At 23.2% G+C, this 121,896-nt stretch overlaps 5 protein-coding genes across 5 annotated transcripts; 1 reads left to right on the top strand and 4 right to left on the bottom strand.

Moving 5' to 3' along the window:
• Positions 1 to 486: 486 nt before the first annotated feature.
• Positions 487 to 45,979, bottom strand: LOC129606351 (cofilin/actin-depolymerizing factor homolog). Its single transcript, XM_055516637.1, has 4 exons — positions 45,550 to 45,979; positions 3,747 to 3,937; positions 2,636 to 2,741; positions 487 to 1,018 (listed from the first exon to the last, which is right to left on the bottom strand). Exons 1-4 carry the CDS (start codon positions 45,550 to 45,552, stop codon positions 872 to 874), a joined length of 447 nt encoding a protein of 148 aa, XP_055372612.1. The 5' UTR covers positions 45,553 to 45,979; the 3' UTR covers positions 487 to 871.
• On the bottom strand, positions 22,247 to 26,237 carry LOC129606352 (M-phase phosphoprotein 6). The gene is made up of 2 exons (XM_055516639.1): positions 26,119 to 26,237; positions 22,247 to 23,052 (listed from the first exon to the last, which is right to left on the bottom strand). Exon 2 carries the CDS (start codon positions 22,691 to 22,693, stop codon positions 22,334 to 22,336), a length of 360 nt encoding a protein of 119 aa, XP_055372614.1. The 5' UTR covers positions 22,694 to 23,052; positions 26,119 to 26,237; the 3' UTR covers positions 22,247 to 22,333.
• A 1,162-nt stretch (positions 45,980 to 47,141) lies between the features above and the next one.
• Positions 47,142 to 49,990, top strand: LOC129606270 (U3 small nucleolar RNA-associated protein 14 homolog B). Its single transcript, XM_055516499.1, has 3 exons — positions 47,142 to 47,682; positions 47,737 to 48,664; positions 48,724 to 49,990. The coding sequence occupies exons 1-3, from the start codon at positions 47,254 to 47,256 to the stop codon at positions 49,941 to 49,943; spliced, it is 2,577 nt and encodes an 858-aa protein (XP_055372474.1). The 5' UTR covers positions 47,142 to 47,253; the 3' UTR covers positions 49,944 to 49,990.
• A 26-nt stretch (positions 49,991 to 50,016) lies between these two features.
• Positions 50,017 to 54,761, bottom strand: LOC129606269 (cleavage and polyadenylation specificity factor subunit 1). The gene is made up of 3 exons (XM_055516497.1): positions 52,622 to 54,761; positions 51,211 to 52,557; positions 50,017 to 51,142 (listed from the first exon to the last, which is right to left on the bottom strand). The coding sequence occupies exons 1-3, from the start codon at positions 54,588 to 54,590 to the stop codon at positions 50,133 to 50,135; spliced, it is 4,326 nt and encodes a 1,441-aa protein (XP_055372472.1). The 5' UTR covers positions 54,591 to 54,761; the 3' UTR covers positions 50,017 to 50,132.
• A 40,090-nt stretch (positions 54,762 to 94,851) lies between these two features.
• Positions 94,852 to 104,365, bottom strand: LOC129606494 (uncharacterized). Its single transcript, XM_055516836.1, has 2 exons — positions 104,146 to 104,365; positions 94,852 to 95,435 (listed from the first exon to the last, which is right to left on the bottom strand). Exons 1-2 carry the CDS (start codon positions 104,363 to 104,365, stop codon positions 94,852 to 94,854), a joined length of 804 nt encoding a protein of 267 aa, XP_055372811.1.
• Positions 104,366 to 121,896: the final 17,531 nt, after the last annotated feature.

Genomic DNA, 121,896 nt, shown 5'->3' with positions numbered 1-121,896 from the left:
AGGATTAAGCTAATTAATTCAATTAAAAGAATAATAAAATTGATTGGATGTTTGTTGGGCTGCATCTGTTTCTGAACCACGTTCTTAATGAATGAATAAAAAACTCGCGTTTGTATTTAGATTTTTTTCAACATTATCGTTTCTTCAGTACTTCATTATTAGCTACCCTCAAATAAAGAAGTCTTTGTTTTTAATTTTCTTAGTTTTTTTTTAATTTTCTTTAAATTCTGTATACAAGAGTAAGAATAGTTGGTTGTTCGCTTTATCGTTCTTTTTTTTGTTTTTAATAATTTGTTTTTTTTTTTATAATTTTTTCATTTATATTTTATTTCTTTTGTATGTTTTCATGTTACTTAAAAAAAAATCTGGTATTTAAATTGCAAAATCGTTAATATTTTATAATATAATTATAAATTTTATATTTTAGTTTATTTCAGTTTTTTTTTTATTTATTATTTTTAATTATTATTATTTATAAATATTGTATTTAAAGTTTTATTTTTTTTTTAATTTTTAATATTTTTTTTTTTATTTTATTAATTTTTTTTTTTTAATTTGTTGCTGAATAGAAAATATCTTTGTATACCACATACATACGTTAAAGCTCACACAAACACACGCACAAACATCATTACATAGTTATCAATTGTTTTAGAAAAATAATAATAATAATAATAAAAAAAAAGTTATCGAATAAATATTTTGGTGATTGTGGTGTGTTGCAGTGTGCGCAGCGAAAAAAAAAAAAACGTAGTAGTCGCCTAAATAGAAAAAAAAAATTTCTGAATTTTAAATTTTCTTTTTTTTATTTTTTAATTATTATTTTTTGTGTTTTTTAATTTTAATTTTATTTTTTTTTTCTTTGAATAATTTATTGACGATCTGTGGCACGTAATTTCTCTTCAACTGCTTCCCGAGATGCTTCTGATAAATCGGTGGCTTGAATATACTTTTGTACACCGACCAATGATTTTTTCAAGGCATCAAAAGAGCTGGAGTACAACATCTTCTTTTTAACCTAAAATTAATAATGAAAAATTAATGAATATTTTCAGTAAAATATTTTTAAACACAAAACGCATGCGTACATACATATATACAAATATATAAGAATATTTGGGCATATTTCTTGGAATATATAATTTTGTGTCACTTACAAAGTGATAGTGACAAAGCAGTTGTTTTATTCTACCAGTCACGAATAATGTCATTGCTTTTTAACATGTCATATTTTTCGAGTTAAACCAATTCACCACTGTCTTTGAAATAGCAAAATTTTAAACGATGTAGCAGTAATAAATCAATTTAGCTTAATATATTACTAAATTTGGCCATATAACAGTTAAGGCGTCAGATTCTAGGAATAAAGTGACAAAGTCATATGAAATAAATGAAGTTATTTTTTTTCGGCAATTTTTAAAAAATTTTGAAAAGATCTCATAGGAAGGTCCTGAAAGGATTCTCAATCCAGATTGGAAGGAAATCCAAAAAGAAGAAATGCATTCATCACAAACGTTTGAAATTCAAAAAATTTCTCATACAATATTGACAATTTACAGTTTTTGTATAACACAATTGCATGCAATTGCATGCAATCTAAGCAAATTACGCATCGAAAACAATTGAAATGATTAGAAAGAATCAGTCTACTTATCTGCTAGGATCTGTTTCGTATAAAGGCTAAATTTAAGTTCTTAAACGAATTTACGTGGATTTGCCATTTTGTTTTCTTAAACTCAAATTAAATTTCTTTGTTTTACAAATTTATTTACAATTTAGCAATAAAATCAATAAATGAACTTTTCAACAAACATTTTCAACTTTTATTTTTACAATGACAGATTGGGAATTTAGAAAAATCTTCATATTAAATACATATTAAGTTTAAGTGTCATTATCAATATCAAAGTTTGCTTTAGAATGAGAGAACCATTGACATTTTACATGGAATCTATTGACATTTTACAGCAAGCGCAATATTACTGTGGCAGCGGAACAAGAATATGATTTTTTTTTAATTGAACTCATAAAGTAATTCTATAGCTTATTCCAAACTAATATTTTTTTAAAATTTTGTCCATTTTATACTTATGTACATATAAAAATAAAGCTATATTTATCTAATCTTAAAACATAAAGATATCCGCAAAATGTTTAATCATACATGCTATATATACATATGTAAATAAATGAAAACATTTCATATAACATTATTCAAGATTCCATAAAAAAGTCCAAATAATAAAATGTTTTTATGATTATAGCTTTAATAATGGCATATTGTAAGTGTAAGTATAGAAGATGAGTTCAATATTGTACATTTCACCAAAATAATTCATTTTGCTGGAAATTTTTAAATTCTTCTGGGAGTTGTTTACGACCAGTATTCTACAAAGTATTAAAAAATAATTCAATATTGAAATTTAAATTTTGAGTGACACTAATAACAATATCAAAATTACAAAGGTTTTTGATAATACAAATTAAAAATTTTCCATATTGCCTCCTCGCCCCTTCACCACAATCCAACCCCAAATGCCTTAAAGTTCTTTTTAACAACCATACTTTTTATACAAATACACATATAACACTTAATAACACTTGAATACTTAATTTATAATAATATTAAACTTACCCTAGCAGTATCTGGGCACCATGACATAAGGAAAAGTTTTTGTTTTTTAGAGCTTTCAGATGTACCTTGACATTGATGCATATATTCGAAATCAAAAAGGCCATACCTAAAAAATTAAAAACATATCATTATTATCAATAATCAATTGTTGATTTTTAAAAAATGCTTATCACTTTATTTTTTTCGATATCTTATCAAAGAAATTTAAAGTATAATTACGATATAAATACGAAAAAAAAAATTAATAACACAAGATTTAAAAAAAAAATCGGTTTAGAAATCTTTAATATTTTTTAAATTTAAGTAAATAGAAACGATTAATATTATAAAATATTAGATCATTTTCGAAAATAAAGTCAAATTCAATATAAAAATTGAATGGAATATAATTGAAAATATTGTTCTATTAATGCAGTCAGTCCCGAGTTTTCAATCCCTACAACAAGATTTACTACATTAGTACCATAGTATACAACCACATTATTCTTGTTTTCAAGAATCATTAGAAAAAATTGATGAAACAACTTAATTGAAATTATTTAGGAAAATTTCGCAAAAGCTATGTGAGCTTATTTAAATTGAAATTTTTATAAAAATTCATTGATTTGGGAAAAGTACGCACTGTAGGAAGATGAGTGTGTGCTTGTTATGTCGAAAATTACAAGAGAAAGTGGTAATGTTTCACCATAACACAATTGTAAATTGTCAACTAAATAGCTATTAGGCACCTAGTTAGTTAATTTTATTAAAACAAAATTAATTTAATTGAAAAAAAAAATAAATGACTTTACTGTACTGTACGACCCCTATATGGTACAAAACTAGTATTCATTTATTAGGAATATAGGAATTTACTAGGAATTTACTAGAATATAGGATTTTATAAACAAAAGGTTTAAATTTACAAATAACCAAAAGAGCTAAAAATTTTAATAATTAACGTATGTTGGACCCTTTCATAATTTAAATAATTCTTTAAATTTACTAAACTTTTTGAAACCCTAATTATTTTGCGTACAAACATTTTTGAAATCTTAATATTTAAAGTAACTTTTATTCCGAGTTTTGTTAATTCAAAAACAAAACAAAACTATTAGTGCATTTAACATACCGACATTCGCCTGGACCACATTTTTGGATATCTTCTAAGAAAGCGTCGTACTCAGCATTACGTTCACCAACAGTTTCTACATCAATTTGTTTTTCATCACGAATGAAGAAAATTACATAACGATGTTTTTTATCCTTTTTGATTTCTTCATATGTGGTCTTACATACGTCTGATACGGTTACACCGGATGCCTAAAAATATAATAAATATAATTAATAATTATGAAAATTTTCTTAATTTATAAAATATAAATTTGAATAAAATAAATATAATTGTTTCAAGGACATGTTATCAAAATTTAAAATCATTAAAACTGATAAATTTTGTACACCAATCCTTGATAAAATTTTATTATTCACAGTTCTCTGAAAATTAATGAATGCATGTTTTTTCGCAATCAAATTTAATTTTATATAAAAAACTGTGTTACCCCTGTAATATATACATACAATATCAAAAATTTGAGCTCAATACTTTAAACTCTTTGCAATCTTAATTGTTTAAAAAGACGTTGTATTGTCTCTATATTTATTCAACAAACCTTTTGTGACAAAACATAATTTAAGTCGCTTTCGTGCTTCTCGTCTTACAGAGTACGTAAGCCAATTTTGTCAGTTAGACTACGTATGTTAGTCTCCTTTTCGTATTGAAATTGTGCAGAGACGTTTGGTCTTGGTATGTAAATAGACTTCAGCTTTGCAGGTTAAAGCCGCTTCGCTTCCGAAGTGTGTTTTCTGATATAGTTTCCGTTAATCAATTTGACGCGGTAACGTGGTTACCGAGGTTTAATTATGTCGAATTTCTTACTGGAAGAAACCCAGAACCTTAAGATCGGTGGAGCTTTTCAATGAAATCAACTTATATTCGTTGGTTTTTTTGGTGCTAATATAAATAACAGGCTACCTAAGGCCAGATTCTACGGCAACATTGATTTTGTTTAATTATATTCTTATAATTATAATTTGATGCTTTATTTCATATATTAATATTAAATTAATACTATTAATTTTTCATTTCCCCAGATTTCACTTATAGTATAACACGTTTGTTGACTAAGTGGTGTTTACTTTGCTATACTAAATGCTTGTTCTAGGCGATTGTCTGATATATATATATATATCGACGAAATTATCAATTTCTCTACATATTTCTGAGTGATATGATTTATCAAAATAATTTAATTATTAATTTCAATAAATGCAAAATAAATTTAAATCATAAATTGTTTTTCAACTCAAAAACTCACGCTACAAACTTTTTTTTTCACAAACAAAGAAAAACCTTATTTTTTTTTGTTTGTTTGCTGTGGCTGAGTATGACTGAAAACATTTTTTTGAATCATAATTTGTAACCAGCAATAATTTTTGATTTCACAGTTGAATTAAAGAAATAGTTATTATTTAATAATATTCACTATTTCTTTAGTGTAAACTGTGGACTAGTTTTAGTGAATATCAAAAATTATAAAAAAAATCTTAATCAAACATTTGTTCTTTTAGCACACAAAAATTAGCTGGGTTACATTTAATAAAAAAAATATAAAATCAAACAAAATTATTTTAAAAAATAAAATTTAAATAATATTTTAACATTTTGTTGAAATTATTTAAATGCAAAAATTTCTAAAAATTCAAGAGAATTTTTAAAAATGTTAAAATATTGTTGAATATTATTAAAAATTCAAAAAATGTTATTAGTTTCAATTCTCACAAAATATTGAAAATATTATTAAATATTAGTGTTAATTTTAGAAAACAGGGCTGTGTTTTAGTAACAAATTAAAAATTTAGCTAGAATATTTTCAAATTTAAATTAGTATGATAAATCATATCACTTGATTTGCAAAATATTTCAAACTCTTCTATTTTTTTCATGTAAGTTTCAGTTTCAAGTCTCCAAGTGCATATTTTATTTTAAACTAATGAAATTTAATTATTAATTATTTGCGTCTTGATTTATGTTTTGTTAACCTTTTGAGTGCATACATGTTCCACTTTTGTCCAGCAACATTTTAAAAATTAGATCGTTTTTAAATTATCTAATTAGTTTACTTTCAACTCTAAAGAGCGAATGAAAAAAATTTGACAATATAAGAAACTATAAGTATTTTTATTACTCAAATATATTAAAGCTGTTTTTTTGCAAATATAAGTACAAGAGAAAAAAGTGTTACAGGTGTACACTCAACGTCCTAAAAACTAATTGTACACTCAAAAGGTTATTACATAAATAATAAAATTTTTCAATTTAAAGGTCAGTAGTGCCTTATAAGGGTAGTTTTCAATTAAATAAAATGTTCGTTCACCTTCACTTATTTTAGGATTACTTATTTAATAAATTGAGAAGAAATATATTAATTTCAAAATTTAAAATAAATTTATAAATTTAGACATAAATGCATTTAACTTGTTCTTGAAGAAATTGCCCGAATATAAAATCTTGCTTCTTTATTTTAAACGATTTTTCAAGCTTTTATAAAGGATTTTCTATAAATAAAATTTTGCTTCCAAATAAAATTAAAAAGGAAAATGCTTATAATATTTATAATCACTTTTTATTCTATAAAATAAATTTCATTAATTAAATAGCCGCAAAGAATAGAGGTTTTATTGAAAGTTATACTAGAAAACAATAACTGCGAAACGCAATACTTGCAATGTATATAAGACATTTTAACATTGCATATAAATATATGATGATTATGCAATATATTTTTAAATATTCGATAAAATCAAAACAGCTCATACTAATTTCTCTTAATTTTGGCGAAAAATCAGCCATGTTTTTAGACAAATTAGGTTAGCATAATTTAATTTTGAACACAGTTGCAGTTGTCGCTATACATCACGCGATTTACTGCGTTTATAAACAGGCAATATCTTCATTATGATATAAGGAGTTTAGAATTAAAGTAGTTATTAATAGATATACGAGTATATAGACAAATAGGTAAGATTCAAGTAGATCAAGTATTGCATTCATAATTTATAAACAAGTAATTTTCATATTATTAATAAATTAAAATTAAATTTATTTTTTATTTTAATATCATAAAATGTTTGGACTTATTCTGCTCATATTGAATTAAAATACCTTATATTTATTATTGTTAGTAATTAAATTTTTTTATACTTTTACATTTCTTTTATTTATTCCATATAAATCGAAAACCAAAGATGAGGATCAATAGACCCATTAAAATAATAAAATTTCCACATGTACAATTATGTATATATGTAGAAATATATTTTAAATGAGAAAATGTAATTAATTTTATATTTCTATTAATAGGAAATTGCCTAGCACGTCAATTTTTATTTTATAAAAAAAATTTTTTATAGTAAGTACTTATAAAATTATATGTATACCTTATCTTTATATTTTAAGTGCAGACTAATAAATCTGATCTTCTTAAATGCATTAAAAAAATTTTTTTTAAATAAAAATAAATTCTTTGCATATATGTATATGAAACTTGAGATATAATAAATAATATAGAATAAGCATAATCAACAAAAATATTTAAGAAAATATGTATAGATATATGTATGTATGTATTGTTGTTGTTATGCATTTAAAATGAAGTGAACACATGTTCATAATAGAACTATTGATTTATATGTAGCTATGTAGTTACTAAATCGCAAGAATGCCTGAAATGCATTATAATACACACACACACACTTACATATCCATATTTATTAATGAAATTGTTTAATATATGTGTGTTTGTGTTAGCATGAAAATCCAAAACAAAAAAAAAAAAAAAAAAAAAAAAAGAGAAAAAATTTATAATTTGCAAGATTATGCAGTTTTTTTCTTTACTTTCAGAATTTTTTATAGTGAATAAGAGTAAAAAAAAAAACATTAAAGGAGTAAAAATTTTTAAACTTGTTTGTAATGAGGCGTAAAATTTGCCAACAATTTTCATAAATTTTGATACTCATACGCAACTGCTGCATGTTAACTGTGGGAAAAGAACCAAAGCGGCGAACGACAACGGCGGACGATTTCCGTTGCTGACACAGAACAAGAGCGAAACGACAAAATCAACAGCATAGTATTTTGCACACAATGTTATGGACACATGGAAACAAAATAATGTCAACAAAAACCGCCAGTGGAATTTAATTTTGAATGATTCTGTATTTCGCTTGTGTATTCTATAGGAATTCTGACATTTCGGAGCGGAAAATCTCTCTTGTTGTTTTCAACTTAATACTTATCGGAAATTACTAAACAAACGGTAAGTAAACAACGCATTTACTATGAACAATACTATTCGTGGAACGTCCGCAGCCGTTTTTGCTTTTTCGTGCAAAGCACTTGTTTATAAGTTTTTTTTTTAATTTATTTTATTAAAGAAGATTATTGACATATTGCCCGAACTGCCATATTATTATCAAAATAATTAAAGAATTAAGATTAAAATATAAATTTTAAGGGAAATGAAGAAACGTCAGTTAATTGTATTTTTAATGTTTATCACATTTATTTTAATTTTTTTTTGTAATTCGAATATTGGCTGTAACCAAAAATGTACAAGTATAGAAAAATTTTTATTGTATGTAGACAATATTTTTAATAGTTAGTCACTACTAAAGGTACTTTACGAATTTTGAATAATAAAAGAAAAATTTAAAAATACAATTTTCCTCTTATTTTTTTTTTATTTTTTTTTTCTGTGTTATTCACAAATTCTAAACATAAAAGAGAAATTGTGTAAAATACCAGATCGGTTGGTGAACTTTTCACTGTGTGTAAAGGAAAACTAAGCGAAAATGTTTTGCTTTTTTTTTATTCTTGTTTTTTTTTTTTTTTATTTAATAATTAAAAACAAAATGATAACCCTGAGACAGCAATATTCTAATAATGCGAAATTTGTCTCTAATGTCTGCTTTAATTCCGATATCATTTTAAAAAATAAAAGAACAAATCTAAAAATGCAAAAATTAATTGAAAATTAAAAAAAAAATGACGAATGCCATTAAAAAAATCCCAAGCGTATATGTATATGTTGTTGCATGTGTACAGAAACAGCGGTTATGTTGTGTATAGAAAATCGGTGCACATACATACTTGTTATATTAGTTGTTACTTGAATACTCGTACCGTTTTTATACTATTTAAGGAGTAGTAAGTGAATTTATTGTTTAAAATAATTACTTACATTAAATATTTAAAATCGGAATAAAAAAAAAGTAAACAAGTGGAAAAGATGCAAAATCGAAAGTTTTCAATTTCTGTAAAATTACTAGGTCGAATAGCAATTTAAAAAACAAAGAACAAAATTTTAAATTTGAATTAAAATCCACGTCACACAATTCTGAAAACTGAACGAGTAGCCCTTTTCAAACCACCATCAAAAATTTATAAAATTCAAAAACTCTTGTATTCAAAACTTTTGGAAATTGCAAAATTTTACTAATTTTAATTAACTCTGAAATTGTGTAGGTGGACATACTCTGTTAAAAAGAAGAAAAGGCAAATAATTATTGTATATTCTTTTAAAATTAAAAATAAGTAGAAATTATGTAGAAAATGAGAAAAAAAAAGAAAAACAAGAAAACGAGAGATTTTGTATATTAATCAAAAACAGTATTGCCATATTAATCAATATTATAGCAATTTATTATTGGGCTATGAAAAATAAGATTTATAGAAATTCGATAACAGCGACCGAGGGTTACTAAATTTTTGTGGGCTTTAATTTTACATTTAATATATTCGAATTTTTTTATATGTGAAATGATACTAAAATATCAAAACAACACTAAAAATATGTAAAGTAAAAAATTTGAAATAAAACGCAGTACGTCATTCGTTCGATTTCACTGTATGACGCAAAAACAATTTTTTAATAAGACATGTCCGTTCGTTGGCGAACGTTACCTTGGCTATGCTTGTATATTTATTTCAAAGAAAATTAGAAAATTCAATTGTCATTTTGTGTTAGCCGTCTCACTTTAAGTGATAGAATATTATTGAAAAATATTTTGATTTTCAATTTAATTCAATTTCAGAATTTTAAATTCAGAAAATTATAAGATTTTTGAAGAACAATCCATCAACTGATGCAACAAGCTAAATAAAATGTGGGTGGTTATTTTGAAATTTGTAAATTAATTTTGTAATGATTTTTCAAACTTATATTGTTTTTATACAGAATTTTTGAAAAGAATTAATAAAATTTTGTTTTCATTTGAAAATTATAAAATATTGTAATATTTTTCGATAAAACAAATTTAGTATTTTTTCATGTAAATTTTCGGTATATAAATTTTATTAGTTTCCTTATGGCAACAATTTTCAAAAAAATAAAATTGATTCATTTGATTTTTGGATTCATCATTGTTAAAATTAGATTTTTAGCGCGTTGGCTTTTTTCTCGTTTTTGTTTTTTTTTTCTCTGTTTTTTTTTGTCGTTATTTCTACAATTAAAACATGAAAATTTAAATGAAAATATTTTTAGTTAAATATAAAAAAAAATATATGTGTGTGTATATGTCAATATATTTGGATACAATACCTATAATATACTAGATATCCATCCATTTATGTAGATGTAAAAATATTTTATTACGTACTTTCATGTATAGAGATAAATCATTAAAAAAAAAATAAGTATCCAATTGTAATTAATATCTTTGAATATTTTATAATTTAATAATTTAAATGGATATAAAATCAATAGCATCCTAATATTTATGAATCATTTTCAATCTTAAATACTAATTTATTGATCAATAAATTATTGAATCTCATATATACTTAATTATGCACATACTATATATACACTGTATATGTATATAAAAACAAAAGATAAAATTTCTTTAGAATATTTAATATTAGCTATGTATATGGAGAGTGTTTGGTTGGTATCAAATAATTTTAATAATGACATATCGAAATTAATATCCCTACGTATAAAAATCTATTTATGGAATTAAGAAAAAAATTATTATAGAGAAATTGAAAAAAAAGAAAACTAAAAATTTTTTTAATTTTGTTGATATCTAGTGACTACTTCTAGTTTTCTATAAAACAAATAAATCAAATTGAAAATTAGAATAATTTTTTGCTAACTGCAAAATAATTTTAATGGCGACTGTATTGGTTTCCACAAAATTGAATTAATAAAATTATTTTATTGGTGGTTGTCTTATTTATTAAAAATTGGTGATTACAGGGGTGTACTAGTAGTTTACGATATTATACAATTTCAAATTTGAAAATCTGACGAATTTAAAATATTGTAAATTATATAAAAAATTAATAATTTAAATTAAAAATTTGTGTATGTAAATTACAATAATAAACAATTAATAAATTAAAAATAATTTTTTACTTATTTTGGTAAAAAAAAAAAAAAAAAAATAGAAAATTTTGTTTACTGTTTTGATATATAATTGACCAAATATATTCGACATTCAATTATAGATGTTATATCCAGTAATTAAAATTTAATATCACAGTTCAGTTGAGAAAATAGTTATTGCAAAAAAAAAACTAGTTCCTTTTTTTAAACTGTGCTTAATTTTCAAAAATTTAATTATATTAATTTAATAAAATCATAAATTGACTAATTATAAGCTATGTACTCGTATATGCAAAATAGGCTAGTTGTTATATTGAAAAATTAAGAAAAAACAAAAACAAGAGACACAAAAATCGAAATTTTTTGAAAATAAAAATTATTTGAGTAAAATTATACTTTTAAGTAAATTTTTTTTGATATAAGAAATAATTATACTTAATCCTTGAGTTCCATAATGCAGTAAATAAAATTATTTTTGCTTAAAATGAATTGAGGAACTTATAAACTGAATCAGATTTAAAAACTGGTTGTAATATGGATGCAATATGAAATTCAACTGAAAGATTGCCTTATTCTTGAGGTTCTGACTATGAAAGAGTAATCGCACTGAATGGCATACAAATGAACGTTTACTCTTTGATATTTGATACAATATTACTGTCTAATTTTACTGTAATTCTATGGTAACAAACACTTGATTAAAATTTGAAATTAATTTTAACGGGGTTTGTTTTTATTAATTATCTAAAATTTACCTTATTTTCTTAATTTGAAGTTTTTTTTTACAGAATATTACGTAACACAAATACTCCTTTCCATTTATATTCATTTAATTTTATAATTTTTTTTTTCAAATATGTATGTAGAAAATTTTTTAATAAATTTTTTTTTTTCGAAAATAAGCATAAAATTAAAAGTCAAAACAAAATATAAAGAATATACGACAAATGTTTGTTTTAAAATTTGTTTAAAGAAAAAATCTAAAAATAAAATTTTTAAATAAAAATATAGTTGAAGGTCAGAAATGGGTTGAAGAAGAGCAAAAAAAATCAAATTAAATAAAAAAGAAAAATCGCATAGGATTGTGAGTTTTTAAAATGTTATAATATTAAATAAAAAAAAATTACCTACACGTACACATACAAATAAGATATACAGTAAATTCAGAACTTATATTAACTAATAAATGCCGGAAGAGATTCAGTTAACATAATTTTATAAATGTATAAAATGAAAGGGGTATGTGTACATACTTAAGTAAATAGAATGTTAATTTTATTGATTTTTAAATAATATAACGCATATAATCACCACATACATACATATGCATATAAATATTTTTTTTTCATACCTACATAACGTATATATTACATACCTACTCTACATACAAATTCTAAAAATTCTAGACCATTTTAGCTCCAAAATGCGAATAGTAAACTTCAATATTAAAATAATAAATTTTCAATAGGAGATTTTTTACTCAAATCATCGCAAGGATTACTCACTTTTTTAATTTTTATTTTAGCTATTTTCATATTGAACTTGACCATACCCACATTAAAATTTACCATACTCACATTCTCATTTTAAAACTAAAATAGTATGCTACATTCAAATAAGAATAATGCGTTCTTCTCATATATAACAGATTAAAGTCAATATGCAACTCAATTTCCATACTCATATAAAAAAGAATATTAGGTATAAATAATATAATTTTGAATTTACTGTATATATGTATATACATATAAACAAAGCATATACGTACATATATATATAATATGTTTTTACGTACAAAATTGATGTCATTGGGATAAAATTTTTATTGAAAAAATTAATTTCAGAAAAGAAATAAAAAAAAAAATTTTTTTTTTTTTTGAAATTCTTTCTTCAAAATTTTTATAATATTAATAGAAATTAAGAAATTTATTCATAAACATATAAAATAAAAAACAACCTACATTTATTTCAATTCAATTAATTTATTAATTAGAGGGAAAGAAAAGAGAAAATTTTATATGCAATAAAAAGACTTCAGTTCCAAAATACTTCAAAATTTAAAAACTTCATAAATAATTACTTTTAAAAATTTATGAAAATTTAAAGAGGTGCTCATTATTATGTAGGTGAATCTCTTATTTAATCCAAAATTGTTTTTTTTTTTATTTTAATTAATTTAAAATTGAATTTAACATGTGCACGTAATGTTAGTTTTAAAATTAACATTAAAAAGAATTCATAATGCAAAATAAATCGATCAATTGCTTATATCGTAATTTTTTCCGGAATAAACACACATATAAACATTTCGGAGCTTTCTATATAAACATTTCATTTTTATGCTACTTCGCTCCTCGGAGGAGCATAGGACTGGTGCATGGATATTGTAAATAATCATGAACCGTTTCTTACGTCATTGAGTTTACTAATATAGACTCGTCATCTACCCTATATGAACATAATTCCCTTAATTTCTGATTAAAAAAGAAATAAATTATTGTATAATATGGAATTTTCCTTTCCTTTTGAAAATTTTTATTTCATTAAATTGGAAAACATATTTAAGCTTATCGAATTTCATACGAAATCTCATGGGTTATATTCTTCGTGAAATATTAGGAAAAATTGAAAACAATCATTGCATTTATTATATTTATCAATGTTTCCGTATAATATCATTCATATTTCATAATATTAAATTATATTATTAAATACTTATAATATTATGAACAAAAAACACACCTATACAAATCTGGCCATAATTATTATATAAAAAGTAAACAATTGTAATTGCATTTTTATTACAGCAATAGTCTTAACGAAACAAAACTTTGAATTATTAAATAAGATTACTTTTTCTTTTTTTAAATATAATTTCAACAATAATTTATTAAATAATGCATAAAACGTAATTTAAAATAGTAAAATATTCAATTTATGAAATAGTAAAATAATAAAAAAAAAATAAGTATTTCATTAAAAAAAAAATTCATACTTAATATTTCCCCATATTTCCCAATTAAAAATTAAAAAAAAATATTTATTTATGTAAGTTTTTGTGTTTTTCTCCAAAATATCTGCTCTCATGTAGAACAAAAACACAATGATATTTTTTTTTTATTTTCGAAATATTAAAATCATTCATTCACATTTATTTACGCTACAAAATAATTAAAAAAAAAAGTTTTGCTAATAATCATCACCACCTCTTACATCATAAAATACAATTAAACTAGCAAAAAATAAAAATAATTTTCATATGTACATATGTATGTGTGAAAAGATGTAACCATGTAATAATATTGTAAAATAATATGGTGTGTAAAATATCACAATCATTACTATTTTTCTGTTTTTAGCACTTTTTCAAAAAAAAAAAAAAACACGCTTATTAATTTCATACAATCCCTCAGTCCGTCTGTCCGTTAATTTGTTTACAAAAATTTCTACAACATTTAAAATAGACAGTTGAAATTTTAGAAATAAATAGATCTTTAGCAGAAACTTAATTTCGTAAACGAAAATTTTTACCCATGTCCACGTCTCTAAGAGTTATTGTGCCTCAAAGTTATAAAAATATCAATTTTCAATTATTTATTGTAAGGAAACCACTTAACTTTTTCTGTAACTTTTTCTGTAAACGCAGAAAAGTAGCTGGCTTCTTCTACTTGTGCATACTTAAAAAAAAAACGTCAAAAATTTTAGTATTGGTTTTTTTTTGTAGACAATAACTTGTTGGAGCGTACAATTTTAGCACCTATTGAATGCTTACAAAAGCTTTTTTTTTTTGTTAGAAGAATATTCTTTCCCATTTCCATCACCTCTTATCTTAAGAAGTTATAGTCTCTTGAAATTTGTAATTTATCAATTCTTAGATCGGTATATTTCCGGAACTACAAACTTTTTCAAATTTCTGTAAATACAAAAAGATAACGGTAAATACCATTGCATTAAAAAATAATAACTATTTTTCCTAAATCACACAATTATCCTTTGAAATCACCAATATGTTATAGCCACTTTTTTTTTTTTGCCTTATCCTAAAGGTATGCAATCATTTGAGAAAAAATTGGTATATGCACAAATGAAAGTAATTTAAATAATGTAAGTAATAGATTGTTTGGAAAAGCAGTATTTTCACTTGTTGAAGGGAAAAGTGCTACTTTACAAACCATTGATTTGCCCCAACTTTTTTTTTTCAATTTCAAATCAAAATAACGTGAAATAAATGAATTCGAGCAATGGATTTATTTTCATTTTCTGCTTTTTTTTAAACTACAAAAAAAAATATTAAAAAAATTAAAAAAAAAAAGATAAAAATATTTCTCCATTAAATTATTGAACAATAATTAAATAAAATGAAACTGCAATAAATTTCGGCATATTAATTAATTAATTTTTAATAATTAATTATTTAAAAACATTATACATAAGCATTTCTAAACATAAATGTTAATTCAGATTTATTTATTTAAAATTTGTAAAATAAATTTATTTACAATTAATTAATTCGTGAAAACTTCAGGATTCAAAATAAATTTTCTTCTAATTTCCTCATTTTTTCTTTAAATCAATTAAAATAAAAAAATTTCCTGCCAAATTTCAAATTTATTTTCAAAATTTAACAAATTTAGCTAGCTCTTTAAGAATAGCTATTTTTAATAATTTTCTCTAATTGGAAATTGCACAATGATGCAGAATAAATTGTTAATAGTTTAAAAACCGATTATTTTCCTCATTTAAAATTCATTTCCAATTTAATATTGAATTTTCATACACATATGTATGTATGTACATGATTAGTAATCTTACATGGAAAAGTGATAAGTAATGCGGCACTTTTTTCAAAAATATACCTACTAAAAGAAATTTGTAAAAATCTCCATGAATTTTGTACCCTCCATTATGGCTATAAGTAGCCAAATATTTACACTGATACGTAAAATTATAAGAACTTTAAAATTCTTTTTATCATTAACATTAAAATTATGCTTTAACATTAGATTTTGATGATGCCCAGTATTTTATATCCAAACTGGTTTTAAATTCCTTCACTAAGCAAGTAATTTTAGGGTAAATAAATAAGAATAACCTTGGATTACTAAAAAATTTAATACATAATTTTGAACAATCATCTAATTACTAAAAAATTTCGATAATTATAGATAAGAACATTATGTTATGCAAATAAGAAGTCAATTACAATTCACTATTGCTTAAACAATTTAATTATGACCTAAAACAATCAACTTTTATTTAATTTTTGACAAATTATACGCTACAAATTCATACAATATTTATGCATCATGAAATTCTTTGAAGGAATGTGACTGAGTATACCATAATGACCTCAAAATTATTTTAGGGTTAACAATAAAAAAAAATTTTTTTTAATTTTATTCAATTCAAAAAAAAAACCTATTTTAGTATTATATACAGTGCCATGCTGCGTCAGTGGCATACCACCATATTACAATAAAATAAAAAAAATAAAAAAGTATAACATAGAATAAAAATATTTTGTCGAATGTTTTTTGATGATTCATTACAATTTTTTTCGCTGATTTTTCAAATAAGTGCTCATAAATTTGAAAAATGAAAAAAAAAACAAACACAATATAAAATTAAAATCATATTTTGTAAAATTCACCACAAAATACAAATTATTTCGTTTCGTATACAAGTTTAAAGAATGAACTCATAAAAAATAAAAAGAAAACAATCACATTTACCGAAAATAATAGAGATTTGAAAGAAATAAGATAAGAAAGGAAAAAAAAAAAAAAAAGACAAACGGTGTCGCGACTATATTTCACATACTCTGTACTTATGTATTTCTTTCTATTCTCTAATAACAAAAAAGAGCAATGAAAAGATAATCAAATAGAAGACAAGAGGAGGCTCTTCATGAAAAGTTCAACAAGCGCAAAAATTATTTATTTAGAAATAGAGTCATAATAAAACATTAATCAAAAATAATGAAACAAATTTAACGAAAATTTAATTCTAATTAAACTAAATGCTAAACAAACTGTTAAAACTGAACTTGTCAAATAAAAGGAAATTCATTTAAGCACTCAAATAGTGCTTTTCTTTAGATCAACAACACGCAAACTTGAGTAGGTAGTAAGTACACAAAGTTAAATTTAGTAGTGTGTGGAATATTTTCAGAGCTATATTTGGCTAGGAAACCTAAAAGCGAATGGTCGGATTTTAAATTTAAAAGAATTTCTATGCCAACAAATTAAAAGCTTTGATAATAGCTCTTTATTGTTATTTTTACTCCAAGAATATCAAATTCCTAGTTTTACGCTTCTATACTTGCAATAAACAGGTATAAGTACGAATTTTATTAATTTTGTTATACATAAGTAAAAAATTAATATCAATTCTCTGATATTAAAATTTATAGACTAATTTTTATGATCGAATAGAGTTTTCATACTAAACTGTGTTGTTCTTACATAAATACATGTTGTGTGTTAAAAGGAATTAGGAAGATTTCGATTAAAATGTTTTCAAAAATTATTTTAAAATTTTTTTTAAATTCGGATTTTATACTAAATTTCAGAGACTCCTCCTATGGTAACGTACGAAATTTTTTACTATTATTGGGTTTTTTACGACCTTTAACTGATTGATCCTTTTAAAAAATTTTGTTTTCGACAATTTGCAAAGAAAACCTTTTGAATATTCTGACTGACCTGTCAAAAACTTTATAAAAATTATGATTTTGTAAAAGTATGATATTTAATTATAATTGTGTGTCATCCATTAGAAATGCTGGAAATTAAGATCAAATTAAAGTAAAAGTAAAAATCAACCTTCATATTTTAATTATTTAAAATTTTTAAACTCAACTTTTAAGTTTGGGTCATTCTGTTTGGGTCAGTCTTCAACAATTTTTCAAAATTGCAAATTTAAACAATTAATTAATTTTCTCAATATTGTATCAAATTTTTTTTAATTTTTTCCATTTATAATTATGATAATTTGTAATACAATTTAATTTATTCCATGTTAAGTAGGATAATAAAATCAATTTTCAGAATTTATCTTGTTATTTGATCTGTATGATGCCACCAATTATCGGTTTATCTTACAGTTTACTTAAATATTCTACTGAAAACAATCATTAGTATTTCATAAAAAGAGAACAAACAAACAAAACTAGTTTAAAAGAGATTCAATCATTTCTAATAAACCGAATTGAAATTAAAAACATAAAAAACATGTTGAAAGCGTAATCCATGCACATGTTCGGTTCAATTTTGTGTTTTTATCTTTTTTTTTACTGTCGCAAGGAAATAATTAAAAAAAAAATTCTTTTATTCTATATAACAATGTAGAAAAAAAAACGCAAATATATGTGGAATGTAGAATGACATAGACAAATAACTATAGAATGCACATTCTCTGGATCTGACTGGATATATAATTTTTGTTTTCGCTTTTTTACTTTTACAATTTGTTTTTTATACAGCAAATAGATTTAATTTGTTGGTACATTTGAATTTGTCAGTCATGGATTTCATTATTTCTCTGTTTTTTTCGCCAATTGATCTTTTTTTTGTGATTATTGTTGTTATTATACGGTTGAAAAGATTTTTTTTTTTTAATACATTCACACAATAAAACATTTTCATCTTATTACATATTATATAAAAAAATTTATGTGTCGGAGGCACAAGCACTTTACATATACTTGTGCATAATACAAATGTCTATATAAAGACAGTTTAATACAAACAGAAGCTTTTAAAACTTTTTATATACCTCAAATTCTATACTTGTTCTTTGTAATACAAAAGTCATTGGTTTGTACGTGATTCGAATTTTTAACTCTAAAAATTTTGAACTCTATTTGTAGATTTAAAAACATCATATTGAATACGATACAGAATAAAGACTGCAAAGGGATTGTCAGAACAAAACAGAAAAATACTAGAAAAAAAAAATTTACTCTTAAATAAAAATTGAATTTAGAATTCTCAGACATAAAAAATTTTGAAAATTTTGCAATTTAACAATGAAAATTTCTCAAACTCAAAAGATTAACCGTAACTCTACTTAATCTATGTACAATTCAAATCATATTAAATCGATTAAAGTCATTTTCGATCAAACATGTTGCACAATCTAAGAAAATTGTTGCATTTATTAAAATTTATATCTGTTTCGATTGGACTATGTAGAATGTATTTCAAACATGTTGCAGACACATCTAAGAAAATTAATGTTGTCAAACACTTTAGTACTGTCATATTATTTTAAAATATTTTAAAAAAACTTAATTTTAAATTTATTAAAAGTTATTAAATTTTGTAAAGTTTTATTTTCAATGCTCAGATAAAATTCATAAACTCTCTCAATCTAAAATAGTTGATTGCAATGAATTGCCATTGCTGCAACTAAAAGTCTTAATTGTAGATTTTCAAAAAAAAAAAAATCAAATTTCTATAATTTGGGAACCTTTGATAAAATTTTGTTCTATGAAATAATAATAATATTAACTACAATCATAAATACTGTCAGCATAGTGGTGAAGTGATCAGTGAATCGTGTAAAAATTCTCTCATTAATATATATATATAAATATTTTTTTTTATTTCGTAAAAAATTTTAAATAATTGCCATGAAATTAAATTTTTCAATATTATTCTATTTTTTTTTTTTTTTTGTTAATGATGTATTTTAAATGAATTTTTTTTTTATTTTCAGTTGTCTTTAAATTTTAATGAAATTCAATTATTGCATGATGTTACATACATATATACAATATTAATTTATGACACGGTAATACTATAATGTCCAAGTCAATTAAAAAAGAAGTGAAAGTGAAAAATTAATTTTAAACTTCATTACAGAAAATTGAAATACATACAATAATTTTTTTTTCGTTCGAATTAGTTATTTCATTTTATTTTTAAATTAATTAGAAATTTTTAATTGCATTTTGTATGACAAAGAAGATTATTTAACCCTTTCGACCCCGATTCGCGAATAGTTTAATAGTTTTATGATACATATGTGCACCGGCCGGGTCGAATAGTTACAAGTGTTTATACAAAATATTTTCTTGGCTGAAAGAATTCCTAAAAACCTTGTTAAGTATGTATGTAGTCTAAAATAGACGCTCTTAATATTGAAAAGACTTCGTCTCGTTCTCTTATATCTATCAATCTTTAATGTTGATAAATACATATTTCTTTTTACTAGAGAAAAAGGAACCAAGTGACAACTTAAATAAAGTTCAAAACAAATTTTATTTTAATCAAACTCATACATTTGAAATTTTGTATAACATAAGTACTTTTGTATTTGCTAATTATATGATTAATGGCAATTTTAAAATAATTTTAAGTAATTAAATAAAATAGAATTTTGCAGCAATTAAGTGAATTAAGCCTTAATCCAATTTAAGTTTTACAATTACAAAATTTTTAAAAATAATTAAGTATTTAATTTGGAATTTGATAATAAAATACATATATTTCAAATAACATAACCATAATATAGAAAGTTTTAATAACTGTAACTATATTATTATTATTATTATTATATTTAATAGAATAACTGTTATAACTAACTAGTAATTAACAAGCCACAGAAAATTATGAAAATAATAACATAATTGAATTATCGTTTATAATATTTAATTCATTAAAATTAAAGAAAAATTTCCTTTTATTTATTTAGCTTAATTTTATTATTAATTATACAATTAAATATTAAAAGCCAATTAATTTTGTATCATAATATTCTAAAAATAATTTGAAAAGCCATCATTTCTATCAAAAAACAAAAATTAATAATTGCAAATTTTAAAAATAAAATAACATAAAAAGAAAATTAATAATTATTGAATATATGCCAAAAAAAAAAATAAAAGAATTGATGCAAAAAAATAAAATTAAAATTAAGTGTTCTTAATAAACAACAAAATTTTAACATTGAAAAAATATTGTAACATTTTAAAGACCACAGACACTAGACAAAATATATAATAGGAAAAATTTTATTAAAATAGAAAAATAATTTTTCTTTTTATTCCAATTAAGATATTTTCTCGTTATACAAATGTCAAATTTTAGAACTAATATTTTCTTATTTTGAATTATTTTAATTTACATGGTTTTTTTTTATTTTTAATTTGGTAAAAGCAAGTCATAATTGAGTAGCAGCAATTCATTTTAATTTTAATTCATCAATAATTTATATTTTTTTTTCTTCACTTGGTTTACTTATTAAATACAATTTACTTAGTTTCTAAGTAAAATATATAGTAATAGTTATAATAATAAAAATAATATTAAATGAAAAATAAACAAATAAATTTCTTTTTTTTTTATTTAAAATTTTATTTCTTATATAAATTTTATATAAAAAATAAGAAGAAATAAGAAATCAATTTTGATTCATAAGATGCATTTTATAAAATCGAAATTATATATTTATAATTTGATTGTTGTAACATTTTAAAAACTTCATTAATGTTTCAAAATACAATTAAATATTTAATAAAATTAATTTGTTGAATTTAAATTGCGTAAAAATTTTAAGAGGTTTGAAAATAAATTAAAAAACAATATTAGAAAATTGTGAAAATATTACATTTTTTTTACTATGAGATTACTTGAATTTTATATAAAGTATTCAATATTTTAAAAATTATATTAGATGAATTATTTTGAATTTTATAATAAAAATAGTTAAATTTAACATTTAACATATTTCCCTAAACCAAATTAATACAATAAAAATACAAAAAATTTTCATGCTTTCTTTCAAAATATTAAAAATAAAAAAAAATTTTTTTTTAATTTTGTATTATTAAACAAAATAATTTTTAATATTTAATTAAAATTTTAAAATTTATTTTTTTTTCAATATAGCAATATTAAATACAAGCTTATTTTCACAATTATGTGTTAAATTTACATTTAAAATTGACATTAAAGTGTATAAATACAATAGAAAAAAATCAATGAAATTCTATTAAATATAAATTTTATATAATTACAAAATTAATGTAAATTTAAATAAAGAAAACATCGGTTTATAATTTTTTTTTAAGATCTACAACTTGTAAGTTTGGTTTTTTTTACAGATAAAATTTATTAACTGAAAAAAACAATATAATAAAAAAATCATAATTACATAACTAATTTATTTTGCAAGATAAAATTATTAAAATTTTCCTTCATTTGTTTTCTTATTTATTTTATATTTTTTACAAAATCTGATTTTTTAGAAAACCTTCTGGTTTTTATTTCTTTTTAAATTTTTTATTTATTTTTATATATTTAGACATTTCTTCATCATCAACTTCCTTATCCATAGCACCGTCCTCTTTTGCAGCCTTTTCTAATTGTTCTAATTCCATAAGACGTTCTATTTCTGGATTAATACCACGACATGATATACGTGCCTCAATTAAATCTTCAATTAATGCATATGATGGTTCCATTATAAAATTTGTACCATTATCTTTTAACATTTCTGCTGTTGTTTCTTTTGCATACATTTCTCTACCTTCAATTTCTTCATTTTCTTTAGCGACTTTTTCCTTAGAACGTTTCATAAATTTCATTTCTAGAATTCCTTTTGATAATTTTCGTTTACTCATTTTTGGTTTTTTCAAATTTTAATTTTTAAATTTATAATTTTTTTATTACACTCAAAACTGTAATTAAATGCTTTGCCAGTAAATTGTCAAAGTTATTCCAATCAATTCTTGAGAAAAAACCAATTGTTGTATTACAAATGTTTAATTATATATATATGCATGTATATATGTATATTCCTTTTCTCAGTTCTAATGAATTATTTCCGTTTTCCTTTAAAACTTTTCTTGATTAATTACTTAATTAACTGGGATTAACTTTTTCTTGAATTGAAACCTGCTTTTTTGCTTTCTTTCTTATCCTTATCTTTAAATTTTTTTTTAATTTATCAGAATTTCGGGTGTTATTGAATGAAATTTAGCTAAAATAAGAGTTTGTTTTTTATCTTAATTATATTAATTATTTTTATTATAATTATTTCTCATTTATTATATGTACATTTATTGAAGTGAAAATAAAATTGAAATACATACATAGGTATACACATTTGTTCTGCATAATTTGTAGAATAAGAAACTATCGTATTTTTTGTTGAAAAGTAAATATGTATATAATATAGGTGTATAAACACATTCTTTATTATATAATATAGTTTTATAACATAGATAAATATATGTACATATATAAAATAATATATGTACGTATATAAATTAAACTTAAAGGTGTGTTGGATTGAGGTTTAGTACAAAGCATAATTCTTTATCTTTAAAATATACTATATTATTATTAAAAAAAAAAAATAAAACAATAAAATTAAATTTCTGAACAAAAATTAATTTCTTTTAGTCCACTCGCGCTCGGTTCCGCTTTATGAATTTGAATCTAATTTGAAAATAGGTACACTATAAGTTTCTTACACTGTTATTTTGTAAAATTATCATGTATGTAGGTGATATTAAACAATATCTACATTATATAAGTAGAACATACACATTATATTTTAAAATATACATACATATAAATTTAATAGAAATGATTTATAGTCATCAACATCATCATCATTATTAAATAATTTCTTTTTTAGCCCCAAAATACAAAAATAAATAAAATTATTAAATGTAACCATCATTGTCATCAATTATTGCTCATAAATTATAATTAATTATATAAGGATTCTAAATAATGTACAATTTAAAATATATTCGTATATATTTATTTTTTGTATATCTACCTGAATAATTCCAGCATACGAGTACATACATATTTTGTATAATTTACAATCGAATAGATAAATTATGTAAGTATATAATAAGAAAATCTATAAATGAAAAATATTTTTATGATTGAATTCGTACAGATTTGATTAATGATTAGCGTATGGATATTGATGATAAGATATAATTATATACATACATATATAATAAAATATTATGTATGTGTATGTATAGAAAGGCATGTAATCAAAATTAATGTTCAGAAACTTTAAATAATGGCAATTAATTTTAATATTATTCTATATTCGAACGATTGAAAAGCTCCATGCTATTCAATCATTCCTCTCCATTGTAATTATTTTTTGTAAGAGACTTACGAGTAATATCAAACATTTAATAATGTAATTTCCTGATAATATAATCATGTTCTTGGCCTACTTCTGTACGTTAAGGAATAGTGTGGATTTAAATGTCCAGAATAAAATTATATTATGTGTGTATATACATATGTATGTATTACAGTTTTAAATAAAATATCTAAATAAAATAAAATTTCGGAAATTCGAATCTTGCATGTTATATTAAATTTTTAATTTATTAAATAAAATTAATTAATTAATTTTGGCTTGAATTTAATGAATAAAAATATGTATGCATGCGCATATTTGTATGTATGTATGTAAATTAAGTTTAAACATAACGATATTCATTTAATTTTTATATTTAATAATAATAATTTCACTTTCTTACAAATTTTATTAAAAATAAACAAAAAATTATTTTCTATATTAGAAAAATGAAATTAATTAAAAAGATAAAAAAAAATTTTGATTGCATAGTCACTTCCTATAATTTTTTGTTTTAAGTTTCCTTTTTGTACAATTGGTACCATGTTGCACAATTGGTTGGCTGGTTGATGGCTAAAAATTTATTAATTTTTAAAAAATTTGAAATTCAAATTTAATAAAATATTAATGAAAAATAATTTAGTGCAATGCAAATAGAAATAAAACTCGTGGATAAACAATGTGGATAATAATCTCAAAGTAAATGGAAACATCTGGGTACTTAGTAATTTAAAATTTAATCATTTAATGAACTTAAGAGGTACATATTATAAGTATATGTAAGTGTAACTTCTTACTTATTAAAAAACTACGATAACAAGACAGTAAATACTAGAATTTGAATGAAAGTCTTATAAATTATTTATTATAAAACTTATGAAAGCTAATTTATGTATGTATATTTTCGAAACCATAAGAACAAACTTACTAGAGGAAAACTAAATTATATTTAATTTTGTTTGGGGTGCAGTGCACTAGTAACTCCTCAAATGACCCAATCCACAATTTTATTTACTCAACTTTTACATACATATATAAGTATATACGTATGTACTTACATACCTACTTATATTATCATAGTTACATTTGAAATTAAAACACAAACCATTTTATACGGCATTCATCTAGCCTCCAATATAGTTTGTCAACTCTAAATAAATTTAAGGGAAAAATATTAAATCACGTTTTAAATAAAAATAAAAACGAGAAAAAAAAAATAATAAAACCTAAATCGCAAAATCACCACACCATGTTAAATTTTCTCATAATCAAATGAAGAAAAATCAACTCGACTCAGTTCGCAAATGCCTACATAAGTTTATGCATATAAGTATATGTTATGTACAAATTTGAAGAAACTATCTACACATATGTATGTATGAATGCGTTTATTCATAAACGAAACTCAACTTTAAAAAAAATCTTATAAACAAAAAAAAATTATCGTATAAATATAAATTTGAGTATGTATAATTACACACATCCATATTTATATATAAAAAAAGGGGTAAGTTTGATGAGTTATAAATTTGGTCATACAAAATACACATATTTACATACATATTTATAAATATTATTTTCATTCGGCTAAATACAATTCAGCTATAACCTAAAAATCATCTTTTAAAATTTAAAAACACTCAACCAACACATATTTCTACTTTTTACTTAAACTTTATACAATTTTCTGAGTCATTTTTATTTTTATATACATACACACACACTCAGATAATTTAAAATAAAAATCACACTTTTCTATAAGTATGCTTGCGTGTGTGTGTGCGAAATTTAATAAAAGTACGAATTTAACCTCAAAATTTTTATTTTTTTTAGAACATGCTTTTATTTTTTCAACTTTTTCTTTCGGTCTTATTTTACAAATAAAAAAATATATGTGTAAATATAAAATTAAAATATTTTCATTACCATAAATTATTTATAACTGTAAATTCAATGATCATCACAAAAATAGACAATTATTAATTCAAAAATTGTCTCAATTGGGCGAAAATTATTTTTGTACAAATTTGGCATTCAATAAAAAGAGTGACACTAAAAAATCATTCTCAAATTCAATTCAACACAACGTTGTTGTATTTAAAAAATTTACTCATCGGTATACTGCAAACATACATTTTTATAATGAAACACATGTGAAAAGAAAAATTAGCTGAATAATTTAAGCTAAAAAGAGATATCTATATTTTTAAAACATATACATACATAGTAAATATATGTACTCAGTTTACTGGAAAAGAAATAGGGGGGAAAAGTCTATTTAACTGAAAATGACGTTTTTTTTTTTCTATAAATATTTAATATCGTGGTCAAAATTTGAATTTAAATGTTATTGACGGCTTTGCTTATAATTTTGTGCATCAAATTTGACATTTTGTCTTTCTTTTTCGAAATTTTCACCTTTTTATTCAACATTAAACCAACCCTGTGTTTCTTTCTTTCTCATTCTTGTAAAAGTATTGAATTAGAAATTATTTTTCAAGAATTAATAAAACAAAAAATATTTATAATTCACCACACATTGTTGGATATCTTAAACATAAAAGTGGGATAAATAAAATGAAATGCGATATTTGTGTTAGTGAGTGGTGATTTTTTTTTTCCTTTTCTATAAGCATTTGTAAATGTATTGCATAGAACTTTTTTTACCGGTTAAAAAAGATGACTGTACAATTATTATTCAATGTCCATATATGGTATTGTTGTTGGGTATAAGTATGAAATATAAAAAAGGGGAAAATTTTCTCCAACTATAATCAGTGAATGATGTACATACAGCCGTACATAATGTGTATTGAAATTATTATCTTTCTTTTTTTTGTTTTTTTTTTTTTTTTACCTTAAATTATAATTTCTTGCTTTCACCTTATGCAATATTATGGAAATATGAAGTACGTACGTATGTACATATTTACATATCCAATAATAAAAGTTGAAAAATTAATGATAAGAATTTACTGTTATATACATAAGTATGAATGCACATACACATATTTATATACTACATACATAGTTAATCAAATATGTATCCATGAATGTGAACAAATATTCATAGGACATTCATTAAAGTATGCATGAATGTATGTATGTATGTATAAAATGAAAGAAAAAACGTGAAATTTAATTCGACGGGGATAAAGTGTTATCAGAGTTCAAATATTGTCATAAAAATTAATTTGTACTATGAAAAAAATTAAAAAATAAAAAATTTAAAAAAAAAATGTTTAAAGTACATAAATGTATGTATGTATGTATGTATGTATGTAAGAACATTCGTGCACATACATACATACATATATACATATGTATGGACTTAAGTATTTTTAAACCAAATTTTTTTTTTCTTCTTTGAAAAATCAAACTGAAATTCTTTTTAAGAACAATTTTTTTCTGTTGATTTTTTGCAATATTAATTTTTCCTAATCAAATCCAAATATGTATGTATTTATGTATGGATGTAATATGTATGTAGTAGCATAACGAATTATGCGCCCATGGTTACCTCTCAAACCACAGAAAATACCTATCGAATCCAATTTTGAATTGTAAAACATTTAAAACGAAACCGTAACATTAAATGGTAGGTACCTAATTCGAATGTGCCATAACATGGTAGCTCTTTAATTCTGATAATTAAAACATATGCATTTTACGTTATTTTACTATTATAGGTATTCAATATTCAATTCGAAACTCGTTCCGACACAGAGTTTTCTTTTAAATGATATCCGACTCCAATATTTTCAAATAGTTTTATACAAGAATTTTGATTTATTTTAACATTAGAGTGGTAGATTCTCTATTAAATTATTTGACAGATAATTTGGTATGTCTAGATAAGTACATATGTATGTATGTATTCCGGTGTTTGTTTGAATGAGAATGTGCTGGCTTTTGCTCTTAATCAAATAGTTTCTTGAAATTTTCTATATTAACATTAAATTAAAAACAAAATTTTAAAATAAAACACAAATCAAGTTTAAATACAAAAAAAAAAAAAATTAAATAATATTCCAACTTTGTGAGAAATTTAAGGATAACCACAAAATTAAATTAAAAAAACTAAAAAAAAAAAATAACCACGTTTACATTTGCAATAGAAAAAAGTCGCAAAATTTTACAATTTTAAATAAGTAAATACGAGTAATAAAGAAAACACAAGAAAAAAATAAGGTAGCTAGTAGCAAGTTGTTAAAAATTCACTATGATTCATAAATAATAACTATATGAATAACTTGAGTATAGAAAATAAAAAGAGAAAAGAAAAACAACAAATTTAATTGAAAAATCAAAGGCATTAACATAAGCAAGCGACCAATAACTTTGTATGGAAATAAGTCAAAAACAAGAAAAAAAAATGAAAAAATCAAAAAAAAAAAACAATTTAACTATAAATGAACAAGTCATTGTAGAGATGACGTCATTAATTATGACTACTACTATAAAACATTACGATTCTCTGATTATGATTAATTCAATTTTTTTTGTTTTTTGTTTTCTATTGGAAATACCTTATTGGGAAATAAAGAAAAAAACACCTTTTTTAAGTTTATCACGTAAACGTATGTATGTGTGTAGTGGAAATAATAATATTTATGTTGGTGTAGGTAAAATCTACATTAATTATTTTTTAATAGTTTCTGTTTTTTTTTTCAAATAATTATAGTTTACTATTATTTTTGGAGCGTTTATTTTACTTGTTTGCAATATTTTTATATAAAAATGTTTTATGCACTCAAATGCCAACTTATTTCTTATACGAATTAGAGAAAAAGAATTCAAAAGTATGTTATTATTATTAAATAGTGTAAGTACCCATAATATTGATGAAGTTACAAAGTTACTATTCCAATCTAATCCATTTAAACAGAAGCATGAATGCATATTTTTAAAAAAAAACAAGACCACTTCATACTTAATTTAAGGTGAATGGATGATTTTTTTTTGTTTTTTCTAAACTAAAATCATTATTTGAAGATGCGGTTTTCTTTAAACGACATTGAATGTTCAAATGAAAAATTGATTGAGATTGAAATAAAAAATCATTATCACAATATTCGGCAATATTTTCCATAAAGTATTATACTTTTCGTATTGTATTCAGTGCTCGAAGTGAGGCGGGATGGAGTGGGATGCCATCCCAGTACTTTTAAATAATTGGAAATCCATCCCACTACTTAATAGGAGAGAGAATGCGTTCCGGAACATGTTTTTTATAATTTAAGAAAATTTTCTAATGAATTTTAAAAGTTTTTTTAACAAAAAATTAAATATATGTAATTTTAAATAAGACCAATTTCAAATAGTAACGTATAATTTTTTCCTATTATTGAAATTTTCGTTACTACATAGTAGTCTAAGCATTTTCTTTGGTAACAATTTGCACAGTTTTTGATTTAATTTTTAGTTGATTTAATTTTGAATATAAATTAATATTCTCGTTAGTTTACTTCCAAAGTTTGGTAAATTTTGTTCAGTTATTTTTTTTTAAAAAATAACTAAAATAATACTTTTCTTTTTTTTTTTATTTTTTTTTTTTTACCATCCCACCACTTTGAGTATCCCACTTCGACCACTGATTGTATTACTAAAAAATATTAAAATGTTTCACAGAGAAAACTAAATTAATTGGACATTCAAAAAATTCTGGTTGATTTTTGTAAAATTTTGACGATAAATATTACGAGTGTGCCTTAGTTAATATTTAAATTTACGTAACGCTAAATTTTGACTTTTTGTATAAAATCAAATAAAATATTTCTTTCCGAGTAATGGCCGGCAAATATAACGGCTGATATAAATATTGATATAAATGGCCGGCTGATAACAAAAATACATATATGTATTGTTGTTATCAACGGTATATGGAGAAAATTTTCTACAAAAAATATAATTATTTGAATATTATTTTTTCCAAAAAAAAAAATTTGCTAAGATAATTGTTAACTACATTCTTACTTACACATACATACATACATATTATATATGAATTGAAGAATTAAGTTTCGAAGGCTGATTATCGAATGAAAATCATAATTTTTTAAAAATTTGCTTAAGGCTCAGGCAGACATGCAATTTTTAGTTTTGCTATTTTATTGTAGAATCGTTGCGCCCATCTAACCAACTAAACTATTGTATCAATTCAAATCGAATGCTTTAAATAAAATTCAGTACGTATATCGAATCGAAAATTTGTAAAATAACTTCTACTAACAATTTTTTAAGTTTTTATAAAAAGTTTTCAGGCTACTTTCATTAGATTTGAACAACAAGATTTGCTATTCCATTTAGTGAAAAAATTTAAAATCTCTTCAAATTTTTTATATTTATTTATAACTATATATATATAATTTTAGTTAAATACTAAGCGACCCAACATCATCAACATTATAGTATCAAAATATTTTATCAAAATTATTTCTTCTACCAATCCAAACAAAAATTAATATTGAATTTAACAATGGAAAATCAAATCGTTTTTTTGCAATCCCATTCTATGACAAAATACAATGTACTTCAAAATGAAAGTGTTAACAATACAATTATTTTAATGAACTTTTTTTAAATTATTATATTATTTTAATTACTTATAATTACCAAAAAGAAAATCTTAAATTCTTTTATTCTAATATAGCAAAGTTCATTAACCAGTGATCAATCGTTATAATGACAACCACCTACATTCATTAAATTTCATTTTGTTTTTTATAAATTTGTTTTCAGTTTGCAAAATATTAATATATATATTGGTACACAACACAGAAATATATATATATATATATATATATATATATATATATATATATATATGTATATATATACATACACATTCATACATCAACAAAATTTAGAAAAACTTAAAAGAAAAACAAATGAATAAGACAAACATTTTATATTTGAAATTTTCAAAAGAATTAATTAAAATAATTAAACCTAAATTGAATGAATCACAAGTCATATTGTATATGTATGGATGTATTATGTATAGGTACATATTTACATTATGAGTATAAGTTGTGAGTAAAAATCTTATCGACATCTTACAAATATATTTTGATACAATCATTTTTAATTGAGGAAGAGGATTTAAAAAAAAAAAAAAAATTAAAAGAAAAACAGATTTTCGTCACAGAAACAATAAAAAAAAAAAAATGCTAAAAAATAAAAAGATTATCAAAATTTCTTTATAACTGAAAAATAATATGTATAACAGTTACATATATGAATGTATAACAGTTACACATATATATGTATAACAGTTACATTATAAAAATACGTCATAATTATAATTTTACATTATACAGAAGAATGTATGTATATTGAAAAATAGACATACATTTTGTTATACACACATAAGAAAAACAATATTACTAATAAGAATATACATATGCAATTATTACTCTTAAGAGAGATAAAAATTTAAGTACTTTTACGACCCTGAAACAAATTTAACATTAATTTTAATAACATTTACATAATTAAAAAATTAAATTTTTAAATTCATTTTTTAATTTTTCTGTTCTATTTGATAAAAGTTTTATTAAAAACACGATTTATATTTTTAGAAGTAGTATAGTGTATAGCATCCATACATATACATACATATATATATTTTATATATTTAAAATACACAAAAATATAAAATATTAAATTTGTATTGCAATCGCATTTGTTCCATTAAAAAGTGTAACACCCTTTTATTTTATACAATTTTAAAAGTATAACACCCTTGATGTGTAAGTGTAATACACTTTTATTTACACCAAACCTATACAAAGTAGTGCACTAGTTATAAAAATTTGCTCCGCTTCGTATTTTTTTATATTATAATTAAAATATAAAAATTATTGAAAACTATTCTCAATTAGCCCAAACTACTTCTGAAACTTCTTTGGATTTTCTTTGGATTCAAGACTTTTTAATTTATATTTCAGAACAGTTTAGAATGATATATTCATGTTAAAGGAACATAATTAAATTTTTGATTCCATACACGTTTATGTTTATAATATGATGAATTCTTGAATTTTAGAATATGACATTATTTGTGCGTAGCTCCTCCATAGTTACTGAATTTTGTCGCGCACCGAAAGTAAAGCACATAATTTATTTTTTCATACGAAATTCTTTCAACTAAAAAAAACTGCTAATAAAGCCTTAAAACAAGTTAATTCGTTATTAATCTTGTGTTTTTTTTTTAAAGAATTTGAGATTTATATTTGCCTTTTTTTTTAACTATAGACCTATTGCTACACACCACTCTTTTATTTTTTCAAACTTTCAATATATCTCAGCAATGTTAAACTAGTATTACTGGATTGATTTAATTTGCAGCAGAGAGTAGGAAAAAAAAAGGAACTACCTACAGACAAATTAATTTGTTTCGTATTTCTTTTTTCTTCTTCTTAACCTTTTTGCGATCTCATTTAGTAAGTTTGTCATAGAAATAAATCACATATGCATTCACATACATATATATACCATATCATTAATTTTCTCATTTTTTGTTGCTGTTTATAAAAAAAAAAAAAATGTTTTGTTTTAAATATAAAAAAAAAAACATAGATCAACAGTTAAATTTGTTAGGCAAGTAAGTAGGTAGAAGACATACTTTTATAAAAGAAAAAAAAAATGGTTACAAAAAATAATAACGATAATATTTACATATGTGTGTGTATGTTCACAATATTATTTGTTATACAAAATAGTTAGAAAAAATTAAATATATAAGAAAAACAAGAACAGGAAAAGATTATTAATTTTTTAAAATTCGAAAGATATGTATATGATTAAATAAATTTATTTTTAAATTATTAGTAATTATCTAATTTCTATATGTGAGGAGAAAACTATAAATTGTAGTAGTATGTACTCATGTCGAACTTTTATTTTTAAAATTTCAATTCAAACAATTTAGAATTTAATTTATTAGTCATAAAAATAAATTAATATATTAGTATATTAATTTATATATGTGTATATATAAATTATATTTAATTTACATTATTCATTATGACAAAATTAGAACATTACCAAAAACATTCCAAGTTCATGAATTAAACAACAACTAATTTAAATTTTTAAATAATATGCTGGTCCTTAAAATAAAACAAACACTTTAAAACTGTACCAATAATTTGAACGGTACTCAAAAAAAAAAAATTTGACAAAATTAGTAATTCAAGATGGTTTTGTGCAAAAGATCCGAAAAGCGTTTAATTGACCATATGGTGACTTGTATATTTTAAAAACTTCGTTATTTTACAGAAAGTCTCCAATATTTTTATGCAGAAATTTTAATAAATCATTATTTTAAATTCAATATTTCTTAACAGCCTTCAATGTTTTTTATAAACCTTCAAAGAATGAAGCGTTATAAGTTGGCTACAAATTAAAATGTACAATTTGACTTATTTTATATTTTTCAACCATAAAAACTTATTTATTTTTGACTTTTTTTTTAATTTTCTGAAAAATTTCTGCTTATTCCTTAGCAATTTAAATTTCAAATTCGTTCCATATTATAAACACAATACTTTGCATATCTTTTTACGCTACAGCATTTAATTAAAAATAATAAAATTTAGAAGAGCTTTAAAAACTATTTTTTTTTGACAATCAGGAAACCTAATTATTTTAATTCAAGTAACTAATTATTTTAATTGAAATTGTTTGCTTTCAACTTAACTACATTTTCCATTTCATTATTAAAATGTTTTATAGTTTCTACAAATATTTTGCCCTCAAAATTAAATTTTATCCTTTATTAATTTTATATTTAATAAAAGTTTACATTTTATATAGCGTTCATGTGAATGTTTATACATAATTATAATTCTATAATACAAAGGTATACAAACTTATAATTGATAAGAATAATTATCTAATATATCAGAAGAAGAAAAAACAACAAGAGAAAATATAGTTGGCCATGTCAACTCTGTGATACCAGTACAAATTTTTTATCATATGTGCGAATAAATATGCTATAGCTGACTATGGGACAGATTGTATTATCATAATCATTTATGAAAAATTACAGTACTTTGATTTCAATATTTTCTTAAATATGGCCAAACTACTATTGAAATTGTATGGCAGCTGCCACGAGGAGTCAATTTTCACGATTTTTATCACAAATAACAGCCCTTATAATACACTTGTTTTCATGAAATTTCTAAATTATAGCACCATTAATTTTTGAGATAATATCAAATAACTTTTGGAGTTGCATGGCAGCTATCACAACTGCTGATGAGATCTCAACAAGTTTTAACTAATATAACTGCTATTTTACGATATTTTTTTTTGTAAAATTTGAGTACTGCAGAATGAACAGTTTTTAAGGTATAGGTATAGCCAAAAACTTTTCAAGTTCTATGGCTATTATCAGAAGAAGCCAAAAAATTTCAATGACTTTTATCAAAACTAATAATGCATTCGCTTGTGCGAAATTTCAATACTATAGCTTCGATAATTTTTGAGATATGACCAAATAAATTTTAAAGTTAAATATCCAATTTAAATAGGATTTTGACATTTACTATGAAAAATCATTTGTAAAAATTTGGTGATCTTAGCTTAATTAGTTTTTGGCTTATCGCAGGGACGGGCAGACAAAGCTAAATATACTCCGAATTCGACGCTGATCAAAAATATATACTTGAGTCTATATCTCAGACCATTATTTCTTAAAGAGTTACAAATGGTAAGGCAAATTTAGTACACCCTTCGAACATACGTTCGTACTGGTATAAACCATATTTATTTTTGAAATATATAGGTAATGGTTATCTTTATATTTGCATAATCACATTTATATGATAAATACATGAAATACACAATATCGTAATATTGTTTGTATTACATTTGTACAAACTACAATATATATAATATTTTAAATAAATACATGAAATAGAATAAATGGAAAATATTTGAAAGAAAACAGCTGTTTATGTCCTTGTAAACTAGAAAAATGAGAAACTCAAAAAAAAAGAAAATAGCAAAAACAAATAAATGGTAGACTTTGGGCGTATCCTTAATAATCACATATAGAATTCTTGAAATATAATGTTATGCATGTACATACATACGTATATATAATATATGCATGCACAAAAAAACTCCATTATAACTTTATTTGTGAATTTATTAGTAGTATAAAAAAAATAAATCATTATTTTTTTTTTCGTTTTTTTTTTATATCAAAAATTACCAAATTTGGGCATGACACATTCTCAATACTTTTATTTGAATCGATAACGAATACAACGAACACTCATATGTGCATACTAATATGTCTGAATGTGTGTTTTATTAAATTTTAAAAAATTAAATTTGTTTTGTAAAAATTGAATAAAATGGCAAGAAAATTTATTTAATTAATTAAAAAATTTTGCTACTTTCTTACGATTTTACAAAAAAATTAAAATATTTTAAATTTATTTTCGTTTTTAATAATTCCCTACTTATGAACATACACACATATTATAATAGTCATTTAAGCTTTAATTTTTGGTAATGTCCGATACATAATTTCGTCGGGAAGCAGAAAGCATTAAGTCAGGAAACTGTGTTTTGAGTAAATTCAATTTGAAAAAATCGTAAAATTGTAAAACTAATCAATTAGTGCAATGGGATTGGTCTCTTTAATTTCTGGATTTATAAACTATATTCTGGATTTGCATGATTTTTAGCCACAACAAAGATTATATTATTCTGATTTAATTCATCTATGAAATCCGAATTCTCAAAAAATGCACTTAGTGCTTTCTGCCTTTTAACCGACGATTTATTAGGCGTACACACATTTAATTAATTACGCCTTTATATATGCAAATTTCATTTTTCTTGCTTTTCCATTTTATTATATAAGTATCTTATAAGTGAATAATTGTATTTTGTAATTTTTGAAAAATTTTGTTAAATACAAGTGTTAAGGGAATTAAAAATTTTAAGACAACATAATGTAATGGCTAAATCACTAACCTCGGTAGCTTCTTTTACTTTGAAAGGTTTGGCAGCCGAAATAAATCACAATATTCGTTATGGAAATAGATAAAATACACAAAGTAAACAAAAATTTTATGAAAGCAAACAAAATCGCGAAATGCAAAAAAAGTCGAATTATTGTTTTAATATTTTGTAAAACAAAAACTAATGACAGATGTTGAAACGCTCAAATGCAGTTCTCGTTAGACTTAGGTATGACTACATTGGTTCCATCGTTTTACTACCTTTGCTTAAGAGTGCTATTAAAGTAAAGTAAGCAAGGTTTTCATTACCATTTAAGACAGTAAAAGATCACAACACCTAAAATTACAATTCATAAATTCAAAATTGTAATTATTCTGTTCTATCTACATTTGTATGTAGTTGTATCACTACTCAGCAATTGCAACTCGTAATCTTTAATGTTGTACTTATAATAAATATCTTATTGTTGCAAATGTGTCATGACAGTAAATATAAAATCACATAAAATTTACTTTACGTGATTTATGAAAAGACCCCAATGTTTTGTGTTGCTTCATTTTCTTATTTCAAATTGAACAAATTAAAAATCTTTACATAGTCATTAACAAATATAATGTGTGCACAATATCGTATAATAAATTAAATTAAAAAACGATAAGAAAAAATAGAAAACGATTATTGCATTTTCAATACAATAATGATGAAGTGAAAATTAAAATGAGAAATAATATTTGTTTGTACATAACAAGGTCAATGTTACATTTTTATATTGTGATGAAAATTATTGTATGTACAACAATATTAAAAATAAGAAGAAAAATACAAAATAAAAAATTATTTTTTCAAGGTAAAAATGCTTTTCAATTGAAAAATAAATTTTAAACAGATAAGTAGTAATTAGTTTAATTAAAGTTTAATGAAAAACAAAAAGAAAACATAAAATTTATTTATATTTGAGTTTGAATAAATCATAGATTTTTTAAGTTTGATTTAGAATTTGAGATGGAAATTAAGATCTTTGTAAATAATAAAATTTATGCAAAAAATTATTTTGCTTTTTTATTAAAATACGCTAAATTCAATTTTATATAATCAATAAAACTCGATTTAATACATATTTTAATTTATCAGTTGGACCAAGTTGTGAATTGCTTTGGTAATGCAGAAAAGAACATTTTGTATTTTGTATGGAAAATGGCAATTCATTTTTGATTTCATTTCGCAATTTTTAATAAGAAATGGTAACACTAGCTGAAATTACCTAAAATACTAAACAAGATGATAGAAAAACAGAAATAGGCCAGATCCATGCAATTGAATTATCTATTTAACATGGAAATTCTTACTGATACATATATAAGGTCTAAAAGACGAAACACAAACAAGTCCAAAAAATAAATTTTTTTAGCTTACAATAGCAATGAAAATTTTAAATAGAACCCTCACTTTAACATTTACCCCTATAATGAAAAATATAAGCTTATTTCTTAAAACCTAAAAAATTTTACAACTCTATACAAATGCTATTGAAATTTTCTTACCATTATTCAGCGTAAGTGCATGGGTAAAAAATTTTTAAATTAAAAGTGTTAATTTAAGAGATTACAATCATGCTGCAGAGAATTCTCAAAACAGTGAGAGTACACACAAAAAATATATTTGCATTTGGACACTCACTGCTTACATACATATATATACATAATAAATATTTAAATAAATTATTTTTACATTTTATCGGCAGAGTTCAAAAGAAAATTAATCTAAATAAGCAATTCAATTAAATTTTTATATTAATTTAGTAGACATTGCTTGATTTTATAATAAATAAATAAATATGTAAGTTTTAATTATTAGTTTTCCATTTAAGAAGACGGCCATCATATTAAAACAATAATAATCAAAACGTACTTTTTTATTTTCCTTCATCCGCTCCAATTGTTGAAGCCTTTGAAGGTTGTCTCTTTTCCTTTTCTTTTTTTGTAAAATTGCCCAACAGGGAATCTATTAAAAGTATATTGTAATAAAATAATAATTTTTAAATTAAATTATTTTTGTTTTTTTTTTTTGTTTTATGAAAATAGAATAGATAGAAAAGATCATTATAACTCTGAACATTTTATATATACTATATATGCATCTATATGATTGTATATGTAAATATACAATCATGTTGTACATGACCATACAATATGTAATTATTATTTTAGTAAATTGAAATTTTTCCAAGAAAACTAATAGAAAACAAAAATTCATTAGATCGGAAGGAAACGTGATAAAAAAAATTTCAATCAATACTGTATTTTTTATATCTCAATATTCTATAGCAAAATAAAATTTCAGTAGCTTTCAGTAGTTTAAAAAAATCAATTATAGATACAAGTTTTAAAAAGTTCTTTAATTAACCAATATAAGTGAGTCATAATATTATTAAATTATTTTAATAATTTATCATTTCTATAAAATTCAGGAAGTTTCAGTTTTATACAGACCGAAAAATAAATAATCAAATATTTTTATTTTTTATCAATAAAAATTATTCTTTATTTTAATCGAACAAATATTCAGACTGAATCCTATTCGATTTTTAATATTTGAGGTTATTGGTATTATATGAAATTGAGATTATTAGCAGGTACGTAATGCTATTTCGATAAAAACAACGAAATCAAACAAACCTGCATTTCATAAAAAAAAAAATGATTTATTCCTTTAAACAGAGTCTATCTTATATAAATTGTCTTAAAAAATTAATCAAATTTCATTTTTATTGATTTTGAACTATTCAATTGGTTTTATTAAAATGTTTCTTTTCTTTCTATTAACAATTAGATTAGACCTAGAGTAAATAATAAGAAACGGAATACTTTCTTATTTCTGTGGTAATAAGGAAAAACAACCTAAATCAGAATTGCTGATTTCCAACTAAATTTAAAGTTTTCAGAAGCCTTAAATTCTTCAAGACTCGTAGAATTTAATTTAATATGCATTTTTATTCAATCATTTTATTTTTTGTTCAATTAAAAATGCTTTTATGAGATTTTATTAAATATTTTCTTTTTTAAACATATTTCAAATTTGATTACGTTTTTTTAAGAAACAAATACACGATTATGTAAGAGTTAAATATTAATTTTTTTTTAGAGAATTTTAGAGAGTCTTCTTTTCAATTTGACCCCATTAAAATTGCCCAAATTGGAACATTGAATATTGTTATAAAAACAGCACAATTTTGTCGATTTAATCGATTTAATTTAAACTGTTCCTCCTTAAGGCTCACATTATAGAAAGAAAAATTTTGTTATATTTTTTATATTTGTAATTTCTAACGTATGTAAACATATACGTATGTTACGTATTTATTCTATACATGTAAGGTTTGTTAAGACATCCGAAATAAAATAAATTTTAAAGTAAATTTGAGCAATTTAAGGCGGCGGAATCATAACCCAACCCCTAATCTATAATAATATAAATTTCTCAAACCGATTTTTATTCATTCGTTTGACAAAACTGGTTTCTTAAGAGACTCGAAATTCGCAAATTAACTATTACTCTAGTATTATGAAATAAAGTCATAAATCTTCAAATTAAAGTTCAGAAAAAGAAATTTCATTTTAACAAAAACAAAATGGTTGACAAAATAGTAAGGTATGTACATATGTATGTATGTTTTTTTTTGTACAAAATTTTTCATTACACAACATAAACTTAAAATATGGAAGAAAAATTTCAAATCATAAAAATTAATTTTCAATTCATAAGTATGTATGTATATACGTAGGTACCTACCTATACTTTCAAAAAATTTAAAAAGAAAAGTATTTTCCATTTGAATAATTTTCTTATAAAAAAAAAAATAAAAAAAAAAAACAAAAATGCAATAAACTTAAAAAAAAAAAAAAAAAACAATTTTTTTTTTGAGATTTCCTTGAGAACATAATCAATGTTTGAGTATTTTTATTTTATTACTTGTGTTTTCTTTTTGTTTGGTTCGTTTGTTTTCCTTGTGAAAATGGTCTAAACACACAAAAAAAAAAAAAGTTTTTATGTTTAAATTTTAAAAACGCGATGTTGCCAAGTGGAAAACAAAAAAAATTTTTTTTTTATTTTTAAAAATTTTCTACTTTAAAACATGATCAACCCCACATGTTTAAATTTTCTTTTCTGCTTTGTGCTTTTCTTCTGCCTATTTTTTTTATACTTATATTATTACCTACACTCTTTAATATTTCAGTGAACAGAAATTATATAAAAAAAATTTGGACCACGTTTTTCTTTTTTAATTTTATTTTAAAGAAGAAAAATTTTTTCTCGTCTTTTTCTACATAGGCACACACAGAAATGAATATACGCACATAATCTGACGTAAATTTAAAGGTTAAAATTTTGGGTTAAAAATAGATATAGAAAAGAAAAAGAAAACAAAAAATGGAAAATTTAAAAAAAGGGAAAAATAAAAATGTCTGATTTTTTTCCCCATTTTATTTTCATAATATAATTACTCCAAAAATTTATTATTAAAATATTAACTTTGTTCTGTTTTTCTTCTTCTTTATTTCGTTGATTTTACATTTTACAAACAAAATAAATGATTTACTTACAATACTTTCATAATTTTCAAAATATCTTAGTAATGACAGATTAACTGAATGATACTTGACATTTTAGTATCATGTATTTTTATAAAAGGTGATTGACACGATTCACGACTAATAAGAGAAATAATTGCATGTAATTATTGAAATTATAGGCGGATGATAGAAAGAAGAAATTTTTATTTCGGCAATTCTTATTATACTCATTTTAGTAAAATATTATCAGAGATTAGAATTCTTTCGTGTGATCTCTACATAACGTAAGTCTTTATTGATTACAACAAACATACTTTAATAACACAATTTTAACATTAATTTTTCAACGATATCTTATTGAAATCGTCTCAATTGATGATTTACTGAAAACAATACAAAATATTGCTTTAAATTTTTATTCACTTACATAATATAAATGTTAAATGAATAACTACAGGGCGCCATTGATCTATAACCAAATTAAAACTAAAATGGTTCAATCGAATTGGAGTAATAATATTTACATAATTTTCTAGTACCTTATTAGTTTGCACTTAAAAAATTATTTTTTCATATTATTACATGTTATATAACTTTTAAAATATTAAATAAAAGAATCAATCAAAAAAATTGCAAAAACAAAAATTTCAAAATTATTATTAAAAAATAATATCATTTTGACATAATTGTACCAATATTGTACCAATTTTGATTATGAATACGATTCAAATACGCATGCTTAAATAAATTTATTTTAAAAATCATAATTTTCTTCAAAAATCATTTTACATATACATAATATATATGTACATAAATATATAATACGGTTATTCACACTATGTGGAAATTTTTAAAAATAAAACTGCACCGCATAAGATCAGTGGGTCTTTTTTCTTATTCTTCTGATTTTGTCCAATTTTTATAAAAAATTCATTTATAAAAAATTTCAAAATTTAAATACATAGCTATATTAATATATGAATGTGTGCATATGTTAAAGCAAAATGTTTAAAATTTTTAAACAAAATTAATTTTATTTATAATTAAATATACATATATACGTATGTATGTTAACACATACACAATATATACATATCTACTCTTAAATTTAAATGCTTATGATATTTAATGAAAAGTTAATATGAAAAAATCCAACGCCCTCTTTCTATAAGTATATAGGATACAATAAAAAGTTTAAAGCTATAAATCCATAATACATTCGCACATTATAATGCATGTACATATATATACAATTATTTTCATTAAGTACTTATGTGTAATTTAACTCTCTTCTCATTCAAATAACAATTGAATTATTGCTCGTAAATTTCATGTGTCAAAATTTTTATAGTCAAATTTTAAAAAATATTAAATTGAGTAAAGAATATCCAATTCTTTTTTACAAAATGTTTGGGTTAATTAAGTTGGTTATACTAGACAGAGAGAGGGTTATTAAAACTTTATAATCTAAAACCTCTGATTAAAACAACCAACACAATTGAAGTTTATTTTGTCATTTAATGAGTTTAAAAACATGTTAATAAATTTAGAAGTAGTTTTTTTTTTGTAATCGCTCGACCACTTTTTTTAAATACGATATTTAGGTTTCAGAATCTGTAATTTTTGTTTTTGTCATATTTATAAACTTTTTTTGAACAGTGACTGATTGCAAAAATTGACACGAATTTAGACATCTGCACCCAAATAATGAAAAAGAAAACTTAATAAGGTTAAGAAAAGTTAATAAGGAAATAATATTAACTTGGCTATTTTTTAATTCATTCCAGCGATAATTCCTAACTTAAAATTTGGACATAACTTTATTTACAAACATATAGACAATGTATATACTCGTATATACATCTGTAATTTTTATATTTTTAAACACAAAAGCATTTGTGAGTATGTAGGTACAAACCTACAGACCTATAAATTAAAAATATAAAATTTATTATATTGAGACAATTTATTAAATATAATCAACAAAATTTTCTTTACTCAATTTATAGTTCAAGTACACGGGAGCGCATATGTCCCAATTGTATAATAAAATACAAATAGAATATAATAGTAAAATACTTAATTTTTGTAAAAGTCCGCATTGTTAATATACCAGTGCTGATTTTTTGTTTAATATATTGAATTAAAGAAAAGAAAAACACAGATTACCTATCTCTAGATAATAAATAAATTAAAAATTTAATAATACTGACATTTTCAAACTAAATTTTCTAAAAAATTTAGTTTCATTATTTGCCTACCACCTTCTTCACTAAATGTCGTCCATGTAAATCATAATATAAAGTTTAATTACTTATTGAAAAGAGCTAAAAGTAAAAATTAATGAAATTAAATCTTCACTAGCTTCAATTCAGTGCAATTATTCCAATCCAAATAGGTAAATGGGTAGGTACCCATAATTATTTGTAATGTCAATACAAAATACCTAGTCATAATATTTAATAGAAATTCATATAACATTAAAAAATAATTTAAAAAATAAATTCTAAGTATGTATAATAAATAAATGAAATTTATTTTTTTTTTATTTTCATCTCTTACAGAATTTCAAATTTTATTAGACAGAGATATAAGAATTAAAAAAAATTCTTGAATAATAAAAGAAGTAAATAAGAGCTAAACCAAACTATAACTATGTAGGTACCTACTTAATAATTATAAAACTAAATAATAGGTAGTAGATAGGCATACCTATTAAATTAATTTTTTATTCTTTTGCTCTCTTACTTTACATCAAAAAGAGCACTAACCTTTTTTTCGGATTTTAAATTTGGCTGTAGTAACTTATAGGTCATTAACTTTAAATATTAAATTTTTATATAAATACATATATGTATGTATGTATAACCAATTTTTGTTTACATGCTACTTCAGACACATTTAACAATTAAAAATGTGTAAAATTTAACTTTATAGAATCCCAAAATGTGAAAACTTATAAATCTAGATGATAGGTTTTATATAAATTTCATTATGCATTTAATCTATACCATTTCAATACTGTAAGAGTAATCGTAAGAATATATGCTTGAATATTTTGTGTATATAAGTTCTACCATGATTATGTTGGTCAGATATAGTATTCTTAGTTTAGGCTATTTCAATTGCAAATCATGTCAGAATTGAAGCCGTGAAATGTTATTTTCTAAAATCTCATGTATGAATTCGAATATTTGATTAAAACACCCTCTATTAAAATTGAATAGATCATTCACGAGATAGCAGGTAGGTAGGTAGGTAGGTAGGCACCAACCTAATATTGGATTGAATTTTAGGTTGTTAAGTCCCAACATTAAAAAATGTTTACAAATTAATTTTCGTTTTAATGTTTATGCCTTCATAAAATAAGACACAATTTTATATAAAAAATAAATTTTAAATTGCATAAAAAAAAAATATCTTGATTCTTGATATGGTAAGATATTTAATCCGAACTTAATCAAAATCGCGATTTTTCCCCACTTTTAATATAAAATTAATAATTTAATATATATATGTATATACAAAAAAAAAAAATTATAAAAGTTCAACACCATGTATTGCCACCATAGAATTGTTGTGCCTTTGATAAAAAAAAAAAAAAAAATACGTTGCTGAAAAACCTTATATGGTTGTTTATTTTCTATCTCATTTCCTCTCATCGAAAATTTATTACTTGTAGTGTGAAACAAAAACTTTTGATTTGCTTCTCTTGTTTGCTTATTATAATTTTTTTATATTCTTTCCTTCATTTTCTTATTTTCTCCAATACATTCTGTAGCGTAGGGTACAATACGACAAAATAATGTAATCTTATTGCTTTGCTTTAAATATTCTAAAAAAGCAATTTGCTGAATCTTAATTTCCCCTTAATAATATATGTATGAAATGCAACTTTTCATATTTTCAAATAAATATGTATACCTACTCAAATATCTACATTTATATACATTTTCTATGCAAAATATTAAAATAACATCCATATGAACTAGCTGATTTGAATTTTAAGCCATTAACAAAAATATTAACATTTACAAAACTATTAAATTTGCAAAAAAAAATTTATTAAAGTAAAGTGAATTTTTAAGGATTTCTCATATAGAATTCATGAAAAATTTTTTACAGATATTATTGTGAACTACAAGCCAAATTAAAATTTTCGGTATATAAATATGTACATACATATTTATATAATATGTACATATGTATATATATTTGTGTATGTACTTATTGAAAATATTACCTTTCCAAAAATTTCGAACAATTTTCACTTTTTTTGCTTTTTCATTTCTATTGGAAAATTTATGACACGCATTCACTGAACAGGCGAATTTTAGAATATCCCATGAACCAAAAAAAAAAAAAAATAAGAAAAAGCAAATGAAAATTTTCAGAGCCGCGTAGTTGCTGAATGGGTGTGAAAATTTTTTTTTTCTGCTTTATGTTATTCTCAATCTCTAGACAAAAGAAATTTTCCATTAAAGTTTCCATACAAATTCAACATTCGAATATTTTAATTAACATGTAGCCAAAAATAACTTATTATATTTGAAAATATTTTTTTCTTCATTAAAATGAAAACCGGCATTTTACCATGTTAAAACTACACAACCACATTGCCAAACTCCATTATAATTTTTTTTTTTCATAATATACATATGTATATGTACTTATATTGTTCAAACGCACACATTCAAACTTCAAATGGCAGACAAAAAGTAGGAAGGCAATTTTTTCTTTTTCATTAAATTTTACGAAATTTCAAATTTAAAATTATAGTAAATGCACTCACCATTTTTTTTTAAATAATTTTTATTTTGTACAATAAATCCTTTGGAAATTAAAATATCTTAAATTCAAGTATTTAACGTTATATGTAGCTTTTGTATTGGTGTTAGTAGACGACACCGCGGACTGAAATTCTTTTTTTTTTTTCTTTGACTTTTTTTTTTAGAACCTTTTTATTTTTAATTAATTTTTTTAAATAATAAAAAAATTTTTCAATAATTAATAAATTATTTTAATTTCTTTCTTCTTGAACCAGTCACAATAGAATTTCTTTACGATGATAATACAATTTCAAAAAAAAAATTGTTAAAGTTGTAGTGTGAACACACTGTGTAAAAGAAAAAAGAAATGCGAATTTTTAATGCTTATAAAACCACACGGCGATTTAAACCCGGTGAAACGACTGACGAGACGATACTGAACGAATAGTCGAATGAAACAGAATAAAACAGTGAAAAAAATTAAGAAAAACTACTCAAAAAAAATATATGTATATATATATATATATAATTAATGACATTTAAAACGCAAAATGACATTTTGGATGGCGATTGATAACTTTTGAAGTATAATGTTATTTCCGAACTCAAAACACAATGAATCGCTTTCGCTAGTGTTTGTTTTGCTGAAAAATATTGATTTTAAAATGTAAATTATAATTAATTTTCAATTTCATATTACAATAATACAAATAAATAATATATGTTGTAATTTTGAAAAACCACCATTTTTGCATTTTTATTTAGCAAATGTTTATTGAAGAATAATATTCGTGTCTAGTTTTTTTTCTTTTAATAATAAGAAATAAGCTCAAAATTGAATTTTTATTTTCAGCTCGGTAAACATTGTTATAAGTATTGTAGTTCGTTTGGAATCCTTCGTTCGAAAATATATAGTTTTGGAATTACACTTTTATTTGTAAAACGTAGTACGTGATCACTTTTCTTACAAGTAATTCCTTTTTCATTTTGCAAAAAGAGATTTAAAGCATCAACCTAAATGAATTTGCCAAAGTTATTAAAAGAGAGCAGAGAGATTTTTTCTTGTAACGTTTCTCTAAGTTAACATACAAATGGTGCTGGCATTTTAACTGGCGGTTGATAACTCCTGCAACTACTTTCACGATTTACCTGTTAGCCGAATGTTTTTTCTATATTATTCCATAGTTTTTTCTTCACGAACAAAAATAACACTAGGTACTCGTTAGCCTTATATTTAAATAAATTATATTTTTATGCACACTTACTTTATATCATTCCTAAATTTATTTATCGTGGCAACCATCCTTTAAAAAATAAAATTGAACGCGACAAAAAATTGACATGACACTTAATTCTGATTCTCTTCTGCGTCTTACAAAGAGGAAAGCTTTGTATAAAAAAAAATTTATTTTTTTATACAAAGTTTTTATAAATTTCCAATAATCTGAATTTTAAAATTTTAGAAGTTAAAATATTTAATTACAACAGTGCATGTGAATTTTCATAAATATAAGAAGGATACATTATTATATTATCTTAAAGTTTTGTTGTCAAAGACTGTCCAATTATTTTTGACATAATACCTGGCACAAATCACAATGTATTTTTGCACATGTTCGTAAGGTTATAAAAGTATAGTTATAAATAATAACAAAACTATTAACTAATTTTTAAATCAATTCTGGAATAAGTTATTTGCGAAGAATTTTCTTAAATATTATTAAAAGATGTTGGAAAATGATAAAAATTATTTTTCGGATGATAATGAAGAGGTAGATCCAAACAATCATAATAATTTACTGCAGTCTATCAGTCGTTTAGGGGTAAATCAACACATCAAAGAGCCGACTAGAACTGAACCCTCTTTAAAAGTTGATGAATTTCATCTGTCCAAAACTCGATCAATCAGTCAAGTGAAAATCAAAGATAATATAGTTTTAGTCGATGATTTAGTTAAAATCTTAAATAAAGACAAGAGTAACGCAAAAGTAACTAAAGAGTTAAAGGCCGCACATTGGGGAACGAAGGTTTTGCCAAAACCATTAGAAAAACCTGCAGCAGATCGGCTAGAGCGGACTATAGGTTACGACAGACTAAAATCTAAATTGAAGAAGTGGAATGCCGTAGTAGCTAAAAATCGGCAGTCTGATCATCAGGTTAGTACAAAAGAATTTTTGTAAATCAGTTTTTCAATTATAAAAATCTTTTAGGTATTTCCTCTTGACTATGAAGAAATTCATTTAGATACAACAAAAATATCAAAACCCAAACCGGCGAATTTTTCTGTTAAATCAGAGCTTCAACTGGAAATGGAGGCTTTAGAAGAAAAATATAAGGCGCTAAAAGGTATTCAAAAAGAAACCGTAGATGAAGAAGAAGAAGAGCGAAAAATTCAAGAAAAATTAACTCGTGATGAGTTGATAGCAAAACGAAGAGAATTAGCTTATTTACGAATGCAGCAATCGCAAAAATCAGCTAAAGCAAGATTGCACAACAAAATTAAGTCAAAAAAATTTCACAAACTTTTGAAAAAAGAAAAACTTAAAGAACAGCTAAAAGAATTTGAGCTTTTACAAAAAACTGATCCCGAGACTGCTATGAAACAACTGGAGAAAATTGAAAAAAGCAGAATTATGGAAAGAGCCAGTTTGAGGCATAAGAATACTGGCACATGGGCCAAAAATTTGCAAGTTCGGGCAAAATATGACAGAGATGCAAGAAAAGATTTGGCTGAACAATTGGCTATTAGTCGTGAATTAACTCAAAAGCATAAACAAGGAAGTGATAATGAGAACGAAAGTGATAACAATAAGGAAAGTGATGCAGAAATGGATGGAGAAAATATGGATGATGGAAATGACGATGTTGACCCGTTTAACCCTTGGGTCAAGGTTGGTAAAAAAAAGAACAAAAATGAAACTGATGAAATTTTAATGGGCTATAAAAAATATTGGTTAGAGAGAAATGAAAATGAAAAGGCCATTCAAGATCATAAAAAACAAATAGAAGAAATTAATAAAGAAAATGGAGCTTTAAATTCTATTGAAGAAAACGTTGAAGATGATTTATCTAATTTTAATGAAAAATCTATGATTAAATTAGAAAATGATGCAAAATCAAAACTAGAAAATGAAAATGGTATGTTTGCTCACAACAATTTAATTTTAATTGTTATCTTTATATTTTATTTTTTTCAGAGAATCTAAAGCAAATGGATGAAAAATCTCGAAAAATAAAAAAGAAATCCAAAAGTATTAACCTTCGAAAAAAAGGAAAGAAAGGAAAAAAATCTGAAGTTATTATAGAAAATGGTTGGATTGTTGAGGAACTCGGCAGTGACGATTGTATTACAAAAAACAAAAGTGATTCCGAAAATATTAGTGATAATGATTTCGGAATGTATGACAAAAAAAAAGTTGAATTACTTAACAAAGATATTGATGACATTTTTGATGAAGCTGAAGATAAAATTCAGGAAAAGTTTGCTAGAAAACTTAAAAATGTCAAAGACATTATGGAAGAGATAGAGGCAACTAGAAAGCAAAAATTAAAGAATGAGGCAAATGTAATTGGGGAAGAAGATGAATTGGAAAATTTGAAAAATTTATCTTTCAAAAACCAAAATCAGCGACCTGATTTTGATCAAGAATTGAATGAGTTGCCAATGGGTAAAACAATAAATATAGAAAAGCCGCTAGAAATATTTTCTGACAAGAAGATCAAAAACAATGAAAATGATAGTAAGACAAACGATCAAAATAACGATTCCATCGACCCAAATGATTTCGCAAATATTAAACCAAAAAGATTACATTCACTTGTAAATGGTGACTCAAAAAATTATATCAATGAAGAAGTTGGTGACGAGGATGACATTGATCCAGACCTTAGTAGGCAAATGACTATAGCGGAAGCGTTTGAAGATGATGATGTAGTGGTTGATTTTACTAAAGAAAAAGATAACAAAAACAAACAAGATAATGAAGTTGACTTAACAATGCCAGGTTGGGGTTCTTGGGCTGGCTGTGGAATAAATAGTCGAAATAAGAAGCGGTTAGTTTTGAAATTTCCCGAAAAAGAAAAGCGTCGTGATGATAACAAAGGAAATTTATATATTAATGAAACTGTAAATGAACAGCTAAAAGATCATTTAGTTTCTGATTTACCATTTCCATTCACTAGTGTTAAAGATTATGAAGCTAGTATTAGAGCGCCTATCGGTAGAACTTTTGTACCAGAAACAGCTTTTAGAGTTTTGACAAGACCATCTGTTGAAACTAAAATGGGGCATATAATACAACCGATGAATGAATCTATTTTAGTGAAAAAGCCATTTTCTAGAAGAAAACATATTGTTGACAAAAGAATAGGAAATATGTTGAAAGAAAGTAAGAAGAATTATTCAAAAAAATCATAGCATTTTTATTTTTTCTTTATAATAAAAGAATTTTATTTAAAAATTTAAATAAAAAAAAAACTTTTCTTTAATTTTAATTCACACTATTTACCGTTTTGACTTTTGTATTCATACTTTGATTTCAATTGCATTTTTTAAAACAAATATTCTTAAATAATATGAATTTCTAAAATAATTTATTTTCTGTTTTTAAAAAACAATTGATATTTGTTCAATTTCTTTTAAGTCTGCATAAAGTTCTTCAACTTTTGTACCAATTTTTTTTGCCACTTCAATTTTTTCTACAAACGGCAATTGTAAGTACGCGTATATTAATTCACCGTCAACTATGCACCGAGCAGGGTTTGCTTGTAACTTTCTAGAACTTCTTATTGTCCTGAATGCCTTTGGATTTAATCCTGCTATGTGTTCGTTATGTGTAAATAGAACATTTTGCAACATAAATAATCTTCTGTACGTTTTTTCAGGTAATGGTAAACAATATCCTAAAGCACCGTCTAAAGTTCCAAATATTACAATGTGACGATTTTGAAAATTGAATTGAGGCCGACCATAAATTTGACGAACATCGGCCGGATTTTGAGAGCATTGCATTCTAAACATTGTGTTTACACGTTGTCCGAAGTGATAATCAGCCTTTCTTAAAAGTTTTTGCCCACCCATCGATTCTCTTGCCTCGGGTTGGTACATATATATGATGAAATTTTCTTCTGCATCTGTCACCAAAAATCCCAAATTTTGATTATCTACCATAAATTCAATGTCAAAAACATTTAAAGGTTGAAAATCTCGCGCTACTAAGGATAGTGTCCTATATTCTTCTTGGAATCTTAGTATACTGACAGATTTGTATACATCAGCGATTAAGATTAAAGATTTAATAGAAACTATTTTATGAACATATATATCTGTGTCAATGAAAGCAACTCCTATTAAATCGTTATCTTTCAATTGCCATAAATAAACTTTTTGTCCAATTGCCGTAACTAAAAATCCTAAGGTATGCGTTATTGCCGATACAGGTCCTTTTTGCTCTTTAATATAAATTTCTTTCAACTTAAATTTCGTAAGTGGTTTTCCTGGTTCTGGAACTACTTCAATGATATCATATATCATTATTTTGCCGCGAGAAGTTATATCTTCGCTATAATTGAAATTTGTTCCAACACATAAATATTCTTTTAAACCAGAACGGGTACCTAAAAAAACCAAGAAAAGTACAAATCATCCAGTACTTAAAAGAGATATATCATTTATTAAAACAAACCTTCGTACGCTAAGCTAACAATTTTAAAAGCTGTAACATGCTCCCATGGATCCAAGTCAATCGAAGCATCAGGAATTATTTCCCATGTATTTGGTGTAACCAAAACAACACTAAATTTGGATGCCGTTGGGTATATAAACCGCTCACCTTTATTTTCTTCAGTTAGTTCTTTGTCTTCACCATTAAATCTAAAATATTTATTAGTCTCTTCTTCTGTTTGTGTAACAACACAATAGACATGATTTTCTCGATGATATTGTATTTGTCTTGGGGTACATCTTAATGGAACCTTTCGAACAGGCCATGTGGAATCATATGTTAAATATGTTGGAAGAACTGATATTTTTATATCGTTTGTTTCATCAAAGTATACAAAACCATTGGGGCAATTGATATTGTTGAATGGCGTAAAACTTTGAAATGTGACTTCAGTGTTCATTCGATGAACTCTCAATTCGCCTCTGGACGTCATAAAAACAAAACGGGGATAATCACCACAAATCGCAACACCATTTAAACCAGATATATTTTCAAAGTACTTCATTTTGTTTAATTTATTTGTATTAATTTCATTCGGATTCTCATCATCATCTAAATTTATTTCTTGTTTCTCAATCTTATTTTTTCTCATTAATACATCATGATAAATTTTACGGAATCGAATTTTTATATGACCTTTAGTATATCGGTAAACGTGATATATTATTAAATCAGTGTTCGTTCTGACAAATAAAAGTGGACGATTTCGTTGACTGTTTCCCAATGAAGTAACTAGGATTTCAACAGCTGGAACAGTCATATTGTTACTTTGTCCTATGTTAAGAATATCTTCATGACGATTTGCATCTTTTATAGGTTTAGAGTCTGGCTGATTGCTTGCAAAATTGATTGGAACGAATTCCATTGCGTCTATTAAGCATTTCGAACCATTTCCTATATTTGAAATTAAATATACTAGTTTTAGATCAGGCATTGAATATATTTCTAAATTGCCGTTTTCTCTTGATAAACACAACCAGTATGTTATTTTAATTGGATGTAAGAATCTTTCCCACCATTCAATATTCTTACTCTTAGATTTTTTGGCCATGTCAGCCATTGTATTCATTTTAAATGAACTTCCACCTTCACCATATAACAAATCTTCTTCGTCCTCAACTTTCATATTAGGTTCTGGTTTTAAACTATAACCTACACCTGTTGTAGCACCGAATGTGGCTCCCGGTCCTATGGTGAAGTCATCCAATTTAGATGTGAAAAGACCAGAAGTATCTTTAAAAACACTTAGAGATATAACAGTTGGAGTACTACTAACGGTATTTTTATTAATGGCTAATCTTGGAACGCCTAAAAATGATGAAAATTGGTTTTAATTCAAATTAAAATATTAAAATTTTAAAAGTCATTATACCTCGTGTTTCTCTTAAAGCTAAAGTTATCACTTGACCATTCTCAGCTCTTATACAAACATATGGATCAACTAAAGATACTTGTGTTATGGGTGACCCCACATCCAGCGGTATATTCTGAATTAATCTTGTACTTTGTAACAATCTAATTGTTTTTACTGTTACTTGAACTATAAAACGATTGTTCCCCAAATTACCGACATATATGGTAGGTAAATCGGTACAAAATCCGGTATGCTCAATTTCATTGATTTCATTCCCAGTTTGTAAAACCAGTGTTTTATTTTTTTGTGTCAGAATCATGAAGTCATGATGGTTAAAATCTTTTCGACCCGCTTTTTGTTTATCAGTTTCAAATACTGTCCACAAATCAATGCATCCTGGCAACTCAAAACTTGTAATCATTTGAGGTTTAATTGAATAAGCTAAAATACACAAAGCTCCATTTTTACCATGTCCGCTTGAAGTTATTAATTCTAAGTTGTTTTTCTTTTGTTCATCTTCTCTGTTTGCTTCTACATTTTCAGAATCATTTATACGAGCTCCAAGGGTCATAAAACCAATAGGCCCAATGTTCAATAAACTGTCACATACCTCGAAAACAAATTTCGTTAACTGTACTGATGTTTTCTTTCCGGATCCATATACTTCCAATTCCTCTTCTTCCATTCTTAACCGCTTTTCTTTAGGTTGTTGTTGTGGAATTTCTGGTTCATTGTCAGCTATATCATCAATAGTTATAATGGTATTTTCGTCTTCTTCTCTAAATCTAAGTAACAGTGAATTACCCAATCTAGATCCTAAGAATATGTATTCGTTTTGACATACACAAATGCAGCTTGTCAACACACTCGAAGCGGCTTTATTGAAATGAAAATTTCGCACACTTCGCATTGAGTCTACGCATAATGTTAATACATAAAGTTCTCCAGTTTTCAATGATAAAACTAATTTATCACTGTCAATAAAAGTAATTTGTGCAGCATCTAAACTAATTTTAACACCATCTTGTGGTTTCAGAGGAAATGAAGTGCTATGATCAGCTGTACTGTTTAAACTAACCCCGTAAGGTGGAACACTTTGATTTAAATAAATTAAAGAATTAACAGCAAACACTAAACATCCACCAATAGGTTTCTCTATCGCCATGACTCTTAAGCAATCAAAAGGCAAACTGGTTACAGTCCATATAATCGGATGCACTCTCTGCTGTATATTCAAAGACAAAGCTACCAAAGTACAAGTATCTGAGCGAACAGCTATACGACCAGAAAAAGTTCTAACAGGCTCAAATAAAATTAATAGAGTTGGCTCGTAATAACCATGTAGAAACTGAAAGTCAATTACGTTATCGATTTTTTCATCCATATCTTTTAAAGCAATAATGTAAGAAGCTAATATTGGTGTTTTCGTAACTAATTGAGTTGGGGTTTTTTTCATTGGCTTAACATCGGCAAGTTCAATCTCATCTAATGTATTATCCTTTCGAAATGGTAGCACAACAAGTTGTTTACCAAATGCTAACATAACTGCACAACGATTATCTGGATCAACTCGAACAGTTGGTATATAAAAATTACTGTTCCAACCAGCTTTAATTTCATCTTCCTCAAAATAATGTAATGAAAGAGTTTTCAATTCATATGTGTCTGGATCATGTTGAACTACTGAAAGTTTTGCATCACGAAAACTTAATAGTAAAGCATCTCGATGCGATCCGGATAGAGAAACATTTTGCAAAGACATAATATTTCCGTGTACTGTATATTTTGCCAAACACTCTAATTTCATCTTTGACATATTGATTTCATATTTCCTATTTTGATAATCAAATTCTGGACGAATACTGTATACCTTTAAAATATTTGATCCAGCGGTTACCAGATTTACCTCAGTACTATTAAAAAAATGGCTAGATATTGCATGTTCAATCCCAGTAGCTGGATGTATTTGTTTACAAATTGAAAACATTTTAATTTGGCTTCTTTAAGGTTTTTAAATTAATTCACGGAAACATTAATAATTCTAAAATATTAACTTAATATTTCAACTTTCCGAATGAAATATTTAATGACTGATCGAACATATAATATTATTTTTTCTTTTCTCAAAACTCGTTCGGCAAACTTAAATTAAACAAAATATTTGATTGCTATAACCAAAACATAATGTTTTCTTAAGTGTTGACTACTATTTGAATGTGGCCGTATTACAAAATTCACAATTTTTAATTAATTATTCACAATGATACAACGATAACCATTGTTGACGGTTGCAATTAGCATGCTTAAATGATAAAAGCCCAGTTTTGAAACAGAACTTTTATAGCTCACAAATATTATGTCAAATAAGTGACAAAAAACTAATAATTAATGTTAATTGTTTATGTATCATAAAAATTAATATTTATCTTTTGCAAAATGATTTATAAGTATACTTTTAATTTAAATCATAATCATTAAACACTTTTTTTTAACATAAATATAGTTTTTTCAAGTAATTTTTCATAAATTTTTGTTTTGAAAATTTAAAGAAAAACCAATAATCGAAATTATTTTGTATGCCTATTTTTGTTGAGTTTTATATGCGTTGCTTAACTAAAGAAAGTATAGAAAGAAAAATCCGTCAAACAAATAACGCATATGTCAGTTATGGATATTTACGTTGTTTTTCAGTGAATGAAAATTTTCATACCTGGTTTTCCTATCTAATCTAGGTCATCAATTTCTAGGTTAGGCCTTAAGGTTTCTTAAATTCATGCTCCATAAAAAAATCAAGTTAGCTAAAAAAATAAATTTAAAGAAAAACTCATACAGAAATATTGTTAAATGTAGCATTGGTTTTAATTTAAGTTTCGTTAATATGAAAAATGAGTCGAGTACACGTCTTCAGTTCAAAGTTAAAAGAAATGTAGCTGGAGCCGGGTGTTTACTTTCATACAGATAAAGTAAAAGAATATGTCAGAAAAGTCATTTATTAAAAAATCTATTCTTGTCTTAAAATAACTTGATTAAAAAATTTTGACAATGTCAAAGAATATGTCTAAATTAATAAAACTTGCAAAAAAATTAAATAATAATTCTTAGTAAAAAAAAAACGCTCCGAGACAAAGTTAATTATATATTTTAATAAGATAACTCAAATAAAATTAAATGTCGTCTCGCGAAGAATTTTAATGTAAATTCTCCTATCTCATAAAATTTTTGCTCATCCAAATCGTTGACAAATTGTTGTTTATATATTGTACTGAAATTATCTCATTACGTTCAAATTTTACGTCAAAATTCAATAATTTCAGTATGAAAATTATAACCATAACAAAAATCAGCTGATTGCTGCACCAATCTACGAAATGTACCACAAAAAATTATTTGTCGACATTTTGTACTTATTCTCCAGCATTTTCACAGATGGCAGCCGAATTTTATGAAAAAAGGGCGACATCTACCATTTAATTAATAAGTAAAATAGTTAAAAAAAAATTGGCGGCTTAAATCACGTTTGACATTTTTCTTCATTACTATCTAAATAATTAGTGTGAATGAAATAATTCAATTTCATAACATTCAATTTTTCATTTGCTAGAAAAGGTTAGATATTTTCGACATTTTTACTTTTTACAATTTTTTCTGTTTTTGTTTTTACTTTAATATATTATTGTTCTTTTTTTTCTTTTTTATTTTTTTTTTTAGTTCGTTATTTGATTTCGTTTAATATTCGTTGATTAAGATGGCCGAAGAAAATTCTTTGCCGTCGGCTTATAGTCGTGTTAATAAATTTTTTGACTTCAAAATATATCAATACAAATTGACAAACTTAAATACTTAGAAAAGGCAAAAAAAAAAAGAAAAAACCGAAGGAAAAGTTTTTACAATTCAATAAAATTTTTAAAAGAAATAAGCAATTTTAAATTGAAAACTAAATTAAATAAAAAATATATTAAAATTAAAATTTCAAATACGATAAAATTAAAATTTTAAAATCAAATATGAAAATTGAACAACAAAAAAAAGAGTAAAAATAAATTGAAAACTTTTTCAACATCTTTCATTTTTTTCATATTTTTTTTTTCACTTGAGTTCGCCATACTTGTTTAAAAAAAATTTTTTTTTTGAAGTTTTTCGTCGTCTTTTTATTGAGAATTTTAAAGTTGAAGTTTTTAATTTAACATTTCACATTAAATACAAAATAATTATGTGAAAATATTTGCGTAATTTAGTGATTTTTATAATTAATTTGTGTTTTTTTTTCTTTTTGAAATCATTTAAAAAAAAACTTTTATATTTTCAAATAGAAGAATTTTTTTTTTTTATTGTGAATCAAAAAAGAAATTGAATTTGTGGAACTATTTTTGTGTAATTATTTTCTGGATCACAAATAAAAAATTGAAAAAAGGTATTTAAAAAAATCAATATTTTTTTATTAAAAATTTTACAACTCCCTTTTTTTTCTTAAATATTAAATATAAGTATGTACATGTATGTAAATGGCACAAATATGGCATAATTTTTTAAAAATTAAATATTTAGATTGGTAAGGAATGGAAAAAATTTTGTAATTGAAGTGGGTATATTGTAAGTACATAGGTGTGTATAGAAAAATTTAAATATTTTATTGATATAATGACATAATTTTCATTTTATTCCAAACAATTTCTTTGGTTCCGATTTATACAATTAAAAAAAATTATTATTAAAAGGGATGCCTACTTATTAAAATTTTGAACAAAAAAAAAAAATGTTTAATTAAATAAAGAAAAAGGAATTTGTACCAAGATGAAGTTTTGTTTTTCCATTTTTTTCTTTACTTTTCTTTTTCTTTTCTGTAATATTATTTATTGAATGGTAGGCTGAATGGCTGGCTGACTGACTTACTGATTATGAAAATGGTCACTATTTTGTATTGGTATTGTTTTTTTTTCTCGATATTGTAAAATATAAAAAGAACGAATTGTACAATAAATATAATTGTAAATATATAATAATATTTACATGATATTAATTAATAATTAAAAATATAATGTAGAATTAATATATACACATGGATATACTTATGTATTTAATACAGTATGTATTTATATACAATTTTTAATTTATGTAGATACAATATTAAATATCTTAAAAAAAAATGTTGATTTTTAATCATTTTATTATGGGTGTTGGGTAGGGAGGTAGGTAGGGTACATTGAATGAATGATTCAATATTTCAATACTGCGTCAAATAATAATAATTTTTTTTTTTTTTAATATACAAAGTTAATTTTTATTGTTTCTTTTTTTTCGTTATTTTTGTTTCTTTTTGCTTTATAAAACGAGAATTTTTTTATTATAATTCTTTTTTTTTTAATGGCAATAAGGTATATATGATAGGTACCTACATACATACATACATAATATATACATACAATATACATAAATATATTTATTTTTACTAAGAATTTATAAATATATCTATACATAAATATAAATAAATAAATAATATGAATAATAATAAGATAAAAAAAAAATTAGAAAAGAATAACAATTAGTACAAAATACTTTAATAAGCATGTAATTGTATATTATGAAGTTGTAGAATATTATATTTAAAAAAGATTGATGAAGAAAAAAAAAATAATAATAATTCCGTCGCACTTAACAAAAATATTGCACGATGGTATTTATTATACATGTACAAAAACACATCTATATACATGTGTACATACTAATAATAAATAAAATTTTATCATATAAAAATATCTATAAGATAATACACAATATTGTATATATATATATATGTATATACATATATGTACTTTGTAAAATATTGGGTTATATATATTAGTATGTGTGAATATAGGGTATGGAAGTATGTATATAGTTATGAACTACTGTGAGTGCATTTAATATATATTATAGGTTCTTTTTTGTATTATGTGTATTAAGTAAAATAAAACTCATTATTTTTTTGCAATTTAGAGTAATAATTTGCATTTACATACCATCATAGTAATAAGTAGGTATCTTTTACGATAAAATTGAAAACATACAAGATACCTACGTATCTTGTAGATATGTTATTCAATTTTATTTTTGTAAAACGGATTAATTTTTATAATCAAATTGATTTTGGTAGTACCCATAACTATTTAGGCATGTTACGGACATAATTTTAAAAGAAAAATATAATTATGTTTATATACAAATACATTAATTATCTTATCAATCTTTAACACATAAACGTCAAATTAATATTCAGTTTGCAAATCATTTTCATATATTTAATTTTGTACTTCCCTTGTACTTATAATTTAGGCATTATTTATCTTAATTCAATAATAAACATTGAAATTTTTATTTTATAAACAAATCAATTTGTTTCATTACAATTTTACATAATAAATAAAATATATACTTAAGTATGTAGAATATTTGATTTATTTAAATTCAGTGATTTTCAAACATTCTCTTCTATGTCAATAGATGGGTATAGTAGATATCTAGAATATATTTTGCACCCATTACTAACAATTTTAAATTAATTAATAAATTAAATTATGTTGCTTTTTCTTACTTTGAGAAGTAGAATCTAATTTTTTTAATATGGGTACCTAATTTTTTTTTTTTTTTGTGTATTGACAGATACATATTGTACTTTGATACAATATAATTTTGTATAGGTATGTACTTATCCATTAATACATACTTACATATAAAAAAATAAAAATATAAACTTAAAGGCACTATGTATAAATGTATTTTAATGTCATGTAATGTATATATTTATGAGGAAAGCATATCAGTGTTAAATACACTATAATTTTCTTATGTTTTTGGTTATATGCATGGGTATCTACATAATAAAAGCGGTTATTCCTATCAGAATATCAAGCGATATGTAAATTATATTGCGTAAGTAGGTACATATTTAGGCAAGTAAAATTCTCATTTATTATTTTCAGTTAAGAATTCCAATATTCTTTTTACTACATGCTTACGAGTATAAAGATGAATAACACTGCATAAAAATGTATAAATTAGATATAATAACAATTTCTATACGATACAAGTAGTTTCTTGTGTTCAAATAATAATAGAATTGTTCCCGTGTTTTACGTATGAAATGCAAAACTTTGTCACCTATAAATATAAAGGTTTATTCAAATATTAGAAAATTATTTTGTTTTTTTTTAATTTGATTAAAAAAAAAAGTGAAAATTATTAAAAAAAAAAAGTGCTACAAAAAGTTATAAAAAATATGTGTTTTTTTTACTTAATTTACATAATGTTTACAGAATTAAGTAAATATTAGAAAAATAATCTAAAATCAGAATATTTTTGATAAGATAAGCTTATAATCAAAAGGTACTTTTACTTATACCTATGAATTTTATTTCAAATTGTGCATCATAAGTGCACCGACGCGAATTTGCAATTTACCCATTATTCGAGTACAATTTTCTATCCATTAAATAAATATAACTACTTATTTATCTCATTTGAGTTGTAATTTATTGTTGTTATATGTGAATGCTTATACATATTGCAGATATTCATTGAGTTTTTATGCAATTACATAAAGTGAAAAACAAAAAATAATGAATTTGAATTCTGATAATTCTGATGTGAGATCATTTTATAATTCGTGCATTTTATTTGAGTCAGGTTCTTATTTATGCTTGGGATTCTGATTTGAGTTCATGTTTCAAAATTTTTTTTATTCATAGAATAATAGTTTAATTTAAGAATTGTAAAGTTACAAATTTTTAAGTAATTGATTGGAAATATGTTTTGTGCCGAAACTCTTAATGATTTTTTCAGTGAATACACTCTTCTTGTGGAATTAATAGTTATAACTTATCACCAAATTATAGCAGATTTTCAATATTTAATTTGTATACTGATTTTAAATTTGTTGCTGTATTTAAATTCAAATCAAAACAAAATAAGTAAAATTTGATTTTTTAAGTGTCGCTAATTTAATAAATACTATTAAAAATTTTATTTGAACTGATTTTTTTTATTGGGTTCGTGATTTCGGCTTAATTTTCTGTTTAGGCTCTTAATTTTTTTTGGATTTTCTCATTAAATAAAATTTCTAACTTGTTATGGTACCTACACTTTTAAAATTTATTTTGATTTAATTTTAATTAAAAATTTGTATTGGCAGTAAAAATAAATATAAAAATTTAACAAATTTCAAGTATCTAACTATGCCAGGGACGAAATTTATTTAAAGTTAATAAACTTTGTATTCTTTCATTTACTTTTAAATCCTACTAGATCTAGTGGCCCAAATAAATATGTTAAATTTGCATTTATGTATGTAAGTATGTGTATACAAAAATATATTTATGATCTTTATTTGGAATTTTGTAGCTCCGTTGGATATTTGCAAAATTTTAAATTAACTACTGTTTTCAAAACTAAAAATTTCTTGATTTCAATAAATTATATTAATATTTATTAATATTTATTTTCTAGTAAACAAAAACAAAAAAAAATTGAAATTAATTTAGTAAGGTGTCTACATAATTTTGATCATTTAAACACCATTAAAATTTCGATGAAAAATGTTATTTTTTTTCTTTATATTTTTTCATTCAGCACTTAAATTTTTTTTCTATTTTTTTTTTTCTTTTGTTAAGACAAATAAAAATTTTAAGGATCCTTTTTGAATTATATTATCTACCAAATATATTTTTTATTTCTATTTATAATTACATGGTATCCTTCTTAATATCCTCATAATTATTATTGTTATATAATTTGTCTTATCGTTCAATAGATTTAAAGTAGTAATGAATGACATTAGATCTTAGTTACTTAAGTTTACATAAAAAATAACACACAAATAAAATAATTTAAAAAAATAAAATTCTAAATATGTCTGCGTGTGTTAAGCATTTGTATATATATATATATATATATATACATATATGTGTTAATATTATACGAAATATGTTACATTTTTATATGAAACAAGGTTCATACCTTTTTTTTTCTATTTTTTAGTATTCCATCTGCTTAGGGAGGAGATTTTCTTTTAATTCTCTTTTTTTTAAAAAAAAATTTTTTTATTCAGCAACACCTACCAAACTCATTTGGCATATCCTATGTTCACGATACCCACTAAGTTGCTTTATATACCTACATATATACATAGAATTTTTTTATTAATAAAAAATATCTAAAAAAAAAGGTAGGTATACAAAATATGAGTACTATTAAATAATGAATACACTACTTAACAGCGAGTATTACCTTTATTACCCTTAAATCACACGTAATAAATATTAAGCTACCTTCAAAATATTAGAAAAAAGAAAAATAAAAATGAATTTGTTGAAAATTTCACAGAAAACATTTCGACAAAATAAATATCAAATTTAAGATATTATTTAAGTACATTTTTGTAATTTAAATTTAAATTTCACACATTTAGATGATTTTAGTACAATATACACTGCGTAGCATACATTTTAAAATCTTAAAAATTTGAATTTTATTATAAAGGATTTTTTGCACTTCTTATAATTAAAAGTTAATAACTCCCAATAAAAACATGATTTTTAAATTCTAGTTACATTGTACAGCAAAAAGCTGCAAATGTATGAATGGAAATTGTTAACATATTGTGTTATAACCTTAAGTATCGATTATATAATCTCAATGATTTTGAACAACTCTTCAAAAATTATTACATTTAACACGTGTTTCTATATTTCTTAAATATGCTTTATTAGTTGGACTTTATCCTTTTAGATTGTTTACATGTCTTTTCAAAAATGCGCAAATATCCAAGTGCATAAGGTTAAATCTGATGGGGTATTAGTATCTGAATATAAGAATATATGCATTATTATTAATAATATGAATGAATTAATGATTAATGTATCGATTAATATACAATTACAAAAAAAATATGGCTATGTACATAATGCAGCATAAATGAAAAACTTACAAAGTTAATTTTAATTACAAATTTTGGAATTAAATGAACAGCCATCGATTAAATTTTTCAAAATAACTAAAATACTTACTTAAGTAAATTAATGAAAATAGCAATTTTTTATGAAATCATAAGCTCTCAGGTTAAACTTAGTTTCACTTGCTCGTTACTACCTGAAATTATTACGAAAATGGGCGAACTCGTAAGTTGCACTTACATAATTCCCAAAAATAACTAATTTTATTTATGAATATTTGTGAGAATGATTTTTTTTTCTGACAATTCAAACAAATGATCAAACTACCTTGAGTTTTAATAGTTGGTTGGTTGGTTAACGTTGCAGGTGCAAGAAGTCCTTCGTACAAATGTGCCGTTTTGACTTCTAGTTTGATGACAAATTGTTTCGCAAATTTCCTTTTTTCTTTTAAAATTAGAATTTTAATCGATTCAACAAAAAATTATACTCATATTTTGTTTCATTGTAAAAACACCAATTTGAAAAGGTACATATTTTCATAAGTTTATTAAAAATTCTAGAAAATAATATTGAATCTTCAGCGTGCAGGAAAATTTTATAAAGATTTTTCTAAAATATTAATTTTAATCGATTATTTTTCAAAAATTTTTTCTCATATTATTCAAAACCCTTCTAGAATGTGTTCTCAAAGTAAATTGGTTAAAAATTTCTTAAAGCTTTTGCATATTTTTAGGTAGAATAGTGTTCCAATAACTAAAAACATAATCTCCATGATAATTAAACGTATATGTATGTATATATAATGTTGCATGTACTTAAAATCCCTAAACATTTAGATCAAATTGTAATCTACAAACATACATACATGCATGTAAATTGAACACCCAAAATAATATTTTAATTAATTTTCAATTAATTTATGAAAAGAAAAAATTCTCACCATTTTATGTATGGTGTATTTTTGGTGTATTTATTTATTTACAGAAGTTCATTTTTATTTGAAGTTCAAATCAATTAAAATTATCTTTATTTTACAATAAAACAAAAATAAAGAACATAAAAAAAAAACGAAAATTACAAAAGAAGAGAAAATAATTTTTTTTTTTATGAATGAATCTTTTAAAGTTAACAAATTTATTAACACAAAACACAAAATATTCTTTACATGTGTACTAGAGAGAATCGGCTACCACTTAAATGTTAAATTTTTTTTTTATTATTATTTTTATTGTTTAATTTCATCTATAGATTCTTTGATATTTTTTTTTCTTTTTCTGTTTTTCCTGTTTTTTGTAAATCAAATTGATACCGATTTTCTTAACATTTTAATGTTATTGGTTTTAATACCTTCGTTTTTTTCTTATTTTTATTTTTGTTATTTTTCATATTATATATTTTATTACAATTCTTATTTAGAATGATGAACAAAAATTGGTGTTTTGGATTCTTTTTTCATTTTGTTTTTATTTTTAATTTCTGATTTTCTACATCTTATTAAAGATTATCTGTCATCAAATGTGTACATATGTATGTATATACATAAGATGTAAGTTGTATGATTTCTCTGATAGGGATTTGAAATAGTTACTGAACTGGACTGTTGGACGGATCCCAAGTACTTTGTACATTTAATAATAATAATAATAAAAAAAATGGTTAAGAGAGAGAGAGAGGAAGAGATTCAGAAAACAATAAAATACCAAAAAAGAAAATTGAAAATAAAAATAAAATTGGAGGATAAAAATTGTTATTATTGAAAAAAATGCTGAGCAATATTTTCATTCTTTAAAAAATATTAACTTGTTATTTCACTTCATTAAAAAAAAATTTTTTTTCTACTTCTTAACACACTTCAAGTCTTCTGTTTAATTTTTTTTTTGAAAAAGAGAGAAGTTGCTGATCTCTGATGACTGGTAAGAATTTTCATTTTGGTTCTTTCTAAGTAAAAAGGATGTCCTGAATATTGAAACAAATTATTGATTTTTTGTTTTTCTTGTTTTTTGGGTTTTTTTTTTTGTTTCATAATTGTTTTAATTTTTTCTCTTTTTTTTTTGTATCTTATTCTATATAGTGTCAATTCATTATGCAAACTTAAGATGTTGGAGATGATCTTTTTCATACAAGATAAAAAGAATGATTTACTTAAAAATTATTACTTTTTTGTTTGTTTGTTTTTTTTTTTTGTTGTCTTCAATGAATCCTAAAAATTAAGAGATTTCTATTCAGAAAGGTACATACATATATTTGATATAAAATTGAATTGTAGTAGATGAAGTTGGTACAATCGAATCACAATATTTTGAACACTGATTAAATTCTTCTTGTTATACATTTACTTATAGAACTTGTTGATCATATCATAAAATATTTATGAAGGACATTGGAAATAGTGTAAATATAATAATACCGGAACTGCAATAAAAAAATTAAACTCAATATTTGTTTAAATTATACTAAAAAGAAGTAAAAAGCGTATTGATTTCGGAATATCCAATGGGATTAGTTGGAACTAACACATAAAACGTAATTCAAGTTCTTTTCTATTTAGAAACTAAAAAAAATTATTTTTATCTGTGGTAATTTGTAAACAACCCTTCATAGATATTATTCCACTAAAAAACCAAAAATCTATATTAAGATTTTATTTTCTTTTTTTTTTGCAAAACTTCATTTCAATTTATTGTTAATAAGGATTGAAAAGAATCTCTATATTAAAAGAGTATTTTCTTCTAATAAAAAGGAAAAATTATAATTATTTGTGCCATATATGTATGAATGATGTAGAGCTTACAAGTAATAATCAAATCTAATTAATTTTTAGAGACTAATTAAATTTCTTTAAATTATAAAGGGCTTTAATATTTTTTCAATTAAGAGAGTTATTTTGCTCTGCTGTCATTGTAAATAAAGGGAAATTATGTACTTAAAGGATTTTTAGGGCGAAATTTTATGCTGCCGATAAAATTCGAAAGAGAGCATTAAAGTTTACTTTACTTTGCTTTTTTTTAAGGAGAGTAAAATAAGAGTTGTTAATATTTTTGTATTATGTTGTATTGTCAGGTTTGTATTATTATAACAATTATTATTACTGTAAGTGTTATTAGTGTTATACTACATAGTTGTGGAAGGTTATAGAATAAAAATTATTTAATATTATTTATGTATTAAGTAATATTAGGTCGTTGGTTACTATGGCTTTGTGAATATTTGTGCAAATTTTTAAATTGAATTTACAATATGATTTTTTAAATAATTTATATTTAATAACATTTTTATATAACAAATGTTATTAATTTAACAAAAGTCACTCAATTCATAATTGTATCTGTCACAATATGAACAATATATTTAAAGAAAAATGTTTAATAAAGATTTTTCTTAAATTTCCAAATTAAAATCAATGAGTCGAGTAGTTTCGAGGAGTATAATGTGTTATGGGGGGTTATCGACGAATCTTCTAGTGATCTAACGCTAACCGTTTGTTTAAAGCGATGATTCCTATCTTACCACTACTATTAATAAAAATATTATCTTATAAAATTTCCGTTCTGAGGAATTTGTTTGATACTTTTGAATATTTGTTGAATTTTATTTAAATTCTATATATTTTTAAATTTATTTGATTTGATTTGAAAGGCAGAACTTCGTTGTATAGGTAATATTTTAGAATGTAATTAGAAAATATTACCTATACAGAACAATTTCAAGACCAATATTTCTAAAAATATGCCAGATAATCATTCTTTGATAAATATGTACGAGTGCCGATGTATGGTTAATATGATTTTACAATTAAAATATGCCTTAAGAGAATTTTGTTGATCATTTGGGAGGTTAACTTAATTTGTTTCTTAATAATTTTTTCTGTAAGAGATTTTACTGTATAAAATGCATCACTACACTATTGTATGCATACTTACATATACGAGTATGTACATGCTTAAACAAAATCTGTATATGTATATGAAAAGGATTGCCGCACTGTAGCCTTTTCATGCTATCAAAAACTTAAAATATTAAATATTAAAATACAAAATGAAAGCAGTAAAATAAAAAGAAAAAATTATAAATATACGTTAACATACGTATATATTTACTTATGTATAAATATGCTCATATACATACTTATTTTAAATATAATATTAAAATGGTTCACTTAATTTTATAGCACCTGGTATTAAAAAACCACATTATAAAATAGCGCCAAGAGGTGTGTTCAAATGTTTTGTTTTAGTATTTTATATTATAAAATACACAATGTGCTTACATATTGTAGGTACGTTTATTAAAATGAAATACACATTTAAATATAGATTGAAAGGCATTCATTATGTGGTATATACATACATACATTTATATGTAATATTTCTTAATATATACTTAATGTCAAAAATATTAAACAGTGATGACTATTTTAAATTTCTTTAATGAAAAATTTTTAATTTTGAATATAAAGAGAAAGTTAAAATTCTATTTATTATGGGGATTCAATTACAATTTTATTCACCTATATTTTTAAATTATATTAATTATTAACAATTGTTATTAATTGTAACAGACAAATTCTACATTCTTTATAATAAACCATATTTAGTTTACAGTTGTATAAGAGCAGTTTGTGTGCCACATTCAAAGTTTTTCTTTTATTACTTTCTTTTTAAAAACTTCTTATGTAAGATTGAATTTTTCTTTTTATCTCAAGAGATACATATTTCTTATATATATAAAGCCTACATATATATACACATATATATTCAGATTTTATTTTAATTCTACTAAAAAAAAAATATCTTTTATTTTTTAGAACTTTTTTTATTGAATTAAAAAATATTGCAATTAATGGTTTCCTGTGTAACCACTATACCATTAAAAAAAATTCTCATATACCTACATTGGAGTATGTGCATCATGTATGTGTTAAAAATATGATATATATTGTGTATATACATACATATGGATATATATATATATATACTAATATTTTCTTTTTATATTCGTAACTTTATTCATAAAAGTAAATGCATATCGATTTGAATTAGATATTTGTAAAAAATTTTTATATACTTACTTGAAATTTAATTAAAAAATCCGCACACATTTATTATATATATCATGTTACTATTGCGTAATTATTGTATTTGATATATGTGGTATATGGGTTTATGCCACATATATCACATATATATGCTATCTGTTGTGTTTTTTAACATAAGCAAAACGCTTCTAATTATTATGGAGTTTGCAATTACTCATTTCGATTACCCCTACATGTACGAGCTGGTAATTAATTTATTTATTTGATTTATTTTTTCATTATAGTATTTTACTAGCAAGTACAATTTCTTAAAAACTGTGAAATTAACAAAAAAATATATACTGAAAAAGAATTTATTTATGTTTTTTACGATCGTACGGTGAATAACACAAAACATTTACAACAAAAAAAATATTATTTTACTGGAGATCAATAAATATTGATAGGATCTTATAAAATATGCATTAATGTAAATTTTATTAATTAATTCATATTTTATTGATGAATATAATTAAAATAAACGGAAAACATAATATAAATTGTTGATTTTGCACATTAAATCTGCACGACAAACTGTTTTTGAAGGGTATATTTTATTATTTATGTGTTTGAGGAGCAAAAACAAGAAATATTAGTGCAATAGGCACAATCCTATAAATATATATGTTCTTGTTATTGTGTGTTTCAATAGTAGATTGTATGTAGCAATCAATGTAAACAAAACAAATACTTAGTAATCATGTGAATTACAGTATAAGCAATGTAGAGAACATTTCGTCGGCAATTTCTTCATGCCTCTGTAGCTCAGTTGGTAGAGCGTCCGCCTAGAAAGCGGTAGGTCACTGGTTCGAGTCCAGTTCGAGGAGAAAAATTTTTTTTTTTAATGAATTTTTCTGCCTTTAACTCGTTCCTTTGATTACGTCATCAATCTGTTCTGCAGTTGCATGAAGAAATTTCCATTAAGATAAAAGAAATATTTTATTTTATTACTTATGCAATTTCAGTATTACTCCAATGTGAAAAGTAAGGGACAACATTGTTTCAATTTCAACATTGTTATTAATCAATTTAATAATCTTTTTGAGCTTATCCAATTTTTTTAAAAATTTTTTAATATTAAATAGAAAATTTTCCATTAAAATCTTCTGATTCACAAATATAGATTTTACTTGAAGAATATTAATTTATTTTTTTTATTCAAATTTTATTAATTATAAATGAATTCGACAATTACTTATTATTTTTGAGTGGTTATTCAATAATTTTTTCAGAAATATAGTGATTTAATTAACTTTTCTTTCTTAATTATTTCACATGCAAAAATATATAAGTTAAAATATAGTGTTTATTTAATTGCAATTAAAAGAAAATGTATATTATGATTGTTTTGGAAAGTCTGTCACACTTATGGCCTCTCACAATGGAAAATATTTCTTTTTCCGAACTATTGTGAATTTTAATTTATTTTTTATTTTAGAAGAAGATACCTTTTTATTGTGAATTATCCAGAGTTGAATGAGGGCAATGAATGAGTTACTTTAAGATTTTCGGATAGACTCGGATTTTCCATAAACGTGGATAAGTTTTCAATTATTTTTTTTTTTTAAATCTTCGTTACCAAGGTAACTAAAACCGATTCTATTATTTTTTTTTACATAATATTTTTTTTCTTAGATTTCTTTGAATTAAAATCTCATGAATATGATTTTATTTTTCTTATATTTTATTATTATTATTTATTTTTTCCATATTTTTTTTTTTTATAATTATATTTGTGGTTTTTTGAGAGAATATTATGGCCTAAGGAATTACTCTTATAAAAATTACTTAAATATATGGGTATATCTGTGTACTCACAATACATATTTTTTATATTTTTTTTTTCTTTATTTTTAACAGTAGCTTGAAATTAAGGAAACATATAATTACATCAAAGAATACATACCATATACGTAAATAAGTAAAGAAAGGAACCATGAAATGATAGATTTAGAAGATAAGGTATTCTTACTCTTAATAAAATTTTTTTTTGTTTTTTACAGAAGCAAAATAAAATTTAAATGAAAAACCAAAAAACAAAAAAAAAAAAAAACAGACGAAATTTAAAAGTAATATCTTAAGTTTCTCTCGCTAAACTTACAACTTATTAGTCCATAATTGAATTTGAATTTGTAAGATTTTACATAAAAGCAAGAAAAATTAATGAAAATCATGAAAATATGAAAAAAAAAAAACCAGTTTTCCTTAAAAAATAATGAAAAAAAGGCAGGTTTTTCTTTATTTCCACCATAATATGTCGTCGTTGAATGAAAAGATAAAGGCTTCTCAAATAACAATTTTTCTATTAAAAAACTATTTTCTGTTACTCCTGTTTTAGAAATTTTTTTCTTGTAAGAGAAACACTGTTTTTTAATTTGTAACACTTGTTCAACAGTTCAATATTTTTTTTTTTATTAAAAAATATTTTTATTTTAAACATAATGTTATTTATTTAAATCGGATGTTTAAATTATGTTAAAATTAAAAAAAAATAAAAAAAAAAATGGTAGCCGCTTCCTATAACACTTTTATAAATCTATAATTTTTATTACAATATTTTAAAATTTTTTATATGCTTTTAGTACTTGTACATTTACAAGGAGAAAAACTTGTAAGCCCAGATAGCTTTTTCTTAATCCTAATTTAAATATAACGACTATTTTAATATTATACATTTTTTTTATAATTTAATGTGTTCGGTTACCGGTGAAAATTGTAACAAGTTTTTTTTTTACATTAGTCCAATGTAGTTTTAATATCTAAATAGTTTCCTTCAAATGGAAAAAAATTTTTTAGTAATTTTTATGCAATTCATTATATTTAACTATTGCAGTTAAGTATATTTAAATTTGCATATAAAATAATTTTAAAATATGGGCCGGCAACTTTTTTCGAACGGCGGGAGATTTTCAAAATTAAATTTTTTATACGAACCATTCGAATATATGTAGCTTAAACAGAATTGAGATACTCATTTTTGCATTTCATGACGACGCAAACTAAATTCTTTGAATACACTTATAGATTCTTTGCAAAAAAAGCAGAATAGTGTTTTTGTGTAGTCCTTAATAAAGAAATAATGTAAACTTCACTTTTCTTAAATTCTACGCTTTCCTTATTAATTTTTCTTTTCATTTGTTATTTAATTAATTTTAATAGCTTACATAGTTTTTCTAATAATTTAATTAATAATACATAGCTTTTATAGTTTCTGAGATATAGCCAAAAAACTCTTGAAGTTATTTGGCAGCTACCAGAAGGAACCAAGTAATTTTAACGAATTTTATCAAAAACATTGCCCTTACTTATATATTCGCTTCCGTGAAATTTCAATATGATAGCTTTTATAGTTTCTGAGATATAGCTAAATAAATTTTTAAGTTGTATGGCAGCTACACGAACCAGTACCCCGATCATATCCAATTTAAATAGGGTTCTGGCATTTATTATATAATAAATCATTTTTGAAAATTTGGTGAACTTAGCTCGATTACTTTTTGAGTTATCATTGGGACGGACGAACGGACAAACAAAGCTAAATCGACTAAGAATTCGACGCTGATCAAAGACATATATTTGAGTAATGAAAAAATTGGAAAGGACCACTTGCGACTCGCTGGTCGCAGGTTGCCAGCCCCTGATTTAAAACATAAATGTTTATACAATATAAGTAAAGTAGTTGATATGATTTTCTTTTAGATGTCGTTTGCCGCTGGCACCACTCTGTATAGTAATATTATACTTTCATGTTTGTTTAATGGTTTCTAGGCTATAATGTTAATGTTATTACAGATAATATTATTTGCTAAATAAGTTTTTTTTTGCAATCCAATATTTTCTATTTATTTATATATCAGAAAATTGTGATCATGTTTGTATTGTAAGATCAGTTAAGTTTGTTCAAAAATCATGGAGAAATATTTTCCTCAAAATATATAGAAAATGAATTCAAGTTTGATGTAGAACTTTTTACGTGAACATTTTTAATATTTTCCTTAAATTTGATATTAAATATTAATTATTACTCACTGGGTAATGAAATTTTTATTGCAAGAGTCTTTTAATTGAAATCACCTTTTGTTACGGTAGATCCTAAGTCATGTTTATAGTATGTATATATGGATGATTTATTTTGAAATAGATCCAAGTTCATTTCAATTGAAAATAAAATATTGCTCCGTTTCTTTTTGAAGTAACCAGATGTTTTACGATCCGACAATATAATTTTCAGCTCCAACTATTGACGTTAGGTCACACTCAAAATAAACCATATCTAAATGATAAGAATTACGAGGAAATAATCATAAATACATTCAGTTTTACAACTCAAGCTTTATTACAACTTTTTGAATTAGAATATTAATAATATTGTAGCCAAGATTTTTAATTTAGCCTTTGTTTTTTCCAAACGATAAGTAATTCAATAAAACTAAAAAAATTTCAATATTCAAGAATTGAAACAAGTTTTTCTTGTATTTTCTATATATTAGATTTATTTGCAACTAAGTATATTACTTTTATAACCTTAAATCTAAAATATACGTGATTAAGTATATTATTATTACTTAATGAATAAAATAGCACCTTTAATAATATAAACATGGTTTGTTTTTATCCATTAAATTTTTATTAAATCACAAAATATTTTTTGCTAACCATAAAAAAAAAATTCTATATTTAATTATAAGGTTTAATATTTAATTATTACCACAGCATTAAATCACTACTGTTTCTATTGTAATAAATACTTGATTATATTCTTATAAAAAATTATTTACAGCTACACAATGTAATATATGTACTTTTGTATTATTTTGTATATGGGACGAATTTTTTTAAGATTTAAAGTTTCTGTCAATTGTTGATTGAATTGTGTTTTTAATTATATAATTTGTTATTTACTTATTGCAGTAAGATATAGATAGTATTTGATTATAAAAGTACGATAAATAATAGTAATGTGAATTTAAATGAACACGATTAATTGCTTAGTTGAAATATATTTGAAATTTAAAATATGTTAGCTTTGCAGTTAGATCTTTCTTTTAAAGCGAAGATTCTTACATTTTTTAATAATTTTAACGTTGCATTATTTTTTTTAATTATTATTCTAATTGATTTCGAATGAGACTACTATTATGTTACTCGTATTGATAAAAATTGTAAATCAGTATGAAAAATTAACATAATTATTAAATAAAAAAAATAATGATTAGATTTAAGTATTGCAAAGCTTAAAAGAATTTCATTTAATTAGTGTTTTATTTAAGGCCATGTAACCACATTGTAAACATATAAAATTCTAAAAGTATAATACTGCCAGCCGCATCAACCTATACAAAGGAGTAGTACATTTTTAACTAGTATATTGTAGAATTTCGATACAAGACATCATTCGATTCACAAGCTACTCGCAACTACTCGACAATATCAACAAGAACAGTTAAAATATATTTTAACAAACTTATTTAAAATAAGAGTCTAGTTGTTAATTATAGTTGCATTTCATTAAAAATATTTCAATAATCAATCAATATGGTTGAGAAAATATTTACTGTTGTCTTTGCAAAGTCCCTAAATTTTTGATTTTTCTTTTTCCCTCTTTCTTTTTTAATGAGTTTTTTACTATTTTAAACGCCTATTTTTATTGTTTTTTTAAATATTTCATTTGGTTTTATTTAATTAAAAATTAAAATATTAAAAAAAATAATTTATTTGTTTCTTTATTTTATGAAGAAGATTTTTTCCTATATTCTTTTAACATTATTTTTTTTTGCAGTAAAAATATCTTTTCCATTTTCTCGTTAAAGATAAAAATGTTATATGTAGTAACACTGGTTATGCCATAAATCATATTGCTAACTGTTGCAAAATAATTTTTATACATTTTTTTTTATTTATTATTTTAATTTTTATTATGTAGACATTAGTTTTTTTTCTTGTTAACTTCTATTGTAAATAAAATAATAAATGTTATGTAGGTACAGGTACCTGTTATTATTCTTTTGTAAAATTGAAATTTATTTAATAATAAAAAATTTTTCATTTACTCATTTCTCGATTTTACTCATTTTTATCGTCATTTTCTACATTTCTGTCTAACATTTTTGTTTATTTATAAATAAAATTTTATTGAAAAAAAAATATGGTTCACGAGAAAAAATATGTATGTACTTACTCAAAATTCTCAAAAATAATTATGAGAAAATCTCTCTCAATATTTTTACTGCAAAATCAATATTGTGAATTGTTATGCTTTTTCTAATATTGAATGATATAGTAAAATTATTAAATTTAAGGTATGCATAGTAAATATTACAAATTCTTAATACACATGTTTATATATATACATAAACATATTATGTAATATGTATATAAATATGTGAAAAAATATAATACTATATGTACGCATGTATGTATGTCGTATTAAATATTTAATGAAAATTAAATAATTGCGCCGAATCCTAATTTTCACTCATTTTATGAGTATTTTTATATTTTGAAATCGAATATTATTATTATTGAGTTAAATACAAAATTTATATATGTATGAATGAGTGTATACAATAATATGTATATTTTTTATGTTTAAATAAGTGAAAAATTCAAACAATCAAACAATAATGTGTAATTAATGTTTTTATTATAATTTTATTATTATTGATTAATAAATAAAATTTAATTATTATAAAAATAGGTATGTATATAGAAAATCGTTTATGTGTATGTGTTTATGTAAGTATTTTCTGTACGATTTCCATATGTACATGTCATATAACAACATGTTTAAATGTCTGTTAACTTTTTTTTTATATATACGTACGTATGAATACGTACTTACGTTTTGACTTATTGCAAGAAACAACTCAATTTTTATTAATTGTTATACTTATATACATAACATTATTAAGTATATGAAAATATTATTTTTACACAAATATTTAACCTTAAATAAACCAAAAAAAGGAGAAGAAATTCTAAGAAGATTTATGATTTTTTTTTCTAAACTTTATTAGAAATTTTTTTATGTATGAACTTTGAGTGTATTCTAGTACATTCGCATTCCCATATTATAAATATATTATATGTATGGGGAAAATTTTATTACAACAGTAAAATTTTTATTATGTACTCGTATACATGCATAAATGAGAAATATAAATTGTTTTATTATTTCCAATATTAATGTTATACTATACGTTTTAGTTAAAATCTATATTAGAAAATAAAAAATTTTAAAATTATGAATGCAAAAAATGCCATATTTTATGAAAATACTCCTTAGTTTCTTCGATAAGGCAAGTAATAAGTCTTGCTCAGCTCAGAGTCTACATATACATATATAAATTAATAATTTAATTCTTTTTTTGTTCTCTTTTTAGGTTTTGTTTATTTTAATGTGAAATCAATATTTATTAAATGAATAATATAGCATTTTATTATTACTTAATCCTTTTAAAAGTGAATTTAATTCAGTATGGGATTTTGATAGGTACATGAATATTGTTGGGGAAATTTATTAGCAGAACTAAAAAATGTTTCTAAATTGTAAGTAGGTTTTGTCTGTTCTTAAGTTATTGGGTTTGTTATTGCCGAAATTTTCAAAAATCAAAACTGAATAAATTGCATGGCATAAAATCAAAAACATATTGATTCAAGTATATTGTATATATACTAGAATTAAATTAAAAAGGAATTGAAGATTTTTTATATATTAGAGTTTGCGTTATGAATGAAAGTTATGATTATACGCATATTCCGAATTTAAAAAACGAATCTCAAAATTAATAATACGATTTTTAAAATTTTTACCGAATGTTAATGGAAGTGCGATTTCGATAAGGGTGATCATTAAATTAGTCGAATTTTTATTTAAATTAAGGTTTTGTTCAATTTTAATGTAATAAATGTATTGATCTAATTAATTAAAATTTGAAGAACCTAAAGGTTTAGCCAATTTTAAAATTATAGGATAATTAATGAAGTAACGTGGTAAATTACTAAATAATTTAAATATTAATAATATTGTTATATATAGGTACATTTATGTTTTTACTGACATAAGTGTAATATTTTATTCGATATGCATACTTAGAAAAATCATCCATAATAAAACCAAAATGAATTATGTTTTTTATCTGATTACATTCACAACTGTTGTCAGTCAGTGTCAATTTAGATACGTGTAATACTGGTCAATTTGCCAAACCTATATAATATAAATATCACTTATATGTAAATGTTATTATCAAGAACATTTACATTAAATAATATTGAAATAAAATGAATAGAATATAAGATAAAAATCTTCTGATTACATAAACATTTAAGGAATTTTTTTTTTTTATTTACTAAAGGTTAAAACACAAATTCTTTAGTTTTAATGGAATAGGAATAAAGAAACTTTTATACAAATTTATTTACATGTATTACATTAATACTCTAGGGAGGATAAAAATATTGTTGTCCTTTTTGCTTTTTTTTTTCTTTTTTATTTTTGTAATATTCCATGCGCACATTGTATTTCGAATTTTATTTAATGAACAGTAAGTAAGTATATTAAATCTGAGGAAATAAAAGAACATACAGAAAAAAAAAGGGTGACAATTCGATTTTAATTCTAATGTGTTCTCAGCTCTAAAAATTATTTGGAATGAATAAAATAATCAGATATATTTTTGTACGTATATTTATATACATATACTCGTATATGCATGTAAAGTGAAGTAAAAATTAAGAATTCAAATGAAATAACTCAATACACTGTAATTTGGTATACGGAAATAATTATAATGTCCAGACGTGACTTCAACAAATCCATTAGATTGTACATTAGAAAATTTGATTTTTCTTGTTTTTTTGTTTTTGGTTAAGCTAGTTGTTGGGAATGGGGGCGATTTTTTTTTCTAAGTATAACATTTTTTTTTTCTTAAGTAAGTATGTGGAAACTGTAAATGAAGGTATTCGTTAATTTTAGAAAATGTTTTGTATAAAATATGGAGGTAGTGTTTTAATGCAAGGCAAAAAAAAATCAAGTTTCGGAAAATTATTTCAGTTCAGCATTTCAATTGTTTTTAATTCTATTTCTATTTATTTTAATTTAGTCTAGTTTAAATTTTCGATTACCCCGAACAATTTGTGGCATATTAAAGTTTGAATACTGAAATTAAGTTTATTTTGGCAATTATCACTATATAAATTGATAATTGCCGAAAAGAACAAGTTCTTTTTTGATATTAATTGAAAATCAAATAAAAAACTAAATAGATGTATATTAGGAATTAATTTGATTATCTTTTGGTTTTAGGTGTTGTAATTGACATGTAAGTAATGTATGTAAATCTATAATCGCCTTATAATGTTCCGTTTTATTTAAAAATTTATTGAACATACAGAATTTGGTACAAAAATCCGAACTTTAATATGACGTAATGTTTCATTATAATTGACACAATATGTGAAAATTCAATCATAATTTTAATATATAAGTCAGTCCATTTACTCAATTTCATTTTAAGAAAAATTATTCATATTATAATACGCGTATGTTAAAACCCATATACAAGTATTTTATATCAATAAATTGATTTCATCTAAATTGGAAATGAAAAATAAATCTTAATATTATTACTTAGGTATAATGTTATACTTATAACAAACACGATTAGGATAATTGACCAATTCAAATACTACACCTCGTACCCTCAGTAAGGCGAGACATTATCCCTGACTTCAAAATTGTTGCAATTAAAACTATATTGATATGCACAGTTCAGAGTGTTACTGTAGTTTTGAAGTCATGTTATTTTAAAAGTATGCTTTTCATTCTCAGTGTGATTTTGTTTCAGTATTGTCCACATTTTTTCATTATATTTAAGACAACAGACAATCAAAGTATGAGTGCTACCATTTTAAGAAAATAAATTAATATTGTATAACATATAAATATAACAGTTAACAAACCATCTGAAAATCTAATTTAAATAGATGAACTTTTATTATTTTATTTTTATATTTTTTTGTTTATTCGTTCTTTTGATTATATAACATTTAATAAAGAAAATCTTGTTAATCGAATTTTCAAAAAGGAAATGAATGATATGGATATTATTGTTGTCGACAGGTTTTAATTTTTTTTAATACATACATATATGTTTACTTATGTGTATATATATGAGTACATTGTTGTTATATATAAAAGATCTTTATTTTGATGAATTATTATTAGAATTAATCAGTACAATTACATCAATGTGTTTTTAAATACGAATAGTACATATATACATTTATTATTGTTATTATAATAAATTGTATTTATACTAAATTTAAATTCAAAAATGTAATTGTTTTAAATTGCAATCAAAAACCATATTGTGTGTACATACATACATACGTGTACATATAGACATTTATTAATACAAATATTATTTTTATTTAAACATTATTTAAACATATTGTATTAAACGGGTCAACTTTTTTTCTATTATAACAATAAATGAAAATATATTTTATAAAATGTTTATTCGTATATACATATAAATATACAATGTTAGTTGCATAAATTTAAGTACTCCCACAATTGAAAATATTTAAAAAAAAACCATACATATGGACGTAAGTATATATGTATGTACAGTTTGTACATCACTATCAGTTATATTATCTAGATAAAATACATAGAACGTTTAATAAAATTTTGGAAAGTTCATCACTATTAAATTTGCAATAATTTCGTTACGCCGTTGAATTTACAAAAGACTACGCATAAAGGGGTAATTACGCACATTTATTCCGAATGTTGGATTATGTTTTAAATTTATACACCGACTTTACTCCCATATATTATGTACAAGGATTTTAAGATAAAACATAGTTTCATTTTACAAATTACATTTATTGCTCCGGAGTAACTTGGTGTGTTACATATACATATATCTAAAAGAAACCTTTTAGGAAATCAAAGTTACTATCACACAAATTATTAAACCTATAATTTAAAATAACAAAAAAAACACCGTTAATTTATTGAAATTGTAATCGCAATAGCTTACAGGATGGTAAAATTGAAAAATTCCTATTAACAGAATAGTAAAAAATCTACTAATATAAAAATAAATTCACTTAATAAAGTATAAGTATATAAGTATTTAGCAAATTACAGACTTAATTAATCGTGTAAAAATCAAGAACCACAAAACACTGAGATACACACTTAAGTAAGCTATAAGTTATTTTTCTTTGATACGTGAAAATTAATACAAGTGCATAGAAAATTTATTTTAGGTTCGCATTTTTACATTTAATATTCATAAGGTAAATAAAAATTGAAAATTTTTCTTTCTAAAAATTTCAACTCTGAATTCCAATTTCTTGTAACTTTACTTACTCCGTTACATATTGTCGATATTATGGAAGAGTCGATATTATGGAAGTATACAGAAAAATTCAGAAATTCTTAAATTATCGTTAGTATCTTCGAAAAAATTACGTTGTAAATTTTACATGTCTCTGCAAATTGACATTATTGTATATATTTGGGTTTTTTTTTTCGAAACATAAAAAAAGCAGTTTCATGACTCTACCGACGATATGTATGTCATTTTTGACATTTGCCATATTATTCAGAAGGAGTATTTAATTTTAAGCAAATAGAGAAAATATAACGAATTTAAAAATCTTTTATGTTTTTTTAATTATTTACTATTTCAAATAATTTTCGATTATCAATTAAGTATTTATGTACCTACTGTTTTAAATTGATAAGAAAATATTTATGTGTTGTAAATTAATTTACAAAATTAATGACAAATCAGTTTTTATATTCTTATAATTTTAATTCTTATGTATTTAATATTCTTATAATTTATCTTTGTTTTTTTTATAATTTATTTGATAAAATGAAAAGGTTTAGATAAAATTCTAATAAAATATCCGATAAATTAATTGCTAAGTGTTTACTCTGGCTTTAAGTAAGTTAAGTATCGACCTACACGTTATAAATGACATTTCCAAATAAATACAATATAATGATGTTAGTTTGAAAATAATTTCTATTTAGTGTCTAGATAATTCAAGAATTTATATAGCATACTTTGTCTAATAATGTGTAAAAATTAAAGGAATAGAACAAGATAAAGAAGAGAGGAATGAGAGGAATTTTTTTTTTTGTGAGTTCATTTTTAATTGAATATAAAAGTCAAGAATACCAGCACAAAATATTCTTGTTTGTTGAATTTCCGTTTTAAATATTTAACTGTATTTAAAATAAATTATACTATAATAAATATACATACATATATATGTACAATGTATATGTGTATATATTTCCCGAATTTCAATAATTGAATTGATTCTAAAAAAAAGATTATGTACAAACAAATAAAATTTAATTTATAACTTTTTATTTCAATTTATTTATAATTTTTTTTTTGTTAGTTAGCGCAAAGATATTCACTTTTTTTTTTTCCTTATAGCTGTAAAAAAATAATTCTTTAAATTTTTTTTTTATTATTATTTTTATTTTTATGTGAAGTATATTAAGTAAGATTGATTATCATTTGTTATTATCGGTGGTTGGTTGGTTGGTTTGGTTAGTCAGTTGGGTTTGTTTGACTTATTCTCAATTTGTGTATATAGAGGTTTAAGGTTTGAGTTTTATTTGATTTTGATCTTATTTTTAGTGTTTGTAGTTAGCAGTGTTTTTGTTATTTATATTTAATATCAAGATATAATGTATATACGTTTATGGCATATATGACTGACTTAACTGGGACTGGGCTTTTAAATGCATGCATTTTCGAATACAAATTTATACATTCGTATTTATGTATGTAAATATTTTCAAAATATATCATTGAGTCTCCTTTAGGGTTTATTTTTTTCCGTGTTTATATTTATTTATATTGTTTTTTTTTAATGTTATTTTGTTTATTACAATTTGAATGAATGAATTGGGTAAGTGAATGAATGTGGATGAAATTGAAACCTATAATTATAAAAACATTTATTTTTTTAAGGGTATCGCCAATTTTTTTGTTTTCTTTTCGGTTTGGGTTTTCGTGTTTTATTTTATTTTTGTTTTTTTTTTTGAGTTCTAGCAATATTTAATTTGCTTCCAAAAAGAAACCCCTTTAAAATTATATTGTATGCACAAAGTTGACACAGGAGTTTATGTAGAACACAGTGAGGTTTTTTCCTTATAAAAATTAAATTGTAACCATTGGCATTAAAACGTGGATGTTTCTGTTTTAGGTGTTTTTTTTTTATCTTTTCTAAATAAAAAAATTTTTATAGAAAAATAAAAAAAGTAACAAAATTAACAATGACATGTGTCGATTTCGTTATTGGTGGTTTTTTTTTTATTTAATATTGTAATATGAATTTCTTTTATCGTGCATTGAAAAAATTAAAAATGTGAAAGTTAAAATAAAACAAAGAAAATAGAAAATGGATTTATAAGTACGTGTGTAAATATGTATGTAGGGAATTTGTGAACTGACTACAATACAATGTTTATGGAAACAATGTAATACAGTTATAATTACCATTAATACTTAAGGGAGCCTTCAAATACTATTTGTTCACGAAGAGAGGTGAATTTCATATTTGTGTAATTTCTATTTTACTTAATTTTTCTAACATGCACTTTTTTTTTAATATTAAATAATAAAAACATGAAAATCATTTTATCTATAAATATGAAAAAAAAAAATTTGCATTGTTGTTATATTAAAAATTCAATATTCAAATTCTATGTGCATGTAATAACAAATAGAATTTTATTATTATAATTAATTATTTAAATTTCATGTTATTAAATACAAAATCCTTCAAATTTGGAGCTGGAAAAGCCAAAAAAAATTTAATTTAATTTCTGTTTAAAAAAGTAATTCGATTTGAAAAATCTAATCTAACTGCTATGAGCTTGTAAATAAAAAAATTTTTCGTATTAGATTTTTGTACTCTATTAAATCAGTCTAAAGTCTAAAAAATTTTCATTATAATGAAAAGTCTAAAAAAATTTCATTATAGTTGTTGCCAAATATGGCAATTTATTCCTACCTCCATTTCAGAAATATATAAAAAATGAATTAAAAAGGCGTTTTTAATATAAGACTTAAGTATTATGTAGAATTTTTGAGGTTTTCTGTATTTGACAAATAAGTTGTTGTCCACTTAAATTTAAGAGTATTTTTAATTAAAATTAATTTTTTTGAATTAAACTTTTGAATTAAATCGTCAATTCTACTAAAATGAGCAAATTAAAGCTTTCTATTTGATACTATTATCGGTATTCGATTTAACAGCAATATCCCATGGCAACATAATCAAATTTTCTTTCAAACAAATTGTTATTCGAGATTTGATTGTTGCAGAATCATAATGATATCAGATAAGATTACAACAATTTGCCATTCAACAAACAAATTCAAATATTTTTTACACCTTTAAATTATATATTACCTTTAATTTTCTATTTTAATAATGCATTTTGCACTTTTGGTTTTATTCATGAAAAATGCATTTACCACATACAACAATTCATTGTGTACAAGTTTAAGATACTTAAAACATTGTTTTATTGGTGACATTATGATTAACTTTTGTTTAATAATTTTTTTACGCTATTGTTTTCATTTTTGTTTTTACTTCACCGTGAATAACTCTGGGGTCTTTTTTTTTCACTTTACATTTTCTGATTTTTTTAAAATTGTTATCTGATTTTAATTTTATATTTTTATAGAATTAGAACAAAACAATCGTAGCCTTCAAAAGTTAGAAAAATAAAAATTTTTGTACTTTGTACATATAGCAAAAATATGTAAGTATGTAATGTAAATTAGAAAAAAAAATGTCGATTACGAAAAAAAAAAAAACATTTCATTTTTTAATAAGTATGTATGTGGACATATGTATGTAAGTGCAAATATGTGCGTTAATTAATTCTTTGGAATTGTTTTTCACTTTAAAAACGGAAATATTAAGAATAAAGCTTTTTTTTTATATAACTATTATTGCATAAAAAATTAATTATTCACACCCTATACACAATGACAGGTGTATGGGATATTTAAAATTATGTTCTTAAAAAAAAAATGAGCAAAATTTTGCAATAATAAAATTTTCAAGAAATAATGGATGAAACTTAAACAAAATTTATTTATTACGGGTTTCATATAAGTTTAACTTATTGGTATAAGTCATATTAAACCTTGAGCTTCGTAATGCAAAGAAACAAAATTTTCATTATGCCGGTTTTAAGCTTTTTGCATTCTAAAGTTATCTAAGAGCAAGCATATCAAGAACTATATTTTAAAAAATTGAGACGTGTGACATTCTGCAAAGCTTTAGCTTTATGTATATGACGGAACTTCAAACTTATTATAAATTCAAATTTATTACAATACTTAAGAAAACTTTACAAATTTCATTGAATTTCAAAATTTAATTCAGTGGAATATTTGGCAACATTTTTAATTAATAAATTCGGAATTCGTTTTATATTCAATTATGATTATCACTTTCAAATAAGATTTATTATTAAATTTTTAAATTGTTTAAAAGATTCCAAGTCGAAGTACTAATTCGTAATAAGACTAGATTTTGCTTAGTATGTAATTGATATGTGTTTAGTTTTTCTCATCCTAAGAAAATCTTAAGTAATTTTACTTGAAAAAAAGCTATTCTAAAATTACTTTTAATTAAAGCTAGAATATACATACTGCAAAAATGTCAAGAAAACATAGCATCACTCTTTTAATCTGCACATTGATCTCAACATCTATACCTAATCTATTCTAAGTTAACTATAATTAATAATTTTTAACGCATGGATTTTTATTTCGTTGTAGGGTATATTAAAAATATAGTTCGTACCTAAATGCTTTTACTTGTTTTTCAATATTATTTCGATTGAAAGGAATTTTAAGATGAAAATGTCACTTTCAAAACAATGACATTGTTACGAATAGAAAAAATGTTTCGAATAGAAAAAAAATAAAAAAAAAACAAAAACTAGTTGGTTATGATAGAATGAACTTTATCATTTTACAAATACACACATATGTATACGTACTCGCTCAAATTATTTATACACATTGTAATAAAAAAAAAAATTAACAATTCTCACAGCAACAAAATTATGAAGTCAGTTTTGAATTTGTATGCTTTTCAATATACAGTTATTATAATATCTAATAGTTTTATTATTTAAAAACTTAACCAGAGGCAAATGTTGAAGTCATAAACTTGGATCATAATAATGGTTCGAATAATATATAATAAATAAATAGCAAATTTCCCTTAAATAAGAGTAATGAATTTTACTTCCAATTAGTATTATTTTCCTACTATATCAAAAAATTGCATAACAATAGGGGTATTATAAATTCAGAAGTATTAATTTAATAGAACGCTAATCAAGGGACTGATTAGATTTCGCATTAAAATTAGAAATTAAAAGAAAATTTTTATAGTTCCGAAAAATAAAATTGCTAAAATTTGGAAATTTTCCTAATTTTATTTGGATTTCAATTCCAATTACGAAGAAATTCCCATAAACAGTCGCATTTAGATAAATTTTCCCATTTCCTTGAAAATTTGCTTAAAAAATTTTCTTTTTATTTGAATTATTATAATTCAATTTTTCTAATAGCAATTCAAGTTGTGTTAGCTTAATATTTTATTAAACTCTTTTTAAATAACAGTAAGTGTATTATAAAATACTTTAAATATTTTATAATACACTTACTCTTATTTAATTGCAAAATATAAAATCAAATGTCTCAAACCATTGACAACTTTAATTCAATGATTAACAATTTAAAGCTAAAATTCTTTTTTTACAAATGTATTTCAACTTTGTTGTAAGACTTAAAAAATACATTGAATGCTTAATTTATACACATACAATAGAAATTGAAATTTCAAAAATCTTGCATTGCATTTTTAAACAATTAGAATGCCTTACATCTACCTTAAATAACATGTATGTCTATATTAATATATTATGAATTTTTCAAATTTATTTGTAAAATACAATGAATATGTAATAAAATTATTACATAATAATTCTTAATAAATAATTTCATAAAGGCAATGGTTAAAACATCACAAGAATTCAATAAATTTCATTGTTATTAAACGTGTACAAAATTAAATATGTTTTGGAATAAAATCATTATAGTCATACATTCATGCCTATTTATAAAATTAATGTATGTATTTAAAATATTTTTTTTTAAAAATAGAAAAAAAGTTATTAAAATTTTTAATTACTCATTCTTGATTTGAGTTTCCTGAATTTGAAATTTTCTAAATATAATAATAATGAAAAATTAATTAATTATTAATTTTTATATTTTTATTTTTTTTCTAATTTCAGGTTACTGGAATATTAAATTCACAAATAATAATTCTTTAGAACTAGCTCTAAAAGTATGTATGTATATAAATATTTTTTTTTTAAATAATTTATAGAATAAATTGTACCAATGCGGCAAAAGTGAATTAACTCAAAAAAATACGATTTCGGGAAAATTGTGAAAAACTTTTTTACTCAAAATATATGTATTGGAATTCAATTGGAATATAAAACATAAATTAATGAATTTTGTATATTACAATTTGTTTTTTTACGTAAACTTCGTACAATTGAAATATCAAAATTTGAAATTTGCATTTTTTTGATTTAATACATTTTTGCCGTAGTGTTGTGAAATTATATTTTGCTTCAAATTTTTTTTAAATATAATTCTTATTGCTATTATTAAATGAGTGTTTTTCAAACATCAAAAGAAAATTTTCAAAAAAAAATTTTTTATTATAATAATGTAGTGCAAATTAATGAGCCTTATAGGCAAGCATCATAATGAGAAATAAGTATTTGAAATAATCAACTTTTTGTTGAACAATAAATTTTGGAAATTTTTATGTGTTCAACAAGAATTTAAGAGAATATTAAAATATTGTTTATGTGAAATTTTAAAATGACACCACGTTAAACTTGTATATGCTTATGAAAGTGTTAAAAATTTTAATAATATTGAATATTTAATAAGTATCGGCCTACTATTTTTCATTATTTTATGCAATGTGGAAATATTAAGATAGATATTATTCTTTAATAGTTGTCTTTATTAATAATCCAATTCTTTTACATTTTTATGTTAAGACCTTGAAATAAAAATATTTGTATATTTATGAATTTGTTGCCAGCCCCTTCTTGTCTTTATACGGATCATGGACATTTAATATACTATACTATTATGTATATATGTGGGTATTAATAAATTATTCCAATAAAATTTGAATTTTTGGTTTCGTTTTGTTATTTATGCGTACATATGGATGGATGAATGTACGTACATCAACCACAATTTTTAAGTAAATCAAAAAAAGATTTACGTTTTTTCTTTATGATTTTATTATAAATCTAGACAGACAAAAATATTTCTGTGTTTTTTTTTTAATTTTATTATTATATTAAGAAAATTTTATATGATATATAGTATATATATATATAAGGATTGAAAAATAATAATAATAAAAATAAAAAGAGCAACAAAACGAAATTTTATTAATTTTATACAATATACCCAATAAAATTTGGGTTTTTATTTTGCCTCGAGGGTGTTTTAATCGCAATTTATTCATATATTTACATACATATGCGTATGTATATATATGTATATGTATGTATAATAAAATTAGAGGGTTGTTGTTTCTTATATCTACTTAGCTATTCTATTTTATGTTTATTATAGTCAATAAAATAAAACAAAAATAAGAAAAAATGAAAATAAAATTTATTCGAATATGTTTACACACATTATTTTATAAACATATAAGATATACATATATATATATATATATCGAATATATATTCTTATATATATATGTGTGTATAAGCATATTTCGAAATTTCATATAGATTTATATATCATTCTCTGCTTAAAATATGGTAAAAAAACATTGAGTCATTTTTTTTCCAAGGAAATTCGATTTTCCATTTATTTCATTTCTTGTTTTTTTTTTCCATATACAAATCTGTAATATCAACTTACTAGAGAGTCTTTTCAAAATTGTGCTTGCTTTACACGATTTCCTTAGAACGAAATCTCTCTCATTTACCCTTAAGAGTATATTTACTAGTTATTTCATAAAACTTAGTCCATACATTCCCAGAATTTCAATTCAATAACATGAATTCGTGCGAGTTTTTTAGTCATTACTCACTTATCAGAGAATTTTAGGGAAATATATTTTCTATATAATATTTTTCACTTTATTTTTTCTAATTAATCAATTAAAATTTCACTTTAAAATAATACTCGTATTATATAAAGTTTTCAAAGGATTTTAATATTAATTAGCCTCATCTTGCATTTCACATTTTCAGTTTACTCTTTTAGTCACTTAGCTCAAACTCGAATTTTAACATTGTTTTTAATTAATAAACTAACTCAATTAAACTTAAATTCCGTCCCGTTCTAAAAAAAAGGTGACTTAATAATGACTGCAGGCATGGTATATTTTTCGGAAAGGAAAAATATTTAACATGAAAAATTACATTTTAAGAACGTTATAACTCCGCTTTTTTCTCATTAAGTGATTGGAAAACAGAAATACATAAATAAGGTCTTAAAGTTGATTTGAGTTAAATGGAAATGTATTAGCTTGCAAGCTTGTCTGAAGTCAATTGTAAAATTGGTGAGAGAAATTTTTAGAATAAATTGGCAATTTTTTTCAATTATCTCGTTCTAATATTTTGTCTCAGTTTATTAGTTTAAATGTTTAATGTATAACAATATTGTACTGTTTTAAAATGACGTCTGAGCGTTTTTAGAATTTGCACACAAAAACTAAGGTTTATGAAATTAACGGCAGTTATTTAATATCGTAATTACAATAATTTCATGCTACTTACGAATAAAATTTGAAAGATTTACATAAGGGCACCCCACTAAATGTTAATATTCATTTATTTTTTGTACACAGTTGAAGTCAAGCTATACTTAAAGAAGTTTTTAATGATTTGCAATTAAAACTTTCCAATTATCATATTAGTAGCACCTTTTAAATACAAGTAATTTATTAATTAGCCTTAATAACCAATAACTTTTTGAATTTCATACTATATGGGAAGTTTTCATAAATATTATTATGAATATGTTTATGTATATGCTCCTTGCAGCAAAAATGTTTCTACATAGAATGATCAATAGCTTTTATAAGGTTAGTTTTACTAATGGTTCTCGTTATTTACAACAAGTTCAAAACTGTATACGACATAATTTTACAACATAATTACTATTTACATTTCAAATTTTGTAATTTATTATTATATAGGTATAGCTATAGAGTTTAAGAAAGACTGATAACTGTTGAATAAATTTTCTTTTAATTAAATCCTTTCGATTAATAAAATGTTTAACTAAACAAAACAATTATAATTACTAAACATTATTTCACTTATTTATAATAGTATCACAATTAATAAAGAAGATTATAATCAAAGTAAATTTAATTTTCAATTAAAGGTTACTCTATTATAAATAAATAATGTAAAAACCGCTTCAATTCCCTCTTCATATACATTGTTTCACGCAAAAAAAAAGAATCATTGAAATTGAGAATTGAAAATTGAATAAGTTTTTGAACAAAAAAAAGAAGGATAACATTTTAAAGGATATTTCTTTATTTCATTAAATGAGTATAGAAGAAAAGTAAAAAAAAAAATCCAAATCTATGTTTGTATATCCTTGAATATCCTTTAAATTCACCCACATACATGCATGTAGATTTAATGTATGAGAAGAAGAATTACCATAGTTACTAACCAACTGACTTTTTGCTGTTGTTGACACTTTTACTTTCATTTTTCATTTCAGTATTTTTTTTTTATACACAAACATACATACATATATATTCACATTAATATTAGTTTATATTGTTTTGTAAATTTACTATTAAAATTAAATGAAAATTCAATTTAAATTGTTAAAGAAGACAGTTATTGTGAAAAGAGGAAACAAAAAAAAAAAAACTTTTTTTGTATTTTTTTGTCACAAAAAGGTGAAAACCTTTCTACAAATTCATAAAATAAAAGTCGTTGTCGTCGTCTACAAAAAATTAAATTTAAGGTTGATGGCAAAAATCTAAAATTGTTTTTATTTTCTCTTTTATAATTTTGTTATACATAGATTAATCAAATTTGTACTTAGATATCCTTTTTTATACAGCGATATACTGTAATGTATATACATATATATATATGCTATATAAATAAATTATAACTTAAGGATTTGTGTAAATGTTTATAAAATTGTTGAGGATTTTGATTATAAGACTATTGTACAGTAGATTTAGTAGTGTATATACATTATAATAAATAAGGAAGGAGGGTAATCGAATAACAATAACATGAAATATTTATACATTATACATAAAAGGATTATTCATTTTATACATTAAATTATTTGGTTTTGATAATTTATTAAAAGTATTATAAATGAGGAGAGAATTAATTAAATATTCTTAAAACTTTTCCCCCAATTTTCTTGTTTATGTACAAAAATATTTTTACAATAGATTCATTTTCAGGTCATTTTCAAGTTATTTAAGAAGATATTTTTGAATGATATATGTATTTATTATTGAAAAGAATTTTTCTACTGTTATTTTACAGGTTAATTACATTTTTTTTTATTAACGAATAATAATATGTAAAGTGTTTACAAATTTATGACTGAAATTTATTATTTCAAGAAGTGTTAATTTGTGTAGGGGCATAAATGTGTAAATAATTGTTACATGTAAACCAAATACGAGTATATGTATAATAAATAATATTTGGTTAACATGTAATTTAATAAATAAAGTACATTTGAAATAGATCTGAATATATGAAGTAATTTATTTACTTCATATACTTATTTTCGTAACAGAACAAAATGAAATTTAAAATATTTTATAATCCAAAGTATCAAAATGAATTTTATTTAGTGTTCATTAAACAATCATTCTAATATCAAAATATTTATATTAATTTATAAGAATATCATTGTTATTCTATAGGATCGACTATTCAGTACAAATTACATAACAATTAGCATAGTTTTAAGGGAAATTTCAAATATTTTTAATTGCCTTTTTTTTTAATTTTTAAAGGTTTCATAATTTTATAAGTTAATTTTTTTAACACGAATAAATTACAAATAGCACAACTAATGAAAAGTTTACAAATTCAGAGTTTTACAAGGCATACAAAAAAAAAATGATTTTAAAGTTACAGTTCTTGGCACAGTATAACATTTAAGTATGATGGTGCATCGCCATTTCGCAATGACCAATCTACAAAATTAAGGTTTTGTGTTGATAAAGATTAGTTGTTATACAAGAAATACTTGAAATATGAATTGTTTTTCGGGTGCCAATTTAAATAATGAAAAAATTTCGAAAATTATGCTTATACAAGATTATTTTATATTTTTTTTATACTGTTGTTATTGTAACATTGTACGAAACATCATTTAAAAAACCAATTCTTTTGAAATTTTTTTTATTTTATCAAAAATTTTTAATACCTTGAAAAAAATCCTTAATTAAATTATTGTTGAAGGCGTGTATAACAATTAATTGTTACTAGGTTAGTCGAGTCCAATGTTAATTTTTCTGAATTATTATTTTATCTTCAAGTGCGTCATATTAAGAAGTGTCGTTGGCTTCATTGTGTGCTCACATTTGCACACTCTGCTCACATAGCACAAAAGTAAAATTCAATGTCAATCTAAAATAAACAACAACTGTAAAATTAATTATTTTTCAATTTATCAGTTAAAGATATTAAATTAGAAATTATTTTATTAAATAATTTTTAATATCTTATTTTTTAGTGTCAGTTTTAAAGGATGGAGAAGAATATTTTAAATCAGTTACACGTTCTTACTTTGAATACTTTCATCTTGTAATAATTTTTGATTTTTTTTTTTTTTGTTTTTTTTTTTTACTATCATAACTTGTTATGAAGAATTTATAAAATGCGGTTTTTAAATTATGAAAAGTTTATAAAAATCTTGTGATGTTTTTTAAATAACTTTTTTTTCATTTTTTATGTACTTTTCAATTTTTATTATGTAAGTAGATAAGATGAAAAGAAAATATGAGTAAGTAGAACTTTTGTGCCGGAAATTAATCAAATTCACTTCAAATCAGTTGTTTTTATAATAGCGACAAATACTTGGTGTATGTTATATACAATTCTGGTTTTACCGACAGCATTGCATACAATAGGAGAAATTACATGATGGCATCAAATTTTGTATTTCGAGTTGTCGGTGGGAACGCACTTCTTCATGGCAAAGAAACGTAAATAAGATATATCTGTCTGTCTGTCTATCGGTCTGTGTGTGCCTTAAGTTTGACTGAATCGATATTGATGAAATTCTATATTTGAGTTTATTTCGGATATGTCACGGATTGATCAACTTTTGGATATATTAGGTCTCAGAAACTTTTTATTTTAATTTTAGCCGATTTCATATTTTCGCGCATATATAGGGAAATAATCAACTAGTTTCCTTGAGTTGTTAAAGCAATGAATTTATAATTTTTATTGGAAAGATCACGGCTCGTGAACCGAACTAGAGATCGATTTTACATTTACCACATCTACGGAACTAATTGATTAAATTTCTTGAAATTTAATATTTTAGTTGTTACCGAATCTAACTGACGAACTTTTAAGGGAATTCGAATGGCACAAAGCGAAACTCAACTAAGAGTCAAATTTACATTTTTCGAGGAATTTTAACTAAAAGCTTGTTATTATCCTTGAAATTCTAAATAAGTATTTAAAATGCTTTTTCATCTGTAACACTTCGGCTAAATTGAGTTATAAACTGGCATTGCGTTGATCACATCAGAATTTTTTCTAAATAAAATTTATTATATTTCATATTTAAAAATAGTTTTAATTAATATTCAATTTGAAATTCAAATAAAAAATGAAACATTTTTGAAATGATTTTCTAAAAAATGACTTAAACTTTTTACAATATTACAAAATTCTTAGTGTTATTTACTTTAAATATGTATTTCATAAGAATATTTAGCAAGAATTTGTTGCACAAATGACTTAAAGAATAAAAACCTTGTAAAAATAAAATTATACTAGAGCTTTTTTGCATATTACTTTTATATTACATATAAATGCATTTGAACGGGTGTGTGCATGTATATATATACATAATTTGTAATCTATGAATAAAATGTAAAAAAGAGGTGTATATAAAATGAATTTATATATGTACTTGTGTATATGCATGTTCCAACCAAGAAATCGTGTATGTCGAAATTTTCTCATCAATCTTAAAATGTTTTCAGGTGCTTTAAAATTTCAATATAAATTTATTTGTATATAAAATACTGAATGTGCATACATAAATATATATATATATATAATAAGTTAGTTGGTAGGTTGGTAAATAAAAGTTGGAGTCGGTTAAAATAAAAAAAAATATAAAAATAAAAATTGAAATTCAAAAAACAAGAAAAAAAAATAAATCGACATTTCGTTTTTTTAACATACATACATATATACATATATACATGAAAATATGTACATACATATATATATAAAAATAGTATATGTATGTATGGATTATGTATTTGACTTAAGTTTTGTATTGAAGAATAACAAATGAAAACAGTTGATGGTAACGAAAAATTTATATACGTTCATATAGAAATACATACATACAAACATATAAATGTATGTATATATAGATTTGTATTTCTTATAGACATTAACAATTTAAGATAGAAATAACTCTTAAAAATCTGATAAAATTATAAGAATTTATTTCCTTTTCAATCAACCATCTTTCTTAAGCGCAATTTTTGCCTTCTACTTTTTTTTTAAATTATTTTGAAATCTTTTTGCTTTACCACAAAACTAAGAAAGATTTTTTGGTTTTTATGATAATCTTAAAAAAATTAGTTTTTCGTTTATAATGGTGAAATTTTAAATAATTGTAAACTAAAACGCAATTATGAAAATTTATATTAAAAATTTCATTTAACTATTTAATGGTTCAGAAAGAAAAATTCTTCGAACACATCCTTTTAATTCTTTAAATTAAACCAAAAATTTGTTTCAAGATTTTGAAATGAATAATTTCAAGTGTGGGTAATAATAGCAATTTTGTGGCAAGTTGATTTATAGGTGATTAAATGTCATTGTTAGAGATTTATTAGAAAATTATTTAACAATTCAAAATTAATAAAAAATACGAAGTAAGAAACTAACATTTTTTTTTTAAATATGAAAATTCACTTCTAAAAATATTAAGCACTAATAAAAAAAAAGATTATGAGAATTCTTTTATATTTTTCTCTAATTCAATAATGTAAATATATTAATGCAGTTGAATCTCGCTAGAACGAACACTATATGGCGAATTTAGCTCTTATAATTGGTATTATTTCGTGAACAAATGTGTTAGGGAACAATTTGTTTATTAGTGCAAATTTTTTGTTTTACTATCTGTAATGAGAGTAAAGCAAAGAATATCAATAAAATTTCTTTTTAAAACTTAAAATTCCTGAGATTTTGTGTGTTCTTTATTTAGAGATTTCATTACGTAATTGGAACTTTAATTAAGTTTTACTCTCATATCTCTGAGATCTTATCATTTACTTGATCAACGATTTTTATTTCTGATTTTAATTTTTATTAACTGAAAATCCTAAAACTAAGAAAATGATATAAAAAAAAAAACTGAAAACACAGAAAACTTGAAATACCTGTGAGCACTTTATAAAAATCTCATCATTAATCATCCTCTACTTGGCTACAATGTGCTTCGAAATTCATTTTTGTTTTAATTTTATTTTAATTGTCATTTTCTTAATGTTTTTTAAAATAAGAAGTAAAAATCAAAAAACAAAAAAAAATTTATGAAAAAAAGCGCCTTTTTTGTTTTAGTTTTAAAATTTCAACAACTTTGCGTGTTTCTTTGTTAAATTTTTTTTTTTTTTTTATTGTCATTTTTTGATTTTTTGAAAAGTACCTATTTCTTTTGATTTTTTATTTTTTTTTTTAAATTTTATTTTCATCTTATTTAGTTTTTCTTCTGTTTTACTATTTCCGGTTCAATATTTTTGTTTTTTATATCAAAACTTTATTACTATTATTATTTTATTGTTATTTTTTAATTATTATTATTATTTTTTGTTTACGTGTATAATAAAGGATTCATTAGTTTCTTAATTACTTATAAAATTAAGAAGATCTCGTACAATAGTATTCTAAATGAAAGAAAAGAACGTAAAATAAATACGAGTAATATTTTTTAATGGTCATTACAAAAACCACCCTAAAAATTTGAATTCTAAAGCTTTAATTTTAATTATTATATTATAGCCGCAACTTGTTTATGATATTAAGTAACAAGTCTTTGATTATTTAAAAATTATATAAAATTCTTTTTTGTTCATTAATTATTTATGGTTTCGAAATAATAAATAAAAAAATGTTTGCCTAGTGCATTAAAAAGCCGGATGCATTGTATACAATATGGTGGGTTATGTGATGGTAGCAAAATTTGCATTTCAAGTTTTCATTTTTAGACATAATAGGGAAACGTTACCAAAATCTATTGTCCTATCATTCGGCTTTTGATCATTAATACGAATATATTTAATAAGATTTTCTTGAAATTTTCCTTTATGTATAAGTATAAGTTCCATCTGAACAATACGAAAGTTAACTAACTTTTCGAGGAAGTCAGTTTAATATTTCAACGTTAAAACAATATATTTGCAAATTTTTCGGAAATATCTGGACTAGTAAATAGATCCTCACTAGGGACAACAATTAACCTCTGGTTTCTCTTAAATTAACTAGAAAACTTTGAAGGGAAATTCACATTTTTGTTTTTACTACATTAACTACAAAGCTAATTAATAACCTTAATAGGTTTTGAAATAAGCGTTTAAATGGCATTCTTATAATCTTATACAACACTTTAACATTGCGATCGTTTATATGTTGTCCTATATCGTAGTTTTCGTTTTATATTTATTGCAAATTTCATAGTTTAAATGAATTTTCTTAGCTTTTTGTCATTCATAATTTAAAATATATTAATGAAAAACGCCCATGAATAATATAGTATTTTGAATTAAATTAAAAAAAAAAAATAGTCGTGAAAATAATTTGCATTCATCATCATCATCATCTGTTGGTATTACAGCTCGGGGTGAGCCTTAACCTCGTTCACAATTTTCCTCCATTCCGATCTATCTTGAGCTATAACTCTCCATCTCTGTACGCCGATTTTTCTACAATCTTCTTCTATTTCATCCAGCCATCTAGATCTCGGTCTGCCTCTTGCTCTAGTATTATACGGCGTCGCGTCAAATATTCTTTTTGGCATCCTGTCATCTGTCATTCTTACGACATGCCCCGCCCATCTTAATCTTTGTGATTTTATAGCTTTTATTACGTTTTGTCCATTTATTAATTCTTCCAACTCTGCGTTGGTTCTTCGTCTATATTCATGATTCTCGTCTATTTTGGGACCAAATATTTTTCTTAGTATATTTCTTTCGAATATTTTAAGACTCCTTTCATCGTTTTTAGTCATTGTCCAGGATTCACAGCTATACGTTAGCACAGGTTGAATAATAGTTTTATATATTCTAAGTTTAATTGTTCTATTCAGTAGCCTGGACTTAAATAGATTTTTGTGGGCATAGAAACATTTTTGGGCTGCTTGCAAACGATCACTAATTGTCCAATGCATGTCGTTTCTGTTATTAATTAAGGCACCTAAGTATGTAAAATAATTTGCATTATTAATAAAAATTATTTTTAATATTTTGATAATTTTTCAATAAACTTTGAATATTAATGTTTGAATTTTAATTTTAATATTAAAAAAAAAAATTTTTTTTTTTTATAATAAATTTTTTTTTAGAAAAATTGAGAAATTATATTAAACATATCAACAATTGAGCTCCAATAATTTTTAACCCATTGATGGTAACAGGAGAAGTACGACAAAAAATGAAACAGAATTGAGAGCAACAACTAGAACGTATTTAAAAAAAAATTATTTATGTAATTTTTATTGAGACTTTTGTCAATTTTTTGCACGTCCTAACAGGCTTAACATAAATTTAATAAGTTTAAAATTAATTTGAAAACCATTTTTAACTCAGTAATTCTTCCAGTATGCAAATATTGTCATTTTAACCAGAGAAGTGAGACCAAATTTCAATGTATCAAAAATCGGCATAAAAGCCTTTAATTATTTAATTTATTTTAATATACTTTAAAAACATTTGAGATAAAAACTCAAGTAATGCTTTTACAGAACCTAATTTTAATTTACAGAACTATGAAAGATTACAAAGTTAAATTATTTTATTCACTTTCAATTTTCAATCAATTTGATGTGATAATTTTATTTAGTTGTAAAATATATCGATGCTTAGTCAATCATATTTTTATTTTTTAGTTTATCCCTAGGGTAAAATATATTTTGCATTAATTATAAATTAAATGACGAATTGTCAATCATTTATATACACGTTCTGTTTTTTAATATTATTATATGTACTTATGTAATTCGTGCTGTCGTTTAAGACAATTTTTTACTTGTTTGTTAAAATGAATTACTTTATTAAACAATTTTTTGCTTTAATAAGTATTTCTAAACCCCGGTTGGTAATAGTATTATTTATGGTATAGAAATTAAACTAATGAAATTTAATTATAAAATATTTGACATCTTATTTTTTATTTTAATAATTAGAGGCCAAAAGGAATTTAAATTTGAGAAATCCAACTGTTGAATACAATAATTGGCAAAACAAATGAAATGAGAGGTAATAATCGACACCCATTTTAATTTCTTAAGCATTCAGTTCTTGGATGCACTTCAGAAAAACGATTAGTAGATTCTTATAGCTGTATTTATGAATGTCTATTGTGAGTGGTATATGCGGTGAGATTTGTGAAGTTGAAGTAAATGCTTTTTCTTCTTTTGTTTGAGTTTTTAGAGTCTATTTGCATTTGTTTTTGCTTGGCTTCTCGTTAAAACGGAGAATTATACAAAATTTTGGAAAATGCATTGAAATATTTATTTTGTACAATAATAAGTAAAAATGGAAAAAATTAAATTGTCTTATCAAAAATTAAAATTTTTAGAAAAAGTGCTGTAGCAAGCAAATTTAGAAATATTACACGAAATTACATGAACTTTGCGATATACGCTTTTGTCAATTACTACTTAATTTATTTACTTAAATTTTCAGTTGAAATATAAAAAAATAAGATCGTATATTTTGCTCAACTAATAAAGTCCGTTAATTTGGTCAATCATATAATTGAGTTCCCAATACAAATTTATTATAATCGAATTTATATTTACAAATATTCACACTTATTTATTATTTATTGACCGTAAAGATGCAAATTATTTTATCCAAAAACAAAAGCAAAAAAAAAATCTTCTTGCTGATACTCAATTTTACCTTTCATTATATTTATATGAGAGCGTGTCAAAGCAATTAATCTTATAAGTAAAAAACAAAGAGAAAAAAAAAACAATATTCGGAAAATGACGATTACTTATGGTAATTTTTCACAAGTTATGTGTATATATGCATAACGTATGTGTGTGCATACACATGTGTGTAAAGAATAGCTTCATTATTTTTTCTAATTTATATTTTTATTTTTTTGTTTTTTTTGAAAACCAAAGAAACCATTTTTGAAAATGCATTGAAAAATAAAAAAAAAATATTAAAATATAAAAAAATTTCAATATCCAAGCCCTAAATATTCCAAATACAAAAAAAAAAGTGGAGGAAACAGAAAAAAGAAAAATTAAAATATTAAAATTGTCATGGTGGCTTTCTCTGTTCAAAATACAATGAAGGGTTTTCCTTATATATAGTTCGGTTTTTTTTTTTTTTTTTGGGATGTTACCTTCAGATAATATATGGGGTATCTCTTGAGTTATCTTGTAAAAAGAACAGAAAACTCATGTTCATGTTGTTTCAATATTTGATATTCTCTTTTTTGTTTTTCCTTTTTTACTTATTTTGTTTTTCTTATTTTCTTTTATTTCATTTTATTTCATTACAATGATGATTTGACTTCTTACTCACTTTTTATTTTAAGTAAAAAAACGCATAGGTCATATGTGTTTAAGGTCTCTTCTCTATATGTATGTACACTATACATTATATGTAGGGTACCCATAACTTGTCAGAATTTTTTAATTTTTGATTGGTTGTCATAACTTTTTACACTTTGAAAATCTACAAAATAATAATAAAAATAATAAGAAGAACAATAACAAATGAATACCTTTGAATAATAAAAACAAAAATGGAAAAATTTTTTTTTACGTATAAAAAAAAATTCCAAAGATTCTTCAGAAACGATTTGTGTACATACCAACTTACTTACCTATGTACCTACCTATATTATTTGATATTTTCTGTTATTATTATTTTTTGATCTTCAGTTTTATTTTTTATTTATTTTTTTTTTTCTTGTTCTTTTTCGAAACATGTTGCCGACAAAATGTTGCGTGATGCTCTGCAATCTGTTGTGCTATTCTTTTTCTTTTGTTTTTATTTTTTTATAACAAAAAAAAACAAAACATTCTACTCTATTCCACTTCAATTTCATGAACTTTAAGTATAAAGCAAAACAGCAGAATGAATTTAAGTTTAATATTTTTTTTTCTTTTGTTTTAATCCTTACTTCATTTTACATAGTGATTTTTAGTAGTCTTCGAGAAAACTGAAAACATATTTTAACGACACACAATTCTTAAGAATTTTTTTGCTTTTTTTTTTTTTGGTTTTGGTTTTCCTATACAAGAAAATATCCTGAGGCATAAAAAAATACTGAAAAAAAGAAATAAAAGTGGAGGAAAAAAACAAAGTTAACGTAAATGTAATTTTTAGCACATTTTGAAAATAAAATTGCAATACACACGCACATAAACACACACACACATTTTACAGACAAATATCATTATACCTACATTAATGTGAATAAGAATAATAAAGAAAAAAACTAGAAATGCATGTATTTCATCAAATCGTCTGTTAATTTAGTTTGTTTAATCACATTTGGGGTTAAACTATAAAACATGGGTTATTTTTGTGTAAAATTCTGGACAAGTAATTTTCTATATAAAACAAATTGACATATGTGAACGATTTATATGGGGTTCGATATTGTGAGTGTAAAATTGAGAAATGCTTAGGGATCAAACTTCAAATTCGATTTGTGATTTAATGATGCAGGATGATTTTTTCAAATGATTACAAAGTGAAAGTGAATGATTTTAATTATTAAAATGATTAAAGATTTATATGCAGATTAAATTACATGGTTACCAGTTGCTTACAAAACTCGCTTAAATTAATTTTTTTGTTTTCTTTTCTGTAGTAATCTTATTCAATTCATTCCATATTTTATATCTTTGTCAAATTTTGACTCAGCGCACTTTGATTAGTTCTCTTTATGGGGAAAAGAAAAATAACCTTTTTTAAATTAAACCCAAGCTAAGTGAGAGGCACAGGCAATAAAGTGGTTTATTGATCTTTAACAGCATTAAATTAGACTTTCAATAATTACTGTTTAAATTATTTTTCAAAAGAACTTTAGATTTACATTCTTTGTGATTCTCGGAATTATTAAGGGCATACAATAACTAAATTTTCGACAAAATATAAATGAAAAGTGTGAAGAATTCAAATTTATTGTAAAGCTAAAAACTACTAAGTTCGACTTAAGAAATTTTTGATCATGATGAGCTTATCATGTCATTACTCAAAATTTACCTCAATTATAACGACATCAGAGTTATCCTATCTAATCGAATTTTAAAGGGAAGAATTAAAAATTTTGATATCTGATTACAGTTACGATATTTTTTTTTTAATTTTTAATTTTTGATGAAAATGCGCTCTTTTTCAAATCCTTAATTCCTTAATAATTTGATTTTGATTTGTTTTTTTTTTTTTATTTCTCTTTTATAAAATTGCGGGTCCGCTTTCTTTATATAATTTTTTTTTCCTGTTGTTGTTTTTTTTTACATACAGTCAATGATTTAATATTATTAGTGCCGAGATCCATTTCGACTTCGTGTGTTCTTATACATACGAAGAAACAAAGGAAGAAAGTTTAATAAAAATAAAAACAACAATAGGGAAAATAAAAATTCAAAAATAAAAAATATCAAGGAAAATATTGCAAATTTTAAAGTAAATTTATAAAAAAAAAAAAAACAAAGAAATCAAAAAAACATTTTTCATTCCTTTTAATTTTTTGTTGTGTTTTTATTTTTTCTTTTTGTATTTCAGATTTAACATGCGTTCATATACTTAACTTTTCTCGAATTTTGTTTTCCAAACCATCATTTTGGTTATAAGTTATAATTTTGTAAATTCATTCTTTTCTTATTCTTTTTTCTGTTTTTTCTTCTTTTTTATGTTATTTCTATGTAGATTTGTAGTTTGGCGGAATTGCACTCGTTTTTTTTATTTTTTTTTTTTTTTTTGGATTTCTATAATGGCATATTAGGTGTATGGAATTAATTTTTGTTGAGCTATTTAGACGAATTGATCCATGTATCATCATTGACTTTTTGATTGTTTTATTTTTCTTTTTCATTATTTTCTTGTTTTCCAACTCAATTTGCAATCATTTTTTATTCGTTTCGTTGTTTTTTAGTTATATGTGAAAGGAAATTCAACATATATTTAAAAAATACAAAAAAAAAAAATTGGACAGAATAAATCAAAAAAAAAAAATATTTAGAATTTTTTTTTTTTCGTTTTTTGGATATAAAAGAACAATAAAGTTATGCAATATCATATGTTATGATTTAAAAAGAAAAAAAAAACTTCTTTATACATTTGAATAAAAAATGTAGAATTTTTTGGTATTATTCAGTTGAGTCTACGGTTATAAAGTTGGCAATGAATTTGTTTTAACTGTGAAATTTTCAATTTTTTTTAAATGGTTCCATTGTGTCAAGAAACTGTTGCACCAAAAGTCAAAACACTACCTAAGTATACCAATAAAAAGTGTATATTTTTTTTTTTAAAAAAAGCTAAAAATTAAAAGCAAATCTAAAAGTTGGTTATGCCACACAGACCCATTATTAATTTACATTGTACCCAAAGTTCTTATTCGACTATAACAATTATTATAAAACCCCATGCATTCTTAAAAACTGCCCCTTCGTTTTAAACTGGTAAATGAAAAAACAATTTGTTAAATGAGCATGTTTTCTTATTTTCTGATAAAAATAAATTATGTACATATTTTGAAATTTATCTTCTGTTCCTGCATACTTTTAGGAGGACGAAAACTAAAAATTTAAATAATTATCAATCTATGGATCGAAAAATTATTAATCTTGATCAAAATAAACGAAAAATAAATAAATGCAATTCATAAATCAGTGAATTTTATAATTTTAAACACAATAATTTAGAAATATGTGTAAAAAGACAATTAATTATTTTTCTTAGTGTCTAAATATTTAGCTACCTTATTTTGGTAGTAAGCAATTTAAAATTTAAGCAATTTATGCATAAGTTTTCGGAAAATATAAGTTGTATTAACACAAAGTATGTGTAATCCTTTATTATAAATATAATTACTAAACAATTATTAATTAAATTTTATATTTAATATTTTTAATTGGGGTTCCATTTGGATTGTATGACATTTCCTTAAAGTACTAATCAAAATATGATTTTTTTACTAATTATCTAAAAATACATAACTATTATTCAACTATGGAAAGTAAAATTTTAAAATAGATTTTAGAATGCATTCGTGTCATTTGAAGCTGAAACTGTTACATACCTGAATTGTAGAGTTTAAACTTGAAATTAATTCTATATTAAATATGAAAGATTCTCTATTCAAATTCGAATAACTTTTAAAATAATTTTTCTACGGAAAGTATCCCATAGTAAAATGGTCATAATTAAAATTTATTTAAAAAATATTTTTTTTTTGTTTTCTTATTTTGCATGTTTTTGTTTACAAAAAAAAAAAAAAAAACACAAATAATTTTTGTTCTACACGTTTTATAATATTAAATTTTTTTTCGAAAATTATAAGTTAAACTAAAATTTATGTTAAAATGTAATATAAATTTCTTTTAGTAAGACATGATATCCTGTCTTGTCTGACAATATGTATATTTTACCAAAAAATAAAAAAAAAAATTATATATAAGTATATACATCGTATATTTAAGTATATGTGTTATACAAAATACAAAACTAATAATAATATTTAGAGAATGGATGAAAATTCAAAATGAAAGAACAAACTAGAGAGAGATGAGGGAGAGTAAAAGAGACAGAACAAATATTATATTTGTGTATATGTATATATATATATATATATGTATTTTAAATTGCTTTCAATTTAATTTATGAGACAAATTTATTTTATTTAAAGAATTTAGTTCAGTTTAGTTAAAATATGCTAAAGAAAAATCAACTAAATAAGGAAACTTTAATTTCAATTTTTGTTTCTTTTTTATTTTTTCTTTTCTTATTTTATTTTTTTATTTTTTTTTATATATTTTTATTATTTTTTATTAAATTATATTTAATAAGTGTTAAGTTGTTACTTAAGTTCGCTTTGTTTATTATCTAGAGCATAAGTATTATTATTATAAATACTAATATTATTTATATATACGAGTACATAGATGAATGTGTGTACAATAAATACATATGTATATAAGTATAAAAGTTATTGGATGCTTCAATTTAATAGTTCTGACTTTGGTTTGTTTAATCTTAATTGAGTTATTGAGAAGATTTTTATCAATTAGTTAGTATGCTGTCATAAATACACAATATAATGTACAATTATGAAAATATACGATATTATAAATAATTTTAAAGACTCTATATACTTAAGAATAATATAAAAGAATAAATTTTCTTATTTGATTTTTATTTTATTAATATGTATTGAATGTTTTTAATTTTTCCGTAGCAACGCAAAATTAAAATATTTTCAAATACGAAAAATGCGGACTTTAGATCTTATGATAAATAAAATTAATAATAATTAAATGAATAGTTTAATCGTTTATAATTCAATTTGTAAATATTTTTAAAATGCTTGAATTAATTTTATATACATAAATGTTGCTTCTGATGCGAATTAATTATTTATGTATTTATTAAAAATAAAATCTAAGAGCCCCAACTCCTTTTGGGTTTCCGTGGGCTCAGCTTTACATTGAAAATTAAAATTTTGTAACTAATAATATTTTATCAAAAATAAAAATTATGTACTTTCATCTAATTTACATTATCAGTTAAAAGTATTCGGAAATTTCTAAACAAAAATATTTCAATATTACTTTTTTTTTTTTTTAAACTAATTTTAAGCAAAAGAAATTTTTAGCCAAACTTATAATTAATATAATATTAAATTTTAAATAGAGATTAATTTATTTTACTTAGATTATGCTAGATTAAAATTATTAATTTTAAATTGGACCTAAATATTTTGGTATAAGTTAATTTTTTTGATAAATTGAATTACTCGTATGTTGTTATAAACTACATTATCATCCACAGAAAGAATCTAGATATTTATACTGTAAACGTTCCTTTCCATGTTATATTTAGGGCAAATTTCAAAAATGTGTGTGATGGTCAGATCTTCATTGCATACATCACATATAGATAGTGTTGTTTTATCAAATATATAGGAATGCGTCAATTTCGAGTGTCCATGCCTTAACCTTTTTTTTTAAATTATTCCAAACCGATATTTTATCTGTAATTTCTTTCAATTTAGTAAATTGATTTGATTGTCTCTATTCTTGACTAAAAATAGCCTTAATTTTTTTGTACCATTAATCTTTCCAAGTCCGTATAAACTTGTTTATAATTTTCCACTATTGCTGAATTTATAGCATTTTTAGCTAATAAATCAGCATTATTATTTCCCTGTATATCGATATTTGATGGTACCCACAATAATGAAAACTTGTTCTTATTCTCATAAATTACTTCTTTTATTCTTTGTGTCGTGCGATGTGAGAGAAAAGAGTACTAATAGATTTTAGTGCAGTCAGAGAATCAGAGCACACGACCACTTTTTTGTTTATAAAATTTTCATAAATATATTCAATAGCCTTCGGAATTGCATATAACTCGGCTGAAAAGATACTTGTATCATCTGGTAAATTATAGTCTCTTGTTACTTTATTGAATTTAAATCCACATCCGGTTTTATTATCTAACAAAGACCCGTCAGTTTAAACAACATCATAATATAGTTATTTGGTGCTAATTTTTTCTAAAAACAGTTTTTGTATAATTTTTTGAAGTATCTTCTTTTTTAAAATTACTTAAGGAAACATCTACGTTTAAGTTCGTATTGAACCAATAGGGTTTTTGTACAAATTGTTGAGTATCTATATTTTTAACAGGCTTTAAAAGACTTCTCTTACGTATATTGTTGGTCTCTTCGTTTTGTTTCATTTCTTCGCTTAAAGGATGTTTTTCAAAGGATAATATTTTAAGACCATAAATCATGCCCTGCATTTGACTTCTCAAATTCAATGGTAATTGTACAATATCGACCAGAAGACTCTGAATTGGAGTAGTTGTGTAGGCACCAATAGCAATTCTTATGCCAGTATTTAAAATCGCATCTAAAGATTTAAGCATTGTGTTGCTGGCTGATCTATAAATAAAACTACCATAGTCAATAATTGGTAAAATGGATACGTTCAAGAGTCTTAATAACAAGTTTCTATCTGACCCATACTCATTGTGATGCGAATTAATTGCTAATTTTCCGAATGCCTATTATTTTAAAGTTTATTAAAAAATCAGAAAAAGCAAATATGCATTGCAGATTCCAGCAGTTGAAAAAAAAAAAACATATCTATCGATGAGGATCATGAAATCATGAAAAATGAAATACTTGCAGAGAAAATAATTCAATTCATTTACTTACTGATGAAGCCCAAAATTTTCTGCAATATCACTCTGCAAACTCGGATCACTCATGTAGTGTAAAAATACCTTCTTCTTCGGTAATTTTTAGATTCATGTATTAGCACGAAAGTTATAAGTCACCTTTATCTGAAAGTAACGACCTGGCTACATTTAAAGTTTTTAAATTTTTATTACAGAAATGGAAAGCATTAACTGGTTTTTGAATTCACATCATTTTAAGTAAATACTTGGAAAATTAATGCATAATATTGAGTCTTTACTTATTTCGTATTCACTTACTTTTAAGTATTTGCTTAATATTCCCTTAGTTAAAGCAATTATTATTTTTATTTGCTAGATCCTTAAAGTTAAGGTTATATTGCCATTTATAAATTGAACTAAATAATATTTTATTCAAATTGAGAAATCTTTTACAGTTACACAAAATATTGTTTACATTTCCCTATTTCTAGAAATGAAGAACTTAGTATATATATATTACAGTATATAAAGCTAAACATTATTTACAGAATTGTAAAGAAATTAATAGAAAATAGTTACTCACATATCATTATTGAATTAACTTAAAATAATTAGAAAATTTTTCTAAGGTTTTTATATTTTATGTGAAAATTTCCAAAGATATTCAACTGAACTACTTAATATTTAGAAATTTGGATTAAAAACTAAACTACGAATACAGAATTATGAGTTTTACAAATATTTTATAGGAAAAATGAGATCCTGTTTATATTTTTTTCTTTAAATTTAAAAATAGGACAGATTTTTCTTAATCTTCAATAATTTAATTTTGAATTAAAAATATAAAATAAATTTATGCAAGTATGTAAGTAGCATGTACAACCGTCGGCATTTCTTCACTATTAATAAATGAAAATTACTTTTTATTTAAATTAATTATTTATTTTTAATTAATTTTTACTAAAAAAAAAAACAATATCAGTAACCGGAAAACATTTTATTAACAATAAAAAAAAATTTGGATTATAAAAATTTTTTCTTAAACTTTTCTCAAATTTTTTTACAAAATCATTAAGGCGGAGTACGTTTCTTTAAAATATTTTATTACAAATTTTTAATTGGATTTTTCATTCTTTTGTTTGTATTTTAAAAAACTTGATCTACGAATTACCATACACATTTTGTACTTTAAATTCTCTGTTTTTGACAATTTAGAAAAATAAAATTTACCAAAAAAATTTAAATTATATTTTAAAAATTAAATACCCTTTTATTAGCCCATAAAAAATAATATGATTCAATCAGGAACAAAAACAAAAAATTGAAAATAAATCAAGTTGAAATTTTATAGCATAAATTTCTAACCCTTTTTGTTTCAAAACAATCTTATGTATTCAATATTCAATTAACATAAAAGCTATATGCATCCATTAATATCATTTTTCCCCTTTATTACGAGCATATTTTGAATATATTTTTTGTGTCTCATTTTACTATATATACTCGTACGTTCATCTTAATTTTCTTTTTAGAAATTTGAATCATAAATGCACGCAATTATTTTTAATGGTATATTAAAGGAGAATGAACTTTTCATTTTGTCTATGTTAAAAATAATCTGACTAATTACATTTATAGTAACCGCATAGCAACCTTGAACTTATTAAATTTATATGTAATGTTATCAACAAGATTAACTTTTGCATTGTGTGGGGTTTTGTATGCTCTTCTATGATTTTTATTACTTTTTTGGGAAAATTTATTTTCAGCTACAATTCTTTTTATTCAGATTTGGATAAAAAACTTTTTAAAAATTAATTTTTTGATTTTTGAGTTCTTGCCAATTGAATAATTAGGCTATTGTTATTTTTAACGCGTAACAAAAGTGGCTTTTATGTGACAAATAATTATATTGTATAATGGATTTAAATTCAAAAAGCATATTGTTTTTTTTTTTCTGTTATATAACGGCAATAATAAAAAAACGTATATTTGATTTGTTTGCAGTGGTGTCAAAAGGGTGCAATAATATGAAAATTATAAAAACTTGTTAGAAATATGACTGAAAGTGTAAAATTTTCAGAAATATTTTTATTTTAATAATTGTAAATTACTTATAATAGTTTACATTTTCGCCCCATGGCCGATGTGTCATATGATTTAATGGTCAGTTGTAAGGGAAAAATTTCAAAAAAATTTTTTTTAACTTGAATCTTTGTAAGTACGACTGACGTCGTCTGGACTCTACATTTTTGAGAAAATATTATTGAATTTATTCAAATTATAAAATTTCCGTTTGAATCAATAAAAGCAGGTTTTGTTTCGGATCTCACTTCGAATTTCCAACTAAGATTTTTCCAAAAGATGGGGTTGCGCGTTCAAAATATAATTTACAATTGTTGGGATTGCGGAACCTGGTCTAAGTCTGAAAAGTCTATCGAAAAATGTGCGACATTTTTGTATTTTGTATATCGATTTGGGTACCCAAGCAAGTTTTCAAAAAACAAAAATAAACTGTTTAATAATTGAGTTTTAAAGAAGTATGATTGAAGTGGCTGTTGATTAGGGTTTGAGCAAATAAATCAGGATATAAATATGTATACAACAGCTTTTCAAAATTAAAAAAATTTGTTTCATTTATTCTTACCGCTGGAAGTTGTAATCTTAATAGCAATTCAAAAATTTTAGTTTTTGTTAATTATAAAATAAGACAATTAACAAACATTTTTAAGAGTCAAGAACAAGAAAATATTGGTCACTTAAAGAAATTGCACTACTGTTTATTCCTTTTAATTATATTTGCTTGCTTGTAGTAAATATATTCGAAATTTTAGTAATTTGTTGTCAACTAGTAACAAATGTTTTCAAAAAAGAGTTATTTTATACTCAAACTGTTGCGAATCTACGAACTCTGTAATATTTTTTGTTCTATAGTAAAATTTAGCTTGTTTATTTGTTATAAAAGAATAATTTCACAAAAAGTGGGAATTTATAAAAAAAAGTCATCAAATTTCAAGTTGAAAAATTTTATAAATGTATTCTAAATTTTAAATGGGATTTCGACCCCCAAATGTATAATAAAATTTTATATTGTTTTATATTTAGCGAATAATAATAATTTTAATTAAAAGGAATTTTCTTCTTATGGGAAAATATTTGAGGAGTAAACTTTATTGTTTTTTTTCACAATTTAATTTTTCTTATCTTTTTTTTTTTGTTATTTTTGATTAAAGAATTAATCTTAAGAATGATAATTTTATTATTGAAAGAGAAGACATTATGGGTGTTTAGTAATAATACTCTAAAGTCTTCATATTACACACTCTATTATAAAAAATAATAACCAAGTGAAGACTCTCTTTTATTCTTTTATTATTTTTAATAAAAGATGTCACGAAATATTCTCTTTTTTTCTTTTAACTATTTGGCGTCTTAAATGCGATACCGTTTAATAAAAAATTAGTTGAAAGCAACTTTAATTGACAATATAAAAGAAATTGCCGATTTAATGTATTTGATAAAAATATTGGATAGGCAATCGTCCAGTCTTATGTTTCTAGTGACTTGTGTGTATATTTGCCATTTTTACTCAAAAAATAATATTATTTATCTTTTATCTTAAATGATTACTAATAATATTAATGTTAAATGCACTACAATACGCACCAATTTTAATTCTGTTGAAATTTGTTAAAACCCTAATAATTGCTAATTTGGGAAAATTTCATGATTTGTAATGTTTATTCTGCAAAAGCCCTGCAAATTGAAAATTACCTATTGTTTACCTAAAAAAGTTCTATAATAATAAATCTATTCAAGACTTTTTTCAAATTTCTTTGTGACTTCCGAAAATTCCTGGAGAATAAATTGCACAATAGTGATTTCATTTTGTTAATAAAGTGTTAGTTATTTTATAAAATTCACATATACCGCTAAATCGTCTGCTTCTTGAAAATTTAATGAAATCTAAATTAAAAAATTTCACCTATAATTAGAAAGAATTAATTAATTGTCTTTTACACTGCAGCTATACTTGAGAAGTTTTCGTAAATTTGAAGTACAAACTTGATTTTAACATAAGTAGTTTAAAATTAGGTAAAAATTTTGTAATTCGACTTTTTATAGCAATCTCTTCAACCGTATTAAAATCTCTAGCTATTTTAAAGTTAAATTAATAAAACTTTTTAAAAACCTGCAATTTTTTTGTTAAATTAAATTGAGAAATTTGTAAATTAAAAAAACTATGATTTCATAAAAAAGTATTTTGTGTTTCAAAATTGTTCCTGGAAATGAACTGTTATGTACTTTTGCATTCAATATTATTTTGACCTTCTTGATTAAAATGAAAAATAATTTTCAATTGATAAACTGAACATCAAATACGATACGAAATTCATAATTTTAAAATAAATTTTATTACAAATGCCGTCGTTAAAACATAAAATCTGTAAATTTCATTATAAAAAATTTTAATTTTAGTCATAATTTAACTTTTGTGTTAAATTAGAAAAAAGCTAAACATTTTTAATATTTTATTTCTTGCTCACTAAGTTTTTATTGTTTTACACTACTAGAGTTTACAATATTTTAGCTTAATCTTGGTATATTCTCGTCAGACCCAGTGTTGCATAGATATTATAATTAAATATTCTGAATATTCTGCGTGTATAAATAATTTTTCGAATGATATGATAGTTTCAAAAATTTTAATGTCATAATAATCCAAAATATTCATAATATAAAATAGTTTTAAATAGAAAAGTCAATTGAAAAAACTAATAATATTTACTAAATAAATATTTTCCTATATTCTTAGAAGAACTATAATGAAAATTATAATTGAAGTGTATGAATAAAACTACCATTATGACAAAGAATGTGCTTATATCAATGTGCTTATTACAATAATATTTAATATAGTGCGTTATATAAATTTTATTTCTTTACAATTGAGCATTGATCTTCCCTACAATATTATTTAATTATATTAATTGATTTCAAAAGCAACAGAGAAATTTAACTAAAGGAAACAATTTGCTAAACAATGGCCCCTAACTATTTTCCTAAAGAAGTTTTACAAGAATAAGATGTTGAAATAGAACCCTGTAATTTTCGAGTAAACACACATTAAATAGCAATTTGAAGTATATTATATTGCAGTACATCAATAAATTGAATTATATGTTGGAATTATAACTGTGTATTTGATAATTTACAAAATAAGCTTATTATTATATTAAAGGATATTAAGGAAATGTTGAACGAGGCGTAAAATTTGGATACTTTTGGTATTATATTCGCTTGCTCTACAGAATACAATCTAGTTAAAAGATTATTTTTAACACATTAAAGAACATTTTGAATAGATAACTCCAACATTGTTACTAAAACTATTTTCATAAATTTTAAACAATTAATTTTATTATTTATTATAACATACTTAACTCATATCTATATCAATATTTTACTTTCAATATCTTAAAATTTTTAATTCAAAAACATTTCTTATGATACCACAAAAATAATTTTCTACTTAAAAATATAATGCTTACGTAAGGGTATTAGTAAACTTACACTCTCATTATTATTTTTGGCATTGAAGAACCACAAAACAAATTTTGGATTTGAGAATTTTAAGATCAAACAATAAAAAAATAAAGATTTTTGGTTTTATAACAAAATTAAAATGAAAAAATTTTTGTATTGAAGGAAAAGATTTAAGCCGACGGAAATTGATATTTTCGAAATAAAATTCTCAAAATGGAATTATCTCAAGTATATATTATTAAATTTGGTTCTATGGTTTAGGAAACTTTTTTAATTCGATTTAAAAACATATTTTTCTTTTGTGTTTGCTTTTTGCTCGTGTTTTATTCTTGTGACATTTTTATATTATATTGTACATTACATTTTACATATCTTATTTTATTATATAAGTATAATCTATTTCAAAAATTTCATTCTGTTACCCTAAATTTAACAGAATATTGTTAGAGTAGAAAAAATCTTATCTTCAGAATCTTAATGATTGTTGCAAAATTCCCTTTTTTTTTTTTGTTCTTATGTTTGGAAACAAATCTTCCAGTTCTCTGAACATCAATTGACTTAATTTTTTTTTGTATTGCTGTCTATTATTCCAGATTCAATTAGAAGTTCAATTGTCAAAAATCAATCTGGTGCAAATAATGCATTAGATTAATAAAAATCTTCTAACGTATGTACACATGCAAACTACGTCATAATAAAAAAAAAAATTGAAAACAAAAAATATTGTGTTAGGAGTGAAAATACTCACCAGTTTATTAACAAAAATTATTTTTTTTTTTGTAAAAATTCAATATTAGAAAAAATTGAAAATTTTATTTCTAAAAACAAGAAAATACCACCCTTGAATCTTATGTAACTCAATTGAAAAATGTGAAATATATTTTTCATGTTATATTTTTTTTTTGTTTTGTTATAAAAATGGATAATGTCTGATGGTAGAACGAAAAGATATGAAAAATGTGTATACAATTCCTTCTATAGTGCTATTAATTAATTAAATAGAAAAGGATAATAATAGAGAAATTAACACAAATGCATGTATGGGTACAATTTTTATTGAGTTTGAGAAAATAAAAGGCAACATTAAATGTTTTATTTGTTCTATGAAAGTGTTACAATATATTGTAGAGGTGAGAAAAATATTAGCCCTTAGTTAAATAAGAATAAAATAATTTCTAATTTTATACAAAATTTCAATACGAATTAAGTTGTCCGGAATTTGAAAATGGAATTGAATTCAAATAAATTTTTCTATTCAACCATTCAATTTTATGATTTTATGAGATATTACAGTATGGGAAATTAATTTTGAACAAGTTTTTAATTGTTAGTTGAATGAACTTTAGTAAATTGTAAACCAATTACATTCTTTTCCGTTTTAATTTTAAAATTGATTAAATTTATCATTTATAAAAGAAGAAAATCAATTTTAAATGTTAGCCGTCGGAATGTTGTAAAAGCAATTTTCTTAATCATTTAAAGAAATCTTTAAGGGTGAATAAGCACTAAAACCAAAATTATTTCAAAACTAAAAATTAATTCAAATTATGAAATAATTTTTACCGACTCCATTGTGGATACAATAATGTAGGTTATGTGATAGCAAGAAATTTTGCATATCGAGTTTTCGGTGGGAACGCAATTCTCCATGGTAGGGAAGTGTAAATAAACTATTTTTAAGCAATGTGTGTACATTGCGTTCAGTTATGTGCTGATCACATCGAATTTCTAATGTTTTCTCAAAAATTCGCTATTTAATTAAAATAAACTGGGGGTCGCGTTACGTAAACTAAAAAGCCGTTTTTGGAAAGCAAAACTTCTAAATTTTTATTTTTTTTCCAGTTTCTTTTGAAATTTTAACAATCTAATACAAGAATCAAATATACTAATTTTTATATATTTATACATTTTAACTTTATAATTAAGTATTACAAATATTAAAGTGTAATTTTCAATTTGCAATCTGTTATACGAAATCATTGGAATCAAATAAAATCGTATCATTTAAACAAGCCCAGAATATTTAAAATTTATTTCTAATTTATATTTTACGAGTATTTCTTAAAATTTTTATTTTATTTTAAATTTATTATATGAAGTTTTTTTGAAAATTTAAAGAAAATATGCGATATTGAATCTGTTCTTGCGATTAATATTGTGGTATGATAATTATTATGTATACATCTGGAATAATAAATTTAAAATATGAATTCTCTATCATGTCAGTTTAAAGTTCTTATACTAACGTAAAAATTCCATAAAGGTAATAAATAATGATTTATGAATTTTATATTTAAGACAAATTAAGTTGGGGCATCATAAATATATAAATAATATAAATACCATAAATAATATATGAATTTACAATTTTAAATAGCAAACTGCTCGGTTCATATATTGGAATTGAATGTATACATATAGTAACTTTAAACAGGTTGGTTACATATTATTCTTATACGTGGATTAAAAGATAATTAAACGAATTCTTTGGCAATAATGTTCATATCAAATTATAAGCTTTAAAAAATTATTTATTAATTTCCTGATGGGGCATGAATTTTGTTATTTCAATGCTTCACAATTTCTTTTTCAAATGTTAAAATAACTGAATTATTGCGCCGTGTTGTATGCAATTAAAAAATTGCAATAAATTTTTATGTGACTAAATTTCTACAGACAGTTTTCAAGATTCTAGAAAGAGACAAAAATTCTTGAAATAATTTAATAGATGGATGTCTAATTTTGATCAAAATTTGAAATGAGAGACTACTCCTGATTAGTTTTGTTCTTTCAATTCCATACTCCTGTATTAGTTTTACTTGCATTGTTATTTAAATTTCGTTGAGTTTGTACTCTCACTTAAAAGAATTGTCAAGTTCTATTTTTTAATTTTTATACTATATTAATTAATCAAGTTATTTCAGTTCAGGTTCAAAAACTAACTGAGGAAAAAATAAATTTTCTTCTATTTTCTCTTATAAAAACATTCATTTTAAACTCGTCAAATAAGCTACTCATTTTTTAATTAAGTAAAATTAGTCATTCTTTACCCATTTGTCATAATAAACTGTTAAATATAAAGCGTAGGAATTTCACCATGTAATTTTTTTTGTAAATAATATTTAATTACCCTGTACAAATTGTAGAAATACACATATGATATCAATTTTACACTTCTTTATACAAATATAATGAAACTTAGGTATAGAGATTACAAAAATATAATGAGACTTAGCTCTTTTTATCCCTAAATTTAATAATTATTACTAATAAAACCATTTAAGTATCATAATAAGTAATTGCTGTTTTTTTTCAATTTTACCATTCCTCCCGTAATTTTTATATACACTGTTCACAATAATATAATCACTTTCAATTATTACAAATGTATATACACCTATTATTATACAATATTATTAAATAAGTGATGAAAAGTAATTGATTATAACAAATTATAATTAACTGATATTATTTACAATATTAAAATAAAAATATTTTAAAAGATTATTAGGGTATCAATGACAAAAAACAAATAATAATAAATAATAGCAATTATGGCGAGCACTTACTTTTGGAGATGTTAAGAAAATCATGAATGTTCATCAGTTTTTTTATTGGAGCAAAGGGAGAGAATTTAATATGATACATAAGGACTTATAAAATGTAATAAATCTTTATTCAAATATATACCTATTAAGGACACTCTATTAAAGATAATTATAAAGATTCAAAAATATTATATTGGTGAATATAAATTGGATTTAATCTTAAATACTGCTTCTTTTAATCTTATTAACATTTATATAAATTGAATAAAAGAATGCACTTTTCTATATTTTGTACTTTTATAAATATTTAAATGTTCACGTCATTTCATCATATTGCAAGTCGTTATTAGGGGTGAGCACGCTTTAAGAACAATTAAAAAATAGAATTTTGAGAGTTTAAAATTGCAAAAAAAAAATCCTTGTTTTTTTTTTTATTTCAATTTTTATTTTTAGGTTCTCTTCCTTGTTTTTTAACTGAGAATCTAGAACATTGCAGAAGTATCATTTGTATTTAAAAAATTATAAAGCTGTTAGGTTTTTTTTTTGTGATTCACCAAAGAGTATAGAAATCTTTTTTTACAAACGAAACGTTTGTTGTATTTTTTCTTTATTCTTTTTTTCAATTCTTCAAACTTACATTTCAGGTTGCTCAGTTTATATTTTTTTTTTCATGAATAACGAAAAAGGATATGAAAGGATAACCGTATATTCCCCGTTTTGTTTTTATTTCTTATGAAAAAGGATAATATTACTTCAAGTTTTTAACATTATATAAGTATGTAGGAAAAAGAGAAAAAAAAATGGATTTCCTTTCAGTTTTGAACAACGTTTTAAGTCGTCTGTGTTGTGCTGGTGTTGTTGAGCGAATTTAGAACATTTTTTGAATTGGATAGAGGAAAATAAAAAAAAAAAAGGAGTTGCTTTTCCTCAATTTTTTTTTTCCTTCTGAACACTTTTTTTTTTGTTTTATTTCTTTGCTTTTCAATGGTCGTTAAATTTTTTATTTATTCGTCTCCCTTTTGTACAATTCTTTTTATATAATTTTGTTTTTTTTTTTTTTTATTGTTTTCTGTTGTTTTTGTAGTGGTGCTCAAATTTGAATGCAAAGAAAGGAAAAAAAAAAATCGTATATGTACGAATTGTTTAGAACTTACGTATGTAAGTATGTATGTGAGTACGTTAAAGCAATTATATTGCCTATTTCATAATGTAGGCTGAAAATATGTTTAATATTTACTCTATCTGTAGTGTGTCTACATGTATGTTTACATATATAATTGTGTGTATCACAAGTATATAACATTTGAATATAATAGAAGCGAATTATTTCAAGTGAAAAATTGTTATATTGTAATTTTGATCTACAGAAAAAAGAAAAAACAACAACAAAATATTCCATATTTTATGACTTTTTATTATTTTAAATTAATAGTGTTACCATTTTTAGTTAATTTTATATTTACCGGCATTTATTTTGATATACTTACATATGCACGCGCATATTATTTTTGTTTTTGTGTATAAAATTTTCAAGAAAATTATGAACTTGTAGCATTATTTCGCGTAGTGGTGTTTGGAGCATTTACATTTGGGTAAAAAATGAAGTTTATTGCAGGCTATGATATATGGTAACATTGGTTACCCCAGGAAAGCGGAAATACTCTATATCTCTCCAATGGCTTATTTCTTTCATTTTATTAAATGTATCGCCATGATACGAACTAATATTGCGGGAGAGAGTAGAAGCAACCTTTGTTTATAAGCAAAAAATCTTGTTATGAAACTGACAAACAAAATCATCATGATTTATTGAGGAAGCAAAAGGAAGTGGTCAAGGGTTAGTAAGGGTTAGAGTGTATCAATATGAGAGGTACAAAATTTTTTTAAAAAAATCATTCACATGTGTTAATATAGAGGAAGTTAAATTTTGTCAAATTAATTCTTACTTATAAATCTACTTGCTTTTTGTATTTTTTCTCTTTCGCTACAACATAGAGGAATACGTATAGTTTTAGCCGCGATTGTCTGCATTTGTATATTAACAAATACATTATTTGATTACAACAAAAAATAAATGCAAACAAAACATTCTTTTTACCTAATTTTCCTTCCGAATTATCTTGTCTCGAAATTATAAACTTTTCAAAAATGTTTAAGAAAATTTTTAAAATATAAGGAGATAATTGGTTTGATTAATATTTAATATCGATCTAATATCTAAATTTATAAAATTTGGAATATATTTACAACTTACTTTATATTCACTTTAATATTTTTATTCTATGGTTAAAAAAAAAAGTGAGTGTGTACCATTCATTTGTGTAATTAATATTTATTCAAGGGTTCTCATTTTAATTGTTTTCTTATTGCTCATTCTTTTCCACAATTATACAAAATTTAGTCACAATAAATTTAGTCACTTTGTTTTTATAGGTTAAGTATAACAAGAGACATTGTATTTTGAAAAGAAATTACTAGAAAAATGGCATAGATACATAATCAGACGGCAAGCCTTTAGTTAATATAGCAATGTAATACTCCTTTTTTATTTTATTATGTAAAGCAATAACTTTCATTAAAATTAATAAAAAATATATCGAAATAATTTTTAAATCTGTGCAAATACATATGTATATATAGCAATTCTACTACAATTTACAGAAGATGTCAAAACCTTATGCCCTCTTATTGTACGTATATATATGCATGAATTTTTTTTTATATTGGTTTAAATTCCGTTCTATTAATTTTCTTTTAAGTCCTCTCAATTATTTATAACAAATCGGTTTGATATTTTCATTTACTTTTTGTATTTTCCTTTTTGCGAACACTAATAATATAATAAAAATAGTAAATCTCCTTAGAAATTTAATCTGTAGCGAATGTACGATTTATATCCGTGATGATAACGAAGATGATATTGATGGAAATGATTTTTATGATTTATTATGTATACATGTGCTATTGTATTGATTCTATGATACATTGTTGAATATACTCGTCTATTATACTTGTGATTTTTGTTCTTTAGTATAAAGCGGAAAAAGGATATAAAAAAAAAACGTAAAGTTACAGAATAATTTCTATGTGATTCTCTAATTGACAAATTATTCTAATACTAGGACAATCACATATATCCTTGTGTTTTGTTAATATTTTTTAGTTTTTTTTTATTTTTTGAATGTATTTTTTCTGTTTGTTTTTGCAGCAATGTTTACTGATAGGATTTGGAATTATTTTTGATATGATATGGCTTTTATTTGGTATTTTTTTTTTCATCGTAATTCACGTTGTTAGGATTAAATCAATTTGTTTTCATATTAAACTTAATTCAAGAAAATATTAACAAAATAAGTATATGTATGTACAATAATGTGACCAATTATTTGGTTGGACTCAATAGAAAATTGATTTAATAAAATTATATTCGCCATTTAGACGTTATTGAATTTAATAATTTTCCCATATATTTTAATTGGAATTAAAGGATTTAAAAATTTGTTTTGTTTTGTATGCGCATTAATGCTATTCAATAGGTTAGTTCAATATTATAAATGAATTTGGCTTTTTTGATTTTATTTTTCAATTGAAGTTTAAAATATATTCTCGTTCTTTTAATATCCATCACACACAATTTTCAAAACCCTGAAATTATTCACATTTTTGATAATTAAAAATGAATTCAAATTTTTCTATTATAGTAGATTTGTCCGAAATCAAGTCTTTTTGCTAGGAAATTACAACAGAATTTTTGATTACAAATGTTTAAGAGGTTTTCAAATAAAGAGAAAAATGTAAAGAGAAAATGCTTAAAATATTTTTAATAAATTTTTTTACTGTTTTTTTTCTCAAACGACAATCAAATACGAGTACACGACTAATATTTACACCGCAGATTACACACATATTTTTCGTCGATCTCACTCCGATTCTTAAGGTAATTTTCATTCTCATTTTAAGTTAAGCATAAGTGTAATTATCTATAATTAAATAATGAGAAACATTATTTTAGTTTTATTATATGAGAACAACATTGAATATTTCAAGAGTATTTTAAGTCAAACGTACCGATTTTATTTAAATAACTTCTATGCTCTTATCTTTTCATGCTCTCTGATGTTTTGGCCTGGTTTTGTGAAATTATTAGTACACCTTCCTTTCGATTTCATTGTTCTTTGAAATTATTAATATTTACATATTATGTAAATATTCTGAACGTAAATATTTTTACTACCATACGAGTATAACGAAGTAATACTTTTGCAAAGAGTAAGCAAATTTTACTTTGAATTTTTGTTCATTACCAACTTCATTGAAAGCAATAAGGAAGGGGTTATGTGATGACACCAAATTTTGGATGTCAAGTTTTCAGTGGTAGTTTTTTTCCATTGTAGGGAAGCGTAAATAAACAATTTTTAGAGAAATGTCGGTCTGTTTGACTGTGTGTGTACGTGTACATCTCAAGTTCGGCTGAACCCATTTTGTTGAAATTTTATATGAGAGTTTACTTGAAAGGTGTCACAGATTGATCAACTATTGAGATATGTCAGACATCGGACACTGGACCTTTTTGAGGGATGTTTTTTACATTTTATCTCTTCTAAGGACAAAATAATTAACCATTTTTTTTGAAATTTAATATTTGAATTCGGAAAATAAGTTTGGGAAGTTGTCGGAAACCGAATAGAGATCGATTTTTTATTATATCTGCGGGACTAGTTGAACTAAATTGGCAAACTTCAGGGAATTCCAATGGCACAAAGTGAAACTCTAATAAGAGCCAAACTCCTTAACATTCTAAAGAAGTTTTTAACACGCATTTTGATAAAATTTTGTAACACTTTCACTAAACTAGACAATAATAATTGCGGTCGGTTATGTGCGGACCACATCAGCTTTGTTTTGTTTGTATTTTTGTATTTCAATAAAAATTCTTGCTTTTGCACAATATTCCAAATTAATTTATAAAAGAATTTTTTATTAGATTAATTATTGTTCATTGTCTAACATTGCACATACACGTATACATACATATATTATTCGCCTGCTTATTTTTAATCTTATCAGGTCATTTTTTCTTTTAAAAAAAATTTACAAGAAAAAAATTGTTTTTAACCTTTTGTTCATTACCTTGAACATTAAAAATTTGTTCTTCAGTTCATCCATAAGTGTGACTTTATTGTTACCTTTTGTTTTGTAAATTTTTAATCTTAAAGACAAGATATTTTTTTAATGGGATTTCAATAATTCTTTTTTTTTCTAAAGTAAATGAAAATAAAATTAAAAGAAAAGAGAAAAAGTTGTATTTAGTCCTAAAGGTATTTTAATTTTTAATATTTTTTTTTTTACTTTACTGGTACAACCTACCGCAATCCAGTTACTTTTAACAAATTAAAAGCCGTTACCTTAATAATAAGGAGATTAGGAATAGTGGGTGTAACTGTTCAAAAAAAAAAAATATTTTATTTTGAGGTACTCAAAAAGGATGCATATGCATCGTAAATCAATTTTAAGGCTTTTTTAAAAAAAAAAGATTTTTTCTTTGTTGCTTTTTTGTAAATTTTGAGCCCTTCGTTTTTGTTTTGTGATTTGTTTTTATTTTTGAGTCGGGTTGCCCAAGGTATAAACGTCACGAATGCCACCCCTTCAAAGTTTTTTTTCTTATATTTAAGTTTTAAGGGAATTCTCTGATCTTATTTTCAAAATAAAATTTTTAAAAATTAAAAAATTTTTGTTCAATTCTTTTCTTCGAACATTCAAAAATTGTATCTATTGTACGAATTATATAAAGGAACTGTAGAAAACGGATGACGGAATGAGTTAGTAATTGAGAGACATGGAAAAATTTGTGATAAACAGAATTTAATCACTTAGATTTAAATCACAAAAATTTTTACTTTTTGTTTCTTGAAATGTTAATTTTGTAGGGAAATTTCAAAAAATTTTAATTGTTATTCATTGTTAGAATTATTAATTGAGCCGATTTCTTCTTGAATTCAACCTGAAATGAATATGAAAAATAAACTTTAATGGATCTTACAGAAAACAAAGATTCGGCGGTGTAATAAACTATGATGAAACGAAGATTGCACACAAGTAAATAGGCCAAAATCTCTGTGCCCTCTAATTTTGCGAGATATGCAATGAAAAATTTGAAAAATATTTATTAATAGTTCGATGTAAAATACCTTTTATTTATTAATTTACTCGGTATTCCAACTTTGTTAAATGTTAAGATTTAAGAGCGCAAAAGTCTCGACATATTGCTGCTTGTATGATAATCAAAACTAATACTCGAACATGCAAGAATTTAGTTAAAAACTGATTTTACTCATACTTAGGTTTTAATTTCATTTATTTATGGTTTTCCATCTCTTGTAGTCTCAGATTCTTTCAAAAATTCAAGAAAAAATAAAATTTTTTTTTAGGTTAAATTTTTCGTTTTTTGACTTTTGCTTTTCCTTATTTGTTTTGTTTTTCCCTCTCTTACACATTATTTTTTTTCTAAATATTTTTATCTTAACTTATTGTTTTTAAATGAATGCATTTCAATAAAACAAAAGGATATTTTGGATAAAAGAGAATCAAAGAAGGAGAAATAGAGTAAATAAAAGAGAATAAAATGAATAGAATAGATTGTTTAAGGATAAGGATGAAGAAAAAAAACATTTGTCGGTTTTCGGTAAGAGAAGTGCAAATCAACAAAGTAAAAACACTCATAAAATATAGAAAGAATCGAAAAGTTTTTCAAAAAAAAATAACAGAAAAAGAGCATGGAAAACTAAAGAAGATGCAGAAACAGAAATGTATGTAGACCATAAAAAAAAAGAAGGTGTTTTAGAATGTACGTAGATCTTTAGAACCAGAAAGAAAGAAAAAATAAATAAACTAAAGTAGTACAAGAAATAAAATAACTTAAACCAAAAATCAAAAGAATAAAATCACAATGTAAAAAAAAAAAATTGAAAAGATATTAAAGAGGAAAAGGAAAAAGGAATCAACAGGTTTTATTTAACCTCCTTTTTTCTCTTCAGGGTAAAAATGTAAGTACATGTGTATAAATGTTTTTTTGGAGATACACACATAGCTATACACAAATATGTGTATAGTCTTCATGAGAATCTGATTTGGGTTTTATTATTATTGAAAAATATGAGAATAGATACAATAAAAGATTGTTTATGCACACAAAATGTACAAAAATATACACACATTTTCAATTATATACACATATTTTACATACATACATACTCACATTTTTATATGCTTACATGGTTTTGAATTTTGTATTTATATGTTCTTATACATTTTAAAAACGTGTACAAAAAAATTTTGTTTTTTTTTTTTACTAGATTCGAATCGTTTATTTTTTTTTTGTTGCTGCTGTTTGTTGAATTTTCCATCATATGATTTAAAATTCTAGATAATAATGATGATTTTCATATTCTTTTTTCATTTTGTTTCTGTTTTCTTATATAACAAGTGTTGTGAAACCAAATGGAAAATGACATCATATTATGAGCATTTATAGCTACATATAGAATGGTTTTATTTCAAAAGTTCTAGTTTTCTCTTTAACAATTGTACACAAAAAATTATTAATATGAAAACAAAAAGAGTCCCTAAATTGTAAAAAAATTTCTTGAGAATAATTCCTCCTTCTCTATATAAAATTAAATTTAGAGTTTTAAATTAGATTGTAAAATATGAGTGAGTAAGTATGTAAAACTTTTGATATTAATTGAAGTATAAAAAATTGTTGAATGAGTTAAAATTTCTCTTGATACTATTATGATTGTCATATTAATAGGGTGATAAATCAATGTAAATATGTATATATGGTTAATTTTTAATTTATTAAATTATATATAAACTTGATAATGTGCTTAAATTTTGAATAAGAATTGTTTTAAATTAGAGGTCAACAATGCCTCTCTAGAATCAAAAATTTTTTAATCCTAAAATTCATATTTATTTATATAAAAAAAAATTACTAACAAATTATTATAAAAGTTTGTATTTAAATGTGTGCATTTAATATTTACTGTACAGTAGAACCTCTATAATGTGTAGGTTCCTAACCATCCAAGGGCAAAAAGAAAATCACTGCCACAAAGAGTTGATGCACATAGAGAAAAAAATTTTTTGTTTTATATTAACGTATTTTTACTTGCCTATTAG

The sequence above is a fragment of the Condylostylus longicornis genome, unplaced genomic scaffold (assembly GCF_029603195.1).
Source record: "Condylostylus longicornis isolate FDR11 unplaced genomic scaffold, ASM2960319v2 ptg000018l, whole genome shotgun sequence".
In the NCBI taxonomy this organism is placed as follows: domain Eukaryota; kingdom Metazoa; phylum Arthropoda; class Insecta; order Diptera; family Dolichopodidae; genus Condylostylus; species Condylostylus longicornis.
Note: the sequence above shows the minus strand (reverse complement) of the source record. Positions and strands in the feature narration are given on the sequence as shown.

Excerpts from the sequence above, each read along its gene's own strand:
- LOC129606352 (XM_055516639.1), bottom strand. The coding sequence starts at position 22,693 with ATGAGTAAACGAAAATTATCAAAAGGAATTCTAGAAATGAAATTTATG.
- LOC129606351 (XM_055516637.1), bottom strand. Across the intron at positions 2,742-3,746 it reads TGTGGTCCAGGCGAATGTCG|GTATGGCCTTTTTGATTTCG; the intron begins GTATGTTAAATG and ends TTAATTTTTTAG. Across the intron at positions 1,019-2,635 it reads GGTGCCCAGATACTGCTAGG|GTTAAAAAGAAGATGTTGTA; the intron begins GTAAGTTTAATA and ends TATTAATTTTAG.
- LOC129606270 (XM_055516499.1), top strand. The coding sequence starts at position 47,254 with ATGTTGGAAAATGATAAAAATTATTTTTCGGATGATAATGAAGAGGTA. Across the intron at positions 47,683-47,736 it reads ATCGGCAGTCTGATCATCAG|GTATTTCCTCTTGACTATGA; the intron begins GTTAGTACAAAA and ends AAAATCTTTTAG. Across the intron at positions 48,665-48,723 it reads AAAACTAGAAAATGAAAATG|AGAATCTAAAGCAAATGGAT; the intron begins GTATGTTTGCTC and ends TATTTTTTTCAG.
- LOC129606269 (XM_055516497.1), bottom strand. The coding sequence starts at position 54,590 with ATGTTTTCAATTTGTAAACAAATACATCCAGCTACTGGGATTGAACAT. Across the intron at positions 52,558-52,621 it reads AGCTTTAAGAGAAACACGAG|GCGTTCCAAGATTAGCCATT; the intron begins GTATAATGACTT and ends CATCATTTTTAG. Across the intron at positions 51,143-51,210 it reads TGTTAGCTTAGCGTACGAAG|GTACCCGTTCTGGTTTAAAA; the intron begins GTTTGTTTTAAT and ends TGGTTTTTTTAG.
- LOC129606494 (XM_055516836.1), bottom strand. The coding sequence starts at position 104,365 with ATGCTTAAATCTTTAGATGCGATTTTAAATACTGGCATAAGAATTGCT. Across the intron at positions 95,436-104,145 it reads CGAAGAGACCAACAATATAC|GTGCCTTAATTAATAACAGA; the intron begins GTAAGAGAAGTC and ends TTACATACTTAG.